A 140301-nucleotide genomic window follows, 5' to 3' on the forward strand; every position below is an offset into this window, starting at 1 on the left:
ATAAGTATGTCACTTGCGTGTCCACTAATGCAGTTGCATCGGCAGAAACCATTTAAGGGGAAATCAAGTTGGCGATTTATTCTCGAAGCCAGTCTGTGTGGGCCTTTTTTTCCTGAAAGTAGACTCCCGCTTTTCGCTGTAACCTTTCCATCCTCGTCCTTTCCCGCCAGCTGTAGCATTGCCAATTGTAGCACGAGCGTGTCCTGCGAGCCACTGCGAGATTACGTGCGTTGATAAGGCCGCCAGAGAAGAGCACATATAGTGACCGGCAGCCTGCTTCTAAGTGTGCGTGGTACATTCTGCATTTATTGGTTCTATGCCTTGCAGCGAAAGTGCTTCCGACGGCTGAGCAATGAACACACAGCTGCCGCTTTGATGAAAACATTTTCTCGGAATATTATAGGTAGATTCGTGATGGAACTAGATAGCTGGCGAACAATATACCTCCGCCGGCTCCGAGGTTGTACCGGATAAGGAGGCAAGCCGCTTTCCCTCCTCTTCCGGAGAATGGCTACCACGGAGGCACAGATGTTATAGCGCTCGTCTGCTAAGCCCGAGAACGTGGGTTCAGCTTTCGCCACGGCAACGCATGTTGATAGAAGCATAATGCAAGTGTCGTCTGTGTGCTCTGCTAGATGTGACTTTTCCTTAGTTTTCCAGGTTGGCAGAAATTATCAGGCTTTCCACTATGCATCTTGTTTTTACGCGAGAGCTATATGGGTGCGTATGAGGGAGGTGGGAGTGGAGCCGCACGCATGGCGTCTTCAATAGATGTATCGACAGACACTGACAAATGTCCCCTCTGTCACGTCTCGGGGCAGGGGTAATTAAGAGATCAGCCGGACTAGCACAAGGAGGCGCTCAAAAGGATTGTCTTGCTGGTGTGGCACATCTGAGAGTTAACTGAAGCCCGACGGCACCTAGCTGCGCGCCATGGGTGCCTGCATAGGTGCACCACGCAATTGCTACGTTACGTAAAACGATGCCAGGATAGCGAGTGAGCCGGGCCCTTCGAATGTCTCGACCGATGAAGCGCGCAGTCAGCCTGCTTTGTTCCGTCGCCGTCATCCGAAGCTTAGCCAAGGCATGCACGGTTCTTCGGTAGACATCTTTCTCGCAGATCGGATTACCATCGCTTCGTTCTGCTTGGATTATCGCTGCGGATCTCGAGACACTCACGAGGCTTTGGTGAGCGGTTGCTACTTTTTTGTTTGAGATAGCAGAGGCAAGCAGTTAGCAGTTTTTCCTGCGCGGCATGCCTGCCCGAGCACGTGGTGACTGGCGCCGCCGCCACTATGGCATCTCCTCGTGGACGCGGCTTCAGCCGTTTTTTTGCGCTCTTGTGCCAAAGGGCATAAGTAACGTGAATTTCTGTGAGCGTCTCTTCAAGCGATTTAATATGTCTCAGTTACGCTGCGCCCAGGACTTCAGTGCTGGGCGCTTCGAGATTACGTTCAAGACGAAGCAGGTGGTCCATCGCTTCCTAGCTGGTCCTGTCGGGAGTGTGCAGGCTTGAGATTACGTTTCAGTACCATGGAGTTCTTTCCCGGTTCGTTAGTGTTTGGTTACCCGTCGGATGAGCCGTGCGCATTGCTGGCTTCTGCGCTTGAGGCGCTCGGTAAGGTTCAGTCGAGGCAGATGTAGCATGCTCCGAGTTTTCCTGACGTCCATAGCCCTAATCTCAGGATCAAGATGGATATGGCTAGGGCAGTTCCTAACCAATTGAAGTCCGGTGAGAGAATTGTGCAGTGCGAGTACGATGGAGTGACGCGTCTTTACAACTTTTAAAGCCGCGTGGGGCATCTCGCGTCTGTATGCTCAACTCCTACGCGCTGCGCGTCGGACAGTCATGAGAGTTGTGAGGCAGTGTTATGCGCACTTCTGGGGTGACCATGCCATCTCGAAGTGCACCAAGTGGTCGTTATCATCGACGACTATCGTGGCCACTCCGAGCCAGTGGGCTGTCACCGCGGGCCACCTGTCGCTGCTTTCTTCACTTTCGACGCAGGTCGCCGTTGAGTCAACAGCAGAGGTAAGCAGAGGAGAGCATTAGCAGCTGGCCAGTGACGCCCCCATTGTCGATGGTGCGTCTGTGGGAGTGGAAGCCACTCTCGCCGCGACCGCTGCTGCGGGAGAGCTCTCCGCTGCGCCAGTATCATCCGAGGCAGGTGAGCGGGCCCTTCCCGCGCCCTCTGCGGCATAGGCCTCAGAGGCGGCCAAGTCAGCAGCTGCGGACGGCGATGCACGGCTGAAACGAAGCCCGAGGCGGCAGTATTGCAAGGGGCCGCTACAGCGGCCCCTTGCAAACCTTCGCTATTAATGCTGGATTTACGGTGGCAAATTTGACTCGACGCAAAAGAAGGATTGAGCGGCAGACGACGCCGACCCCGAGAGCACCTCCTCCCAGACCAGGACCGATCGGCCTGCTGGTAAGCGCGTGGTCTTGGCGGTAGGAAGGCGTCCCTCCAGCGAGGACGAGGAATCAGGTGCGGCTTCCTCCAGCAACGGGGACATTTCGGGCTCGGAACCAGAAAGGGACATTGGTGAGCCCCAGCATCCTATGTCCACCGAGCTAACTCCTGTTTATTATGCAAGGATCAGGGTTGTGACTTTTTCTGAGGTTAGTGGGACAGAGCCCCCTTCTCTTTCACCACCCTTTTTGTCAACACGGTCGGTTTGTTAGTATTTAGATGTGGTTGGCTGCAAATGCTCTCAGTGTTCCAGTTCCGATTCATCTTAGTCCTCGTGTCCTTGATCCTCCATTTCCGACTCCTCTACTAAAGAGGGGTCCCCCGACCACGAGGTTGGGGCAGCTTCAGGTCTCTAGTAATGTTTTAGTTTATGAAGTTTCTTGTTCCGATCATTCCGCCTTAGCGGGGACGTCTTGTTTATTGTTTTTTCAGGTAGCTTCTTTCAAATCATATTGGCGTCACTTACGATAGCTACTTTTAACTGTCGTGGCATGTCCCGTCGCCCTAAGCTAGCTGTGATCTAAAACAGATATTTTGGTCTTCATCGTCTTTGCCAGATCACCAGCTTCGACAGGATGTTTGGTACCAGATCCTACGTGAGCTATGGCACGTGGTGCTCTCGAGGTGTTGGCGCTATTTTAATGCCACCATGCCGCGGCAAGTTCTTGTTTCACTCCAGCGATGCTGAGGGCAACGTCCTGTCTGCGGAATCTAATTCTGGCAATCGTATAGTTAACGGCTATGCTCCTAATATACCTCGGGATCATTGAGCATTCTTCCAGCGCCTTGACTCTCAATTAGTAGGTCCAGGCTAGGTAGTTCTGTTTGTTGACTTGAACTGTGTCCTCAACAGGGCGGATCGCTTCTCTACTCGTGGCAGTCCGCCTAAGGAGTGAAATAGGCAGGAAGTGCAGGCACTTAGAGAGCAAGATCGGTTGATGCCAGAAAGGTGCTATGCTTAGGAGAGTCAGGGATGAATTGAACTTCGAGGCGCCTTCACAGCAGGCAAGACAATTGCTAGGTGTTTCTTAGACGGGGTTCTGGCATGAACTTATTTTGGTCTGTCTCCTTTGCGTTGAGTGATTGCAGGTGTGTCATCCTTCTATTCGCTGATAACTATGGTCTCTAGCGCGAAGGGGACTTGGCTCCTCAACTCGCGGCTTCTAGAGGACCAGGAAATCGTTAAGGAAGTCTTCGGTATTCTCAGAAGATCTCTCAATTCCATTTCTGCCTTTGATGATGCTGGATTAGTCAGCATTAAGGCTGATGTGCGTGACTTTTTCAGGGCGGCGGGAATAAGGCGGGGGCGCCAGTAGAGATAGAAGATTACCATCGTTTCTGACACCATCCTACTGCTCTCTAGCTTCATTAAGCTGGCCGGGCAGACACGAAAGCACTTGCCTCGCAGCGCATCCGACTCCGGAAATTACTCCAACATCGCTGGAATAGCCTTAGGGTTATGTCACGTGCTGAATAGTGAGAGATGGAACATTCGTGAAACAGGAACCTTCTCCGATGCCGCTCAACTCGTATGGAGATTTCCCTCACAAAATTGGTAGACCCAGTTACGCGTTCTATAGCAAACACACCGGATGCTCTTGTTGAAACAGCGCGGCAGTTCTTTTCCACTCTATATTACGCTCCAACTCTAAGCACAGCTACTTTCCCCCTCAAAACACCTTCCAATCCAGTTCACTTTTCAGGAGCTTCTGTGAATGAGATTGAACTCAAATCAGCATTTAAGTCCTACTATCGAAACCGTGGCCTCGGTTAGGCCGGCCTAACTACTGAGTGTTATATAAAGTCCTGGGGACACCTCGGGAAGAGTCACCACCAGGGAAGGGGTGGTGACTCTCTTTTGCAAATATGAGTCGGACGTACGACCTGCGAGCCTGGAGTCCAATCATGCTCCTGATCATCGACTACAAGCTCATTTATAAATGCCTGTCCTCTCGGTTAACTTCGTTTCTATTAGATTTTACAGGTCCTTATCAGTGTTGTGTTCTGGGTCATTGTAGCAAACTCCACAGTTTCGGCCTCAGAGACCTCTTACCTTGTGCTCAAAAGAAATATATTTCAGGTTTATTCAGTTTCTTTATTCAGAAAAATGCATTTGATGTGGTGAGCCATCCATACTTACTTCAAGTCCTGGGGGAAGCTGGTATAAACTCTGTTTTTCAGCGCATGGACCGGGTTATATATTCCAGGCCAATGTCAGCCATCACTGTGTTAGCTAGTACCTCAGAGCCTTTCACTGTACGCCGTGAACGATGTTCATCTATTACCCTACCACCTGCTCGGTACGTGCTTGCGTTCGAACATTTTTTACAGAGGCTCCCTTGAGACAGTCGAATAGCTCATTTTTCATTATGAGCAGGTTCTCCGCAAGCAGCCATATTATTCCTATGCAGAAGACAGTCATTGCTGTCTCGTATGAGGCTTCTGTCTCATAGAGGTGTACTGTAAGGCGAGTGGGAATGATGTCAAAAGTCGAATATTGCCACCCTCTATTTTGTTGTGCACATCCACTCCTCTGCCTGGTCACGGTTTTTCCGTTACGCCTCCTGTGGTTTTTACTTCAATTTAGACCACTTATCAGGCAGAATTGGGTCCTTTGCTCAATGAAATTTAACTCTAAAACACGAGAGTACTAGAAGCTTTTGTGTCCGCTCACGGCTCGGGGCACTATCACGCGGTCCCTCCTGTACCCGGCGCTGACAGATGTCGCTGGTGTGACACCTCTGTCGGCACGGACGAAGCTCTGCTTGGAGCGAATCTTTTTCCGTTCCTTATAGAGTGGAACTCTGGACAAGGTCTAAATTCTGGAGGTCACATGGGACCAATAAAGTGCGATGAGGCGAAAGCCATTACAGCGCGGCTGATTGCAGCCCACCATTACGGCACCTCTATCTCCCTCTTTTCTTTCACTCCCACCTTCATCCCTTCCTTTACGTCGTGGTGCATGTGTCCGCGGAGAAGTGTGACAGATACTGCACCATTTCTATCCTGTACATCAATTTGACATGCAACTTATGCCTGCTGTAGTAACGCCTACCAGACATTTGGGTCTGCGTCGGTTTTCTGTGCGGTGCGACATTCGAAGAAGGCCAAATGAAAGCCGCCGCACGAACGCCTGAATCGGACGCCCGGCGGAGTCTCCTTGGTCTATGCATGAATCGCCTTTTGACATCCTGACCAGTCGTGATGTCAGATGGCACGCCATTTATCCAACAAAACCAGCATTCGAATGAATGCACCCGAGTTCACCGGAGTTCTATAATTCATTTACAGGAAATAAAGGCGCAGTATCTGTCACTCGCGGAATTCCGCAATCCTCACTGTAGATAAGGGGAACTATGATGAACGTTTCATGATTCGGAGCGTGGCGCACTTGTTAAAGTGCTCGGCTGGGCATCCAAGGGATGGAGGTTCGATTTTTATGGAGACAAGGTTTATTTATTTTTAACTATTTCCTTCGAAAGTGTAACACCCTCTGCCGACAGCTACTGCTGACAATGATGAGGCAATAAACGTATTCGCCTAAAAGACTTGTGGTGAAGCTACCAAGACATAGGGCAGCCATCGGCATCCCCGCCTTGCGCATCATAGCCTCGGCGTTGAACATCAGGTAGACTCAAAAGGCACTGAGCTTGGAGATGTTTTTATTCGAAGCCTGATCGTGAGTTCAAAAGACGGTCGTGTTTTCTATTCCAGAAGAGCGTCGTGTGTTCGAATCCATCGCTTCTGCAGCATCAAGAGAAATGCTTTCAGATTAATGCACATAAGCCGGTTTACATCCCTACATATTTTTCCTTTTATTGGACAATTCACTTTGCTGCTGTAACGGCCGTGTTTCGAGCTGTATACTCCGCTAATAATAATTGGTTCACTTTAAAGGAAAGGCGCATTACGGCGCTGAACCGTGCCGTAAGGGAAGTGAGGAAGGTGGCAGAGAAAGCTGACAGAGAGAAAGGTGTGTAATAGTGTAGCGCTATAGAGTGATTTCCACCGCCTAAGGATCTTTAACGTGCACTGACATCGCACAGCACACGGACGTCTCTCCGTTTCACCTCCATTCCTATATTTATATTATAGCTGACCACTTGCTAAGGCCGATTAGAATAATAGTAAGGTTGAAAGTTGGGCGTGTTGAATATGGTTCATTTTGTAGGTAGCGCCTCGTGTTGTGTCCTTCTGCTCTTGGTCCTCGTTTTTTGGCGCTACTTACAAAATGAAGATGAAAATAACTCTACACTGTTTACCGCGCATAGCATACTACACTATGTACCGCGGAGTTACAGGCGTTTTTCAGTAACAGTGTCTCTTACAAGGTAGACAAGGATATACATTGTTGTATCGTGTGCAACAGCATGCACTGATTTGAAGAAGTGGCCCCCGTGTCGTTCGATTAGAAAAGGCTGAAGTTGTGGTGCCGACTGTCTCTGGGAGCTCTGGACCTGCTCTCCGGTGACTTCTGGATTAACCCCCTTTTAAACCTTCATAATGTGTTCAACCCCCGCCATCATGCAAGATGTAGAGGTAATCGGAAAAGTGCGATGCAGTGACCACAGGATGCTCAGGTCCTGAATTAGCCTAAATCTGAAGATGGAACGCAAAAGATTAGTAAGAAGGAAACCCATCAACGAATTAGCGGTGAGGGGGAGGGCAGAAGAGTTCAGTATCTCGCTACAGAATAGGTTTTCAGCTCTAACTGAGGATGGCGACATTACCCTAGAGGCAAGGAACAATAATTTCAGAGATATCATTACTGGGTGCGCGGTAGAAGTAGGCGGTAGGATAGTTAGAGAGGATACCGGCAAGCTGTCTAAGGAGACGAAAGATTTGATTAAGAAACGCCAGAGTATGAAAGCTTCCAATCCAACAGACCAGATCGAATTGGCCGAGATATCAAAGCTAATCAATAAGCGCAAGGTGGCCGATATAAGGAAGTATAACATGGAGAAAATTGAGCATGCTGTAAAGAACGGGAGCAGCCTTAAAGCGGTAAAAAGGAAATTGGGCATAGGCAAAAACCAGATGTATGCGATAAGGGACAAGGCGGGCAACGTCATCACTAATATGGAAAAGATAGTCAAAGTAGCCCGGGAGTTCTATACAGATCTCTACAGTAGCCAAAGTAGTCAGGACCGTAATGAGATTGGCGGTAGAGAAAAACAGTCAGACGTTCCACCAGTGACGAAGGACGAGGTCAAGAAAGCATTAGAAACTATGAAAAGGGGCAAATCAGCTGGAGAGGATCAGATAACTACAGATTTGCTGAAGGACGGGGGGATATCGTGCTAGAAAAACTGGCCACCCTGTATACGCAGTGCCTGGTGTCATCGACGGTACCGGAACCATGGAAGAATGCAAACATTATCCTCATTCACAAGAAAGGGGACTCTAAGGACCTTAAAAATTACAGACCAATCAGCTTACTGTCTGTTACGTATAAGGTATTTACTAAGGTAATCGCTAATAGAATCAGGATAACCTTAGACTGCAATCAAGCAAAGGATCAAGCAGGGTTTCGGAAACGGTACTCTACTATCGATCATATCCATACCATCAATCAGGTGATAGAAAAATGCTCGGAATATAACCAGCCCCTATACATAGCATTCATTGATTGCGAAAAAGCATTTGACTAAGGAATCTCGGCGGTGATACAGGCATTGCGAAATCAGGGGGTAGATGAGCTGTACGTGAAAGTACTCGAATATATATATATATATATATATAGTGGCTGCACAGCAATCACAGTTCTGCATAAAGAAAGTAACAAAATTCCCATATCGGAAGGCGTTAGGAAGAAGACACGATCTCCCCAGTACTATTCACAGCTTGTTTAGAGGAAGTATTCAGAGACTTGGAATGGGAGCAGTTAGGGATAAGGGTTGATGGAGAATACCTCAGTAATCTGCGATTTGCTGATGACATTGCCTTGCTAAGCAACTCGGCGGATGAACTGCAAATAATGATTGATGACCTAGACAGGAAAAGTAGAAAGGTAGGCTTGAAAATCAATATGCAGAAGACTAAGGTAATGTTCAACAGCCTCGGGAAGGAACAGCAGTTTACATTAGGTAGCGAAATACTGGAAGTAGTAGGCGAATATGTCTACTTAGGACAGGTAGTAACCGCAGATCCGGACCACGAAAAGGAAATAACAAGAAGAATACGATTGGGATGGAGCGCATTTGGCAAGCACTCGCAGATTATGACTAGCAGCTTACCGGTATCGCTCAAGAGGAAAGTATACAACAGTTGCATCTTGCCTGTACTCACCTATGGGGCTGAAACGTGGAGGCTAACCAAAAGAGTTCTACTTAAGTTGAGGACAACCCAGAGGGCTATGGAACGAAAAATGGTAGGGGTAACATTAACAGATAGAAAGCGTGCAGAGTGGGTCAGAGAAATAACTCAAGTTACCGACATTGTAGTAGAAATTAAGAAGAAGAAATTGACATGGGCAGGACATGTATTGCGAAGAGAGGATAACCGATGGTCGCTGAAGGTAACAAACTGGATTCCAAGGGAAGGAAAGCGTAGCAGGGGGCGGCAGAAAGTTAGGTGGGCAGATGAGATCAAGAAGTTCGCAGGGGTCAAGTGGATGCAGCTAGCACAGAACCGGGTTAAGTGGAGAAATATGGGAGAGGCCTAGCTTCGCCCTGCAGTGGGTTTAATCAGGCTGATGATGATGAAACCTTCTGGTTACGAGCTCAGAAGGCTACGCGGCACTGGTGGAGGCGCGGCCTCGAACCCCATGTCTCGGGCCTCTCGCAGCCCCTCGAGTCCCGACAGGATTCCCCTCGTGTCTACACCTGTTCATCGCTGCAGCCGTCGCCTCCAAAGTTCTGGCGCCGGAATTTGCTCCTCTACCTGAACCGGTCACATCTGACCAGCAGTTCGAGATTTCTGCAATAGCCCAGGCAAGTATACAGCATTTGCTGCTTCCCGCGTGTGCCTCCCAGTATCCATGGCGTTACTGGGAAGATGTCGACGACTGGATCGACCGATTAGAGCGAGTGGCGCAATCCAATCAGTGGAGCCCTGCTCAGAAGCTCCACAATGTCTATTTCGCATTTGAGGACTGCGCTAAAACGTGGTATGAGAATAGGGAACCTAGTCTTCAAAGGTGGGACTCCTTTCGCGATCACCTGCGGGATACGTTTGCCAGCCACGACCGCCGTGATCGCACATGACGTCTCCTAGAAGCTCATGTGCAGTTGCCTAACGAGGGCGCCGCCATGGTCGCTGAGGACGTGACCCGTTTTTTTCAGTGGGCTGATCCCGACATGACGGAATCAGCGAAGTTGCGCCACCTAATGCAGGGCGTAAAAGAACCCCTCTTAGCTGGTCTGATTCGCAGTCCACCTCAAACCGTCGCGGACTTCATCAGTGAAGCTGCCCTCATTGAGCGAGCCTTGCAGCAACGATGCCGGCGCAGAGCCTGCCTGTGGTCAGCCCTTCAGCACTGTGGCCACATTGTACGGGTTCACTGCACATCACTATCTGCGTAAGCTGACCCGCGAGGTAGTTCGCGAGGAGCTCCTCAAGTTTAATCTTGAATCGCCTAATCCGACTGCCGCTGCTGTTACCGAAGCCGCGCGTGAAGAAATACATCAAACATATTTACCGCCTGAGTGCCTGTCGGATCCACGTTCTATGAACTACGCAGCGACTCTTCGTCGGCCTGCAGTGCCTTCTGCACAGCAGCAGCTTTTCGAATCACAGCCGCCGCCCGCTCTGCAGCCAACGTCCTACCAACCTTCCTACCAGCCGCCATCACAGCAGAGCGCCGTCATGCGGCCGCCCGCTCCTCAGCCACTATTCTACCAGCTTTCCTACCAGCCGCCATCCCACCAGAGCCCCATCATGCAGCCACCGGTTCGCATGGCAAACGTCTGGCGCACTCCTCGCCAACGGCCGCTGTGCTACCACTGCGAAGAGCCCAGCCACTTGTACCGTCATTGTTCATACCGTGAACTCTGTCTTCGGGGTTTTTCTCGTGATTCTCCGCGTCCCCGGTTCGGCGAATGCCCTCCAGAAATCGAAGACCTAGCAACCCTTGCAACCGCTTCGAGCGACCGTACACAGTCGTCTTCTCCCGTGCGCTACTCGTCACTCAGCCGCCGTGTTTTTGCTGATGCGCTGAGGTGCCAGTCGCCAAGCCCACGCCGGGGAAACTGAAGGCGGTGACCTCAAGGGGGGCAGGTTGCTGATGAACGGAATCGGTGTCCCGAAGAACCCCCCCCCCCCCCCTGACAACTCAGCACGATGCTGCCCCCCCTCCCCGTGACAACTCAGCACGATGCTGTGACTATGATGCCGCCGCATGAACCCGAAACTCCGAATCCACCTCATGCCGATCACGTTGTTAGCGCCGACCTTTCTGTTCTCATCGAAGGACACTCAGTGACCGCTTTGTTAGACACCGGAGCAGACTTCTCGATAATAAGCAAGAATTTCGCGGATCGGCTCTCCAAGGCGAAAACTGAATGTCTGGGGCCGCAAATTGGTACTCCTGGCGGTCCTTATGACACAGATGTAACGGTGCACTGCCCGAGTAACCATTGCCAATTCAGCCTTTGTAGCCGTTTTTGTTATCCTGCCGCACTGCTGCAAAGACCTGATACTTGGCATGGGCTTTTCGCATGAGCATGGGGCCATTAATAATGTTCTTCGCCGTACTGTAACGTTTTCGACACCTGAAACGATGACCACTGACTCCGAACGACGCCACGCACCTTTACGCTTCGTGTACGCAGATGTATCCATGCCGCCACATTCGTCTGCTCTCGTCACAGTCGGGTGCGACGACCAGTCCTGTGCTGCCGGCATTGCCGAACAGAACACAGAGCTTCTATTACGTCATGGCGTCTTTGTTGCACGCGGTATAGTTTATCTGACTAATGTTTTAGCGCACGTACTGATTACGAACTTCGGGAACGAGCGCCAACACCTCGCTAAAGGCACCACGGTAGCCTACTTTGAAGGTGTCGCAGAAGCAGCTCACGACTGCTTTGTTCTTGAGACCAACACACCTGCCAGCCAAACGCCCAGCTTCACCCTTGATGTGAATCCCGGTGTATCGCCGGCAGAGAAGGACAGACTCGTCAGGCTACTCCTTCAGTTTCAAGACTTCTCGTCCGCCTCCGCGGTTAAACAGACGCCCCTGACCAAGCACAGCATAATAACCGACGACCGTACCCAACCAGTCCGACAGAACCCCTGCCGAGTGTCACCGCGAGAACGCGGAGTCATTGCCCAACAGGTAAACAAGAAGTTAATGATGGTGTCATTCAGCCATCGAGGACTCCTGGGCTCCACCTGTTGTTCTCGTTAAGAAAGAAGACGGAAGTTTAAGGTTTCTGTGTGGACTACTGTCAGCTGAATCAAGTTACAAAAAAAGACGTCTACCCGCTGCCACGCATTGATGACTCATTAGACCGGCTGCGTCACGTGCGCTACTTTTCATTGCATGATCATAAAGGGATAGAGACACCAAATTTTGAAGCTAATATGGCGATGCGACTCGATTTCTGGATGAACCGAGGTACCTTACAGCAAGTTTCATCCGCAGGCTTTGCTTGGAACATATTTTAATTTGATTGTTTTCATATGCCTTGAGAAATGCCGAGTATGCTGCACCCATCGGCATCGACATGATCACGACGCATACTACGCGTTTGGAAAGCGCTGTGAGTCATGACGTCACCAAGCGTCTATGACGTAGTTGTTCACGGCCGGTAGAAGAGAAACGCGCGGCAAGAGCGTTGCCCTTTCAGCCCAGCGACAGTGCAACGTGTTGGCCACCTTCTGTTGCGTAGAAGCAAATCGTCGTTTGATTTCGCTGTTACTTGTGCCCGCCCATCTGTGATGCCGCATTACTGTATGGTGGACTTCTGCCAAAGCACCTAAGGAGGCCGAGCAGGCAATACCAGCGGTGTAGCGCTTCACCGCTTCCCCAGTGACGTTCATCAACGAGAAGCATGGACTGACTTCGTACGCCATGCTGGGCGGACTGACTGGCTGCCGGGGAAACAGTATGTGTTCGCTTCACTTTGCGGACAACTGCTACATTCGGTGCCTGGCATGCCAGTTCAAGTTGGGCTTGAAGTCGCGTATGCTGCTGAAGCCCGGTGCACTGCTAACTATACACCCTGCAGTGCATGTCGCCGCTCTTGATGCACGCTGCGCGATAGGACCCAAACATCTGAAGGTTGAGGTATGTACTTTTTTGTTTCTTTAGTCTGCATGTGGCTGTGCTCCGACGAAGCATTGCGCCTTTAGCGTTTGCTTTCTATTACATTCTGCAGGCATGTGCCGATGTGCATACGCCTCTTGCTTCGTCCGCCCATAGCGTCGAGCCGGAGTTGTTCGAGTCGGAGTTGGTTGAACGGAGGTCTACGACACCAGGTTTGTGTGCCTAATTCTCCAGCATTCTTGCTAGCAGGTAGCTTTGGTTTAGTGTTCTGCGTTGGATTGTACTCTGAGAGCGCTGCGCATTTGCAGCGTTATATTTCTCTGGCAGCGCTTTTCGCTCAAGGTCTATGACTCTGCGTACTCATCTGCCACAAACTTTTCTCAAGGGCCCGTCGAGTATGTTGGTTATGCATTCTACAATTTTTGGTAAACAACTTATGTGGCGGCAGTGAGTGGAATCGGGCGGCATCAGACATTTATCTGGGATAATTACAAAGGCTAGTCAAATAGTTCAGGAAAATTGAAGCCCGTGGTTTCATACAAAAAAAAGCGACGCCGCAGTCATTAGTTGTGCATAGACAGCTTCAGTGGGGTGGTTTGTCCCTGAGCTATGTAAGAAGTTGTGTTCAGAAAATATTGTAATGCTGCAAAATTATCTCCATATTCTTTTATACATGACTGCCTAAAGCACTATCCGTTCTTCTGAAACATGAATTGTGTTCATCAAGCTTATTACACGTTATGCTGTATTTCGTGTCTAGGCTCATTATCAGCAAGGGATGCACTTGCTGACGAACCTCTGATACGTCAGACAGCAGTGGAGCCCAGGCTGTCATATGCCCAGACACAGTGACAGTGCATTTTCTGATGAAATCAACACAAGCTGCTCTGAAGCCAAGGACGAGGATGACTGGAGAGCAGACAGAGGGTGTGGGGAAAGGTGCTAGTACGTAAGGCAGCATTTCACATTAAAGAGGCTAACTTCAAAGCATTGTTCTGCTAAAAGCATGGTTGCACAGATTACCTCCTGTTTTTCAACAGAAACAGAAAATTTGTATTCTGCAAGACTGCACAAAGCTGTGCGTCAACTTTCGATATTGAATTTCTGATTAAAACATCTAAATCACATTAACAAGCAACCAGCTCACAGAGAAACATAACCTTATCAAATCTGTAAAGCATTTATCACAGGTATAGAGGTTTTTTACAGTAATAGATGGATCTTGCGATGCGTCTCGTCTAGATTTACAGCGTGACTGAATTTTTGGAATGCCAAACTGATGAGCTGTCCACCATCATGCTGCTGCAGGACATACATCATGTTTACTCCACAGCCCATGGAGACATCTAAGTTATCAGGAGGATCCTCGTGATCTTTCATATCAACTCGTATCGTGATCTTTCATATCAGGTCCTCCTCGTAAGTAGCCTTTGGATATTATTCCAACTACAACTGCTGCTGCAGTACGACATTAAGCAGTGTGTTAAATTGAACTAGGCTCCAGCTTGAAGCTGGCAGCACGTTTCTTCAGAGTAATGCACATACATTTAGGGCATGTTTGTAGACAATCATATGAAGGCTTTTGGAACAAAAGATTTGTTTTTCAGCAAACTGATCTAGAGCGAGGATAATTTACTGCCATAGGCGTTCAACAGAAGGCTTGCAAGCAATAGAACAACTTAGAAGATGGCACAGTTTTGCCTGGTCTCAAAGCTGCTGTTTGAAAGTCACAAACACTTGCTTCATATCTTGAAAGTTTTTGCATGCTATTATAACCAGGGTCCTCTGCAAACAATGAGCGGTGGGTATTTGTGGACAGGAAAGGGAGGGGGGTCTCAACTGAATAACTACATATCAGACAAAAAAGACCACAGACGGCTGCCCAGCTTTTTTTTCGACTCATCTCTAGCCGATTGCAATGCATCGAATCATGAATTCGCTTTGTTTACACGTCAGTGGCTCACAAGAAGGCATGACGTTTACGTTTGCCTTGCCCGAACACTGGACGTTCAGTTGCACCACACTATAGTGAAAAATAGAATGTTTTGAAAGTGTAACTGTGCTACATAAGTAGGCACTACATTAATGGTAGTGTTGTACAAAGAGGAATATGCAGCTTTTCAGAACCGAACAATGCAGAAAGCGGTTGTCACATTGGGAATAAAGTAAAATGTTGCTAATTTTACCTGAAAAGAAAAAGGTCGAATTATCAGAAAGTTCAAGTTATAGATGGCCTAGAAGCATTACCAAAAACACTTTGCATTGCTGCAATTTTAATTGAACACCCGAACATGGTTGTCTATATATTTGAGATGAAAGCTAAGTGACAACTATGCTTTTCATGGTTTTGTCAAGTGCTTTGTTTTCTGCACACTGTTGAGTGCTAAAGAATTAAACCAAAATCGCAAGTTTTAACACGGCCCTTTTCGCAGTGTGACCCAGTAGCAGTGGTGCCTCGTTATAAAATAGTCCTGTGTCATTTTTAGGATCCTGTGTGGCGACGTATCCTCAAAATGCAACGGTTATGCTGAACTTTGCACACTCAAAGCAGTGGAAGCATGTGCATGCAATAGTAAAAAATATTAGTAGCTTTTACAGTGACTTAATGCAGTGAAACAGCATGACTAACCACGTTAAAGTCAAAGTTGCCCCCACCCCCTCAAGTAAAGCGAACTGAACTTGAAGCCTCAGGTGGGCATATGGTTGGAGTGGTGGGTGGTTGACGTGACATCATGAGAACATTTTCCTTGCTGGTAAAAATGTCTTGCCCTGTATAAAATGTATGAATGTAGATGGAAAAAATTGATGTTTAAGCAATGCATGAAGCCAAATGGGGACCGAAGTAGCTTTTAGGTACTAAGATGTTTGAAGGCATGCAAAACATTCCATTTTCAGAGTACACAATGAGGCTAAGGTTTGCCTGCAAAATTGCAGCATATGTTTTTTTTGCAGGTCATTGGGTGAACCTCCCTCCACAAGGAAGTTCATAGTGTATGAAAAATGCTTGCTGGACCCAACAAAATTTTGCCGGATCTGTCACCTTCCTGCAGAATCGTCAGTTGAGGTTTGCAAAGGATGCTTGTTTTGTGACCCTGATGGCTTTTTTTATGCCCTAGCTTGTCATGTCAACTGTTTTATTAGTGTATATTATGCCTGCATTATATTATGCCTGCAGTTCGCAGGGGTCAAGTGGATGCAGCTAGCACAGAACCGGGTTAAGTGGAGAGATATGGGAGAGGCCTTCGCCCTGCAGTGGGTATAATCAGGCTGGTGATGATGATGATGATGATGATGATGCCTGCATGCATTGTGACAAAGAATTCTTTCAACATATAACACAAGAGCTTTTGTTTTCCCTTCAAGGGAAAACTACTACCCAGGCAGCAAACACTTTAAAAGCTTCAGAGTTTATGAGGGAGCATGCAATCATGATCGCACAGCTAAAATTTACATCCTTGATGGTACTTATTTGTGCACTGTCAAGTCATCATATCCCCACACTGTCTTGATGCAGGTTTCAAAGTCTGGTATTACATTGTTGTCATTTTTCTCCGAGAACTTATTGAACAAATCAGCCAATACTAAGCAATTTAAAGCGCTAATCTCGGGAATACCAACGAAAATGCGGCGGGCCTACCACAGGTGCAAAAGCACTACCATAAAACGTGCATGTGTTCAATGTGAAGCCGATTTTCTGCATTAATTGCACTTGTCTACCTTTTTGTGCACAATTCAGGCTTTTCAAACCCTCCTAAACAGTGGATGCTGTGCCTGCTGCACAATAATTTGACAGTATTTACATTGCATGCACAAATGTGATTGCCATGCCTTAGGAGGATAGAAGGCTACCTGTGGCACACCCTGTGAAGTAGTGTGGCTGTATAGCTGGCAATGTATTCCATGATTTCTGCTTTCGAGGTTTTGCGGCTCCCTTGCCATTGTGACAACCACATCTCAGGACTGGCACATAAACACGTGGCACAGCCAACCGAAGACGGGAAAGTTTCCCCTCAGCAACGTTGAGATTGCTGCTGCCATCTTGTTTACTGGGTGCAGCCCCACACAGTCTCTGCGGTTCCTGGAGAATGCCGGCATCAGCTGCTTCACCAAGCGGACCTACGACCGCATCCAGACTTCCGTGCTGATTCCTGCAGTGAAGCAGGTATTTATTTTTTATTGGCTAGTAGAACTAACTTTGCAGATTATATTTAATCTCCAACTCAATGATCCTTCTCATGTGTCACGAATTGGGTTCTCTTTTGTATATCTTGTTTTAATCTGCAGGTGCACAGTTTCAATGTCATGTCTGTCAGGGAAATTAGTGAAATGCCCATGCGGTGCTCCGTTCATGAGCAAAATAATAAGTGTACACTGGGGAGGCTTATCATGTTTCACGAATTGGTTTCTCTTTCGTTTATTTCTTTTCAATCTTTAATCTGCAGTAGCACAGTTTCAATGTCAGCTCTGTAAAAAAAAAAATTGAAATGCTCATGTGGTGCTGCGTTCATGAGCAGAATAGTAAGTGCACACTGGGGAGGCTTATCATGTGTCATGAATTAGCCTCTCTTTCGTTTATTTTTTAATCTGCAGGTGCACAGTTTCAATGTCAGGTCTGTCAGAAATTAGTGAAATGCTCATGTGGTGCTCTGTTCATGAGCAGAATAGTAAGTGTACACTGGGGAGGCGTATCATGTGTCATGAATTGGCTCCTCTTTCGTTTATTTTTTAATCTGTAGGTGCACAGTTGCAATGTCAGGTCTGACAGAGAAATCAGTGAAATGCTCATGTGGTGCTGCGTTCATGAGCAGAATAGTAAGTATACATTGGGGAGGCATATCATATGTCACGAATAGGCTTCTCTTTCATTTATTTTTTAATCTGCAGGTGCACAGTTGCAATGTCAGGTCTGTCAGAGAAATTAGCGAACTGCTCATGTGGTTCTGCGTTCATGAGCAGAATAGTAAGCGTACACTGGGGAGGCTTATTACATGCATGTAGCCAAATTGTGGGTGTGGTCTTACTTCCGTTGGTTCCCCGAAGTGTGAAGTCTAAGCCTGTAATGGATTTTTAGATGCGATAGTTGCCGTTTGGACAGTGCTTATGCTGTTTTGGCTGCTTTGAGGCACAGCAGGTGTCAGTCCAGACTGCTCGACAGTGTTCTCAGAAATTTTACTGTGCTTCATTGTGAAGGGAAACAGCGTGTATTTAGTGCTCCTTGTTGCGTTTAGCACGGTTTAAAGCAGCGCTTCTCGGCTATGGGTGTGGTTTGGGAGGATTGTTTTGCTGCCACAGGTTGTGGAATTTGGATTTAATCACAGCTAAACTGGCCTCTAAAAAGCGGGCAAATGACAAGGCAATGACAAGGCGGCCTGCAGAAGATATAGGGAGTTGATGCATCAGCATTAGTAGGCATGCCGCTACAATGGTTTCGACTCCTACCAACACCATGCCACCTGCTTATCAGGCACCCGAGAGAGACTTGCATTGCAGCCCCATCCAGCAGTGTAGCATACCTGGAGTTTTACTGATACCAGCATCAACGAACACTGTAGACTGGCTCTCTCTCGCGTGCAACCTCCATTTTGACATCCCCCTCTCATTTCTAAGAACCCGAAATCTGCTTTGAAGCTTCATGGTTTTAAAGGCCCTGGAAAGCAGTGTCTGTCCAGACGAGAGCTATCGTGCAACATTTTAGTGTGTGTGTGTGGGGGGGGGGGGGGGGAGTTGGTGGATCCCGATATGAGAACCCCCATTGGTTTTCGAGTCCCAAGTCACTCTTCAACCTGTCGTGATGAGGTTCGCTTCATGCCCCAGCAGCCCATACCTCCTTTCGCTTCAGTGATGGTTTCATATTTGCAGGTACATGTGTGCCTATTTCAGCTTTATTACATGGTTCACTGTTTGTGTACGTAGTGAAACATTTCGATGTGTTGTTGGCTTGGTGTATGTGCATGACGTATAGGTTGCAGTGAAGTGTGGTGCTTGTAGTGGCGCCTTGGTGAATAAGTGAAGTTTCATATTTAAATGTTGCTGAGCAGTCTTTAGAGGGTGCTCTTCAATGCTGTCACTGTGCACTGTTAGCATGTCCACAGAATGCCAGCTGTACAGGCTACCTCCTTGTCACAAGACATTTTCTTGTCTTCTCTGTGTAGTGGTATGAAGAATGATGCACCGCAAAGTACTTGGCACTCGTTAATGTGCCTTTTATATCTACACTCAAACATTAGCCGAAGGGTAGCGCCCTCTGGTAGTTGAAGCCAGCTGGGCAGCCCTTGTAGTTGCTCAGAACGTTCGTCGCCACCTCGGAGTGGAAGAACAAGCAAGGATAAAGGTGTACATCATTTGCTGACAAGTCATTCTTCTTCAGGTGCTCCAAGCAATTCAAGAACTTGGTGTCGAGTTTGTAGACCCTGTTGACAAGACAATGCAGAGGCGCAGTGTCGGACAAATTTGTGAGCTCTCGAAGGCCAAGACAACTTTGTAATTGTGATTGACGATATCTTTATCTTTAGCTGGGGCTGTGTAATGCATGACAGCTGAAAGGAAATTCTGAGCCGACCTAGGAAAACTAGGCCGATCGTCAACAATTCTAAGTGCAAATTCGACAGCACGAGCGTGAGCATATTCAGTGTGGTCACCAGCAGTGCAGGTATCTTGCCCGACAGTGGTAGTGCATGGAACCTCCAGTGTGGTGGAGTACGAATGGTTCTAGGTATAGTCAGTCATGTGGAAAGGTTTATCCGCATCCATCATAGATTACAGCAGCTATCTGTGAACTGCATATCAAGAGATGGAAGGAGACGTGCGAACCGAGAGAGCAGCAAGCATTCCTGAAAGCTAGATATACCTTAGTCGAACACTTGCATTGTGCCACCGTATTATGGTGTCAGATATCATATCTGCAGATCCTAGTTCCTTTGGACTGGGCGCGCCTTGCAGCAGTACAAGGGAGCGACGACTTGTGGCCTAAATATCTCTTTTACTCATGCCAGCTTAGCAACAATACAGCCAGACAGAAAACAAGGTATTGGTGGTTGCTTGGACCATCAGGCATTTCGATGAGTATGTTCAGGGCCTACATTTTTATTTATTTATTCCTCTAAGGTCTCTGATGCGACATTACATGAGGAAGTAGGCATCATAGAAAAGGCTGTAGCCAGGCATGTCTGGCTATAGCCGATCCCAGCTGCTCATGGATTCGCTGTTGAAAAAAAAAAAACACATGCGCCTAGGGCTCCATACAAGCTGCCACCAGGAGTCCCACCGCCTGGTGTGTTCTTCCAAATGGACAGCACTGCCAAGCAGACGCAAGCCGAGAACTTCAACTGCCACCTAGGGATGCTAGAGCTTTGAACTTTGCACGGAGTGGGAGGGCGGATAACATATGCCGAATGCCAAATGGAAGTCCTCGGCAAAGCGTCGCGGCCACATTTTTGCATTGTGGAGATGGCCACAGGTGTTAGTATTATACCACGCAGACAAAGCACTGTTGAGGAAGGAACCCTGTCCTGCTTCCATATTTTCACTTGCGATGTATTCGGGTGAGCAGCAGTTCCTGTGTCAAAGTAACTATGTATGGGACCACTGAGATAGATGCCTCTTGATACTTCCAGGAGATAGGAGCAAAATTGAAGGGCTAAGCTAGACAGGCATGGCAAACAAACTCCCAATGAAGACCATGGGATCTGGAAGGTGGGTCGCCCACCGAAGAGCGAATTTGTAAACTTTTTGGATGGCATTTATGTTTCGCAGAAAAGGATATATTGGCGCTCCTTAATATACTGACATCTACCAGATGGTGATGCCATTCCGTATTTTATTGTGTGTGTGTGTGTGTGTGTGTGTGTGTGTGTGTGTGTGCGCGTGCGTGCGTGCGTGCGTGCGTGCGTGTGTGTGTGTGTGTGTGTGTGTGTGTGTGTGTGTGTGTGTGTGTGTGTGTGCGTGCGTGCGTGCGTGCGTGCGTGCGTGCGTGCGTGCGTGTGTGTGTGTGTGTGTGTGTGTGTGTGTGTGTGTGTGTGTGTGTGTGTGTGTGCGTGCGTGCGTGCGTGCGTGCGTGCGTGCGTGTGTGTGTGTGTGTGTGTGTGTGTGTGTGTGTGTGTGTGTGTGTGTGTGTGTGTGTGTGTGTGTGTGTGTGTGTGTGTGTGTGTGTGTGTGTGTGTGTGTGTGTGTGTGTGTGTGTGTGTGTGTGTGTGTGTGTGTGTGTGTGTGTGTGTGTGTGTGTGTGTGTGTGTGTGTGTGTGTGTGTGTGTGTGTGTGTGTGTGTGTGTGTGTGTGTAAAACGCACAATAGAATTCCAAGTACTTTGCAGCCTGAGAGTGGTGTCTTGTCCTTTTTACGACTGCACTTGACAGCGTACAACTTCTGCTAAGCCTGTAGGATCTGTTATATTGTTAGTGATTCCATTTGCAACCTTGTCCTATGGCAGAAATATGATGTATGGCTTTTCTGTGGTGTACTAGCATTCAGTGCATAGTGTACCCTACTGCTGCATTGACTTTTCAAATGCCTGCTGTGGTCACCTTGTTGATTTGGACACTGGTTCCCAATCAAACCTTTCTACAAAATGGGTTGTTTGTAACATCTAATCCCGAAAGAGAGTTTGATAAAAAAATGCTGTGATAAAGGTCTGCTCCTGTGCATTGTAAAGACTAGTACATTATTTTAGTGGTCATTATGCTTGCGATGCAGCTTGATCCACCTATAGAGATAATTTATCCTTGGCTTGGTTGCGTATTATGGCTCAGTGACGTAATTCCTGTGACTGCTCGCATCCCATGGACAGTCAATGAGTGTCATCACTCAATCGGCTGACTGCGGCTTCCTGCGTGACAGCCTGCAGAGGGATTTTTCTGCAGTCGTGGTACTAAAAACAGTAAGGTGCATTGGTTGAACAATTTCGCACTGTAAAACACGACTGAAATAAGAAGGGCCGTTGCTAAGTCACTTGCTATTTTTCACTGCATTCTTGCACCCAAAATGCAGAATATTGTTACAGAGAAGGCTACAAAGACTCATCTGCACCAAGATGTTATGAGTGCAGTTTATTGCTATCCTTTACTTCTCTCCCTGAAATGCAGGATGTCTGCTTCAGGGGAACATTGGTCTGTACAGTCACTACACTTGGTCTCATACAGATTGCAATGACTGACTTTATCCAGCACCCACTCATTTCAGGCAGGTTACACTTAGCATGCCGGTCTGCTTGTGCAGCAATTCCCTTGCCATAGAATGTAATTAACGAGGCTTGTACTTGTGACCACTAATATTGGATGACTGCCCTGTATAATTTGAGCAGATGCTTGTTCCTGTAAAGTGGCAGAATGAGCCCAATTATATTCCTCGCATAGTTGTGTCACATTGCTTTTGTTGTTCATATTTTACTGTATTTGGTGAGCTTATTTGTTAGTGCCACATGTGACATAATCGACTTTGACATGGGTACCTGGTCTCCATGATTCCATATGGCTTCTGTATATGATGTGCTCAAGGAGCATGGTTTTTTGTGTGTGCCTCATAAGTTTGTTCTGTACCTTTATTGCTGCCACTCAAGTTTTTCACCCTTTTAAATCTTCATGAAAAATGGCAACTTGAATTAAAGATACCTTTTTCATTTGTCCAAGATGTTTATTAGAACCGGGAATACCTAAATCTCGTATACTCCTCCGAAGGGAATCTGTCCCTTATGACATTTACAACGCAGCCAGGCAGCACTACTCTTATATTTGCCAAGCCGGTGGTAGACCCACCGCACGAACTGGCGGTAAGCAGCGTATCTGTAGCGGCTGAAAAAGGAAAGCATGAAGTAGCAGGTGTCAGAACACGACATAGTTCCAAAAATATACTTTCGCTGCTTTACGAATTTATCACTGCAGCTATAAGACATATTATATCTGTCTGTGTATTAACAAAGATGTAATATCGCTTATACGCAAATGCAGTTTCGAGAAATGTTTGATTCATAGGATTTTAGTACCACTGACATTGGCGTGCACTGACATTGTACCATGAACGGATGCTTTATTTTTTTTTAACTGTCACTTTGAACATATTCGGCACGGCGGCAACAGCGGCATGCGGATGCATAATCTTTTCGCCTATGTCGTGCAGATCCTCGCCACTGCGCTGGTGATACCAACGGCACAAGACTATCCTGGCCCCATGACGCAGGCCGCAACAACGCGGGAGATAGACCACTCCTGCTCCTTCCGGCCTGTGTCGACGGCGGTCATTGACGACTTCGGCTTCCAACGACAACCGACCGTGACACTCTGCATCGGCGGAATCCCCACCTCGGCCCAGATGGCGTTCTGCGACCCATTCAGTATAAAGCAAGGCTCGACTATACCCGGCATCATTAGGCACGGCGGCAACAGCGGCATGCGGATGCATAATCTTTTCGCCTATATCGTGCAGATCCTTGCCACTGCGCTGGTGATACCAACGGCACAAGACTATCCTGGCCCCATGACGCAGGCCGCAACAACGCGGGAGATAGACCACTCCTGCTCCTTCCGGCCTGTGTCGACGGCGGTCATTGACGACTTCGGCTTCCAACGACAACCGACCGTGACACTCTGCATCGGCGGAATCCCCACCTCGGCTCAGATGGCGCTCTGCGACCCATTCAGTATAAAGCAAGGCTCGACTATACCCGGCATCATTGGGCACGGCGGCAACAGCGGCATGCGGATGCATAGTCTTTTCGCCTATATCGTGCAGGTAAGAAGACTTTGTGATAAATGTCTTCGCTCAGGTGATCCGTTCCTTCTTGTGCTGCCGTGCCCAAGGTTGCTGTGTCCTTCACTCTGATTTAACAGCACACCTTGCAGAACTACTGCTGCTAGCGGGAGATATCGAGACAAACTCCGGTCCTGAGCTCACTCAGATTTCCAAACAACTGGAAGCAATTGCTGGCGACATAAAAAGCATCAAAGAGGAACGATTAACATCTATTGAAGCGAAGTTGGAAAATATGGCAGCTATTGACAAAAAGTTATTGGAATGCACAAACCAGGTCGCCAGAATGCAGAAAGATGTTTCCACGTTGGAACTAAAACTGGATGATCTGGAAAACCGCTCGAGAAGATGTAATCTGTTTGTATACGGCATTCCAGAAGATCCTGAAGAAAATAACGGCACCTTAGAAAAGTTGTTTAATGAAAGCATTGCCAAGAACATCCTTGAAATTGAACCTTTTGCATTAAACGCATTCATAGGTTGGGCAAGCCTTCAGCTGAAAAAACCAGGCCTGTAATACTAAAACTTCTCGATTATCGTGAAAAGACAGTGGTGGTAAAAAACTGTCGTAAACTTAAAGATTCAGATTATTCGATCAGTGAAGACTTCTCCGTCCGAATACGTGACATAAGAAAAAAGTTGTGGAATAGTGTAAAAGAAATGAAAGATCATGGTGCAAAGGTTGCTCTAGTCTACGATAAAGCACGCATTAACGGGAAACTTTTCTAATGGGATGAAGAAAATAAACGTCGAATGCCCTTCAAGACACATGCAAGCGAGAATAAAAACGAAAAAAAAAAAACCAGCAAGCTACTGCACCAAACCTACGCCCCCGGCAGCCCCCAAAACGAAATCAATAACATTTGCGAACGTAAACGCGCGTAGTATTCTTAATAAACTTGAATCACTGGAATCGCTTCTGATAGGCCTCGAACCTGATTTCCTGGCGATTACGGAAACGTGGCTAACTGAAGATATATGTGACAATGAAATTTCACCCCCAAATTATGCAATTGTTCGCAGAGATAGGTTAACACGCGGAGGTGTGGCTATATTATAATAAAAAAAATTCCTTTCGTAGTCTTGCCGGAGGTCGAGGGTATTGACGCACTCTTTTGTAAATTGATTTTTGAAATTACTACCATCACTGGTGGTTGCGTATACCACAGTCCTTCGGCAGACGAACGTGAAAATGGTATCACTGTACGCATATATGCAACGTCACGTACAAAAAGCCAGACATATTCTACTTGGCGACTTCAATCTCCCAGATATAAAATAGGAAACTATGTGCTACCGCGCTCCTGGTTCTGAAGTTCTTGATATTATGCTTAGTTTTGACTTCTTGCAAATTGTTAACGAACCCACACGTGTTCAATGTAATGCATCTAATATTCTTGATCTCATCTTCCTCAGCAATCATTTTTCAACTGAAGACACTAAGTTAGCAGTTCTAGATGGCATATCAGATCATAAACTGCCGTTATGCACTACTCCAACTAAAGTCACAAAAATTCACTCCATTTCTAAAACAACTTACTTAAACTTTCTAAAGGCTGATACTTCAAGCATGCCTAATTTTCTAATATCGGAGTTTGAATCCTTTAAAGAACTTTATAATCGTCCAGGCACAGATATAGATACACTATGGCAAAGCTTCAAGGCCATTGTATCGCACTGTGTCGACAAGTATGTTTAAAAAAAACCAAACGAACAAATAGACATAACCCATGGATAACACGTGATATTATTCACTCGAAACGCAAAGTAAAAAGACTGAAAAAATCTTTAAAGTTAAAAAATGACTCAAACAAAACATAGGCTTACGAATGCCATCAGTGAAATTAAAGCAAAGCATAAGACAGCTAAAAGAATTTATTTTTCAGATACCCTTCCTAATTTTATGAACCATTCACCTGAAAAAATTCTGGACGTACCTCAACCCCCAAAAGCAAAAAAAAAAAAAAACACTTTCAGTTCGCGAGACCAAAACGAAAAGTTCGCAAACTCTTTAAACGCATATTTTCATTCCGTGTTCACAGCTGATAATGGCCAGGTTCCGGTGGTTGATCATATCTGCCAGAGACCATTAGATATGCCAACGATAACTGAGACTGGAGTACACAACCTGCTACTATCAATTGATACGAAAAAAGCCTGATAATATTCTTAACACTTTTCTTCACAGATATGCCGAAGTAAACGCCAAATACTTGCATTTAATGTTTCTTAAATCCTTATCTACTTGTTCTCTTCCTGAAGAATGGAAAATTGCGAAAGTAATTCCTGTACACAAAACAGGCAGCAAAGATGATGTTTCAAATTACAGACCAATCTCGTTAACATGCACGGTAGGAAAATTATTAGAACACATGATACTAAAGCATATCACAAGTTACCTTGACCAAGAGAGCGCACTGTCACCCGTCCAACATGAGTTCCGGATAGGACTTTCCACCATCACTCAATTACTAGAATTAACACATGATTTGTCCCAAAACATTGATAATCAAAAACAAATTGACTTAATTGCATTAGACTTCTAAAGCTTTCGATAAAGTAACTCACAAAAAAAACTAATTAGCAAACTTAGAACAACTTTAGGCAACGGCTCCATTGTCAACTGGATAGAGGACTATTTAACTAACCGATCTCAGTATGTTACAGTTAACCATGAAATTTCATCCACTGCATCGGTTAATCGGGAGTACCCCAAGGATGCGTCCTTGCACCGATTTTATTCCTCATCTTTATCAATGATCTACCCACTAACATAAGAGTTAAAATCAAACTTTTTGCCGATGACTGCATTATTTATAATGAAATCAACTCTTCGAAGGACCACGATGAATTAAACAACGCCCTTCAAGACGTGATATCATGGTGCAAGGATTGGAAAATGGAAATAAACATTCAAAAAACCGCCTTCCTAACTGTAACACGTAAAAAACAAATGTCCGACTTCACGTACAGCATAAATAACTTACCACTGACGAGAGTTAATCAACATAAGTACCTAGGTTTAATCCTCTCACATGACCTAAGATGGGAAGCACATATTAACAGCATTGTATCTTCTGCTTTGAAACGGCTGTTCTTGTTGAGAAGACGACTTCGTGAAGCACCACCAGAAACTAAACTATTAGCATATAATACATTTATTCGACCAGTTCTCGAATACGGTAACACAATTTGGTTCCCTTATACACAGCAGCTTATTAACAAAATCGAAGGACTACAGCGAAAGGCAGTTAGATTTATATTTAACAAATATAGGATCCCTGATTCGCCATCCCAATTGCTTAAAAAAGCCTCTATTCTTACTTTAAAAAACTGCGCCGAACTTGCACGACTAAAATTACTTCACCAGTTATTACACAATGCACTAAACATAGATAGCTCGTTGTATATATCCTTAGATGAATGCAGACCTTCCCGCCATAAACATCCACAAACTCTCAAAGAATATTCTTTCCGTACCGAGTTTTTTAAATATTCACTTTTTCCACGTGCAACTACCGAATGGAACGGTTTTGATCCACACATCACTAGCAGCACATCATGGCCGAAATTTGTAACCCTTCTAGAAGAACTATTACACAACACGTAAACCATTTCGAACCAAATATAACAAACCAATTACAATACTCTAAATGAAAGCTTTTGTATTACTACATTATTTACCTTGTTTAACTGCATTATTACCTAGATATGCTGTGTATGACATTGTTTATCACCTGCTAACTGTTTTTTTTTCTATATTCATGTATTTGTAACCTTTGTATCGCCATTATTGTAGTCATTGTTCAATTATATGCCCATCCTCTAAAAATCCTAATGGGGATTGACAGTACCTGAAATAAATAAATAAATATGAATTGGATTTTTGTCGAGCCAGTGCAAGTATCGCGAAAATTCAAAGTTAATCATATAGTTATGCTAATGGGCTAGTTGGTACTTGTCGAACATCTTAAAATCGTAGTGCTGGCAGCGAAAGACAAAGGGGCGAAATAAAACTGCGCCAAACTTTTAACTTTATTTTTACATGTTTTGATCCCGCTTTTATTTAACAAAAGGGTATCAATGCGCAAGTGCACCTACAAGACAAGACAGATATGAAAATCTCGGTAGCCACGTGTTTGTTTTTTCGCGATAACGAAAAAAATCGTGGCTAGTAAAATTGTCGTATTTGTCTTGTAGGTGCGCCTGCGCGTTGATACCTTTCTGTTAAATATAAAGCACGGCCGGCACAGACGTGTGCGCAAACGTGCCGTCTGTCCAATTCCGTCAAAGAATGAAACTGTCTTTCTCCATCTTTATCCTCCCTAATTAACCCGTCATCCAACTTTATCCACGCTTCATCGGACTTTAAGTCCATCATCTGTACGTCGTACGAAGCCTCTACCTTACTAGCGCCGTACAAGGCCTCCCCAATTTCTCTGATACGTCTTTTTTTTTCATTCTTGGGGTACGATGAGTTTTCCGGCCTTGCGATTTGTATACACTTCCCGTAATAATTCCGCGCAGATCTATTAGCCTTCTATACTTTACTACACAGGAGAAAACTGTGCTGAGTCTAAATACTGATTACCGGAGCCTGCAGCCAGCGAATTCTGCAGTGAAACCAACCGAACGCAACTGGCCTAGGCATTTTGCTTGCCAGACCTCGCGACGAACAGCCCATTACCAAAGTGTTCGCTTATCAGGGAAACCTAGCAGAAAAAAACTGCTATATACCCATAGACTAATATATATATATATATATATAAATATATATATATATATATATATATATATATATATATATATATATATATATATATATGAGAGTATACGCGACGGCATTTGCGGCCCAGCTCAAGGTTCGAGGACTCTACCAGACGGAGTTGCATCTACAAAAAAAATTATCTTCAGAGCTGAAAATGATTACAAAGTTATTAAAAACAGGTCGAAGTATCGGAATATAGATCATTTTGTTACTAAAAGTGAGGCAAGAATAGGTGCAAATCGTATTAATTGTCACTGTTAGGTGGTATGCACCGCAACGTCCCGATTAAAAGGATTCTGCTTTATCCATAGCTCCATAGCCCGTGCGAACACTTTTTGAGTCCCTGTCGTGCAGTGTAAAAGCGGCGCGACAGTGACTTGATCACGAGCAACATCGTTCTGTATTGCTTGAGGTACTGCCTCTGCTCTTTTAAACAATGCCGATAACTACTTCACGCATGTGGCGCAAGGACCTGTGTATCTAACTACGAGACGCATGTCAAAAATGTAATCCGAAAGTAACATTGCTGCCTCCGAGATTTGGTATTTGGAGCGCCCCGCTCTGAGGCTGGCACGCTTCGCCGACTCCGATGTGCGCCGCTGTGCGCTGTAACCCAAAAGTGGGCCGCTGGAGCCCCATGGGAGTGTCCCCTCTTTATATATACGTATGCTACTCTATGATATGCCTGCGTGTACGAGCCGCAATGCAAGGAGCATTGTCACTTTGGAATCAGCAATTCCAAGCGCAATTTATGAAATGTGTTTCCTGGGCCTGCTTGCACGATAGTCCGAGCTAAGCTCAGACTTAAATGGTGTCTTTAGTAAGACCAGACTGCTTTAAGACGTCTCGTGTTCACCAGAGTGGCTTCCCTGAATCCCTCAGCAACCACTTGGGGTATTTGTCCTCGTAATACAATCTTAATCTGCAAAAAGCAATTCCACGTATTTTACACACTACAATATTGACGGAATGTTTAAATCCCCGTGTTTCCCGAATTTCTCTACTTAGGTACCTGGCGTCCTTGTGTTTTAACTAAGACGGCACTAGAGTCGTAATCGTACAAGCGACTTATTTATGTCAGGACTGAAGCCCAGTCTTGACTCCAGTCTGACGTCTTGCCTTTCTAGCGGCCTATATATCCTTCAGACTCCAGTTATTTCTGGACTTAGCTAAGAGAATCTTAAGATAATTAGCGGGCCCTGGTGTTGTTTTTACGCGGCTTTTGCTGCAGTAAACCGTGCAAGAATCAACAATGTTTGTATTCATCATGTTACTTGCAGGCATTTCAACAACCTCCACTTCTCAGTGCGCTCAGCGTGCTCCTTGGCAACTAGCTCTCTTTCCTGCCTCCCTCAATTTAGCGTCACTGAGCCTTCACTTGACAGGCGCGCCTTCTACTCCAGCAGTTCTTTCATAACCTCCTTGGTTATCACTTCTATCCTTAGAAGTCCGCAAAGCCTATGAAGGCATTTATCAGCGCCCAACTGTTTCATATCTGCATTCATTCTTTTCGTTATCTCATCAGACACTCCGTCAGTACATCAATCTAGAGGATTTTTTTTTGCCCCTTTGAGTGTGGTTTTGGCTTTGAATATATCTTAACACGCGCTTTTCAATACATATCCATTCTGGCCAGGATACATATCCTTTCTGGGCGGCCGATGGATGGCGCAGAAATGGCCGATCCGCTCGCTGTTCTGTCTGTTGCTATGCGGTGGCCGCGTCAGCTGACACTTGTCGGTGGCGAAACCTAACAGACTGCCCCGCCGGGGAAGGGAGATCCCGAAGGGCAGGGGACTGCATCCGCTGTCCGGAGGGATCGGGATGTTGTTGCCAGCCGGGGTCGTCCGACTTTGCTTCTCTTGAGCCAGTCAGCCTGAAGAAGTCTTTGGCAAGTCCTGGTTTCCAAGGCACTCTGCAACTTGTCTGCGGGAGAGTTTTCGGACAACTACAACGTCACAACCACGCTAAAAACTCAACCGGTCAGCCAGCAAGCACGGCACAATCTTCACTAAGTTATGCCAGACTATTTCCCTTTTATGCCCCCATCTATATTAAAGGGCAGCTCAGCAGCACTTGGAACGCGTCCACTAATTTGAAAAACGCATTTTCAAAACATCACTTCAAACAGATAATGAATATAAATGTTCAAAACCCTATGCAAGGAAGAAAAACACCAAGAAGTGAAACAGGCTTCTTCTCACGTTAGGGGCTCCGACTTAAGCCATCGGCGTTACCATTGAGATCACCCTTTTCACAAAACCTTCGGCTGTCCGTTTCACGGAACAACCGTACCTTCCTGTTTCTGTGCCAAGGAACGCATGAGCATGAGTCGCTCACTTTTCTAAACAACCTATCCCTCTCCTTACGCTTTGCGCACCAGTCACACATTTTCCCGGCCCGGGCGCATTTGTGCGTTTGGGATAATCTTTCTTTTTCGCGATAGCTTCAACTTGCTCCATTCTTTCTCGCGCCTGCCTTTCCGCTTTTTTTTCTGCGGCAGCACTGGAACACACGCTTTCCGCTTTCTTTTTGCAATCGTTTGAGTTTGCTCTCCTTACGATGGCAGCAATTTTTCTCGCGCCTGCCTTTCCGCGTTTTTCGGTGACAGCACTTGAATACTAGTTTTCTGCTTTCGTTTGGCGTCATCTCTGACAAGCTAGCGGTAAACGTTCTAGCGGTAACCGGAGCTAGTAGGGCACGGGTGTCGTCGAAGTGAGGCGCCGCGTCTGCATCGTGGCCAGTAGCGCATGACTCACTTTTAGTCAATTCCGAACAACAACGGCTGACGTCAGTTGCGTCAGTCTCCCTTCGAGGCATTTGTACTGGCGACTCGCCACTCAGTGCGTCGCCTCGCTCAGAGCTAACCGGCGCACGATCAAGCTCCTTCGACAGCTGGGGCGCTTCGGATTGTGTGAGGGCCATGTATGCCACGTCCGCGTTCGCACTGGGGTTGTTTTTCTCGTGAAAACAACTTAGCTTGGTATCGGGGCACGAACGATTCTGACACTGCTCTGGTCATTCGCTGTCGCCTTCGCAAGTCTCGCTCTCTACAGCGGACGCGCACTCCTCGTCGGTCTGCCCCGGCTGATCACAACTCGCGGGCTGCGCAGTTTCCCTGATTGGCACTCCGTTTTTCTGCGTGCCCTGCTCTACGACACAGCTGATTTCGGAAAACTAAATTTTCTCATTTCCTAGCTCGTTTCCATCTCCGTCGCGCTCTACACAAGCTTCTTCTTTCAACTCGAGAGGTGGTTCAGTTACTGATAGTTGCCCACACTCATTTGGTGGAACTGTATCACATACAGCTACGTGGGTCGGCGTGCCGTTCAGCTCGCTTAACAGCGTCACTTCGGACTTCGCGCCGTTGGAGCCGGCGCTAATCTTCTCAGCTAGTGGCTTGACCAGGGTAACACGATACTCCTCTGTTCGAGGCTCAGTCGGCCCGCTACTACGGTCACGTTGCTCGGCCGCTTCCCCAAGCTGTAGATCAATCTCTGGTACCTTTGACTTGTCAGGCTCACTTGTCTCTACAGCGTACGTGGTCTTAATCTCAGCGTGCTGTGCCTTCGACCCTTTCTCATTCGTTGACAACCTCTCCGGAACTACCGCCTTTGTAGCAAGCTCCCGAGCTCTAGATCTGGCCAAGACCTGTACGCTACCCTCTCCAACCACAAGGCCATTTTTGCGCAAGAGGTGATTGGACTTGTTTGAAAATAGGTACGGGTACTGAGGAGGAAGCACAGATGACACCGCCGCTTCTGTCTCAAGTGCCCCAAAAAGTCCCTCAATAAGCACTTTGGCTATTGGCAAACGCACGCTGTGAGCTTCCACGGCCTGTTTGATCCACGCGCACTCACCCGTGAACATCTCTGGTTCTACGTAAGAGCGTTGAACCACATCCATGGTAGCCGCAGAATCGCGAAGCACTCGACACTGTTTCTCGTTCACAAGGAGGCCTTGAATGTACGGTTCGAGAAGCTTCATGTTCTCGTCACTTCTGCATAACGACAAAAACACGATCTTTGGTTCTGTCTCTGGACACTGCGCCGAAGATGACCAGGCTTCTGGCACGTATAACAGATGCGCGATTGCCTTGCCTTGAACCTCTTTTTCCGTTCGGCTTCGGCTACCACCGTCGCTTTATTGTCGGCCGGACTGCTTTCACTCGCATGCGCACCATGTTTATTCTCTTTGGCTCTAAAGGGCTTTAACGTCGGCCTCTCAAACTTAGAGCCGAATTCCCCCTGTGGACCGTCCTTAGCTCCACGAGCCTGACGCGTCACAAACTCTTCAGCTAGTTCGGCGGCTCTAACCACCGTACTAACATCTGGCCTATCCATGACCCAGTACCGCACGTACTGGGTCATGGATAGGCCGACTGTAAAACTGTTCCAGCCCGAAACACTGCAGAACCTTAACGTGGTTACCATACGCTTTTTCTTCTTTGAGCCACTCATACATGTTTGACATGAGCTTGTAGGCAAACTCTGTGTACGACTCACTTTTGCTGTTCTCATACTCCCGAAAATTCCGCCGGAATGCTTCTGCTGACAGCCTGTATTTTTTTTAGCAGAATCGATTTCACTTTGTCGTAATCCTCTGCTTCCTCTTTTGTCAAGCGAACGATTATGTCTACCCTATCACCGGGTAACAAAGTGAGCAAGCGCTATGGCCACGTTTCCCGAGGAAACCCTTGCTTCTTGCACGTTCGCTCGAAGTTAACCAGGAGCAAACCAATGTCCTCTCCAAGCTTAAAGCGCCGCATCAGGTCACTCATTTTGAACGATTTCCGTTCTCCTGCACCGTGAGCCCGACTTGCACTACCAGCGCGTCCCGCGTCTATTCCGAGACATTTCATTTCGATAGCGAATTGACGGTCTCGCTCCTCGTTCTCTAGCCTTTCCTGGCGTTCACGTTCCTCTTTCTCGTGACCTTCTTCAATGATCTCAAGGCATTCTGAAAGCTCGTCATCTTCAGCTTTCAACTCAAGAATAGCATTTAACACTTCTGGTTCTCTGAGTTTGTCTGGCAAATTCAGACCCATCTCCTTCGCAAGCTCCAACAATTTCGGTTTGCGCAACAACTTCAAATACAAATCCATGGCTGTTGCGAGTGCTGCCTTCTCTACTGCCCACTATTGCCTTGCTGCAATTAACCCAGCAAGAACGACAACACAATGACCAGCTCTGTTCTCTAATTAATAAAAGCCTGGCAAAACTCAGTAAAAGCAAGTCCATCATCATCATCATCCTCAGCCTGATTATACCCACTGCAGGGCGAAGGCCTCTCCCATATTTCTCCACTTAACCTGGTTCTGTGCTAGCTGCATCCACTTGACCCCTACGAACTTCTTAATCTCATCCGCCCACCTAACTTTCTGCCGCCCCCTGCTACGCTTTCCTTCCCTTGGAATCCAGTTTGTTACCCTCAGCGACCATCGGTTATCCTCTCTTCGCACTACATGTCCTGCCCATGCCCACTTCTTCTTCTTAATTTCTACTAGAATGTCGGTAACTTGAGTTATTTCTCTGACCCACTCTGCACGCTTTCTATCTCTTAATGTTACCCCTACCATTTTTCGTTCCATAGCCCTCTGAGTTGTCCTCAACTTAAGTAGAACTCTCTTGGTTAGCCTCCACGTTTCAGCCCCATAGGTGAGTACAGACAAGATGCAACTGTTGTATACTTTCCTCTTGAGCGATACCGGTAAGCTGCTAGTCATAATCTGCGAGTGCTTGCCAAATGCGCTCCATCCCAATCGTATTCTTCTTGTTATATCCTTTTCGTGGTCCGGATCTGCGGTTACTACCTGTCCTAAGTAGACATATTCGCCTACTACTCCCAGTATTTCGCTACCTAATGTAAACTGCTGTTTCTTCCCGAGGCTGTTGAACATTACCTTAGTCTTCTGCATATTGATTTTCAAGCCTACCTTTCTACTTTTCCTGTCTAGGTCATCAATAATTATTTGCAGTTCATCCCCCGAGTTGTTTAGCAAGGCAATGTCATCAGCAAATCGCAGATTACTGAGGTGTTCTCCATCTACCCTTATCCCTAACTGCTCCCATTCCAAGTCTCTGAATACTTCCTCTAAACAAGCTGTGAATATTGCTGGGGAGATTGTGTCTCCTTGCCTAACACCTTTCTTTATGGGAATTTTGTTACTTTCTTTATGCAGAACTATGGTTGCTGTGCAGCCACTATATATATCTTCCAGCACTTTCACGTACGGCTCGTCTACCCCCTGATTTCGCAATGCCTGCATCACCGCCGAGGTTTCAACTGAGTCGAACGCTTTTTCGTAATCAATGAATGCTATGTATAAGGGCTGGTTATATTCCGAGCATTTTTCTATCACCTGATTGATGGTATGAATATGATCGATAGTAGAGTACCGTTTCCGAAACCCTGCTTGATCCTTTGCTTGATTGCAATCTAAGGTTGTCCTGATTCTATTAACGATTACCTTAGTAAATACCTTATACGTAACAGACAGTAAGCTGATTGGTCTGTAATTTTTAAAGTCCTTAGAGTCCCTTTCTTGTGAATGAGGATAATGTTTGCATTCTTCCATGGTTCCGGTACCGTCGATGACACCAGGCACTGCGTATATAGGGTGGCCAGTTTTTCTAGCACGATATCCCCCCCGTCCTTCAGCAAATCTGTAGTTATCTGATCCTCTCCAACTGATTTACCCCTTTTCATAGTTTCTAGTGCTTTCTTGACCTCGTCCTTCGTCACTGGTGGAACGTCTGACTGTTTTTCCCTACCGCCAATCTCATTACGGTCCTGACTACTTTGGCTACTGTAGAGATCTGTATAGAACTCCTCGGCTACTTTGACTATCTTTTCCATATTAGTGATGACGTTGCCCGCCTTGTCCCTTATCGCATACATCTGGTTTTTGCCTATGCCCAATTTCTTCTTTACGCTTTAAGGCTTCCCCCGTTCTTTACAGCATGCTCAATTTTTTCCATGTTATACTTGCCAATATCGGCCACCTTGCGCTTATTGATTAGCTTTGATATCTCGGCCAATTCGATCTGGTCTGTTGGATTGGAAGCTTTCATACTCTGGCGTTTCTTAATCAAATCTTTCGTCTCCTTAGACAGCTTGCCGGTATCCTCTCTAACTATCCTACCGCCTACTTCTACCGCGCACTCAGTAATAATATCTCTGAAATTATTGTTCCTTGCCTCTAGGGTAATGTCGCCATCCTCAGTTAGAGCTGAAAACCTATTCTGTAGCGAGATCCTGAACTCTTCTGCCCTCCCCCTCACCGCTAATTCGTTGATGGGTTTCTTTCTTACTAATCTGTTGCGTTCCTTCTTCAGATTTAGGCTAATTCGGGACCTCACCATCCTGTGGTCACTGCATCGCACTTTCCGGATTACCTCTACATCTTGCATAATGGCGGGGGTTGAACACATTATGAAGTCGATTTCATTTTTAGTCTCTCCGTTAGGACTTTTCCATGTCCATTTCCGGTTCTTCCGTTTGCTGAAGAAGGTATTCATGATTCGTAAGTTATTGCGCTCTGCAAACTCAACTAATAACTCCCCCCTGCTATTCCTAGAGTCAATGCCATAGTCACCTACTGCCTTGTCTCCTGCCTGTTTTTTCCCTACCTTGGCATTGAAATCGCCCATTAGTACAGTATACTGCGTCTTTACTTTTCGCATTGCCGATTCTACATCTTCATAGAAGCCTTCAACTGCCTGGTCATCATAACTACATGTAGGTGCATAGGCCTGTACAACCTTCAGTTTATACCGCTTATTAAGCCTAATTACGATGCCTGCAACCCTCTCATTAATACTATAGAATTCATCTATATTACCCGCTGTATACTTATTGACAAGGAAACCTACTCCTAGTTGTCGCCTCTCTGGTAAGCCTCGATAACACAGTACATGCCCATCCTTCAGTACAGTATATGCCTCATTCGGCCTCCTAACCTCGCTAAGCCCTATGACATCCCATTTCATGCCCTCTAGTTCCTCTAACAGCACTGCTAAGCTAGCTTCACTAGCTAGGGTTCTAGCATTAAACGTTGCCAGGGTCAGTTTCCAATGGCGGCCTGTCCAGCGGAGCCACGCTTTCTTAGCACCCCCTGCTGCGTCACAGGTCTGACCGCCGCCGTGGTCAGTTGTTCCGCAGCCGCTGGTGACTGAGGGCCGGGGTTTTATGGAGCTTATCATAGAAGGTTGCGGCCAATTACTGCACCAGGGTGGCCAACTCCTGTTCTGGTGAGGGAGTGCGTTGCCGGAGGCGTTCACCGGCATCAGGTCGCATTTTCATCCGGTGGAGAATTGCGCGGCACCGGGATTTGAACCCCGGTCATCTTGCATGCGAGGCGGATGTTCTATCGCTACGCCACCGCTGCACTAAAGAAAAGCAAGTCCGACACTCACCAAACCTCGCAGCCAAGAATCCAACGCGGTCGTTCCGCTGCAGGCAACCAGTCATCACACAGGACTCCTTGCACTGCTCCCGGCTTTCCGCTGAGCTGCTTGTTGCACGGGTCACGCCTGGGACATCTCCGCTCTTCCCACCAGATGTTGCACCTCGGTCAGGCCTGGCTCGTTTCACCGACCACGTTCACGGCTTGGTCGTCCTCGTTCCTCCGCTGTTGACCAGTTGTTGGACGACAGTATCGCCTGGCTCGTCTGACTCGTCCCATCGACCTCGGTCACGGCTTGGTCGTCGTCGTTCCACCGCTGCCTCCAGTTATTACATGCGGCTCGAGGGATCAGCCCACAGCTGATGCTAGTTGTTAGGTTTAGGGTTGCGCGTGCTTGAGTATCGCACCGCTGCCAGCAGTTTTTACATTCGGCTCGCGGCCCCTCGGTAGCGTTGGCCTGACGGCTCCGTGGCTCGGCGGACGGCATCAACGCTCCCAGCAAAGACGAGGCATCTTCTAACGAAACAATCTTTACTACAACATAATGAAGGAATGGGCAGAGAAGCTGACCCGGAGAGAATACAGACACTCTCACACAGCTGGTGCCTAACGTCGTCTATACGGCGCGTCAAAGTAGTCTCTGTCGCAGCGGAGTCTGCCGCTGCTTTCTATAGGCTTGCCAGTTCACAGGGAAAAGGAGAGCCCTCACAGGGAAATGGAGAGCCCAGCAAGTATGGGCAAGACGGGATGACTCAATCGCAGGTGGCCCGACCGCATCTCCTCCACTTCCTGCAGACGGGCGAGGGCGACGCACTCTCCCTCGAGCTCCGGCCTTGGCCAGCGTTTGCACACACACGCACGCACACACATTTGGCGCGTGGCAAGATCACCTCGAGACTTGCCCGCGGGAGGAAGCGTAGGGCGGCCGATGGATGGCGCCGAAATAGCCGCTCCGCTCGCTGTTCTGCCTGTTGCCATGCGGTGGCCGCGTCAGCTGACACTTGTCGGTGGCGAAACGTAACACCCTTTATTACGAATATGTTACTCTATGGTTCAGCTGCTCTCAAATTTGCCACTTGCACGCATTTGAGCCTCTCTATGTTGCCAAACGGCACAAATGCATTTTGCTGACCGGGCGTCGCGGAAGCGGCAAAGCCTCCAATACTGCGAAGGAAGAAAATTTTCGGACTCTGCTGAAAGGAGGTGATGCTCGGTAAGCATCATCATTTAACACTGTCATCCGACGAATACTGCTCTTTTGTCACCTTGCCAGTCCGCAGCAGTGGGAGGCTGTTGTGTCGAGCACCAGGCTTGATCTCGAAATTCGGCTGGTGACCTAGGCAAAAGAATTCGCGACTATAGACGTGGCCTGGACGACACAAAAGAGCAATAAGGACGCCTGCAACGCTGCTACGTAATCTTTTTATTGCGATGGCAATACTACGCCAGGTTTCGGGCCGTCGCCTAGTCCGTGGCCGCAGTCACAAATGACCTTCAGCCGCAGCCGCGAAAAAGACGAAGCACAAGACGAACGCTCGGTCACCCCCTGGTAATGCTTTAGTTCCATATTCGGTTCAGCAGCTTTGAACCCTTTTCATTCTTTCCACTTCCAGCCTCCTTTTAATAAACTTTTTTCGCTACCCATACAAGGAATACTGGAGGCGCAGATGCATACGACCGGAGCTCTTCCGCTTTCCCATAAAATAACAAAGCCACGACTAGGGTAGATTCGGCCCCTTTCACAGTCGAGCTCGACGTTCCATGCCCAACCTAATAGAGTTGTACATACCAAACTTACATTTAGGTTTGGGAGAGAGAAAAAATAGGCTATCAACGTTCAGAAAAAAACAACTGCAGGATTACTGATTGCTCAAATAGAGGCAAGCTTAAGTAAAAAGTATATTAATAGTAGTGTCTAAGTGGTATGCACCACCCCCGCTCTATTCAAAGGGTGTACAATTATTCTGCTATCCATTTATTCATAAAAAGCGAGCAGTGACAGGAGCACAACTCTCACGATTGTGGAATTTTCCCAGTTGAACTGACGCTATCTGGCGAAGAAGCGCAACCGCATGCATTAAACTGCGTGATGCATGCGAAAAAGAAATTAAACAAACTTATAATTGCGGCTTGCAAGTTGTGGTGGCCAACTGCAGCGGGCATCTCTGAAGCTGCCCAGCTTCACCGTCTCTGCTTGGCGTATTGAGAGCGAAACTCGGCCACAGGGGACCTTGGGAGTGTAGTATCGCAACTGTCATTATATTCTACTGTTTCACCTTAGCCGCAGTTACAGTAAAACCAACCTGATCATTCATTGCATGATCATTACACTGAAACACACGCACAGCTATATATATAGTGTCACGCACTTCTCACGGTCCTGTATTAGAGAAAGATGAGGTTTGGCGGTATAAGCAGAAGAGGAAGTAGAAGTTGGGTCTGTCCGCTATGGCGTGCTAATGTCCAGCGCATCGTAACATCCATGTAAATAAACCCCGTAACAGGTGTAGTGGAGCTTGCAGGGTTAGATCCTTACGGAACCTCTCCTACACCGTCGAAGCAGAAGAATTGTTGGGCTACCACCCCTACGGACGGTAATGGCGCGAGCAGATGTTTCAAAACAGCCCATGCCAGCAGCACAACCGACCATCACACAGCCTTATCGGGAACGCCGGAACTATTATGGCAAGCCTGGGGAAGACGTGAATGACTGGCTCACCCAGTACAATCTGGTGAGCAAATATAACCTCTGTGATGCGAATGCCAAGCTTGCAAATGTGGTATCCTTTCTTGCAAAAACTTCGCTAACATGGTTTGACAATCATAAAGCATCCCTTACCACCTGGAATTGCTTCATGGAAGAAATGAGAGCGGGATTTGGCGATGCCGATGCTCGATAAAAGAGCGCTGAACAGACCCTTGCTCAGCGAGCGCAAGTACCGAGGGAGACCTGCACAACTTGCATAGAAGTAGTCATCAAGCTGTGCAGAATAGTAAATTCTCAGATGACTGAGGAAGGCAAATTGGGCCACTACGTCAAGGGAATAGCGGAAGACGTGCACAGCCTTCTCGTCAGCAAGGACAATTTGAATACCCCCCCTGATGTAACACAACACGTTTTAAGGTTTGAAGCGACGCCGCATCATCCCAAAATTTGGTCGGTTGCCTAATGTCACAATTGTCGCCAGTGTGGAGGTGTCTGAAGCGCCGAGCATGGCAGATTCAATTCAACAGATCGTCCGCGAAGAGTTTCGGAGGCATCAAGATATTGGGGGCCATGTCAGACTCGTCTACAGCGGGACTTCTTCTGCCTGTTATGCTTCATCTGTTACATCTCCTTGGGACATCCGATGCTCTTCTGGTAATCGCCCGAACATCCAACCTCTCATCATCAACGTCTATAACAGCGAGCACTCTCGTCCTCCTCTTCGACTACATCCAGAACAGGAAGCGTTTAATCCAAGTGACGATTAGCCTCATTCATCGAATGAACATGAGCCGCCAGTGTGTTATGCTTGTGGAATTATTGGCCACATTTCGCGTTTTAGCCGCGGTCGCCGTTCGTACCAGCAGTATTGCCGACAATGAGTGAACTTCCGCACAAGGTTTCCTGCTGACTATGATGATTTATATAGAACAACACCTGGCCGAAATGAGTACAGAGCAACAGCTAGCCGACAAGAACGCAGAAGGGCGCTGAGCCGAAACGAATCACCGACCTCTGACCGTAGCCTGATACCGCCATCTGGGTGCCTACAACACTCCCATTCTCCTCGACGACGGTCACCACTTCCGTGAAACTAGTGAGTGCGGCCGATGGAGTTGAGGTCGCAAATGATTCTAGCTTACATATGCCTCTGCCCGTTCGTTGTTCAAGAACCGAATTGAAGTGTTTGTGGATGGTGTACGTGCTATGGCGTTGGTGGACGCAGGTTAAACAATTTCAATTATAAGCCCCGCTTTTAAAAACTGCCTTAGTCGTAAAGTTATGTTTGGTTGAGATAGTGCGGCGACATTGTGTGGTGCTGGTGCCGAACCACTTAACGCACTTTAAGTGAATCTTATCACCGGCCACACATTCCGAACTGAATTCGCAGTACTTTCTCGATCAACGCATGACGTAATTCTTGGTCACGCTTTTATGTAACAATCTGGGGCCACTCTAGACTTTCGCAACAGAGACATTTTGTAAGTACCCGAATTGAATCTCCTTTGTGTGAAAATTCGAGGACCAATCCTAGAACACTTTCCGTTTCGGACGACATAGTGATTCCTGCAATGTCAGCAGAATTAATACAAGTTGTTATTTCAAGCTGTGCAGTGAGGCGTTCGACGCTGTAGTTTAAGCACTAACCCTCAACTGCGTGAAGATAAGTATTCTGATGCCCCGCTACATCATCTCAGTCATAAAGTGCCATTCTTCTTTGTGGTCGACTAACTGCTCTAAAGAGCCTGTTGTATTACAACGTAGCCTTAAACTTGCCATCTTTAATGAAGATGGTTTTGAATCAGTGACAGTGCTCAGCACAGACAATTCCTAGCCTACCGCATGCTCAGAAGTAAAAACGACAAAATCTCTTGCCATCATTAACAAATCCCTGCCAACAAGTGACCGTCAGTCACAGTTTATGGAACGTTCTGTCGAAACATACTGCGGTTTTCGATTTCTCTCGGAACTCGCCACCATGGATTCCCAGTCCCCGTACTCAGCATCGAATCAATACTGGGACTGCTGATGCAATCTATCAGAAGCCTTATCGTGTACCCCCATCAGAGCGCCAAACAGTCGAAGAGCAAGTTAGTGATACGCTGCATAACGGCATCATTTAGGAATCATCTAGTCCGTGGGCTGCCTCTGTGATACTTGTCAAAACGAAAGATGGCACATGGCGTTTTTGTGTTGATTATCGGCATCTGAATACTGTTACCAAGAAGGACGTGTATGCCTGGCCACGTATTGATGACGGCATTAATTGATTACATTCTGCCTCCTATTTTTCCTGAGGTCACCTGCGATCAGGCTATTGGCAGATTCCCATGCATCCGAAAGATAACGAAGAAACGGCATTCATCATCCCAGATGGACTGTATGAATTTGATGTGATGCCGTTTGAATTATGTAACGCTCCAGCCACCTTCGAAAGATTCATGAATACAGTTTTGCGCGGACTAAAGTGACACATTTGTATGTGTTATTTGGATGCTGTAGTGATATTCGTGGCTATTTTTTGTTAACACAACAGTCGATTAGAGATTGTTTTCGAGTGTATTGAGAAAGCTGGTCCGGTACTCAATTGCAAAAAATGTCGTTTTGGAGAACGCCAGACAGTGGTACTTGGACATATCGTAGACAAGGATGGGTCAGGCCTGATCCGAAAAAGATAGAAGCTATCGCTTGGTTTAAACCACCGAAATTGTTAAAACAGCTCCGGCATTTTTGGGGATTTTTTCCGGTGTTTTGTTTCGAAGTTTGCTGATCTAGCATGTCCCCTCACTTGTCTTCTGCAAAGATGTGCCTTTCAAGTGGACTGCCAATTATGACCCCGCCTTTCGTCAGTTAACATTTATTTTGACATCAGGACCTGTACTATGCTACTTCTGCCCATCAGCTCCAACAGACCTTCACACTGACGCCAGCGCAGTCGAAGTTGGTGCTGTGCTTATACAGCGCCACAATGGCAATGGACATGTCGTTGTATATGCAAGCCGTTTTTTGAGCAAGTCTGAGCGTTATTACACTAATTGAACAGGATTGCTTAGCTGTTGTTTTCGGTGTGCAATGGTTTCGGTCATATCTTTATGTATGTGCATTTAAAATTGTGGCGGACCATCATTCCTTATGTTTGCTTGTAAACCTTCCTGACCCCTGTGGACGCCTTGCACGGTGGGCTTTGCGACTCCAAGAATTCAATTTTACTGTGTCTTTTAAGGATGGTCGTAAGCACGCTGATGCTGACTGTCTGTCACGGTTGCCGCTTGAAACTACTGATTGCGAGGAACGACAAAGCATTGGCGCCGCTTTTTTGATGCAGCAAGTTCCCGGAACACTACGACCTCATCCTTCATTCGTGTCGGTCTACTACACAGGAAGAACTAATCGTCAGCTGGTGCGCGGCTTCTTCTGGTAGTTCCTACAAATCTTCGGTCTCAGGTTCTTCGGGTAATGCACGACGATGCTACAGCTGGACACTTGGATTTCGCCAGGACATTGCACAAGACTAAGGAACGTTTTATTGGCTGAAAATGGGTCAAACTACTCAACGTTTTGTGGCCAGTTGCCGCCAGTGCCAGCGCTTCAAGCACTCAACCTGCTCTCGCCGGTTCATCTTAAACCTATAACGCCGCCACGAACCCCATTCGAACAGGCGGAAATTGACCTTCTAGGACCGTTTCTCCGCTTCTCCAATGGAAACCGCTGGGTCATCATGTGCGTAGACTACCTTACGCGGTACTGTGAAACTGCTGCCACACCGTCAGCCACTGCTTCTGATGTCTCGGCCTTCCTCCTATGGTTCATCATTCTTCGACATTTTTCCTCGTGTGTTAATAAGTGACCGTGGGCGACAGTTTATGGCAGAAGTTGTCGAAGAACTTCTTCGCCTGTGCTCATTCCATTTTCGCCATTTAACTCCTTACGATCCACAAACAAACGGTCTTGCCGAACACACCAATCGTACAATTAGCAATATGCTCGCAATGTATTTCGACCCCGGCCACAAAAAGTGGGATGAAGTCCTTCCGTTTATGACATATGCATTTAACACTGCTAGGCACGAAATTACAGGTTACAGACCTTTTGTTGTTCTTTACGCATGACTTTCACGAAGTACTCTGGACACGTTTTACCTTTCTCACTCCCTGCTGAAACTTCACTAGCGCATACTCCCTCTTTGGCTGAAGAAGCTCGTTGACTCGCTAGACTTCACACTTTAGCCTCCCAGGAACGCTACAAGTCAGGCTACGACAAGTGACATCTAGATGTTAATTATGCCCCTGGTGACTTGGTGTGGCTTTGGACGCCATTGCCTATGCGCGGTTTGTCCCAGAAATTGTTGCAGAACTATACGGGCCCTTTCCTTGTACTGGAACGCCTCAGCATAGTAATCTCTCGCCTGGCCACCCAAGGTCGTCGTTCTCGAAAGACTGAAGTAGTCCACGTGGTCCGCATGAAGCCCTTCTATCAACGTGACGAACCTTGATTCGCCCGGTGGGCATCGTCTTCGAAGGGGGCAGTGTTACGCACTTCCCGCGGTCCTGTATTGGAGCAAGATGAGGTTTGGCAGGATAAGCGGAAGAGGAAGCTGGGTCTCTCAGCTTTGGTGTGCTAATATCCAGCGCAACCTAACCTCCGTGTAAATAAACCTCGTAACAATATATATATATATATATATATATATATATATATATATATATATATATATATATATATATATATATATATACAGGTTCGTATACAGACAACATAAATACCCAAGAAAGTAGCAGGGGGGACAGCGGCCGATGTAGCTCAGTTGGTAGAGCACCGGACGCGTTATTCGGAGGTCGTGGGTTCGGATCCCACCATCGGCACGTTGTTTTTTCTTCTACTTTGTGTCTAATTATCTTTCCCCTAAACAGATTACATTACTAATTTCTGTGGTTATCGAAGTAAACATTAAAAAAAAATGACATAAACATACCATCCCCAACGCTTTCCTTGGCCTCGCCGACTGTTGGCTTCTTTCCTTCATATATATATATATATATATATATATATATATTGCGTGGACTTTCCATGCAAAGTGAGGGGAATGTTCAAGTGAGAGAGGTCGTGCAGTGAGCATTATTATTTTGAAGGTATATAAGGTGCTACAACTTTACCTATTAAACTTTGCATATGAAGCCAATAGTGATGTAATTTTGAGCAATTTAAGATAACGTTTTGTGGCGAAAATAAAATATAGCATCTGTAACCTTATATTATAGCACCGAAATTGTGCACTATTTCCATCGCCCCCCAAGCCACTTTTGTTTTCGAAACCATGGCTCATTTTATGTCGTACAACTTGCATTTTCAATGAACAGTTTGCGTATGATACGTTGAAAACACTGGATCGCTTTGGCAAAGACTCAGATACGCCGTCCTCCAGTCGCTACCACACTCGAGGGCGACTATCTGGCTTGCGATAGTTTTCCTACCCTTGTGTTTCATGTTCACTTTATGGCTTTGCAAATAGAACATCACAGGAATTATTTCCATTGGTCACAAATTGCACAGCGCCATATCACATGCGCTCGCAACTTTTTTTTCGAGTACGTAAAACGAATGCAGTCATACCGCGTTGTCTTGCAGATCATGCAGTATGACCATGTTTTAAGCGTCTGCTTGATATCAAGAAGAAAGAGTACCGTTGGTCGTCATTTGCTGCCTGAACACCACTATCCTGCTTTTGGAGGCGAGCGTGAATGAAGCAATTGAAGCTTGTCCTGCACGTCCCGCAAGTCGGGTGTTTGCCGCGTACTTCAAAAAAAAAAAAAAAAAAAAAACACGTGATTTTCGGCCATTTCTTCGCAGTGTCTAGCGTTGACCTCATGAAATATCCACTGCTTTACTGCAGGAATAAGCAATTTCAGCCTTTCAATCATGCCGATACTTTCAAGAACCGTGCAATTAATGAGGAACTAAAAACTACAACCAAGCTAGTTTCATCCAGTATTATTTGTTTCAGCTTGTTCTGTACAAAAAAAACCTGAAAAGATGACAATCTGGCTAAGTCAACTTACAATGAAATTTTAGAGCGAAAAAAAAGAAAAAAAAGCGGCGAGGGATGGCCGCATGCAGTCTGGACAGCCCTCCCTCCAACAGCTTCAGCACTGTTACTTTCAGGAAGCCGATATGATCTCGTCGGGTCGATGGTATGTGACGATGCTTTTTTCTTTGACTTCATAACCTGACCGACTCATACTCACTACCACACTAGTACAGGTGCACCTGGAGCTTTTTTGTTGAGGACCTTCCAACATTCGTTGCGATCTATCCCAAATGTTCATGCAAGACAGCAGCATGATTGAGGGGGTGGAGGGAGGGGTTGAGGGGAGTTCGGTGTCAAGGGACCAGGTTCTTGGCGTCAGCTTGCTCCTGTCTGGGCATCAGTCATCTGCGAGGGCAAGAAAATATCATCAAGTGTCACAATGTCGATGCCGGATAGATCGTCGCAGGCCAGATATCAAAATCATGAGGGCACGTTATCTGACGCAAAGCTGCGATAACATTTGGCAAGCTCTAAATTCTTTCCAATAAATCTGCGCGAGTAATTTTACACTCGAAAACCACATAACTCCCACCACTCTACCTTGCGGCTTTCAAGCCCAAAACGAAGTGTATTCTCGGTAATGTTCTGCGTGACGAAAAAGGTGGGGTGATATTTTGCGATATTTTCGAAGGGGCTAATTCTTAAACAAAACCAAAAGGTTTATTTGAAAAATAACCTGCGGCCCAGAGAGAGGAAAGGTAGATTCTATGAACCTAAACCGCGGTGTCCTAAACCTAGGCGTTCTAATAATGGCAGCCCGGTGGGTGAAGGCAGTAGACTATATCCGTTTCTTTATTTAGCAGCCCTTGTTGGTTCCATCGACACTGACAAGGGTGGGAAAATCACTTTTCATGTTTCCATAATCATTATTTGGTAGTGAACCACGAACATGTCCCGCGATTGCTGCCAAGCTGTGCAAAGTATCACGGAGTAAGAAACAGCGACGGCCGTGTCAGTACACCCTGCAACAACACACGCAGACTGAGAAAAGCAGCCTCCTGGCCTCACGTCGCTAGACCGCCGTTCCTCCTTTATGCGCTTGAATGGACAAAGGCGCATGTGATGCAAGAGTGGCGGCCGGTGGACCTAGAAGCCCGCCCAAGAACTGCACTACGGCGGTCCGAAGATGCTCTTCTCAAAGGATACAGAGGGAATTGACATACAAGGCGAGGCTGCAAAGGCATCCTCTTCACATGACGTGTGTCATGTTAGTGAGCTATTATGTTAGTGAGAGCCGTAAGACTTGCAGGCAGTACACAGAAATAACTTAACCCATAATACGGTCCATCGTCTAACCCAATACGATCCGAGTATACGCACTGTTCCAAAATAATGAATGGCCAAACCTAGGAATTTATGAGGCGTTCTGGAAGAGGCATCTTATATAGCTGAAGATGCACTGAGAAATCGTGATTAGGAAGTTTCTGTTGGCTGGGGAATGGTGTGTGTGTATTTTTGCACTACAAAAGCTGAAGGTTGTTTTAAAGCACCGAGAAAACACAACAACAAGCACATAAGAAAGACAATCTGTGGTCTGTCATCTCTTGTGCATCTCCTTTGTGGCTTTGAGCGAAACAGGAATTAGAAAGTAGTCTAACTCCACAAACAAAATAGCTGAAGGCTCGCTGATAATTCGATGCTGCCACTGAACTCTGTGGGTGATTTAAGGGTAATTGGTGAGCCATTATACAACGGTGAGCTCCACGTGGTAATAGCAACATCATACGGTGAACCCAAAATGCCATGCCACTGTCAACTCGTGAATGGAAGAGCACATAGGTACAGGGGAATATTCTCAGCGTCAATAGTGGTTCTTGGCGTACAACAGAAAGCGATGCACAGTATGACATCACGTTTGCTATGAGACACATTGCGCATAACCAGTACTGCCAAGCCAAAAGCAAAAACCCGCCACAGGGACCTTCAAAACCAGCTTAAAAGTGATAGATTCAGTATTTCAACCAAATTGTTGCGTTTTAAACATCATATTTTGGAGCGTTTTCTGTAAAGAATATAACTGCGAAGTAATATGCTAGTCAGTTTCTTTAGTGCGTAGCACTACCAACCGCAATTACTGATTTCGCCGATGTCTGTCCGAAACCGCTCACTCTCACTCTCTCTCTCTCTCTTGTGAACTTGAAGTGGAGAAAGAGAAAGTGGCTACGGACGCGTCTCGCGGTTCAGCATTGAGGAGGTGGAGCGGGTGCAGAGCTGTAGTAGAAGCCGCTCTCTCTCTCTGTCCGTCCATCTCTCCGTAAACTTGAAGAAGAGGAAGGGAAAATGGCGACGCCCGGCATCACGAGACTTAACACTGAGGGCGGAGCGACCGCATGATGCACCCAGTTAGAGTAAGACAGTGAGAGAGGGGTGTGTCAGTTGCGGACGTGGCGGCCGTCGCTGGGCATCGTTGCACACGCGTGTGCGTTTGCTTCGCGTCGCGATGGATGAAGTCGGGCCATCTGGCACTGAGACGCAGGTTTGCCGTGCTTGAGGTGCTTAAGTACAATGGTTACGAAGGCAGAAACGGAAAGCCGGAGGCCCAAAGGTCGACAGTCGGCGGAGACGCGGCCGTTTGGACGCTCAAGTTCACGCAAGGCTGGCAGCGAGCTGACAGCGGACGAGCATAGATCACCTTCGTCGGCTCCGAATAATTCCCATTCCAAGAGGGAGTTAAGTTTGCGGGCTTCTCCCAGAAACGAAGTGTTCACCCCTGTCCACTGTCGCGGGGGAGATCCCGAAGGGGCGGCCAAAGTCAAGTGGCTGCTTGACGCGAGTTTATTTACGACCGTCGCGCAGGCGGCCGCTCTTCGAAAGTGGTATAGGAACACACATGCAAACAGGCGACGCCGTCGGCTCGGTCAGTTCCAATTGGAAAAGTCGCTCTTCGACCATGCCACGAAGGAGGCAAACCTGAGCAGTTAAAAAGCACAGAGTAAGCGCAGTGGTAGTGGGTTCGGCGCTAACTGCTCTGTCTCTTGTATTGAGGGGAAAGGCGCGGAGGCCATAAATCGCGGCGAAACATGGGCTGCGGAGAATGTGCGACAGAGGAAGCTGCTGTCGGTGTCTTTTCGGGAAGACGCCTGGACATACGTCTCTTCTGAAACCGCCGCCCGCGTGCAACCGACCAAGGGCAGCGATCGGATTGTTTGGGTCTTAGGTTTGTGTGTTGTGTGTTTTGGAAGCGCTACCGTCGGTGCTGTTTGTCTTTGTGACTGCTGACGACCTCTTGTGTGAGCTTAGGGAAGAAATTGGAGAGAGCGTGAATCGCAGATGTGTGCGGTAATGCATGAAAAGTATAACGGGAATAAGCGGTGCTAAGCACCTAATTTGTATTTGATTACCTATTCAAATCGGCCATATATGTTTTGGCTAGAAATGTTTAACTACGAATGCATCAGTATTCAGGAATATCCCGGTCTCCTTCTGAAAGTTTAAATTAAATTTTCAAACCATTTCCTTCTTTCCTGACACAATGTGTCCACGGGGTCGAGTCACAATGAGGCCCTCTGCCTCGGGCTCCACTATGCCTGGGCGAGGGATTATTTGTCTCGGGCTAGCCGCGCCGGGCACACCGAACACTAGAACACGCCATTTCGGCGAACGCGCGAACATGGTCATGGTGCGTTTGGCGTCTCGAATTGACAAATATAAGTGTTTTTCTGCATCCTGTGAGGTTTCCACCGACGCCGATCCGCCTGTTCAGCGTACGCCCCCGTCGTGAACAGACGCTTCATCACCCGTTTCGAGATTCGCGCAATGCTGTCGACTTTCGAGCTTAGTATGGGCTTTCTCCTAGCCAAGAAATAGCCTCGGTGGAAGCGGGGCACAACTTCTGTAGTGAAAACAACCATCCTTCTAAAGTTGCCTCGTAATTGTTGAGCCCAACACGCTTTGCCGAGCGAAATGAGTTCACCGAGTACTCGGGTACATGATTCACTCTGTTGCTCATGACGTTCTTTCAAAGGTCCTAGTCATTCCAACAACAAGTTAGAGCAGCGGAAGTAGCTTCAGCGCTATCGAATTTAGGATCATGATTCGCGTCGGGCCTGTCTGGGCCTCATGTCTGAGCACAGGGTCGGGTCGGACTGGACCAATGCTTTGTCGGTGTCGGTCCGGGCTGAGCTCGGGTCTGTAGCTTAGGGCTTGATCCGGGCTCGATTTCACAATTTCGGCTCATGCACACCTCTATTACTGACAGAAAAATGTTGATTGCACGCATTTCTGCTCACACAATAACGTCGTCGTCTTCATTTTGATTTTACGACCATTCCGTGGGCGACTGCACGCTCGAATCGTAAGTTTTAGGCGGGATTCAGCACATGCGTCAATGTACCATCTAACCCGATTTCAAGATGATCATGTCAGGACTAACCTATTCGGATCAAACTCCTCGAACAAAACTAATATGGCATTAACCCAGCAAATATTGCACGTGCTTAGCTGAACGAAAGGTTCCTCTCTATTGTATCATCATTTCTGTTGCGTATTAAATTCATGTCGCTCCAGGAAAATGTATTGGCCCGTTTTGCTGGAATGAACGCGATCAGCTTCAAATCTGCCGGCTGTATGCCTTCATGTCGTGCTTACCTTCTGGAATTTATTTGCAAGTACCTTGTCATTTCGGAAACAGTTTCTCTGTTTCCGCTGTCTGGCAAGATTAATTAATACGGGATTCGTCATCTCTGTTCACATGAGGTTCCCTGATTACAGTCAATAACACTTATTTGACTGAGCATCTGGGCAAACTATGCATTGTATTAGGCCAACGTCAACAGGAAGGGAGCTAATTTGACCATCTCGAAGAAGGGATTCTTGTTGCAAGCATCGCTGCACTGTTTTGCTTCGACTCATTCATGTATCTGTGCTCTCACGGCTGTTCGAATTGACAAGAGTGGGTTTCTTTTTTTGCAGTCGACTGACAGCGATTTTTTCTCGAGGTCCTTGCATGAATTACAAAGGAAGAACCTATGACTTACCACACAGAGATAATTTATTTGCATTTGCAACTTGCAATATCCAGACTCGAAAATTGGGAACTGCAGCTGCTATTTTCTGCATTTCTACACATAGGTAACGGGCCGCAGATCGCCGGACCGTACGCCCACCAGCAGCTTACACGGCGACTGTATAAATGTGCCGCATGAATTTAACGTGTATTGGCGGTTTTTCAATGGTCGTCACCTTGATATTCTAGTGATGTCATGTGCTCACGGCGATGTTCTTTTCCAAAAATGAATATCAATGTGAAGAACCTGCAATAATTAATCGAAAATCGTAGTACCACCCTAAACCGCAAAGAAATGCCAACAAGACCTAAAAATAGCTAAAATTCCCGCTTCCCACAATAAATTTTTTTCAACTAAACAGGCAGAACGTTAGCGAGAAATCCGTTAACTTGGCAATGGTGGATCGCATAATGTGCGCGGAACGTGATATTTAGCCGCATTAATGAATAAATATTACTGCAGTGCCATGTAAAATAGATAGAAGGTTTCAAGAATATGGCTTCATTTCTGAGGAACACGCTCACAATATCCTAAAAAGCTGTTCTCGATATCGATGGCTTTCAAACAGCGCAAAAATAAATCTCTTCCTATGTGAAGCTATGACTGAGCGAACAGCATGCAATAAATATTTGGCGAGGGACGAGCTTCCCTACTACTTTGCAAGGTGATTCCCGGTGGAATTCCAATATTGGTGACACGCATATGTCAATTAAGTTAATCTGTCTGCCCATTTGCGCGCTACGTCTCACTCAAGCTCAGATAGGACAAAACTAATCCTTGCTCTCCCTATATGTAACAAGCTATTAGGAAAACGAAAGATCTTAATGTTTTCGATGCAAGAAAATTGTTAGGCATGACGCAAGCAGAAGCTTTGGTAAGAAGGCGCGTGAATTGCTTGATGCATTTCATATAAGAAAGAGGAGGGAGGGGTGTGTTAGTGACACGCCTGTCGCTCTGTTGGGGGCAGAAATGCGATTTCTTGAGCGATTTCGGTGAAGGGGTGCGGGGTTGGTTGATCTACGCATGTCTGGTCATAGCTATACATTTCAGGTCTTTTCAGTGCAATAAACTAGATGTAGTAGCGCCTGTCCCGTGTTCTTTCTTTTCTCTCGTGCGCGTGTGTGTTTTTCTGCGCTAAGAATGCCGTTTGAAGCTGAAAACCATCTAGCCCGTCTGCAAGTTATTTTAGACGCAAGCCAGCTGCTGCTGCAGGAAGCATGGCCCGAGTTTGCATCGTTATCGAAAGTGTCGTTGTCTGCCGGACATCGAGTCACTTCATTCGTGGAAACGCCGGAACCGGAAGTGGTGGCAGTCAAACTGACATCCGGTTTCGGTGTTTCCATCATTCAGATGACGCGAGTTTAAGGAGGCAGGACACTTTAAATAACGACACAAACTCGGAATGCGGCCACAGGCATCGAGCACCTTCCAAATGCTTACGATCGTAACAACTGCACACCTCAAGTGGATCCTGTTTAAACGCTGCTTCTTTTTTAACCCGGTTCTGTGCAGCTAGCACAGAACCGGGTTAAGTGGAGAGATATGGGAGAGGCCTTCGCCCTGCAGTGGGTATAATCAGGCTGATGATGATGATGATGATGATGATGATGATGATCTTTTTTAGAGGCAGCAGAAATATGCTCCAAGCATCCACGCTTGTAACAAACCAAACAGCTTCTCCAGAAAGCACCTTAAAAGGGTTTACTATAATTCCTCACCGCCCCAGAAGGGTCGACCACGCCCTTTGCACGACACGTAGTAAACAACACCTTCGTCGTTGACTTTCATTCTCCAGCTCACGTCGCTGTCCTCTAAATAGCCGAGGCCTTTGCACGACACGTAGTAAACAACGCCTTCGTTGTGGACTTTCATTCTCTAGCTCACGCCGCTGTCCTCTAAATAGCCGAGGCCTTTGCACGACACGTAGTAAACAACGCCTTCGTTATGGACTTTCATTCTCCAGCTCACGTCGCTGTCCTCTAAATAGCCGAGGCCTTTGCACGACACGTAGTAAACAACGCCTTCGTTGTGGACTTTCATTCTCCAGCTCACGTCGCTGTCCTCTAAATAGCCGAGGCCTTTGCACGACACGCAGTAAACAACGCCTTCGTTGTTGGCTTTCATTATCCAGCTCACGTCGCTGTCCTCTAAATAGCCGAGGTTCGTGTCCACTGCCTCCTGCCACACAGGTGCCTAGAGAAAGGAAAATAAAAAGTGCGTAAGAAAAGCTGGCGAACAAACAAAATCAAAACATTTATATGAAATGTTTTTTACGCAACGAAACCCTTCCTACAATAAACGCCAGCAACCAAACAACCTATCCTAGTTTTAAGAAAATACCACCATCCCTCAGTACTCTAAATGGCCATGAAACTCCCGCCGAAGTCTGGTTCGGTGACAAAAGCGGCCGCGAAGGGCGCCACCGCCGATTGTGGAGCCATGAGCGGCCCACCGTGCCGGCGGCGTACGGTGTGTTTGCATCCGAAAATCCCGCTTTCCCGCCTCTGCTGTTTTTTCGTGTTTTTATTGCTTTGTGTGAAACTGAAGCTGAGGCCCTGTATCCGCTGCAAATGCGTAACAGTAGTACAGTTTAAGCTTGTATAATGAAGGCACTCCTGACGGGAGATTTTTTTTATGTGGCACACTAAACCATTGCCGAATAGTGCGGTGTGCTCATTAACCTACAACACACGAGTGACCTCGGAGCAGGTCAGGGCAAGGCAAAGGCCGTGTTAGCAAGCACCACTCAGTGGATTCATATTTAGCTTGTTGCTCGCCCGGCTTGCCCAAATGGTCATCCGATATTAACAGAGGTTTCACATTACGTCACTTCGACGTTGATAACTATAAGCGCCCGAGACTGCAGCTCGAGAACATGCAAAAATGCCGCACTCGTTGCTGCGGTGCACGGAATTCAGGCGCTGACTAGTGCATTCTGTAGCTCGCGATACTTGAACAGCACAAAACACCTTCAATTCTTCTTTTGAGTTTAATGTTGTACACTATTGCGCACATAGGTTTGCCATTTTGACGGCGTTGTTCTATACGTTGTAAATTGAATATTCTACGACACAGTATCGCCAAATTCTCCGACCCCGATCAAATAACAGAGTTTTGATTTCGACGCGCCTAAATACACATTGCTCCTTTGTACCGAGGTATTTAAAATTATTTTCTCCAGCGTAGTCACATCTGGCATGGGCGGTGCACAAGCGTAAACTAAAAGATTCTCCTTGTACAGAATGTACGAAGTATTCATATACTTTCACGTAAATCGGAAGTCAGGAAAAAAGCTAAGGTTTTCAGAACGAAAATTTTATAGGGGCTAGCAAGCACCAGCAAAGAATCGCACACACAGCAGTGAAGATAGCAAGATAGTACTTGGGGCTCAATAAAGAGCGGCTAAACGACCGTAAAAACTTTGCTTCTATCTGGGTATTTGAATGCCCTCCATCTATTTAGCGACGCGCGTGGGGTTTAATGTCATGAAGCTCCTCAAGCTGTGAGAGATGGAGTGGGCTCGGGAAATTTAACTTACATCGCAAGCAGCTCACGGCCGCCTTGCTTTTCGCTCCAACAAAACGCCACGCCCGGTATTCGATTCTGCGCCGTAGGGCCCAACAGTCGAGCACCATAACCACTGCATCACCGCGGCGGGGCAGAAGTTGCAAAAACAAAAACTGATAAGAGGTACAGCTGTAAAGCAACCACGTAAAGTAAGACCAAATTGGTAGACATCAGAAGACCTACGAAATGCAGAGCGAGCTCATAACGGAACTATGGCACGAAACACTCAATGCTTTCGCAACTAGTCGACATTACCGGCTGCTATATGCGATATATCTTGTCAATATTATTTACACCTGCTTCACCGTTCCTCTTTTTCATAACAAAGTGTCTTTTTACATGCCGCTTTAAGCGCATTTTTTTCCTTTCTGTGCTGTGTTATTCTATGTATATTTCCTCCCGCTCCCTTCTGCAATGCCTTCTAGCTTTGAGCTTATCTAAAGATGAATAAATATATGCTGTCTGCCTCCGCTGGGTGGGCATTTATTATCCACAGTCGCTTTCAAAGCGTTGATTTTTTATCCGAGTGTAAACATTTACGAGGCATTTCAGAAATAATAAAATACGGTGCCATTTGAAGACAGGGTGTGACTCTGTCATCATTAAATACCGTGGGATCTCTTCGAAAGTTTCCGTAATTGCTACAGTTACCATTTTTGGGAGTTTTTCAAAAACACAAGTTTGCATTTGCATCGAATTTATAGTAACGCACGATGCATGGTGCCTAGAGATCGCCCATTAAAACAAACGTTTGTTATGCCAAATCAGAGGTCACAAATTTCTTGTTCGTGGATGGCGCATATCCACGCCTGTCGTAATTCGATGCCATACATAAAACTACGAAGCGACACCTTTTCATCCATGCTGCTAGCACTAGCCCATCACGCAAAAAGCTGACATCATCGTTCGCAGAACGCAATGGCTTTACGAAAACAAGCGCATTCGTATACTTTGGCAAAGCGCCAAAAGAACAGCCGCGAAGCGAAGACCCTACAAAGTATCCTGCAACACATCACTTTTCACGCAGATGGACGCCTGCTCCGCCGTCCGCAAACACACGTGCCGCCGTGCGCCCGCTCTGGGCGGCATACCAAGCTCTCCCATAGAGTGACGGAGAAGTTTCATGAAAATAAAAAGTACAGACGAAATATGATAATACTGATTCACTCATCCATTTGCTACAAATCCCTGTTTATCACCAGCACACTTCCAACAGGTCTCTCCCAATTCAATTGGCCCTTTAAAATAATTGACACTTAGTTGAAAAACCCCAAATATGTACAGGGGTGGTAAAAAGTTCCCAGGCCACATGGTCTTCTTCTGAACAGTATAGTGAGGCAGCTACGACTTCCCCAAGTCTCGGGCTGTCTGTGCACGGTACAAGAAGCATTATTATAACCTCCTATATAACTGATCCTTTAAATGGGATCTCAAGGGGCGGAATATGCTGACCAGAAGCAGAATTTGCGGCCTGGGAACTTTTGACTACCCCTGTACATTCATTTTTCTGTTCCAAAGGGTGTACCAAACCGTTTTGAGACAAATTATTTATTTGAAGATGATGATAGCCTTATATATCCCATTTATCGGTACACATCGAAGTTTCCAGAAAAGGTGGTTTTGGGAAGTTGGCATGATGTCATCGGCACGGCCAAGTGGTGCCAGTGGTCCTTGAGATAGTCTGTGCAGTGTGCATGGGTGACTACAACTAGCCAAGCTTAATTTACGTCTTAATCCCCGCAATCTGCCTTAATTTTAATCCTAATCAATCTCAGGCTTTCGCATTCATAGTACGTAGGTTATGTTCGGTTCCGTCTGTCAAGTCTAAAGAGGCAGGATGAGAGGGACTGGCGCTGATAGCGCTAAGGTATCAGAATGCGGCTGCTGATGTCAGCTAACTCTAAAATACGCTCAGCTACGTCGCCATGCTTTCCTTTATTTTCGCCTCAACAATACTTCATAATATTTGCGGCCTACTCTTCTCCTCCTTTGTAGGCGCGAGCATGAATGATTTACGGGAACGGTATACCACACACCGGAGCAGCTTCTGCCTGCTACCCAGATACTTCGGTTAACTTTCAAAAAATCGTTAGGCGACTTCATTCGGTTTTGTCCTGTGGCCTCAACAGACTTGCGACAGTATAATATCGTCAACCTGCCAAGCGCATCTTTTCTGCTGCGTTTAACTCAATATTCGAAAGACGTTTCATAACTGACATACTGGATGCCCACTCTCGGACTGCAGTGTCATTGTCACTGCCGCAGTCGTAGTCAGCGTAGTCGGCGCAACTGTGGATGTAGCATGCTACCTCTCACTTGTGGCAGGGGATAGCATAACTACCACCTGACATGGCTTAGTTAATGCAAACAGTAGAGGTGGAAATTTCCTCGTTGCATTTTGGGGACACGGGAGGGGAAGAGAGGGGAGGTGCAACAGGCTTAGTCTGTGTTGCGACAACGAAGGTGTGCGTCATGGGAAGAACCCGGAAGGCGACTGCCGCGGAAGGAAAACGTTGTAGCAAAAGTCGACAAATGCTCAACCTGAAATTAGCGCTAGAAGAAGCTGAAAGGCGACCGTCGACATGAAGAAGGGTATAGCGAGAGCACGTAGGAGCGCACTTCACAGCTGTCCGAGAATAAAAAGCGGAGGAGCTGGAGGTGGCTGTAGAAGGATGAGGTTCATGTCGGAAGAAGCAAATGTGGAACGGTAAGGAGGAAAGTAGATGAGCAATGTACTGCGGATGCGAGAGTGAAAGCGGTCGTAGTGCTGCGTTTGTTGTGGATGATGCGTTATGTTAGCGCGGCAGAACTATAGAGCTCCAGTCCAGCGGAAACCCCGCAGTGTCACTGCTGCAGTCGCCGTTGTGAACGAACAAATCACGGACCTGCCTCGGGAATGTGAAATTTCAACAGCTTCCAAATGGAGGTTGAATGTGCTTCAAACCCAGCACTCAGACATCCAAACCCTCGATAATGCAGGAACGGCTGTGTGCAGGGCACTGTTGTAACGTGGCTTTCTACCTAATGACAGTGGTCTTTAACACAATGACTGTAGGATGAAGGATGGCTACACAGTTCGAAACAGGCACTGAACAAGGGTTAAAGGAGAACGAGGACTTGAAGAGGGACCTCAGTTCGCAAGCGGATCCAACGTTTTAGCATCGGAATTTGTCGAAACGTTGGCTCGGCTTGCGAACTCTGGTTCCCTTCCCGCTTTGCTTTTGAGGGAATCACTGACGGCCTTCCCAGGCTCCGTGTTAGATCCGGGTTCGCCTTTATCCTCTTTTCAACGTAATTAATCAGGACTTATACCCTGAATGTTTCCCTGTAATCCCATTCTTCTCATGTCGCTTAGGCTGCGCTTGAGCCGAGGTCGATGAGACACAGCGTGCCAGCGCTAGCAGGCTTCATACCGACCCCTTTGTTATAACAGTCGCAAACTGGAAATAAATTCAGTTCTATTTAAACGGAGGTTATGCGGGAAAGCATACGGTAATCACTAACTGCAGATAACGACATCCCTTTACTAAATTTCTTACCTGAGCGTAGCGAAAAAATAAACGCATGAACCGCTTCCCATGTTGTTCATTTACAGCGTATTGTGTGAGTATCCCAATGCCCCCACCCTTTGCGTGATCGAAACACAAACGCTCTCAGCGTGTCTGTCGTAATTACGTGTTCCGGTCAAGTATTTCGAATTGAATCATGCAGAATTGGCTTCAACCTCAGACGCTATTGTTACTGTACCGCGGGAGGCAACAAATGGAAGGTCTACCTCAGCGTTCCTTTATTTGCAGTTACGTAAATATTTATTGGCTTTGAAGTTGATTTGTCGTGGACTCATTTCTTCAAGCGAGCTAGTGGCCATGGTTTCTGCGCATGCGCGACCTACCAGCTAGACTTTGTTGTCGAAGGCTCCCCTCGACTATGCGACCTTCCATTGCTCGGGTGGAATCAATATGAAAGATACCTAAGTGACGGAGTCACGTTCTGAAAAAGAGCTGAACAAGAGCAAATGGGTACGCCTCAGCTCTCGCAGATGAGCCGACGTTTTGAAAAGTGGACTTGTCTTCGTCTGGCCATAGCGAGCATCCCTGGCAGGGGTTTAAATGCGCTTTTGCTTCCGAAGAAGAAAAGCTGGGGAGGGAAAAGTGGGTGTGAAAAAGTAGGGAAGAGAGGATGGGTGAGAAGAAAGTGGGTCATGAAGTAACAGAAAAAAAAATCTTCAGTATGTACTTGTCAGCCTGGAACCAGGGATTCTGTGGCCTGCGAAAGGAGTAAAAGCGGCAGTACCAGGAAAAACGACAATGCCGGGTAGGTGATTAGTCACCATTTAAGCTGGTTTGGTGCAGATACACCTTACAAAGGGACAGGCTATGCAAAGGGCCCTGATAAGGCATATATCTAGGGGACAATTCTTAAAAGGAGGGGGTAGGAGAGAAGTACTAAGTCACAGGATATTAACTGCACAGTGAGCCACAACAGACAAATAACATAAAATAATAATCTTAAGCATATATCTCAACCTGGAACCAGAGATCCTGTGGCCTACAAAAGAAGTAAAGGCGGCAGTACCAGGAAAAAACCCACCGTACCGGGTAGATGATTAGTCACCACTTAGGCGGGTTTGGTGCAGGTACACCTTACGAATGGAGGCGTTGCGAAGGGCCCTGATAAGGCATATATCTAAGGGGGACAATTCTTAAAACTTTCTGCAAAGGGCGTCGGGGGGAGAAGTACAAAATCACAGGATAATAACCGCACAGGGAACCGCAACTAACATGAAAATGTTTGAGGACAAATTCAAGCAACAATTGATAAGGAAGAAATGTGTTTAGAGGACCATGAAAGGTTATGCTATTGCGGAAGGGAATAGAGTGTACATGTGTTGTGAATAAACTGTACAATTAACGCTATGTGAGATTGTTTTCCTGAATAGTTATGATGTATAGGGAATATACCTAAGGGATTCTAACGTTCCCTTAGATATATTTATCCCTGCTGGTTCCAATGTTTTAAATTTATGAATTAGATGTGCCTCTTTATATTTTCTGTCCCTTGCAGATTTAAAGTCTGACTGGAGAATATATAATTTAATTTCTTCGAACTTATGGCCTTTCTCATTGAAATGCCGGGAAACTGCTATCGGGTGGTTTCGGCTACGTCTGCCCGATGTCCATTAAGCCGCATGTTCATTCGTTGTCCTGTCTCTCCGATGTACTGTTCATGACAGAAGGAGCATTCCAGAAAGTCGATAACGTTTCAAGATGTGCAGTTAAAGACTAATTTTATGTGAAAAGTGAAATCGCTTGCATTAATTTTAACCATGGTGTCTTTTTGTATATGACTGCACGTCTTACATCCAGGTTGAGGGCAAGGCTGTGGTTGTGTTGGATGCTTGTTGTCGAGTTTAGAATGTACCAGAATATCTCTGAGATTTGCGTTACGTTTGTATGTTACCCTTGGTGCCTCCGGAAATATTTTCTTGGGGCGTTCATTATAGGTTAGCATGGAATGCTATTTCCGCAGAATATTGTTTATGTTTCGAAGAGCATTGGGGTATTTAGTTAGAAAAGAAGGCTGGTGTTCAGTGTTGGGCTTTGATCGTTTCGTGAGCACATCGTTGCGGTTTAAAGTCGTTGCTTTTTCGAGGGCCGTATTAAGGGAGTTACCGGGATGGTTTCTCTGGATTAGTGTTGTTTTCAATAAATGTAGTCGTTTAGGTAGTCACCATTATCGCTACATAATCTTCTAAGCCGTGTCGCCTGTCTTATAAATATTCCTTGCTTACAATGTCTCGAATGTTGACTCGTAAAATCTAGGTATGTTGCTTATCCGTTGGCTTTCTGTACAAAGAAGTTTTAAGTGTTCCATTTTCCACTGACACCATGGTGTCGAGAAAGTCGACTTTTAATTGCGACGACCGACAAGTGAATTTAATGCTAGTGTTCTAATTATTAAGATGCGAGACGAACGATGACGTGATTCTGATCCATGCTGCCATATCATGAAAATATCGTGAATAATAGCGAAGGTATATAAGTGGCTTTTCCGGGAATGAATTTAGTATGTTGGATTCTAGAACTCCCATGAATATATTCGCGTAAGTCGGCAAGAATGAAGTACCCATGCTGGTTCCAAACATCTGAAAATGATAGGGTGAATCGAACTCGAAACAATTTAAATTTAGGACTAGTTTAAGGAGCAAGAGATAAAATTCAGAGGCATGCGGATGATGGTTGTTGATTAATACTTGGGAGAAGGCGTCGATATCTTCATTGATAGGAATATTATTGTAGAGTGCCGCAACGCCAAGTGTGACAAGTATACAATCATCTGCAAGATTGGTGGTGTTATTAATACGCTCAATAATTTGGAGAAAGTGAGGTGTGTCCTGCACGAACGAAAGAAGCTGGGTCGGGAGGTCTGCTAGGTGGTGATTTAGGAATATTGAGAGGTTTTCTGTGGGCGTACTATTGTTAGAAACAATTGGTCTTCCTGGTATGTCTGTGGTAAACTATGCTTCTGCGGAAGTCTTATGGATCTTGGGCAGTAGGTAAAATCGACCTGCTTGTTTGTTTGACGGCTGAAGGAATTTATGGTCTATCTCGGTAATTAGTTGCCTGGCTAATAGATCTCTTATTTTATTCAGGATGACTTCACTGAACTGTTCTGTCGGGTCGGTATTTACCTTTTCGTAGTGGCAAGAGTTTTTAAGCTGTCTATACGCCTCTTTTTTGTAATTTTCAGCAGGGAGAATCACTATGCTACCACCTTTGTCTGCAGGCTTGATAACTGAGTCGGTTCTAGATGCTAGGCTGTCAAGAGTTGCTCTTTCTGCTATAGAGAGGTTTTTGGGCTTTCGAGACAGCTTTGTGTTTTCAATAATTTCTTTTGAGACGGATTTAATGTATAGGTCTAGTTCGGGGCTGCGCTCTGCATCAGGAAACCATGTGCTGGGGGCTCTGAGTTGGTTAGAGGCTTCAGGTACATTGTTTGGATTTTCAGCGAAGAATTTCTTAGTACGCATTCTTCTTGCGAATTCCGTTAAATCTCGGTGAAGTTCATATTCATTAAAGCTGTTATTCGTTGGGCAGGTCAGGCCTCGCCTTAGAATCTGTTTATCACTATCGCTTAAAGATTTAGAAATGTCAATGCATGTTGCTATCGTCTGTGTCCTGTCTCGTAGGTGATATCCGTCGTTGTTGTGAAACTGCAGAAGGTATTCTTCGCTGCCAAGGTGTGTCATTATCTACCGACTGCTGATCCCTTCTGAATTTACGCGGATTTTAGCCTGAAGTGTTTGCTCTTTCCTTTTCACGAATTCTTTTAGTACTTGATGCTCGTCCGCGGTTAGTGCTAGTTTGGCCATTTCGTCGTTAAGTTCATCTATTTCTTCCTGACAGTGTTGTTTTAAAATGGCTATCAAAGCTAATGACGTGTCATCTAAAATATTTTCAAGCAAATGAATAGTTAAGGGCGAAGTGTGCCGAGAGCGCACTTTACATTTATCTTAAGTCCTTTCGGTACCATTGCTTTCGTTAAATAATGTTGTAAGTATCTAAATGCGATGTGTAGTTACTGTGCTTTGCGGCTAATTTCCTAGCAACAAGAAAATCGCGACGTTTATGCTGGGCGATTTCGTCTCTAGGATCGAGTAATTTCTTCTTGTTGTTCCTAGTGGACCTCCTGACATTCGTTACGTGTTTGGGGGTAGCTGACTTAGGGCTGGTGTTCGTGGTGAAGTCCACTTCGGTGTCCGCCTGGCAGCTGGTGTTTCTCCTAGAATGGGTGGGTGTCTATGTGAAGAAACTGCGGTATGTCTTCGGGTCTGTGCGCGCGTGTTGTTCCACTGGTGTTGGTTCCACGGACTCCGTTTGTGTGCACATGTCGCGGGTACTGACAATGGGAGGTCGTGGGCGTTCCGGTTCGTTGTCAGTTTTGTGTGTGCTCAGTTGATCCGTGCTGGCCAGAGGGGTTCGTGTGATAGGTTCACATGGCTGCGTCCACTTAAATGAGTTCATGATTCTATACGTGATCATGTTTGCCATTAGTCGGACGCCTCGAATATTGGGGTGTAGACCATCTCTGGCCAGGTGTGCCGCAGTTTCATAGTGGATTTCTGCGTAGTGGATGACATCTACGTGTTCATGACTGAGTTCCTTGTCAAGCAAGAAGTGGTTAACTTTAGATGCGTTCTCAACGTGTGCTGCTAGGGTGCGTGACTTGGTACATGTACGTTTGGTGATTGTTTGTTAGCCTAGGTAGGATGGTCATCAGTGTGAGTCTTGCGTCTGGTCTGTTGGCATGAACATCGTGTATGAGCGTTTGCTTAGCCTGAATCGTCTGTTCTCCTGTGCTGTGTTTCAAGTCGTTAGTACCGCAGTGAATGATGAAATGGGTAATGTACCGTGGTGAGGCGTATAGACAGCTTAACAACTCTTGCCAGTACGAAAAGTTAAATACTGACCCAACAGATCAGATCAGTGAAGTCATCCGGAATAAAATAAGAGATATCTGTTAGCCAGGGAACTAATTACCGAGATTGACTATAAATTTCTTCAGCCGTCAAACAAACAAGCAGGTCGATTTTACCTACTGCCCAAAATCCATAAGGTTTCCGCAGAAGCATTGTTTACCACAGACATACCAGGAAGACCAATTGTTTCTAACAATAATACGCCCACAGAAAACCTCTCAATATTCTTAAATAGCCACCTAGCAGACCGCCCGACCCAGCTTCCTTCGTTTGTGCAGGACACACCTCACTGTATCCAAATTATTGAGCGTATTAATAACACCATCAATCTTGCAGATGATTGTATACTTGTCACACTTGACGTCGCGGCACCCTGCACTAATATTCTTATCAATGAAGGTATCGACGCCCTCTCCCAAGTATTAATCAACAACCATCATCCGCATGCCTCTGAAGTTTATCTCTCGCTCCTTATACTAGTCCTAACCTTAAATTATTTCCAGTTCGATTCACCCTATCATTTGCAGATATTTGGAACCAGCATGGGTACTCCATTCGCACCGACTTACGGGAATATATTCATGGGAGTTCTAGAATCCAACATACTAAATTCATTCCCGGAAAAGCCACTTATATACCTTCGCTATATTATATACCTTCGCTATATTTCATGATATGGCCGCATGGATCAGTATCACGTCATTGTTCGTCTCGCATCTTAATAATAATCACACTAGAATTAAATTCACTTCTGAGTCGTCGCAACTAAAAGTCGACTTTCTCGACACCATGGTGTCAGTGGAAAATTAAAAACTTAAAACTTCTTTGTATAAAAAGCCAACGGATAAGCAACAATACCTAGATTTTACGAGTCATCATCCGAGACATTGTAAGCAAGGAATGTTTGTAAGACAGGCGACATGGCTTAGAAGAATATGTAGCGACGATAGTGACTACCTAAACGAACTACATTCATTGAAAGCAACACTAATCCAGAGAAACTATCCCGGTAACTCCCTTAATACGGCCCTCGAAAAAGCAACGACTTTAAACCGCAACGATGTACTCACGAAACGACCAAAGGCTTCTTTTGTAACTAACTACTCCAATGCCCTTCCAAACATAAACAATATTCTGCGGAAATACCATTCCATGCTAACGTGTAATGAACGCCTCAAGAAAATATTTCCGGAGGCACCAAGGGTAACATACAAACGTAACTCAAACCTCAGAGATATTCTAGTACATTCTAAACTCGACAACAAGCATCCAACATAACCACAGCCTTGCCCTCGACCTAGATGTAAGACGTGCAGTCATATACAAAAAGACACCACGGTTAAAACCAATGCAAGCGATTTCACTTTTCACATAAAATCAGGTTTTAACTGCACATCTTGAAACGTTATCTACTTTCTAAAATGCTCCTTCTGTCATAAACAGTACATCGGAGAGACAGGACAACCAATGCACATACGGCTTAATGGACATCGGGCAGACGTAGGCAAAAACCTCTCGACAGCAGTTTCCCAGCATTTCAATAAGACCATAGGTTCGAAGAAATTAAATTATATATTCTCCAGTCAGGCTTTAAATCTGCAAGGGACAGAAAATATTGAGAGGCATATCTAATTCATAAATTTGGAACATGGGAACCAGCAGGGATAAATATATCTAAGGGAACGTTAGAATTCCTTAGGTATATTCCCTCTCCATCATAACTATTCGGGAAAACAATCTCACATAGCGTTAATTGTACAGTTTATTCACAACGTATGTGCTCTCTATTCCCTTCCGCAATAGCATAACCTTACAGGTTTCTCTAAACACATTTCCTCCTTATCACTTGCTTGAATTTTTCCTCAAACATTTTTTTATTATTATTGTTTATTTCTTTTTTTTTCATGTTGCAGTTACCTGTGCGGTTATTATCCTGTGACTTTGTACTTCTCCCCCCGCCACCCTTTGTGGAAAGTTTTAAGAATTGTCCCCCCTAGATATCTGCCTTATCAGGGCCCTTCGCAACGCCTCCCTTCGTAAGGTGTATCTGCACCAAACCCGCCTAAGTGGTGACTAATCATCTACCCGGTACGGCGGGTTTTTTCCTGGTACTGCCGCCTTTACTTCTTTTGTAGGCCACAGGATCTCTGGTTCCAGGTTGAGATACATACTTAAGATTATTATTTTTTATTTGTCACTTGTGGTTCACTGTGCAGTTATTATCATGTGACTTTGTACTCCCCCCCTACCCCCTCCTTTTAAGAATTGTTCCCTAGATATATGCCTTATCAGGGCCCTTTGCATAGCCTGTCCCTTTGTAAGGTGTATCTGCACCAAACCCGCTTAAGTGGTGACTAATCACCTACCCGGCATTGTAGTTTTTCATGGTACTGCCGCTTTTACTTCTTTTGCAAGCCACAGAATCCGTGGTTCTAGGCTGACAAGTACATACTGAAGAATTTTTTTTCCTTTCACTTCATGACCCACTTTCTTCTCACCCATCCTCTCCTCCTCACTCCTTCATACCCACTTTCCCCTCCCCAGCTTTTCTTCTTCGGAAGCAAAAGCGTATTTAAACCGCTGCCAGTGATGATCGCTATGGCCAGACGAAGACAAGTCCACTTGTCGAAACGTTGGCTCATCTGCGAACTGAGGCGTACCCCATTTACCCTTGTTTAGTTCTTTTTCATACCATGCAAACCATCTTCCTTTCGTTCTACCTAGAGTCACGTTCTAAGGTGTAGCGTTTGTCTACCCGCAGCAAGCACATGGGCCTTGGTATGTGCTTGGGCGGACCTTATTAATAAGAAGGCGCAGGAAAGTGAGCGTCTGCAGTTCCCTGCACTGGTGCGACTGCTCTCTGCTACACGTGTCATAAACGGAAGGGGAAAATCCTTAACGTCGCCCTTGAGAACTTCTGGTAAGTTATCGCACATTTGCTACACTGGATCAGTACCCTCTCTTTGACCAACGCTAGGATATCAACATAGAGAGCCATCGTGAAGGCGACTTTCTTTCCTCTTAGTCCAGCGTGTGCTGGAGCCAAATAAAACTTGTTTTCTTCAGCTGGTGCAACATTTGGTTCAAGATTAGGAAAGCTTCATGTTGAGAATAATGCTTGCGTAATTGCGTGAGGCCGTCTGTGATTGCCGTTTCAGATTTCACTGTTAAGAGTCTGTGTCCTTTGTTGCCGTCGGCAAGAAGTGATCTATACGAGCGCAACCAAGCCCATAAAGAAATGTGACAAGGCCAGACACGAAGCAAGACATGCCTTTCTGTTTATTTGCTCCCTAATATGTGTTCTGTGCTAAATATTACGCTAGAGATTTCCCAAGCTTTAGGCTCTATTAAACCACAAAATACATTGGCTAGAGATTATACCGACGTAACGAGGGCCGGGGGGTTCGATATAACACTGTCAGTGGATGTCACGTGATCAGCAATATAGTTATTTGATTCCTGCGCCCGAAATCACACATCTCGCTTGTGCGGGGTTACATATGATTAAGGTGACCACAAGTGAAACTTTCCGCCGGGGTGGCGCAGTGGTTACGGCGCTCGACTACTGTTCCCAAGGACGCGGGATCGAATCCCGGCCTCGGCGGCAGCTTTTCGATGGAGGCGAAAAGCAAGGCACCCGTGTGCTGTGCGATGTCAGTGCACGTTAAAGAACCCCAGGTGGTCGAAATTTCCGGAGTCCTCCACTACGGCGTCTCTCATAGCCTGAGTTGCTTTGGGACGTTAAACCCCACAAACCAAACCAACCAAACAAGTGAAACTTCACCCGCTTTCAAACTGCAGAAGCAGTACAGCAACTTTAAGACTCACTCATTCAAAACTCTTCTCGAAAGAGATAAAAATACCATAACATATGTGATTTCCTTTCCTTTAATTCTTCCCTTATACGAAGTCTTAAATAGGAGATGCCTGAATGAACATTAAGAAACGTTAGAGAGAATGATTTCTCTTCAAATATTTTTCATTTTTGCTTGGATGAAACAAATCTTATAGCTATAATTTTTTTATAAGAAGTGGTCCTTTTCTACCATCGAGAGGGATTGTCGAACAAGAATGCAACCAACGCATTTTTCTGGAGGTGGGGCAGGGTTTATTGTAGGAATTCCTCTAAACGCGACATCACGAGATTCCTACGCGGTCAGGATCGTACCGGGTAATGTGTTACAAAAGTGTTCTAAATGATTAAAGTATGACAGGAAATGCCTGTGTTTAACATGAATCTGATTTATATTCAAGTTACAAGTTTATTTCATACATACAAGAAACTGATTACAGTAAGAGTTGTACAAAAGGAGGTACCGTAGTACAAGACTGTCGGGAGGACCTCCCAGAGCAAAGCAAGTGTGATAGATAAGTAAAAAAAAAAAATGGAAATCCGTGCAACAAGTAACAGTCTACAAAACAACGTTTAGATAACGCACCAATAAAACTAAAGATGGTAAATATACAGGTCATCATTTTGAGTGCAGAACAGACAAAATGGCACATTCAAACGTGAACTATACCGGATGAAGAAAATTAACTATGTAACATGTTTATTAAACATTCTCTCATACAGAAATAGAATACGTGAAGAGTATGCGATGCTTTAGTTTCTGGAGGTAAACAATTCCAGTAGGATATGTCGGCAAAGAAGGTAGAAATTTTTCCGTAATTAGTCCTGACTCTTGGCAAAAGGAGATTATTGCGCTCTTTAAACCTGGTAGGATTAGTATTTATCAGCTGGTTGGTAACGCCATCATTATGAGCATGATGATTTATTAGTTACACGTAATTATGCACAATTTTAGGATGAATAAATTTTGAAATAGAAGTATGTTCGAACTGCGGTACAGTGGTAGAGAGTGTGATTGGAATGAAATGAATGATATGAGCCTGATGGCTTGATTCTGAAGGCATTGAAGTTTTTCAACATGTGTGTAATATGTTTCCCCAGCAAGACAAACAGCAGTTAAGATGACTATAGAAAAGGCATATTGTAACGAATGTATTATGTGAGGTTGAAAAATTTCACGGGTTTTTAATTTGATGTGAATGCCGAAAAAAAATGCGTGCATGAGCGATTGAGCATGGTGATAGAGCTGTACGTGCTTGTCGAGAATTACGCCCAAAATCTTGAAAGTTTCTGAGATATACAGCGCATCGTTATCAATCGTAATTTTTGGAAGAGCATTTATGAAATTGAAAGGATAGTGAAACAGCACGAAATTCGTTTTGGGGGGGATTTATTTCAAACTTGTTATTTTTGCACCACATGGTAATGTTATTAAGGTGCATGTTAAGCATATGCTGAAGAGTGGCGGTGGATCTGTGAGAAGCATAAATGGTTGTATCGTCCGCCTATAACATAGAATTTGTATGATTTAGTGCAAAGGGCAGATCATTAATGAAAATTAAAAATAGTAGAGGGCCTAGTATCGATCGTTGCGGAACACCTTTGTTTACAGAATAAGCATTATTTACAAGAACAACCTGAGATCGATTGCTTAAACCACTGTGGATAAACAGGAGGGATGGGTCGGAGATTCCAAATGATTCTAGTTTATTAGCATGAATGTAATAGTTGATTGATTCGAAAGCTTTTATTAGGTCAAAAAAATAGCTCCAACAATGAAGCCGTTGTAAATGGCTTGCTTCACACATTAAATAAAATTTATGAGTGCTACTTCGGTAGAATAACCTGGTCGAAATCCAAATTTTTGAGGAGCTAAAAGGTTAAACGTACTTAGGTAATTCATTAAAGCTTCTCGGTGACTTTGCTGAAAAAAGGAAGGATGCAGATGGGACGGCAATTGTTGGTGCAAGTTCGATCCCCTTTCTTGAAAATTGTTATTTTACCAACCTTAAGGCAATCCGGAAAAACACCTGTTTTAAATAGCTTGTTTAATAAAATTGCCAGAATTGCGCCTATGTCTTCAGAGATAAGCTTAACTTTAGAGGCATGAATAGGATATAATCCTGCGCCGGTTGTATTGAGGGATCTAAGTACTTGATGGACTTCTTCTGCAGATGTAGGACGCAAGTAAAAAGAGTGGGAGCAACGTGCCAAGGAGGGTAAAATGGTTATACGGCCTGTGAACTCTGAAAAAAGCTGAAGTGCTGGTTAAAAGCATTGGCAATTTCGCTGGGATTACTATAGGTGGTATTTTCACATGTTATTTTTGTTATGCATGCTTCGCGGTTTTCATTGTTGAGAAACTGTTTATTACATTTCAAAATGTATACATTTTTTTATCTATAAACTGGAGGAAAGATGTTTAGAAGGGTGACTGCAGTGATGACCGCAGTTCAGTTCACCGCTCCTTTTTTGACGTTGAGTGCAAACAATACGCGAGCAGTCAAGAGATTAGTTTGCTTATAGGAGCTTCTATTTGTAGTTGCATACCGGGAATGTCAGTTCATTCAGGGATAGAGCGCTTGCTTCAAGACACCCATTGGCCGCGTTGTTAATCCAGCCACAGTGAGCACTTCACTGAAACTCAGAAGAGTTCTATTCTTTGCTTTACAAAAGCATATTAAACTCAAATCCTACCCTAATTATGGCCACGTTTCGGAGTCCCCTTTGCCACCCTATCGCAAGAGTGATCTTTTTGAGCTGGACGCCAGCTAAAGGTACTCCCTGGCTGAAATGCCCTAAAAGGTTTAACCATGACACCCCTGATGCGAGTCTCACTTCGCTGCTGGCAATGTCATAGAACATATAAAGAGAGATGCGGGGCTATAACCAAATGTTTTACCAAAAAACGTATTTTACTTTTTGATGTTTTGAGTTTGGCGTGTATTAAGAAACTTCTCATCAAGTTTGGCGGTCATCTGTGCAGTGGAAAATTTCAAATTATTACTTTTTTTTTGCGAGATGTGGTACACTCATCACCAAAGCAAAGATGAACGCTGATTTCAACACGCAGCCTCATAGCGGGCATGAAGCCTAACGTGGAGTGTATCTGCAAGTTAGAATGCTCATTTTTTGCGCTTTATAGCCAAAAACCACCTGCTATCGAGACTACAGCAGACAGCTAAAATAAAAGGCAGAAAAAAAACATAAATTTGTGGCCATGGCAGCAGCGGATTGGCTTGTAATTCCATAGAGTCTTTTTTTAGTTAACACGGAGCACGTAACCTTCGAACACTGTTCTCGCACAACTGGGAGCTTGGCTAACCAAAGTGCTACACATGCTGGAGATAGAATAAGGAGCCTTCTTGACTGAACATCTCTGCAGCTGAAAAAGAAAGAGGCAGTTCAAAGCATTCGTCTCAGAGCAGTGCCATGTGTAAAGGAATGCACTAGGCCACTTTGGTATATTAATTCAGGCCCTAAACTTGAATAGCGGTTCTGCAATCTTCGAACTTATTTTTCTCAGTTTGCACGTTTTGCAAGAGCACAACCGTTACAAACGCAACCATTCTCAAACTCTTCCGCCAAAGGCTCCATCTCTATTTAAGGCTATTTCTGAACCAAACGTTCGATAGGACAAATATAAGGTATTTTTGGCTTCTAGTTATTCCGCAAAAAATAAAAATTCCAAATATGTGACATGCAGTGTCAACAGAAAAAAAAATTAGGTTCGTTTTTAAAGCACTCACATATTTACAAGAATGTCACAAAGAACCAGCAGTTTGCCTTATCCTGTACAATGAACTACCTAGAAGTTATCTAAGCACAAGGGTTAGCACATCTTCACGATTGCGGAAATGATAGTTTTCTTAAGCTGACACATGTTTCACTAATTATGACAGCTACAACATTTTTCTAATTGTGATAAGTTGATGAAACTTAGAACAGAACATTTGCTTTTTAAGTGCCGTTTTATTTTGGCTTATTGCCTACGCGACAAAACAAAAATTAATTTATAATTGGTGCTGCCAAACGGCCTGTATTTCTTTATATTTAGCTTGACGTGAAATGCTACCAGCGCAGCAGCCGCAAACCGGCCGCTAGACGATATGATAATAGAGATGGCGTTTATTTCTGGCCGCGAAAAGTACTATATAGCTTACGCCTGCGCCAGAGCTTGACCCCGACACGAGACTCGACGAGATGCTTTCATTCATTTCTTGGCGTTCAGAAGCCTGTCGCTGCTGTCTCCTGAAAAAACACGAAGGGAAATAGACATTAAAGATGCAGCAGCGAAAACGAAGCTATTTTCACACTCTCGAACGAGATTGCGAAATTAAAAATTACAAGAGTTCAATGCTGCTTAACCAAAAGCGAAAGCTTTTCAGCCCAGTCCACATATAAAGCCCCGCTTTAACCGAGACGTATGAACGTGCCTTAGTGGCCTATAGGGGTAACGTGAATGCCAGGGTCCTAGCAGGCTTATTCTGACATAACCGTCCCATGTGAAACGAGAGACTCAAATTGGCAGCTCCTGCCAACTGAGCCGTGGCTCCGACCGCGCCACGCCGACCGCTTGAGTGGGTAGCCCAACTTTCACCCTAGTGTCATGTGGCGTGTGACGTCACAGCGTCACGTGGGTAAGACGTACGTGACTACCGCCGCGCTACGCTGAAGGCTCGAAACCTAGAGTACAGTATTGCTTTCGCAATAAAAATCTGAATATTGAACATATTGACCGACTGCGAGGTCGTAGGAGTAACATGAATGCAAGAGTCGTGGCAGACTGATTGTGATATTGATTCTGAAATCAGAAACCAATTTGGAAAGAGTTGCCTGAGTTGGCAACTCCTGCCAAACTAATGTCAGGCAATCTTGCGTCTAGTTAGCGCTCGGCCATGTTAGCTGCCAGCTACCTCCGGCCAGCGCCATGCTCATCATTTTTTTTTTCTCTTAATGCCAATGTCAGCGGATGTACGCCGACGCTGGGTTTTCGGTGAATGGAGCCTCTAATTCCATCGCGTTAAAAGCTGAACGTCGAGATAAATATTTTGAGAAATAGTGTTTACTGTTTTAGATCCTTGGCAGCGACAGAAAAAGGCATATTTTAAACATCATCAATACCGAATTCAAGCACAGAATTCCTAACCATGCGACAAGAAAACGAAAATGTGAAATAATTTGTCGCAGTTACATGTAATTCCTTATTTGCTATGGATTGGTTGTAAATATTAACATTTTTGTGTAATTGCGCTTCTAATCGATTCCTTCACGATACCGCGGTGTTTCGAGCAATACGGATTTTTCGCTAGCTCCGCGACGGTGCGCATGGATCCCTGACATATTTCGCTCTCGGCGGCTTTCATTTTTGGGGCACCATTTATATATGCTTCTTCCAATAACTACTACCTTGCTAATTTATTATAATAGAAACTGTTATTTCCTTGACTTTAAATTTTGTTTGGTCGCTGATGTTTGAAATACAGTCGTTCATCGTTAACATAGACACTTCGGTTCTCGAGCAGAACTGCCAAAATCGAATTGTCCGAATTAGCAATCCGTACAGAAAAACATGAAAAAGAAAATTAGGGGACGCCCAAACTTTGCCTTAAGATAAGATGTGAAAGCGCCTTAAATGGAAGCTGAAGTGGTCCTTTTAACATGTGGACAATATTCAACGATTCGAACGCACGAAGTGTTCGAAGTATTTCGCCGCAAGCACTTGAAATGATCACCTAATAACAGCCTTCTCACATCATTGTTGCAGAATTTTCAGATTTCCGCTCACTTTACCTTCATGCTGTCACGTGCAATCCGAAGTTGGTAAACAACTTCTCATGTGCTATATATTGGGTGATGCTCGTTTTCTCGCTTCAAGCAGCCGTCTCTGGCCTTGAAGCGTAACGCCACGATACTTGACGTCATCGGTGTTACCTCAGTCCGATGTTGTGCAGTGCACACTTCTCCGCGGATTGTGGATTGCAAGGCAAATGAACGAATGCAAGTAACGCCAAGCGAATTGATATTTTTATTCAATGGTGGCCCTATACAGATATAACAAAAAGCTGGGTATGTATCTGAGCGCAACAGGATTACCACCGTCATAGTTAGCTCAGTCGCAGCATTTTGAACACTCATTTATGAAGGAACAGTGGTCAAATAAAGCGAAAAGTTAATAGAAACGCGAGCCTCCTCTGATATTTAGTGTGTGCAAGGCTGGTCATAGAGACAAAGCCAGGCAGGGCCAATACTGTTGAATTCGTCACTGTTTTTTTGTGCGTATTGCGTTCGTCCTCTTGTAATATTATAATTATAATCAGCTCACAGGAAAGGAAAGGCGCAGTACCTGTCACACTTGTTTCTGTCGACGCCTGAACCGCACCGTAAGGAAGGAAGGAAGGAAGGAAGGAAGGAAGGAAGGAAGGAAGGAAGGAAGGAAGGAAGGAAGGAAGGAAGGAAGGAAGGAAGGAAGGAAGGAAGGAAGGAAGGAAGGAAGGAAGGAAGGAAGGAAGGAAGGAAGGAAGGAAGGAAGGAAGGAAGGAAGGAAGGAAGGAAGGAAGGAAGGAAGGAAGGAAGGAAGGAAGGAAGGAAGGAAGGAAGGAAGGAAGGAAGGAAGGAAGGAAGGAAGGAAGGAAGGAAGGAAGGAAGGAAGGAAGGAAGGAAGGAAGGAAGGAAGGAAGGAAGGAAGGAAGGAAGGAAGGAAGGAAGGAAGGAAGGAAGGAAGGAAGGAAGGAAGGAAGGAAGGAAGGAAGGAAGGAAGGAAGGAAGGAAGGAAGGAAGGAAGGAAGGAAGGAAGGAAGGAAGGAAGGAAGGAAGGAAGGAAGGAAGGAAGGAAGGAAGGAAGGAAGGAAGGAAGGAAGGAAGGAAGGAAGGAAGGAAGGAAGGAAGGAAGGAAGGAAGGAAGGAAGGAAGGAAGGAAGGAAGGAAGGAAGGAAGGAAGGAAGGAAGGAAGGAAGGAAGGAAGGAAGGAAGGAAGGAAGGAAGGAAGGAAGGAAGGAAGGAAGGAAGGAAGGAAGGAAGGAAGGAAGGAAGGAAGGAAGGAAGGAAGGAAGGAAGGAAGGAAGGAAGGAAGGAAGGAAGGAAGGAAGGAAGGAAGGAAGGAAGGAAGGAAGGAAGGAAGGAAGGAAGGAAGGAAGGAAGGAAGGAAGGAAGGAAGGAAGGAAGGAAGGAAGGAAGGAAGGAAGGAAGGAAGGAAGGAAGGAAGGAAGGAAGGAAGGAAGGAAGGAAGGAAGGAAGGAAGGAAGGAAGGAAGGAAGGAAGGAAGGAAGGAAGGAAGGAAGGAAGGAAGGAAGGAAGGAAGGAAGGAAGGAAGGAAGGAAGGAAGGAAGGAAGGAAGGAAGGAAGGAAGGAAGGAAGGAAGGAAGGAAGGAAGGAAGGAAGGAAGGAAGGAAGGAAGGAAGGAAGGAAGGAAGGAAGGAAGGAAGGAAGGAAGGAAGGAAGGAAGGAAGGAAGGAAGGAAGGAAGGAAGGAAGGAAGGAAGGAAGGAAGGAAGGAAGGTGGGAGTTAACGTTAAACGAGTGAAAGAGGAGCCGTAGTGGAGGGCTACACACGGACGCATCTTCGTTTCGCCTCCATCGGAACGCAGCCGCCACGGTCAGGTTCGAACCCGGGTACTCCGGCACAATTGTCGGGCGTCTTACTATGCACCACCCCGGCGGCGCTCGTCGCCTTGTGCCAAAGCAAATTTCCGACACGTTTTAAGGCACTCGGGAAAAGGAGGGAGGCGTGTTAGTTTGACGGACAAAATATATGCCAAGCGCGTAACACATCTGGATGTAACTGGTGTTCACTTTACAAGACAAGAGAAGCATAACGCCTGTGTGAGGTTGCAGTAGGTATGCGACGCATTATAACCTCACAAATACTCCGCATATGAAGATTTCCCATTTGTTTAGACAGCCCACAGCTACACTGCACGCCACCATCTGGCCCGCGTTGCCAGGCTGAAATGTCGTCCATTGGCCACATTTAACGAGTGCAAATCGTCTGGCAACCGTTATATCGTTTTATCACTGCAGTCCTGCTGCGCTCCCCACTGCAATTCATGGGTGAATGCTTACCTTTCTCCCTTGAGTCAGTATATTAACACTTTATATGATCCGTGTACTCCGGTAACGCTTACGGTACTCCGCTTAATGCGCACGGAGGATGCATGTGGCAGCCGGTGAAAACGTCAAAGCATGCATCATGTGAAAAACTTCACTTACCCTTTATTCTCGTCGAACTCCCGCAGCTGCTTTCCGTACTCCTGCCGCTTCTGGTTTTTGGTCATGCCGTACAGCACCTTAAAGTAGGTTGTTTTGTGTGGAACGTAGCCAGCTGGTAAGGGTTCTGTGAATGTCATACGCCCGGGAAAAATATCAGTTTATTTTGTTCACATTTTGCAAAATATAAAAACCTCGCAGATTTCACCCGCCAGCCACCCAATCCGCATTCACTGTCCAGTATAAAGCTTGCTCCAGCCGTATCCACGTGTCATGAACGAGCAGAAATGGTCGTTTGGTGCAATTTGTGCTCTTCAAGTTACGTAGGAGGTCAACAGGAATTTATTTAACAAATTACGTGGACGAAAAGCTGTGTTCCTATGTACTTTACAGATTCTATATCCTATTATTGCAGCAATAACTCCTCGTAAACGTCAGGTCAAAAACCCAGTGGATAGACGTTCAACAGTATCTACCACATTTTCTTTAGAATGCATCTAGACATTCCTATCGAAAACAATTCACTACAGACACAAAGCTAGCAGATATGCAAAGTTGCGTGTTATCTAGATGTATCAGCAGTTAAACGCTAAGCAAACGGCATTAAGTACTGAAAACATTATTTTTCAGAAACTAATTGCGATAACTTTATAATTATAGCCTTCTGAACACAAGTACGCGTGATTGAATCCCACTTACGGCGGCCGCTTCTCGATGGTGGTGACAACCAAGGCACCCATGTACAGTCAGTGCGCGTGAAAAAACCGCATGGGGAGGAACTTATCTCGAGCACTGCACTATCCCGTACCTCATAGAATCTTTCGCTTTGGGGTGTTAAACACTATAAAATAAAACCAAGCCATTATTCCTCCCCGTTGGGCATTCGTTGCTTAGTGCTCATTGTCGTTTTCCTTTTATGACTTGGGCCACAACATATCTTCGCTATTTTTTTCGTTTCGTGAGAGTCTGTTTCAGTACATGCTGCTCTTATACAATAGTCCAAGAACATTGAACGAAAGGTGGGATGCAGGGCTTCAATTAGTAGATGACATGCATTTTAATGCTGGCTTTCCGTAAGAACCTGAAAACGATGGCCCAAGCGAGAATATCTTTTATTCGTTTTAGCAAACGTTTTCTCACTGCATTTCCTGGACATCATAGCATTACGCTTAGTTACCTCCTAATGAGATCATCCTGGCCAAGCTCTATACATGGCCCCATGCCTCTCGATACTGGCTATATTATCTGTCTACACTGCCTACCCGTCGTTGACAGCCTCCTTGTAAAAAAAATAATTTCCCTTCCAGGAATTGAAATTTTTTTTTCCCAGGAATAATCATTCAGGCTTAAAAGAGCAATCTTAACCTACGTCCTTAATAGTTTTAGGCTAGAAATTTAAAGGCGCACTTTATGCCGATTCCCAATGTGGATCATCCATGGCGTACATGCATTTTACCACATACTTAATGAGTAATATTTTACTGCCCATAAATGTTCGTTCTCAGTGCCGGATCCGGATTTTCTTGAGAACTGGGCCTTTAAAACTAAAGCTTCTGATGCGTTTTCGAAATCTAGAATCGTACCCTGCAAAATTCTTCCTTCAAATGCCGCATGTATGCGGCGTCGTCAACCGCAGCGGAATAAAAAAGTGAGCATGCAGCGCTCTCCTTCCGTTTTATTACAACGAACCGGTTTTCATGTACGGGTTTCTTAAAGAGCGGCGTGACGATTTTTCATAAAAAAGTGTATTTCTTACTAACCCCTTCTTAATAAGCGATGTGACAATTTTCAATTAAAAAGTGTGATCATTCAATTACAATATAATTGCAATATTTGGATGGATGAGGTTAAAATGTTTACAGATGTCAGGTGGATGCCGCTAGCGCAGGATCGGGTTAATTGCAGGACAATAGGACACGCCTTGGCCCTGCAGTGAACATATTTCAGGTAATGATGAGTATAATTTCTTCAAAGACAATCTTCATTCACGTGACGGAAGGATTGCACTTCAGCACTGAGGTATTCGCTTCGTGCAATCTAGTTACATCTTTACCGTCGCAAGCATGTCGCGCTCTATAAAGGGAGACAGGACCTATTTTAAATTTCGATGCAATTTGAGGGTTTGGATGACTACAGTTTTTAGTTTAAGTGCGCGAAATATCTTGAGGCCAGCATTTGAAACAGTAGCGCGATCAGCGATTCAATTCACGGCGGCTGTCATACTTGTCCGCACAGAACGGCGGTGGGTGAGGGCCGCATGATGACGTCATTGATGTTACCAGTACATTACCCGCATCTAAACACACACGCAATTCGGAGAAGCAAAATCAACGCTACAGAAAAGAAACTGCTAGAAACGTTGTTTGCCTGCATCAGAAAAGGCATCGAAGGATGTGAGCGAAAGGAACAACGCGAAAAAGAAATATTGTCGTCCGTTACTTCATCACCGACCTTCTCGGCAATCCTTCAGCGCTATGAGAAGCAGGTCGAGATTTACTCTTTGATTACGTCATTTTCAACTTGAACGCGAAAACCCTTTCTATGCGTTAAATACGCCTATGTAGTTTGGAATCCTTGAATATCTAGAATACTCAAGAAATGATGAAGGCGCCCTTTAGTGCGTGTAAGAAACACAATCATATGAGCTGCTTTTTAGAGTTTTTCTCTTGATGCTTGGTTAAGCTAACTCCCGTTTAGGCATTCGTTTTAATAAAAATAAGCCTTAATTAAAGGAAAAAAACGACATGGCAGTAAGTCATGCAATTTTATACTGTCCATTATCCATGAGGCATCTTTTACTTACCGGCGTCCCAATTTTCCTCCTCTTCGTAAATTTCTCGTGCAGCAGCTGGTGCGCAACCTGCATACAAATTACTACTAGTGAAGAATGCTATCAACGTGCCCAGTTTTACTCTTCTTACGTTCTGCATGTGTTTATGATATCAGTGCGTAAAACAGCTTGAACATCGCGACCTCTTTTAAAGCAATGTTGACTTTTCTGTTAGAAGCAACACATTCAAACGTAAAAATTAAAGCATAGCTAATTGCAAACAATATTGAAACTTCTCCAATCTAACATTTCAAAATTTCTGTATGGTGATCTTAACACTTTGGTAAAATTTTCTTGGTTGAAGCAAATGAATCAATCGCCTATGTTATCAGCTTATGACTGGATGGGCAATTATGATTCTGTTGTATATGTCTGTAATACGGTTTATTTTGTTTTGTTGTGCACTTCTTTTTCTGCTGTGGTTTCACGTGTGTAACATTCTGTATGCGGCATATGCGTTTATTATTTGTGTTAGGATGTATATGCCTAGATTTATAATGTATTATTTCACTGGTCTGTCAATCTTTGCTTGGGTTCCGAGGCATCATCAGGTTTTTCAACCTTTTGCCTCGGCTGCCCCTTTCTGTAGAAAGAAAAGAAGAAAACAATACAAATATATCATCAATGGAACATTATAGCACAACTTTGTCGATTTGTTTTGCTCCCTGAGGCAAATAGCAATGCGGACAAACCGTAGCAAGCAGGATAAGCCGTAGACTGCACAGTGTTTCAAGTAACAGAAGATAGTGTTTGTTAATATTTTGCCTTTGCATGTCAAGAACTCGAGAATTTCGCTCTTCGCAGATGATCTCAAATTATTTCGTAATAATGGAGATATTAAGGACTGCCGCCAATTGCAAGCTGATATTAACAACGTCGAGAAATGGTGTTTGTTGAATCTCTTAAAGTTGAATATTAAGAAGACTTCCGTCTTGTCTCTAACTAGGAAACGCGACGCAGTTGTGCTTCATTATACACTTTTGGCGGGTGAGATTTCTCATGTGGCCCATGTACGAGACTTCGGTGTTGTTGTTGATTCAAGGCTTGATTTTAGATTGCATGTAAATTCAATTGTGTTGCGCTCATTGAGACATATTGGTCTTATCTCTAGTAACTGTGCATTTGCTTTCCCTGCAACAGCCTCTCTCAACAGGACTGACACAAGATTGCGATTCTGTGAGTGCACCTCATGCATTCACAGGCTACTAGGACGTCAAGCACCCACTATTCGCACCACATCGAAAAGAAGCGGCCAGCACAGATTTGACGTGCGCAAGCCACGTTTCCAATTCTGCAGGATAATTTGCTCATATATGTTATTTTATCTTGCCATTCAGCAAATTTTCAAACATGCCGTCCGCAAAAAGGAGCTCAATTGTTCTCGGCATCAAGTGGTGAAGCACACATCCCGTATTTTTCACGCCGAGCTCGTTCTTCTCTCGTGAAAGCCCCTTCATTGTACTTTCATACTTGAGCCACGTAGACGTGCGCCAAGCGCATGTCTTCCATTTAGGAATACGTACTATCCATAAGTCGCCAGAGCTATACCATAAGGAGCGCCGCATCCCCGTTCATCTTCAGTGGGCTTGACAGCAGCGCATCGGAAACGATGTTCACCAACCCGTTCCAAGTGCAGCTGTCTGTTTTCTCTGTTTTCCGAGAGTACCTGTCTTTCGAGCCGGTATTGTCGGCAACGAACTACGAGCACGTGGCGACTGGATAAAAACCATCGTAATCTTCCAGCCAACGGTGCGGATGTTTCTTCTTGACTTCACATCTGGAACGACGTGGAACACGTGCGATACCACAACTTTTCAAGGAGAACCGCATCCACGTTCATCTTCAATGGGGTTGGCAGCAACGCATCGGAAACGATGTTCGCCAACCCGTTCTGCTTTGTTGTCCGCGTTTGTCCATAGGTGTCTACTAAATGCTTTGACAGCGATGAGCGCTCTTTAGTGCTGCTGCCTTGCCGACTGTCCCTTTCATACCTTCCATCTGAGTTTTGTTCGTTTCCAATGAATTTGTTAATCTGCGGCGACGTTGAATCTAACCCAGCTCCAACGCAGGATGCAATGTTGATTTAGCGTCTTTCATTCCAAAATATTATTACTGTCTCTGTGAATAAATTACTTTCACAGCAGAGTGCGCTTGAAGATAAAATCGTTGGCTTACTTGGGCTCATAACCAACTTGGACGCAAAGTTAGCATGGCTTAAAACATTACAGAAAAGAAGTCAGCAACCTAAGAGCAGTTGTGACTCAGCCAGAAAAATACAAGTGATACATGCTCAGAAGCATAGAATGACTTAGAAAATTGGAGCCTCAAAAAATCATTTGATTTTTTACGGCTTTGAGAAGAAGGATAAAGAAGGTGCTGTTAATTTTCATAAAGTGGTAAGCAAAGAACGTTTTGAAGAAAAATTTAATGTCTAAATTAATAGCGTTGAAAGGTACCACAGGCATTGAAAAAAGAAAGGCGATAACCTACTTGAATTAGGAATTATCAGGACAAACAAAATAAAATTGCAGTACTATAGGCATGCTCGATACAGACAACTGACTTTTCTGTGACAGAAAACGTCTCCAGCAAAATTCGTGGTTTTGTTTGCGGAGTTTTATCAGTTGAGCCTTTGGTGTAACTATGCTTCTCAAGTTAGCGCTTCTACACTGCTGGAATTCGCATTCGTCGCCACAAAGCTGGAGGACGCCGGGCAGCAGGCGGGCCAGCTCCATTTGCCAAGATGTCCGACATGGTAGAATTAATGCCATTTTGCTGTTATAGAGACACACGTTCTCTTGCGACCCTCACTTTACGTCGGTGTGCCGCTTGCCCTAATCGCCAACGATATTCACGTGGAGCTGTAGCATGCACGCGAGGAAGGTTAATACAGGCGCGCCCTTTTGTTTTCGTTCGATCATGTGATAACAACTTTGTCCAAACTGTTTTCTTGACGATCAAAACAGAGGAAATAGGCAAGTGGAAGAAATTCAGATTGCAAGGGGTTAAAAGCGCATACTTTTTGAATACTCTTGCAAAGAGGTGCTGGTGGTCCTTGTACAATTATTCCTTGACAACCATTGACACTGACAACCATTCGCTAAAATTAAATTGCTGACCGAGTCTTCATAGTCGCGTGCATGGGTTCATGTACAGCCAGCAGATTCTTAAACTGTACGTATACGGCGCCACAGTGGACTGCACGCTGTAGCTCCATGGAGCTAAAGCAAAGCTGAAAGTACCACGTTTCCTACAATTAGAGCAAGTGATGTCCCTGCCGCTACCTCAAGAGGTTGTGCTCTGGTCGTCACTCAACAGAACTGGAACCTGGGGATATAGTGCAACATTGACCAGGGTCCCATGGTTACGATGAGAGATGAGGCGCAAGCATATCAGCGGTGATGTCGAACTGTTACTATCAGGTGGACCACGACGCGAAACTGACGGACGAGAGCAATCAACGATATATCGTGGTCACTGAGCGCCGACGAATGAGTGCAGTCGGTTGGTGGGTGTACAGCAGAATGATGTTCGGAAGAAGTTGGAGAGAGTGTGGGCTGCGTTGTGCGATTCGGACCTGCGCTGCAACGCCCTACGGATCCACCATGTTGTGCACTATTGGTGCTACTGTTGCGGAAGTTGGAAACCGGTTTTCGTAGATTATCTCAAGTCATCAGTCACAAGCGAGACGTATAGTACCGACTTCACCATGGTGGTCATCAGAGGCCATTGAGGTGTGACACTATTCTAGCTTCTACCTATCGCTTACCTCGGGGCGTGGAGCGTGTTGCATATTCGCATAGGAATCTGCAATAAGAAAGAAGAGAAGGAAGACGAGGTGTGTGAGAAAGCGCGCGCTGGAAACATTGAGCGCCATGTCGGCATATTAGACATCGTGCGGACAGCCGGGGTTTAAAGATAGTCATAGGCGGCCTTGGTTTTCGCCCTCCTTCTTCTATGTTCAATACACATCGCCTGCGAACCCGATAGACACCTCCAAGATTCAAGGTTCACAAAAGATGAAAGCAGAACACAACGAACCGAATTTTACTGATATATTTTGCAATCCTTCATGCAAAATGGTGAGTAGAAACAAGCGTCACGAGGGGCTCCTTATAAAAAACAAAAAAACAAATGTGCAGTTTCTGGATTGCGAACAATTCTCTTCCTTCCTGGCAACTTTTCTTTCCCAAGAGGTGCCCATGGGAAATTTATTTGGCTTTGTCCATTCATGGTATACAAGCGAACCTAGACACTCACCTCCAAAGAAATGCGATTTTTCTCAGCATGGCGAAGATATTTGATAAGGTGCCTCATAACCGCTATTTCAATCAAAACATCCTTTTTTTCTACATAGCAGGACATTGCAATTAAATTGTGATTGAAAGAGGTGGTTCTTTCGTGGATTAGGGAGTTCACATTTTTCTATAAAAAAAAAATGTGAGCCCATTGATCATGTTTTGTTTGACCGCTTGGAGGCAGTTTTCTATAGGAAGTCCCGCAAGGATTCTTAAAAAAAAACTATTTCTTGATCCTCGCGGAATCTGGCAGCCCAAGGTTACAAAATAGAACGTTATTCCACATGACTGCGTGATGTCAGTGTTGTATGCGTTATTATTGTGTAAGCCTTCAGTGCCTATGTTTTAGAAGTTTGTCAGCAGAACATTGTCGGCGTGATTGCGTCGAAGTAAGGGGAGAGAGAAAACAGCAAATGATTGTAGTCGATAGAAGATGAAGCAGTTACCACGAAAAAACTTTGATTGGTTTGGAGTCGTTAGGCAATTAATTAGAACCAATCATGCCAATTAGAAGTCGAAATAGGCGTACAAGGTAATGCCGACATCCAAAATGATCACATGGTGCCTTACTTCTGGCCGCTTTACTTATAAGAACGTCGGAATAGTGGCGTAGATGTGTCGACATTGGATGCGGCATCAGTGTGTGACGTCATAAAATCGAAAATGGACGTGTTTCGAAGGAAAGAGCCGAATAAACGAGTGATATAAATTGATCAGAAAGTCTTGAAATATTGTTAATTGATGAAAGGAAGTATCATTAAATCATATAAAAGAGGAAAAGCGTTAAAAAGTGCGTAAAGATAATAGGAAGTATCAAATACGCCGTTGCTGGGTAGCTGCCAACGTGCCGTCATGGCGTAGCCTAGCAATGCGTGAAGTATTTCCACATTCCACTAATGCAGGTGGAAGCAGCGATTTCAAACTTTTTGTAAAGCATAAGTAGGGGTTGGACTTCTTGGTTTAAACCGAAAAACACCGATAAATGTACGCCGAAAGCATTTTAAAATGTTCGGTTTATATCGAAAAAGGTCAGTAGCTTTTCATGCACACCGCAAACGCTTGAAGACGGGAGAACATTACAAGTGTTCAATCGAGGGCCATGATGTGGGACAGTGGGATCATTGGTTTAACCGCAGCGGTTGAGGATTTTGAGGCATTGTTCATGGCCTCATGAATAGGGAAAGAATGGCAGCCGTGCTTCCCGACCCTCATAAACATATCAAGCATTCGAGGAGAGGTGCCTGCAGCAAGGCTGGCACTTTGAGTGGCGGAGGGCATGCTAGAGCATTTGCAGTGCAAGTGCTTCCAGGAAATAACGAAGACCGAAATCCGCCAGTTTCTTGCCACGTGACACTTCTCAGACACAAGCCGAGAGGAGTGCATTTGTTTTTTAGGTGATTTGGCTTATCCAGAAATTTGATCGCAATGAATAATAATTCAGTGACTCCTTTGCCTAACATGTGAATTTGTTTTACATATGTGTTTTATCACAACGCTAATTTTCATCACAACAATAACATTTTCTTTCAGGAGCTTAGCTGTATATATGACCGACTGTACATTAAATAAAAGTGCATAAAAAAGCATGCAAGACAAAAAAAAATCAAAAATGAACTCTACGTCACTTTTAACTGTAGACGGATGCCTCTTACCTTACCGAAAAAGCCCTATATTGCTTCAGCAGATATTATTCACCGAAAAAACCGAGAGTTGTGTTTGCAAATAAACACCGAAAAAAGTCATCCGAATTTCTTGAAAACAAAAACCGAAAACTCCAACCTCTAAGCATGAGCATCTATTGAATGACGTAATTAACAGTACATTACGCTCTCTTTGGTGGCTTAGTGAGAGAAATGTCTCTTAGCTAGCGAGATTTTTATTATAAAATTGTGAGCGCATCGGCCAGGGATTAAGGTGGAGAAAGGCTAGGCATTGAGCATGCTGAAGGAAATATTTAACTACTTATTGTAGCATGACGCCCTGGTACAGGGCAACACGTCTTCGCCGAATCAGCGTACTCACTGTATTCGCGCGGTCACTTTAGACTTGGCCGCTTGGCTTTGGTGTGGTACCCATGAACGATAGGTGGCGCTAGTGGTGACTCTATCTTAAAACCCTTCAATTAACTACAGGTAGCGCCATTTCCTTCCTCCTGCTTCAGCGCCGCCGCTCCGCCTCTCGCGTTTCGACCGTAGCTACACTTAGGGGTGCATGGCTAGCAGACGTACGCCCTCCGGAGCAAGAGTTGGGCTCTGGCGCCGCATGTCACCAGACCCTTTCAGCTTGCAATTTGTCGCTGTGTGTTCACGTTAAAATTTTACTCGCTACTGAAACATCAATACAGAATGTCAAAAGGGATTTTGCGCTAAAATAGTTTCAGCTGTCAGTGTCTTACACCATACGCACGCGATTTCGCCGTCGGTTCAAATCGTCTTCATCTCCGTGCGTCCCTTGTTCGTCACCCGTTGGCCAAACTGGACGGCATGCTGCAAAAATATTGCGCCTAGGAGGCAGAGGGGAATAATTTAGAAACTGTCTGTGTATAGTTTCTTTCCAGTTTTTACGTACTTTTAAGCTGCCGGTAAACTTCAGAAGCGTGACAGCAGATGTCTTCCATGTGTTATCGATTTCAACTGCGGATCTATCAGCGCTTGCATGCGTGGTGTATGAAATGGAGAACCAGCACACCAAACGAACGTAAAGCACGAAAGATGTGGCTTTGTCCGACAGCCTAAGAGCCGACACTTCTTCATTAAATGCGGCGACGCACTATAAACATGCGGTTAGCTTACATTCACGACAAAGACAGCGCTAAGAAAGCATGACTGGGTCGCTAAAGACCAAGGACATCATTCAATATCTAATCGAGGTCTAACGCAAAACCTAGAAAAAAATTAGGTGAGGTTTAGCTTTAGTTAAACCCGGTAGGTTGCCTAATCAAAGCCGACGTGCCTTCTTCTTTTTCTTCTTCTCCATCTAAGGCGCACCGTGGCTACCAGCCACAGCCATCCGTTGGCTTGAGCTGGGAGACCAGCGGCAGCCGCTCATGGTGACGGCAGCGGCGCTGCTCATCTGCGGCTCACCATGGCTACCGGCCGCGGTCACGCGACGACTTGAGCTGGAAGCCTAGCGGTAGCCGCTCCTGTTGCCATGGCGACGGCAGTGGCGCCGCTCTATCTAAGAACGTGGCTACCGGGCCCGGCTACGGCAAGGGGCTGTGACCTGGAGTAGTATTGCTTAAGCAATAATGTCATATCAGGCAAGAGATGAGCAATTTCTCACTTAACTCACAGAACTGCGTCAATGGTATTGAGCTGAACTCCACCCAGCCGATTCGGTGCAGCGAAGCCTTCCTCCGCGCCGCATCTCGATTTGCAGACGGTATTCTAAACGTCAGTTTGTCATCAGGCTCCCGTGTTCTGCCCCCAAATGCGCATCAACAAGCATTATTTCGAAAAAAAATCAGTAAAAAGCGCTGAGACACGAGCAGTACCAAAACACACGGTGATAAGCGTAGCTTGCGTGTTCATTTGCACCGCGGGAAAGGGGGCAGCCAACGCAATAAGCAAGAAAAAAGCTCGCGGAAACACGTGACGGCGCTCGACTATCGGAGGGTTGAAAGTTCAAGGAAAGCGGCGGAGGGGAGGCGGGCGGCAATCGTCACATGTTGGCGCTGCATGTAGTTTATTGAGGGGTTGTAGTCCATCGGTCACATCTCATCTTTTTTTTAGTTAGTCACATAGTTCCTTCGGTGTTACAGAAATGTACACTGGGAAGCTCACTGGAACAGGGAGAATTCTTTCAGTACTGAAGTGGGCGTGACTGGGGATGAAGTGCTGCACGCGGAATAACGTCGCGGTGAGCAGACTGGCCTGTAAACTACACTTCGCGAGGTGTATGGCTGTGAAATGACATGAAGGCCGTATGGTAGCTGTTGAACGATAAAGCAGACCATTTGTCGGTAAGTAGGGATGTCTTGCCGAGTAAGTAGTGGCAGAAATTTACAGTGACTGCCAAATGCACGCAAATACGCTGCCAAAACCATTTCAAATTCCTTCGCGATATCCCCCTTAAAAAGACTAATATCCAGCGTGTCAATTCATTCACTGTGCACAATCGGTTACACGAAGAACAACACACTACCACGTGACAATATCTGAATGGAACAACTTACAGTCACATATTACCACTGAAGTTCAGTTGATCAATTTCACTAAATTTTGCGTACTTTGAACGTAAGATCCGTGTGCTTTTGAGGGTAAGTTACATTTTTCAATGTTGTTCTAATATATTTGTCGTCTTTGCACATTTATTAATGCGGCAGCCTTTATGTGCTCATGGGTGCGCACAGAAAGTGCACATCAGCAGAGCGTTCCACACCATCCCTGTTGAACAACGACGTAATTTGTGAGTGATGATTGTGTGAGGTAGATAGTGAGACGTCTCCATGTAGAAATTTGCATTGAAATGAAGCGATTAGTTAATTATCAAATCCAAAAAGTCAATTCGATGTTGAAAGAGCCATGGACGTCGAAATATTGTGTACAAATCGAAATAGCCTCGGACGTCAAAATTGCGCCAAAAACATGCAAAGACGCAGCAAAGCTTCAATTCTTTAAACGTTGGGCTTCAGCATTGCGTTACAACATCAAAAACAATCAGTTGAGTGAAAGAAGAAAATAGTATTGAGTAGAAAAAAGTAAAAACCGCAAAAAAAAGAAACCGCCAAAAGAGAAAAACCTGGTGTAAGAATCCTCCGAGCAGCAGCGAGCGACGATGATGGGTCTATAGAAATGGAAGAGGTTAAAGTTCGCGCATGGCGCTCATCCAAATCCACCCGGGAAGAAAGCCACCGCCCTCGCTGATTACAAGGAAGAAAAACGGGGGGCATAGGGCTTCATGTGCGAGACATGGACGATCTCTCCAGAGCGTCGACGCCGATCGGCGATGGTGTGTGAGGCAAGCCGGAGACGTTTGTTACAGTGCCCTGTAAGGGCCAATGTAGCAAAAATCAACTTCTCACAGGCCGGGAGGGCGGACTGGCGTCCACAGGAGAACTTCATAACCGGGATTGAAGGAGGGAGTTCGGTGCTGTTAGACATACTGGGCTTTGCGTTCTTGTTTGGCGAATTCGGTGTTGAAACTGGTAGGTTGGCGGAAGTGGGCCATACTAGTATAAACCTTTTCACCAAGTAGCGCAGACGGAGAGGTGGGACAAAGAAAAAAATAGTATTGAATACCGTGGATGGTTGACAGCCACAAACTAAAAAAGGGCTATAACCAGCAGTGCACTGAACGGCGGAATTAGAGGCGTAAGTGACGAAAGGTAAAACGTTGCCTCAGTTCCTGTGGTCAGGAGCGAATACATCGATATCGTATCGGACGTATCATGAAACCGGTCGATGAGTCCATTGTTCTGAGGGTGGTAGCAAGAGAACGTCTTATGCACGATGATGACGGCGTGCAGTACTTCAAGGGCCTCAGAAAGAAATGTCTTTCCATGGTCACTAACGAGAATACGGGATTCTCCATTGCGCAAGGCTATCGCACACAGGAAAAAATCGGCGACTTCACAGGCGGCACCGTGGCGAAGAGGGACATTTTCAGCGTACCACGTCAGTTGGTCGATGGTGGTGACAACCCAATAGTTGCCATTGTGACCGTGTCAAAAGTAACAAAAGGGCAAGATAGAAGTTGCAATAAGCCAACAGCAAGAGAAGAGATGTTGAACGCTCGGGATGCTGGCAAGACGGACAGCATGAAATCCATTTCACAATGCTGGCCGAAATTTACTCCAGGTCAGAAGTAGCGGCTCTTGATACGGTAGTAAGTTTTATGGTGGCCTAAATGACTAGCAGTGGCGTCGTCGTGATAAGCATACAAATATTTAAGACGAAGGGAGCGAGGTACATCGGTACCAGGCACTGACCTGTAAGGGCGATAAACGTCGCGATAGAATGTTCTATATTGAAATCGGAAGCGACTAAGCTGATACCACAAGCGAATATTAGATACTACTGCTTCGCCACGGAGACGAGCGATGGTGTTTGGCAGTAGGGGTCAACCAGCTGCAGGGATGGAAAATCAGCGTTGTTCTCGAGTGGAGCCACAGCGATGAGTGCAACATTCAGGTGGCCAGCAGATGGCTGTCTTGCATTGAATGTAGGAGAAGAGGCAGTAGGCGGAGCCACTGGAGCTGGAAGCAATGGGCAGTGAGATAGGGCGTCAGCGCCGAGGTGTTTTCGTTCAAATTTATAGGTGATAGTGAAGGGGTGCTCTTGAAGACGCACCACCCAGCGACACAGACGACCCGATGTCCTTCAGCGGTGACAGCCAACAGAGCTCGTGATGACCTGTTATAATGGTGAGGTGGCGGCCATGCAAATAAAAGTTAAAATTTGCACACCTCGCTTCTGCATTGATTAGCCGCTTGAATAGCATAACGAAGAAGGATGTCTACACGCTTCCCCGCATCGACGACTCTCTCGACCGGCTCTGCAATGCAAGGTACTTCTCATCGATGGACCTGAAGAGCGGATATTGGCAAGTTGAGGTCGAAGAAAGAGATCGCGAGAAGACCGCATTCATCACACCAGACGGACTTTTTGAGTTCAAGGTGATGCCATTTGGCCTCTGCTCCGCACTAGCCACGTTTCAGCGAGTATTGAAAACAGTCCTGGCAGGCTTGAAGTGGCAAATTTGTTTGGTATATTTGGACGACGTTGTTGTCTTCTCGTCAAACTTTGAAGACCGCCTAAAACGACTGCAGGCAGTGCTGGAAGCCATCAAGTCATCGGGGCTAACGCTAAAAGCAAAGAAGTGCCACTTCGCCTACGAAGAACTGTGGTTCCTAGGTCACATCGTTAGTAAGGATGGCGTTCGTCTAGACCCAGAGAAAACAGCTGCAATCGCACAATTCCCACCGCCTGTCGACAAGAAAGCTGTGCGTCAATTCCTTGGGTTGTGCGCTTATTATCGACTATTTGTCAGAAACATTTCGCGCATCGCCGAACCGTTGACGCAGCTTACAAAGCCTAACGTACCTTTTAAATGGTAAGCGCCGCAAGGAGAAGCCTTCCACGAACTTAACCGCCGCCTTTAATGCCCTCCTGTACTTGGCCACTTTGATGAAAACGCGGAGACCGAAATTCACACCGACGCGAGCAGTGTGGGCCTAGGAGCCGTTCTCGTCCAGAAGAGTGCCGGACAGGAGAAAGTAATCGCCTACGCTAGCAGGTCCCTCACAAAAGCCGAAGTCAATTACTCGACGACCGAGAAGGAGTGCCTTGCAATCATCTGGGCTACTTCTAAGTTTCATCCATACCTATACGGCCGACCATTCAAGGTGGTAAGCAACCATCACGCGCTCTGCTGGCTGGCTAATTTGAAAGATTCCTCTGGCCACTTTGCCAGATGGAGCCTACGACTTCAAGAATTTGACTTAACTGCAGTCTATAAGTCGGGCCGGAAGCATTCCGACGCATACTGCTTATCACGCGCTCCCGTCGATGCTCCTCCGAAGGACAATGACGACGACGCCTTTTTGGGAACGATAAGCGCCAGCAGTTTTGCACAACCACAGCGATCTGACCCTGAGCTGAAAGCGCTAGCCGATTACTTAGAAGGAAAGACCGCTTCCCTCCTGGTGTGTTCAGGCGACCTTCATCATATTTCGCGTTAATCAATGGCCTCCTCGTGAAGAAGAACTTCGCACCCAACAAGACCGCGAAGCTTCTTGTAGTGCCTAAAAACCTCCGGCACGAAATTCTGCAGGCGTTGCATGATGAGCCCACAGCAGGCCATCTCGAATTTGCGCACACGTTGCGCCGAATCCAGGAGAAGTGCTACTGGCCGCGACTGCCTGCTGAAGTTGCCCACTGTGTGAATACGTGTCATGAGTGCCAACGACGCAAGACGCCGCCGATCAGACCAGCAGGACTACTAAACTCGATTCTGCCCCCAATCCTGCCCTTTCAACAAATTGGAATGGATCTCCTCGACCCCTTTCCACCTTTCTATGGGTAACAAGTGGATCATCGTGGCCACTGACAACCTTACCCGTTACGCCGAAGCAAGAGCACTACCAAATGGTACCGCGGCAGAAGTCGCCAAATTTTTTGTAGAACAAATTCTCTTGCGACACGGCGCCCCAGAAGTGCTCATCACGGACAGGGGAACGGCGTTTACGGCGGAATTGACGCAAGTCATCCTGGAATACAGTCATACAAGCCATCGACGATCAACTGCGTACCATCCCCATACCAATGGCCTTACGGAGCGCCTGAACAAAACGATCGCGGATATGATCGCCATGTACGCCGACGCTGAACACAAGACATGGGACGCCATGGTGCCGTACGTGATCTTCGCGTATAGCACGGCAGTCCAGGAGACGACCAGAGCGACCCCGTTTAAGCTTGTGTACGGAAGGAAGCCCACGACGACGCCCTACGCAATGCTGCCGCAAGTAACCAACGAGGACAACCTTGACCGGTCGATGAGTCCATTGTTCTGAGGGTGGTATCAAGAGAACGTCTTATGCACGATGATGACGGCGAGAAGTACTTCAAGGGCTTCAGAAAGAAATGTCTTTCCGTGGTCACTAACGAGAATACGGAATTCTCCATTGCTCAAGGCTATCGCACACAGAAAAAAATCGGCGACTTCACAAGCGGCACCGTGGCGAAGAGGGACATTTTCAGCGTACCACTTCAGTTGGTCGATGGTGGTGACAACCCATTAGTTGCCATCTGGCGTGAAAAGAAGAGGTTCGGACAAGTCAATTGTGACCGTGTCAAAAGTAACAAAAGGGCAAGATAGAAGTTGCATTAAGCCAACAGCAAGAGAAGAGATGTTGAACGCTCGGGATGCTGGCAAGACGGACAGCATGAAATCCATTTCACAATTCTGGCAGAAATTTACTCCAGGTCAGAAGTAGCGGCTCTTGATACGGTAGTAAGTTTTATGGTGGCCTAAATGACTAGCAGTGGCGGCGTCGTGATAAGCATACAAATATTTAAGACGAAGGGAGCGAGGTACATCGGTACCAGGCATTGACCTGTAAGGGCGATAAACGTCGCGATAGAATGTTCTATATTGAAATCGGAAGCGACACTAAGCTGATACCACAAGCGAATATTAGATACTACTGCTTCGCCACGGAGACGAGCGATGGTGTTTGGCAGTAGGGGTCAACCAGCTGCAGGGACGGAAAATCAGCGTTGTTCTCGAGTGGAGCCACAGCGATGAGTGCAACATTCAGGTGGCCGGCAGATGGCTATCTTGCATGGGATGTAGGAGAAGAGGCAGTAGGCGGAGCCACTGGAGCTGGAAGCAATGGGCAGTGAGATAGAGCGTCAGCGCCGAGGCGTTTTCGGCCAGATTTATAGGTGATAGTGAAGGGGTGCTCTTGAAGACGCGCCACCCAGCGACACAGACGACCCGATGTTCTTTAGCGATGACAGCCAACAGAGCTCGTGATGACCTGTTACGATGGTGAGGTGGCGGCCGTGCAAATAAAAGTTAAAATTTTGAACCGACCAAATAACGGTAAGACACCCTTGCTAATAGTGTAGTTATGCTCAGCTGCAGTAAGCGTACGGCTCGCGTATTTGAAGACTTGCTCTTCAGATACGGCATTAAGTTGCAAGAAAATCGCGCGATGTCGGGACTATTGGTGTCAGTGTGAAGTACGGCGCGCACATCTGGGTCAAAATGGCGGAGCACAGGAGTGGAAGAGAGTTCCTGCTTGAGAGCTTAGAAGGCCTCTTCACATTCGGTGGACCAGGCGCAAAGCGCTTGGGAAGTCAAGAGTTTGTGCAATGGGGCCGCAACAGGAGCAAATTTTCAAATAAAATGGAGGAAATAGGATGCCAAGCCAAGGAAGTACCGAAGGTCTTTCTGACGTTGGAGCCAAGTAAAATTAACGGAAGCTGCAATTTTGTCGGAATCAGGCTGGATTCCTGACTTACTGACGACATGGCCTAGTACTTTGGTGGTCTTACTGGCAAAGTGGCATTTCTTGGCATACAGCTGAAGCCCCGCATGAGCAAGGCACTTCAGGACTTCGGTGAAACGCTTTACGTGCTGGATAAAGTTCGACAATATGATGATCTCGTCGAGATAAAACAGGCATTTTTTTTTCAGTTTTATTCCGCGAAGCACGGCGTCAATCATGCGCTCAAAGGTGGCCGGGGCATTGCACAGTCCGAAATGCATCACGTTAAACTCGCAGAGCCCATCGGGGGTAGAAAAGGCGATCCTGTCCTTGTCTGAATCGTGCACGAGAATTTGCCAGTGCCCCGAGTAAAGGTCGAGGAGCACATTGGAGACAGCCTCTTCACCAATGCGAGACAAGGTAATATTTACACGTTCATTAGAGATAGAGGAAGAAAGAGCGCAATCGGACGAAGTAGACAACGTTGAAGTGTCGGCCGCTTCTGGTGCCCTCGTTCACTGGTTCAGCTGTCTTGATGCCCTCGCTCAGCGGTCACACTAGTATTTCTGTTTAGCAACTGTTACACATCTGGTGGAGGTGCTGGGTGTACGCCTCGCGACCTGCATATGCCTACGAGATAAGAACAACACGGAGCTCACACCGATTCATCAGCGCCCTAGCCGCCGCCTCCGCGGCCATTCACCTTAATTCGGACCTCTTACCACCCCGACGAGGACGACGCATCCTCGGCCGACGGTCCTATCGGAAATGGCCACCGATAGCAGGTCCCCGGCGCCCATCCTCTACCACTCGCCGCCAACACCGTCATCTTTTCACCGCGATGTATACGAAGATGCGGAGGACTGGCTGAGCACCTTTGAGCGGGTCGCCCTCAAGAACGGCTGTAGCGACGACCGTAAGCTCCATAACGTGTTTTTTTTTTTGCGCTTGAAGACTCCGCTAGGACATGGTTCGAGAACCACGAGAGCAATCTGTCGCCCTGGGAAGCATTTCGCTAAAATCTCCTATCTAAATTCCCCAAAGCAGACCGCCGAGAGAAAGCGGAAGCTGCGCTGCACTCCCGCAACGAGCAGACAACGAAATCGTCCGCATGTATATGGAGGATATGACGCGCCTTTTCAAGCATGCCTACCCCGTCATGGCGGAGGAGAAGCTTTGCCACCTTATGCGTGGGGTCATGCAGGAGCTTTTTGCCGGTCTTGTGCGCAGTCCACCACGTACTGTTGCCGAATTCCTCACTGAGGCGACCACCATGGAAGCAACGCTCTTGCAACGAGCCCGGCAATACAATTGGTTTTTGCAGAAGCATCTAAAATCACTTGTTTTGGACGTTCCTTTCCTGACTGATGTTGTTGAGTATCTACAGAGTACTGACGATATTGGCTTTGGGTTTTCAGTAAATGTTAAATAGTTGTTTTACTCTATTCTTCAAGACCAGCATTTGTTGGATGTAAAGGAATGCATTGAAGCAAACGGCGATGTGTCTTTTCAGAATTCTTCAGGATTGTCGGTGGATACTTTTATCGATTTATTGCAATTTTACCTATGTTCTACTTTCATTCTTTTTGACAATCTGCCTAATCTGCTGCTCAACGGTGTCTTTATAGGGTCTTGCGTGACCCCGGTTCTTTGTGACATGTTTTTAACAAAAGTTGACTAATCTTTAGATAAATGTTTGCATGGGGGGTGGTTTTAAATGTTTTTATGTACGTTGACAATCTTTTAGTGCTTTTAAAGAAGCAGACTTTCATCACCTACAATAGGTGATGCTTTAAGTGTTTTTGACAAACATGGACTTGGGTTCTCTTTTACCCATGAACTACCCGACACTAACGTTTTACAGTTTTTAGACTTGAAACTAACCTTCCTTGAAAGACACGTTTGCTGGGGCTATTACCCTCATGCTAAAAAAGATAGTTTGCCTTATGATTCTGTGCACTCGAAAACTGTGAATAGAGCAATAGCTTCGCATTGCTTAGAGTCTTCGCTCAGGAAATTGTGCCCGTATCAGTTGCAAGCCAGCTTCCATAATCATATGAGCCGGCTTTCGGCAGCTGGGTTCCCCGGCTGTGTGTTGTTTGCAGTTTGCGAGACCCTCCTTAAAAAGATCAAGAGCGGAACGCGAAGAAGTACTGGAGAGGATCGTCGGAGGACGCAGAAGCCGCTTGTTGTGCCTTATGTGCACAAAACCTCCACAACTTGAAGAAAGTGGCCAACAGGCATGGCATGAGTGTCCTTTTTTCGGCTCCGAACAAGTTGGGAAAGTTTTGCCCCCGAATTTGTAACCCAAGAAAAGGGGGTTGCCAGATAAAGCACGACTCTCGGCTTACAAAGTGTTCTGTTGGAGTGGTCTATGCTATTCCCTTGACGTGTGGAAATCTGTACGTTGGTCAAACTGGCCGATGCATCAACGAGCGTTTGGGGAACATGCACGAAATTTGTCACATTTAAAAGACAAGTAGGCACATTTGGTTGCGCACGTAATCAAGTGCAACGGATGCGGGGCCAGGTTGAATGAGACGAAGATTCTTGGAAAGAGTAAGGATAAAACGGCACGTGTTAGTTTGGAGGCTTTTCACATTAAGATGTTTGGCATCAGGTGTATCAGCATCCCCTCATTATCTCTTCTGACCTCCGAAATTAGGTTTTTAGATGCTGTTATCTATTAACGGTATTTTTTTCTTGCCTTCTCGATGGTCGTTCCTTGATTCCCCTATCTTTCTCCCCATCCTTCTTTCCCTTTGGAAACTTCATCTATATAGGATCCCTCATGGTTTTCAATAAATTTAGTTGTGAGTAGCACCTGTGTATCATCTTCTTTCTTGTGGTGTGTTTAGTTCGGCGCAGTTTTTCACAGTACAAGTATGAACCAACTAGCCCAAGAAACGGTGTTAATACAATTGGCATGAGAGCACGCTTGGCCGTGCGGTTCCTTCGAGATCGCTAGGGAGCGATGTGACCGCTTTACGTGACCTAACCAGGTCGATCGTCAGGGAGGAACTACAAGCCCTCCAGCTACCTTTCAGCGCGCCTTCTATTACATCGCTGTCGGAAGTCGTCCGGGACGAGGTGCGCCTAGCAGCGCAGCAACAACTCCCTGAGGATCCTAATCAGGCTAAGGTCAGACCTACCTATGCATCTGTCCTCTACCGGTGGCCATACCACGACTTAAGCAGGGCAGCAGTCTGGGTTTGCCCGTGTGACTGCTCGACCAGCCTAGTGGCCACAAAAATGTGAAGTGTGGCGTGCACCAGACCGATGGCCCCTCTGCTACCACTGTGGTGAGGAAGGTCATATTTACACGGCCTGCCCATATCGGCGAGGGGGCTTGCGTGGTTTTGCGCCCGACGACCCTTTCTCACGGAACGGCGAACGACCATTCGAAATTGAAGCTCACCTCTCGGGCAAAGTTTTGATGCCATGATTGGGCCTTAGCATTCCCAACGCTGGATGTCACCTTATAAGCCCGGCTGGAAGGTGCACAGCCCGAATCGGCATCCACGGTTTCATCTACGTCGGTGAATTCGTCGTCTTGCACGAGTGTTCGAGAGATTTGATCTTGAGCCTCGACTTTCTACAGGCAAACGGTGTTGTGATCGCCCTACATGAGGTGCGAGTTACATTTTCGACAAAGCAAGCCGTGGCACACAGTGACACAGAAGACCCAGGAGTCAACGCTCTGCGTATTGTCGAAGACAACGTAATACTGCCACCATGGTTCAGTGTGCTGGTGCTAGTGAGGAACGACTCGTTTCACGACTACGAAGGTATTGCGGACAGTAACCCTTTGCTGTTGCTCGAGAAAGGAGTGGCTATAGCGCGCGGTCTTGTCGACCTAAATGACGGCTATGCGACAGTTTTCCTGACGAATTTCACCAATGAAATTCAGCCCGTAGCCAAGGGAACGGCTGTCGCCTTCCTCCACAATGTGGATAGGTTGCCGAATGTGTGCCCCGTGGAGACGAATCTTCACGATGATGCCGCACAACGTAACGCCCTTCAGAAGGTTAAAATCAACCCGGCTTTGTCACCTCATCAGCAGAACCTTCTGTCGTCCCTGCTACTTGATTTTAAAGATTGCTTCGCGGCGAGCTCCAAGGTCAGACAGACGCCGGTAGCCAAGCATCGCATCATCACCGATTCGGCCACGCCACCAGTGTGTCAGCGTCCATACCATGCTTTGCCTAAAGAGCAGGAGGCTATTAGAACGCAAGTCAATGAAATGCTTGCAGAGGATGTTATACAGCCGTTAACAAGTTCGTGGGCGTCGCCGGTCGTCCCGGTGAAAAAGGAAGACAACACGTTACTATTCTGCGTTGATTACAGGAAACTGAATTATGTTACTAAAAAGGACGTGTACCCACTCCCCAGGATCGATGATGCGCTTGACCAACTCCGAGACGCCATGTTCTTCTCTTCCTTAGATCTGAAAAGCGGATATTGGCAGATTGAGGTGGACGAACGAGACAGCGAGAAAACGGCTTTCGTGGCACCCGACGGTCTGTACAAATTTAAGGTGCTCCTGTTCGGACTTTTCTCCGCTCAGGCCATGTTTCAACACATGATTGACACTATTTTAGCTGGTCTGAAGTGGCAGTCATGCCTTGTGTACCTTGACGACGTGGTCATTTTTTTTCGCCTAGCTTTGAACAACACTTGTAGCGATTGCGCATTGTCCTACAAGGTCTCCAGTCTGCGCAACTATCAAGCCAGGGAAATGTCATTTCGCCTGCGAAAAGCTACGTTTCTTGGGACACGTGGACAGCGCACAAGGTGTTCTCCCAGACTCGACAAGACTTCCGCCGTCTCCAGTTTCCCACGCCTAACCGACAGAAGGCCTCCCGACGTTTTCAGGGCCTCCACTCCTATTACCGCCTCTTTGTTAAAGCTTTTTCTCGCCTAACTGAGCCATTAACAGCCTTGACTCGAGGTGACACACCCTTTTTATGGGGGAGTGCCGAAGATTAAGCCTCCAAGGAACACCGCCGCCGCCTGCAAAGTCCACCAATACTAGCTCCTTTTGACGAGAATGCCGACACAGATATCCACACTGACACCAGCAATGTCGGCCTCGGTGCGATCCTGGCAGCACGGTGCAGAACGAGTCATCGCCTACGCGAGCCGTACACTATCTCGTTCTGAAAGAAACTATTCGATAACAGAAAACGAGTGCCTTGCCGTCATCTGGGCTCTGAGTAAGTTCCGACCGTACATCTACGGGCGACCGTTCCGTGTCGTCAGTGGTCACTTGCTATGCTGGCTAGCCAGTATATTAAAGATTCTTCTGGGCGGTTGGCCAGGTGGAGCGTTCGGTTACAGGAGTACGACGTGACAGTCGTCTATGAGTCGGGCCGGCAGTACCAGGACGCAGACTGTTTATAACGAGCGCCCGTGATATCGCCTACGCAAGACGTCACCGAAGAGTGGCCCATTCTTTGTTCCGTTAGCGTCTCCCGTATAGCGCAGCTTCAACGGACCGACTCTGAGTTGTCGCCTCTCATTGAGTACCTGGAGGGTGTTAATGCTAGTGTACCTCGTTTGTTTCGTCGTCGGCTGCGGTTCTTCACTCTGCGGCGTGGAGCACTCTACAAGCGCAACTTTGACATCAGCTAGAGGTTTCTGCTTGTTGTGCCATCCCAGTTACGGCTAGAAATCATGAGCGCTTGTCATGATGAACCATCCGCTGGCCACTTGGGGGTCAGTCGCACACTGGCGAAGATTCGGCTGAAGTACTGCTGACCCAATTTCCTACCATCAGCGCGTAAATACGTATCAACATGCCGCGATTGCCAACGGCGCAAATCTCCTCCTCAGAGCCAGCTGGCTTTTTTTTTTTTCCGGCCCATAGCACCCCCAAAGACCCCATTTTCAGCAAATTGGCATAGACCTCCTCGGCCCTTTTCCGAAGTCGTCCACTGGAAAATGGTGGATTGTGGTCTCAAAGGATTACCTGACACGGTACGCTGAAACCGGGTCACTTGCAAGCGGTACTACTTCTGAAGTCGCCGAATTCGTTGTCCACGACATCGTCCTGCGTCATGGCGTTCCTGCAGCTATCGCTACCGACCGTGGAGCTGCATTTACAGCCCGCTTCACTCAGGCTGTACTGAAGCTCACGAACACCAGCCATACCTAGGCATACAAAAGCCTACAATTACCCTGAGACAAATGGCTTGTTGGAACGCCTCAACACGACCTTGACCGACATTCTTTCCATGTATGTTGATGTCGAGAACAAAACATGAGACCAAATTCTTCCATACGCGGCATTCGCGTATATAACCCCGCAACAAGAAACCAAGTGGTTTACTGCGTTTGAATTGGTCTTCGGTCGCCAGGTCACCACCCCCCTGGATGCTATGCTACCCGTGGACCCCCCTGACAGTGAGACTGAACTTGACGTCTTCAGCGCACGGAAGAAGCGCGGTAACTAGACACCGTATTCACCGTCAGCAGCAGATCGACGCTGACCGCTACAACCTTGGACGCCGCTACGTTACCTACAACCAGAGATGGGCAACCTCATGAGGTCGACCTCAACTTTAAAATGACCTCAACCTCACAGAGTGAGGTGAGATTGAGGTGAGGTCGGCGATAGCTCGAAATGTTTTGCATGAGGTCACGAAATTAGACCTCAACATCATGCGTGAGTTTGAGGTTGAGTGAGGTCGTCATCGTGTGAGGTCGAAATTGTGAGGTCCAGGCTTTTTACTGTTGCCGCGGCTTCCTTCGATTCATTGAAAAACGCTTATTCTCGGTAACCACCCTCGCTCCCTCTGACTTGTTTGTGCCGATGCTTGCCGTCGGCTCAAACCCGGGAGCGCGCGAAGTACATAACTCGCGGGGCTTTGGTCGGACGCCGCAAACAAACAAGCAAACTAAAAAGCGAAGAAAATTGTCTTTGCACAGACGGCGCGAAGGAGTACTGTTTGTCGTGTGCATGCCCGTTTCCAGGCGCTGACGTCACGGCTGCTGCCTTACATTCGATGAAGAAGGATCCCGCTGTATATTACACGGAAACTTAACAGAAACTGGCACAGCGAAACTGTTAGAGAACGTGGTACTGACAGATAAAAAAAAATGGAAGACGCGAACAAACCAGAAAAACCGGCACACGAACATGTGAGCATTTTATCGAGGTCTTCCCTTTCGAATTGTACGCTATCTTTCTTATTCCGGTCCTGTGAATTTACATTCTTATATTCTCCAGAATAATTGTTCTCTTTGGTATTGTGTTCTTTGTTCCTTCTCATAAATTCACAGGTGGCCGCGAATAACTGCAACACCGAATCTTCCGTACATCTTCCTTAGCATTCCTTACATAACCAATATAGCGGCAAAACATGGAAGAGGATGGGACGGCTCAGCTTATAAGACGCAGCTGGTATACAGGAAAGAAGCCTGCGCATATTAACCCTTTACCTGGATGGGAGAGACAAACAATTATATGGCCTTGTATACAGTAAAGACCAATGAAAAAAAAAACGTTTTTGCTACGCAAGGCCCTTTGTTCATCTCTCAGATACGAGTGAAACCAAGCAATGTAGGAGGAAGGAGGATGGTAAGGGATACTTAACTTCATAATATCAGGTCTCTCTTGAAATCTCTTTAGGCGCAGAAAAAAAAATATAAAAGCGTTTTCGTACATGTTTTTATGAGCTAGAAAAGTATTGAGATGCTTTCTGGCTCTATATTTTAGTGTCTAGACGGAAGAATTGGTGGGGCAAACTGAGCAGGTCTCTTTTGTGCTGCCGTCTGCTCGAGGCGGACAAATTAATCGGATGAAATTTTTTGCGGTTAGATGTCGGAGTAATAGATTCAGACATTCGTTTTTTTTTATCAATTAAGGTATACCTGAATAAAACCGATTACACGCTAACACTGAGGAATGCAGTAATAAATCGGTGTCTCAAGCCTTCTATACGCTCTGGGAAGCGCAGTTCTCTTCTGTTTTTAGTGTGCAACACTTGTTAGTACTTTCGTCTACATGGTATTTCTTTTTATATACTTTCTGGTATGTCATTACGCTCGCGCACTGCCCAACAAACAACAGGCTTCTTCCCTCACAGTTGGCTCTTTCTTTGGCATCTTTACTTACCGGCACGGTAATTTAGTTTTTCTCTCTTTTTTGTTGCATATATTGCAAAGCGCGATGTAGTCTCTTAAAACGGAGCTGACACAGATGCGCCACTGCCTTTTGTGTGTATTGGTGACAGTTCGGCATTCACCGCATGAACAAAACCAGAAGCCTAGAGATGGACGGCGAATTAAGGAGCGCGTGCACAGCAGGGAGCGCGGTCCCTCTTGGCTGTGTGCTCGCTTTCTTTCTGTTGTTTTTGTCTTCATTTTACGTTTATGTGCTGTAATTATATGACTATACAGGGAAACGCCTTCTCTGTATGCATGTGCGGTGCATACGGCGAAGCAGCTTCGGAGACACCACTGCGCAATTTATTAGTTCAGTCTTTAAAGGAAAACGAGTGAATACCACAAATAAACTCGTCTCAGGCTTATTGGTGAAATAGTATCTAATATTCTGTTCGGACGTACTACAAGTATATGTCATCATCATCATCAGCCTGGTTATACCCACTGCAGGGCAAAGGCCTCTCCCATGTTTCTCCACTTAACCCGGTTCTGTGCAAGCTGCATCCACTTGACCCCTGCGAACTTCTTATCTCATCCGCCCACCTAACTTTCTGCCGCCCCCTGCTACGCTTTCCTTCCCTTGGAATCCAGTTTGTTACCCTCAGCGACCATCGATTATCCTCTCTTCGCACTACATGTCCTGCCCATGTCCATTTCTTCTTCTTGATTTCCACTAGAATGTCGGTAACTTGAGTTATTTCTCTGACCCACTCTGCACGCTTTCTATTTCTTAATGTTACCCCTACCATTTTTCGTTCCATAGCCCTCTGGGTTGTCCTCAACTTAAGTAGAACTCTCTTGGTTAGCCTCCACGTTTCAGCCCCATAGGTGAGTACAAGCAAGATGCAACTGTTGTATAATTTCCTCTTGAGCGATACCGGTAAGCTGCTAGTCATAACCTGCGAGTGCTTGCCTAATGCACTCCATCCCAATCTTATTCTTCTTGTAACTTCCTTTTCATGATCCGGATCTGCGGTTACTACCTGTCCTAAGTAGACATATTCGCCTACTACTTCCAGTATTTCGCTACCTAATGTAAACTGCTGTTCCTTTCCGAGGCTGTTGAACATTACCTTAGCCTTCTGCATATTGATTTTCAAGCCTACCTTTCTACTTTTCCTGTCTAGGTCATCAATCATTATTTGCAGTTCATCCCCCGAGTTGCTTAGCAAGGCAATGTCATCAGCAAACCGCAGATTACTGAGGTATTCTCCATCTACCCTTATCCCTAACTGCTCCCATTCAAAGTCTCTGAATACTTCCTCTAAACAAGCTTGAATAGTACTGGGGAGATTGTGTCTCCTTGCCTAACACCTTTCTTTATGGGAATTTTGTTACTTTTTTTTATGCAGAACCATGGTTGCTGCGCAGCCACTATATATATCTTCGAGCACTTTCACGTACGGCTCGTCTACCCCCTGATTTCGCAATGCCTGCATCACCGCCGAGGTTTCAACTGAGTCAAATGCTTTTTCGTAATCAATGAATGCTGTGTATAAGGGCTGGTTATATTCCGAGCATTTTTCTATCACCTGATTGATGGTATGGATATGATCGGTAGTAGAGTACCATTTCCGAAACCCTGCTTGATACTTTGCTTGATTGCAGTCTAAGGCTGTCCTGATTCTATTAGCATTTATATCTAAGTATTTATATGTTTTTTTTTGCGGGGCGGGGGGGGGGGGGGGGGGGTGCGTGGACAATTTGCTCCTGCAAAATGGTTCACGTTTAGCAGCAAAGTGGTTCACGTTTAACCCTCTATCCTAGCAGTTCCAACCGCTGTGATTTTTTAATGTAAGCGTGGTGTTCAAAGAACTAATTACTTCTCTCGTAATACGTCACGAGATGACATAGTTATCGACAAACACTTAGTGATTGGCCGGTTGGGACCTCATAACATCAAAAGCATTCCTTTTCGAAATTTTCTGAAGGTATTAATATTTTTTCCTAATTTAATGTATTTGTTCGCAAGATAATGTACAATTTATAAAAACAAAAAGCTTGGCAACCATGAATTTCTTTTTCAAATTAAGAAAAAGATTTTATCGACATTGTTGTCATCGTCACTATGGTCAACAGCGCTTGTCTTTTCAGTATATAGTAAGAACTGGCTTGTTTTATTGCTAATAGGAATCTTATTCTCGTGTAATGGCTTGGATAAACTTTTTGTATTGCATTATGGGCCTATGCGTAGTAATGTGGCACCCATGTAGGCCTTAGAATGAAACCGACCAAAAAAGAGTAGGCGAGGAGGGGGAGAGGATTGCCACTTTAGTGCAGAGTTGGACATGTAGCCTCCGAAGTTTTCTGCATTTATTCGGGATATTAATTGTTATATAAAATTAATAGTAAAATACAGCCTTCATACGACGAACTTCTGGCTTGCCTATATATCCCAGGATTGCTGAGAAATGTATATTACTTTAAGTTACGGTTTAATTTAATGATTCTTCTTTTTTGAGGTAGACTGCCCGACCTCAACCTCACATTTTGAGTTTGAGGTGAGGTTGAGTGAGGTCGCCAATGGTCACCTGAAAAGTGAGGTGAGGTTGCCTGGGGGACCTCAGCCTCAATTGCTGAGGTTGAGGTTGAGTGAGGTCGTCGAAAATGTTTTAAGTTTGAGGTGAGGTCGAGCTTTTTGAGGTCAAATCCCCACCTCTGCCTACAACACGGACGACTAGGTGTGGATCTGGAGGCCTGTTCGTCGCCGCAGGCTGTCCGAAAAGTTACTGCGCCGCTACTTCGGCCCATAACTTGTTGTTCGTCGCCTCAGCGACGTTACGTATGAAATTGCACCAGCATTCATCGCACAGCAGCAAGCGCAGCGAGTTTGTGCATGTGGTGCGAATGAAGCCGTACTACGAGTGAACCCCCGACTGACTTTCAGGCTGCATGTATCTCTTCCGTGATGCCAGACTCGTGGTGTAACTCTTCAACGCTTTTTCTCCCAGCTCTTCTATATGACGGTAACACCGCATCGAGGCGATGCTTCAGAGGAGGGGGCAGTGACACGTGCATTAGAGGTAGAGGAAGAAGGAGCGCAATCGGACAAAGTAGACAACGTTGAAGTGGGGGCCGTTTCTGGTGCCCTCTTTCGCTGGTTCAGCTGTCTCGGTGCCCTCGCTGTGCGGCCGTAGTAGCCTTTCTGTGTAACAACTGTTACAATATTCCTTGCAGATGACCTTGTTAAGGGCCCGCAATTCACGCAGAAACAGTCTGAGCCATGTATTTTACGAACGAGAACCACAGGCGAGGACCAAGAGCTCACTGAGGGCCTTATGACCTTTCGACCAAGCATGTAGGCAATTTGCTTTTCGATGACTTTTCGTTCTGATACCGAAACATGATACAGCCATCGCCGACTAAAAGCTGAGCCGTGCGTTTTTATTCGATGAGAGGTGGCAGAGGTCTTCACTAAAACTGATGTGGACACTTCAAAGATTCTTGGTGCCGCAAGAGGATGTCTAGCAGAGCTGTTGACTGCTCGGATACGAGGCCCGGGCTGATGATGTTTGCGAGCGAAGAGTAGGAAGTCGGAAAGGGTGGCTTGGCAGCAAGCGGTGGTACACAGAATGTTGAGGGGATATGATTGCCATCAAAAATAAAGAAAACTGTGGCACCTCTGGAAGTAAGAATGGCTGGCCAGTTGTATTCAGGGCCACAACCATCGCGCAATCGGAGGTAAGCAGGTGAGGCACGAACCAATAGCTAAACCATCGGAGGTCCACTGTGGAGATGGCATAACCAGAGCTTCGCTGTCAATTACATAGTTAATGCACAATGATCAGCTGCGCGCTTCCAGGGGACAGAATGAAATCAACAGCCGCGAACACATGTGGTGAACAGTCTTACATGGGTAATATATCAGGGTCCGCGAGATAGATATAGGCGCTCGTCGAAGTAGATGAGGGCGGACGTCGACGACAAGGAATCCCACCCCAAGATCAGTAGATAACGCACGCGGGTTTGATAACAGTGCCATTAGCTCCACGAAGTGGCGGACCGATATATGGAGTAATAACTTTGCGCAGGAGAGAACAGAGACAAAAATGGGACAGATTAAACGGCGCCCGTGTCATTGAGGGTCTCAACGCACATTCTTTCCATACTATATGTTAGAGTATTCGGCGGTCGCGTAGGAGGAATTTCAGAGTTCCTAATCGAAGCAGCTTTCCCTTCAAACCCTGCTCGAATAGTTTCCCGCTCAAGGCGCGTAGGGTTGCGAGGCAGGACGAAGCGGTCAAGTGCGGTGAAAAGGCGAAGGGGTTCGGCGTCGAGAAGGACACGACGGCAGGGAAACATTGGGGGAGTTCGGAGGCTGGGAAGAATGCCAAAAAAAGCTGAGTAGGTCACAATAAATTCGTCACTCTGGCGCACACAGGCATGTTATAAGGGGGCAAAAGCCCTTTGCTCATCATGCTGGCGGCGCCGAAAAACACGGCAAATGTGGCCACATATCCTACAATAGTAGCACATATTGCGAAAGGGGCGTCAAGCTGGAACATGACGGGGCACTGGAGAATATGGTGCCATGACAGCGATGTGAATGTACATGGGCGTTGGATACGTCGGAGGAGTCAAGGTGGGTTGGCGTGAAGCATTCTATACCTACATAGAAGAGCGGCCGAGAGGCAAAGGAGGCGTAGCAGGTGCCTTAGCGCAGTTGAAAGAGGCCAGTTCATCCCTAATGATGCAGCGAAAATCCATGGTACCTCGCGGGAGAGTCGGAGATCCAGGGGCTGGAGTGGGGTGGCCAGAGCTCCTCTCGTATCGTTGTGCGTACGAGGGAACGCAAGTTCCCCTCTATGAGGTCGCCGCCATCACCGGCGTCTTGCATGCGGCAACACGACTGAAGCTAGTCTATTGACAGGTCGAGGCTATGTCAGATAGAGAAGACGCATTCTGCGCCAGCAAGGCGTAAAACGACAGTTCTGATATGCCATTGTGTCACAAACCCCCGCCTTTACGGTCAATAGAGGCGATTCCCTTTACTGTTACCCGTCCTCCCTCTATGGGCTTTGATAACACGTTTCAAAGTTAGGCTGATCAACCCGTGAAGTACCTGCGTCGGTGTGTGATTGAGGAATAAGTTTAAGAAGGTCACTTTCTTTTACAAACAATTGAACATATGTAGATAGTAGTCCGAATTACACTGCATAATAATAGGGTACAATAAAAAAAAAAAACGCCACGACATGATAGTGATAAACGATGACTCGGTAAATGACAAATGGAAAACCCGACAATGAACAAAACACTCCTATAAAAAGAAGACTACAAAGATAATTAAGCAAGTATTCCAGATATCAGTATGGGCAAGGGTTATTCCCGTTCCGTTACGGTCTCTCGAAAGACAACAGCGCCGAAATCATGGTTAATACAGGTAAGGCATTCGCTGGGAATGACCGCTTCATTTTATTAAACATTTATGTTCACACAAATTTACTGTTTACGACTACCAGCACATTGTAGTATAGCTTGTTGAAGTAATCTAAATTTCTCCTTCTTTTAATTGCTAACGCTGCGTCGACATTTACTTTGATCTTTTTAATAAAAGTCCACATGCACATATCAATTGACATGAGAAAAAAGTACCCTTCTATAGAGTGTAGATTAATACTGATAAAAGCAATTCGGTATCCATATTCTGAGGGCCAGATATGGACCAGGGGCTGGGCTTCGAACCAAAGACTCGTTCAGTGACGTTATCTCTCAACTGATCTCTGGGCAGGCAAGCGAATTTTGGCATGTCACCATGAGAGCTTGGTTCATGTTAAGGTTGCTCATACTTTTCTGCTCTAAAATTTGCAAGGGCTCTCTTCGCTGCCACTATTTTATCCCAGAAAAACGTCCCTTGTTATCGTCACTATCGTTCAGTTTGGACGGACATGCGCACTAGAGGTTGCTCTGGGATGTCATCTTTAGCGACCGTAATGAATACTGTATACACTTAACGTAGTGAATTTTATGTAACTGGGCATCAGCGAAGAACTCGGTGAAAATTCTGTAGCATACTAAGTTGTTTATGTATGTGCAGACTTGCGAAAATGTGCAAAACTATTCTGGTAGAGCTTTCTCTTAAACCTCAATATTTTTGTAGCTCAGCTGGACAATATCCCTGCAACTATGCAGGGAATAACAAAGGCAAGGAAATTCTGGCATGGTTAACTCTAGCTACTAGGAAGAAATAACTCCGGAAAGAAACGCCAAGAGAGAAACGTTGTGAGCCGGATGGTAGAAAAGTGAACAACTGACCAGAAAAAAAAAAAAAAACAGAGTGGATAATTAGTTCTGCAGAGTAGAGTTGAGAGTTCCGTCAATGCTAAGCGGGGCCCAAATTGGAAATTTACGACAGAAGAAATATTTTCTTTATTAGAGGAAGTTTATATTTAGTGTTTTTGTCACGAGTACCTTATATATATGGCCCAGGATATCTGTGCCGGATTGAGAAAACTGCGGTAAATATCAGTGCTCCTGTTATCCAAGTGCATTGCCGCACAGCTGAAATATTTGTCGGGATGGCACAAAAAAGAGGCTGCAAACTTCTATTGTTAATTTCAGTAAACAGAAGCTCTCCTGAAGGAGAGCTTCTGTTTAAAAGAAATCGAGCACGACGTACAGTCTTTGTCAAAAGTGTTGAGCCCGGGGGGTCTGCTTCTGAGCCATTTCATGTGGCTTGTAATGCATTTCCCGTGTTCCCAATCTTTAGGTGGTAAGAAGATTTTTTTTCCCTACCCTCTCCAATGGAAAGGATCTTCACTAATGCTAAAGTAGCGCCCCTACACGGCTCAGAAGCAGACCCCCTGGGCTCTACACTTTTGACGAAGGCTGTACATGGCCTATAGAAAGCTTATTCGTGACTGTGACATAAGAAGAGTTCTCAATCACGTTTTAACCGTGTGCCTATCTCTTGTTTACAAACTTCACTGCAGAACAGCTGAAGAATACAAACAACATTTCACCTTGCAACATTTCAAGCAGTTTCACGCATGATCTAGTCCTTGAAAAATAAAATATACATTGTGGGAAACGCCTACAGAACAAACCTAGGGAATGTGGAAAATACAAGCATGCCGCATCGGAAGTTCTTTATGTTGTGCCTCTATAAATATTTCAGGTTGCAATGTCGGTCATTGCATGCTCATGAAAAGAATGGATACGTAATTCGAAATCGGGGACACGAATTATTGCATAAGCAAGAAAGAGCGAAAAAAGAACGAGGGGGCAGAAGTACATAATTTTTTGGCTAGTTGAAAACGACAGTAGTCCATGTTTGTTCTCGCCCTATTTCCTGCTGTTCCTATCCCACATGAGCAGCTATGTATGTGACGGTTTCGTCTAGATTTCCTCCAAGGAGGGCAGAGGCTCTCTCCACTCACTCCTTCACCATTGAAGTACCATTTCCATGAGCTGAAGGTAATGTGTGAGCTAAGATTGCAGTCTGGCTTCGCCTAGCGACAGCGTGTTTTGCAAGGCTATACGTTAGTGCAAAATACGACTGCAGAGTTTTTGTAAGCAATGAGTAAACGAATGGTGAAATTTGTCCATACACTACATTTAGTCTTGACAAACTACGATCATGTCGGATCCTTTGCGCCTAACGGTGTGATTTGGCACACACGGTATTTAGTCTTGACAAACTATGATCATGTCGGATCTTTTGCGCCTAACAGTGAACTTTGCCCATACACGGCATTTAGTCTTGAGAAACTAGCATCATGTCGGATCTTCAGCGCCTAAGCAGGCTTGCTGATACACTGCCTTTCTGGTGAGACGAGATATAGTGGTCGCACCCGTTAGCAGCACAAATATGTTCGCAATGGTGCGTGCAAATCATCATTGTGAGAGACGGCTTCTTTGCAACAGGCGCATTTTGTTGTTGTATGGATTATGTTTCTATTATCATTGCCTCATTGTTATGGAATATGTAACTAATATTGTGATGAATGGTTTGTGCATGATGGTACCAACTCTCTGTAGAGCATTTCGTGCTCTGTCCAACCCATTCTGTGGCTTTTTGAAGCCCCACCCAACATTTTCATGATGTTGAAAAAGATTGAATCGAATAACACTTTTAATGGGTCCATTAAGGCTTTTCTGAGAGCGCCGAACACAAGGTATATAATTTAATTGTGTCATAAAATGTATGAGCAATTTTCAAAGAACCGAAGTGACATTAATATATTTCGAAATTTACCAATGTTACGGAGAGCGACTAAACTTTTTCTGGTCACATATTTCGATAAAAAGAAAGAAACACTCACCGACATAGGGTGCATACAACTGATATTTCATTCACCAACCCCTAATAATGCATATCGGCTTTCAAAACATTCATTTCTTTTCGTACTATCAAAAAAATAATATTGGCTGTTAAAGGAAAAAGCTCTCTCACCTTGATAACAGACTTAATTTCTTCATTTTCATAATTTCCCGAATAAATAAATCATTGGATGACCAAAAAACCCAATGCTTGGTGAAGTGTTCCATTGACCTTTAAGCTTGCGCCTGAGCTCCTCCAGGCACCTGTGGCTAATGAGACTCTCTGACGGGAACAACCGACCGCAGCCCTCTTCGCATGCGACCAGGCACCAACGGTTGACTTCGAGGCCAGCTGCATTGCGCGGTCTCCTGAGCTGACCTGCCTCATTGGGATTACCCAGCTCACGGAACACGCACACGCTGGCATGGCTGGCGTAGCTCTCCGCAGCTACGTGTGCCGTCCTACCAGCATTGTGGCACCTGACCTGCGATTACCGACACAGAAGGTTACTTAAGTGCACGCAGCAGGCATCTGTACTAGTTGCTCATTTTTAAAGCGTACAGCACAGTAGATAATAGAGAGATTTAGAATAGAGCAAGGAGTTTTGGAGCGTCAAAATGCGCACGCGAAGAACGTAAGTCATGCTGGGAGTCTTGGGATAACGCTTGGGGCGGCTCCTATTTTTCGAAAATGGGGTTCACCGCCCTTGTGTCGCTTGGGTTACAGCGCATGGTGGCGTCCGGCCAAGCGGCGGCCGCTTACCTTGGCACATATTCGTCATTAACGCTCCATGGTGTCACGCTTTCACGTTAAACGGCGCACGGAGCTGGTGCTATGTGTCGTGATGCCCACACAGCCAAACTTTATGGATAAAACGCACCAAAATTTCTGATTGCTTCCGTATTTACCAAACTGTTAGGGTTAGAGAGTACGCCTTGCATCGTTGCCATGGCGACCAGACGTCCGAAAGTGCGAAGGTTCAAATGAGGGTTCCCGGCTAAGCCTACACTGGCTATAAGCCGATTTCATTTCGCCTGACGAAAACTGTTAAGACTGGTAATTTTGAGATAGCTTTTTGCAATAAGAGCACTTTCTGAAAAATAAAATAACAAAATAACATTGTTGACTTTTATATATTTAAATACTTTTTCACGGTTTACCGACGGGGCGCTTCAATCAACGAACGCAAGCTCAGCTCCGAAGCGTCGGGATAACCCCTATTTTAAAAGTCGCCGTTCGCGGTATACTATTTTCTTGGGGGCCCCAAACCTTGGGTCCCCCAATTCTGAAACTCCGTAATAGATAATGAAGAACCAATTAAAAAAGCAAAGCCTCGTCTCCAGCTCTTCGGCTTTCGTTGGTGTCTGGACAGTAGGGCTGAATGTTTCTTAACATTTTCGAACGATGCAAGCTATACAGCATTTCATCCTTCTTGCTATTAACAACCAGCCAAAACCTGACAGAAAATGAACTCAAAATGTTGCCAAAGCGTAGAAGTTCCCGGTTTGTAGTGAGCCCGTGCTCAAGCGTTTCACTCGATGGTCTCGCAATGGGCAGCGGAAATCTTGTGACCATTGGAAGCCTGCTGCATTCCCGGCGGCACCAGGAACCGAATGGGGTACCTCCCATATACGAGACGTATGTTCCACCAATAGGCCACCACATTTTCGTACTTAAATTGCAGATACAAGGGCAACACTTCTAGGGAAACTTGAATAGAAGGGTAACTTCAGTTGAGAAAAAGGGCTACATATGGGCTTTACCCGTTTGAGGTTGATAACGGAACGCATCAATTATCCTTCACTGCAACGGTTTTGTCCAAGACACCTTTCGATAGCATTCCGAAACGTGCCTAGTGTCAGTACTGGGTACGAGTTACTTATTGGGGAAACGGAGGGTAACCAGTGGTGCCAAGTGTGGAACCTTGTGCCTCCATAATGTGAGGTACAGTCTTTGTCAAAAGTGTACAGCCCAGGGGGTCTGCTTCTAAACTACGTCGTACGGCTTGTAATGCATTTTCAATGTTCCAAATGTCTTGTTGGTAAGAAGATTTTTTTTTGTGCTACCCCCTCCAATGCGAAGGGCTCCTGTTAATGCTAAATTAGCGCCACTACACTGCTCACAAGTAACCCCCCCCCCCCGGGCTCTACACCTTTGACAAAGGCTGTACATTCTCTATGCACAATTTGCCATATGAGCTGTATTTAGGAGTGTCTTACGATGTAACGAAGCCCCGTCCCATCAGTGGTATGGTTTTATCCGTAACCCTTTTCCGAAACGCCCCTCCATAATGTCTCAGAGGTTAGGTCGCTTGACTGCTGAACCCAGTGACGAGTGATTAAATGCCAGCAGCGTTCAGAGGCAGGGGATAGAAAAGTATTCGTATACTGTGCGACATCAATGGGAATTAGAGAACCCCAGGTGGTCGAAATATTCGTAGCCTTCCCCTATGACGTCTCCTAGAACCTGAGTGCTTTTGGGACGTTAAACACTATAAATCAAATCAAACGAAGCATTTCTTAAGCATTTAACCCCAGATCAGGTGCGAATTAGGTCGGAAGAAATATTATGCCTATTGGACAAACTTTCGCTACCCGGCAACGCAAGAAATAGGACCTCTTACCTCTTGATTGCAGGGTACTGAATGGAGGTACCGCGAACTCCCTGTTCGGAATAAGATTATATTTGCTGTATCAAAATATTCACTTATATTAATTTCGAGTCTCTGAACTCCATAACAAAGCGCCGAGACACTCTGGTGCATTTCTTACATCGATATCTGAAATAATCGCAAATGTGCACTGACGTCCCCTTACTGCCCTAACTGCGGATATGTGAACGCATTTTCAGGCCCGTGTCTATTTTCGTTAGGAGCTCTTTTTGCATTGCGTTCCTTTTCCGATGTTTTCATTTCTACCTTTACATCAATTAACTTTTTTGTCAGTTTCGATTTTTTGTAATTTTGTTTTGATTTTGGTGTTTGGTTTCATGGTTATTGTCTTTCTATTTGCTACATTTTTATTTGCTTCACCTATTCCCGCTCCTGCTCTTCCCCTCAACACTCTTTGGCATCCATACTCTAGTCAAGGAAAATTGTCGAGATCTCGGGAATTCTGCGTAGAGAATATGTGTGAGCGCTCAACTGGTTTACGGAAGGCCGGTGATTCGTGTCTCGGTGCAGACACGATTCATTTACTCTTTTCATTTTTTTTACTTATGATTGAATTGAAATCTCTTGAAGACGGTGCGTTGGAAACGTGTGCGCCGCTTGTCAGAAAAAAAAAAGTTTTGTATTGAACACAATCGCTTGCTGAAGAACTATCTCGACCTCTGTGATGGTTTGCTTCTCTCTTTTAGACATTCTAAAGAGATTTGCTGTGGAAAAAAAATAGAGAGGCATTTCTTTGTTTATGATGAGCACTTGTTAATAGCTGAGGCGTACAAATTATAATTCACACATTTACTAATTTTGTCATTCAGGGTGTCACAAACTAATGATTTCACAACTAATATTTGATTCGTTTTTACATGCATAATTCATTGCACAGTTATGTGGTTCTTCAAGTTCCAGGTTCCAAAATATTACAGCAGCTTTGAACAAAAGCTCTACACGCAGCCTTCCCAAATAAAGCATATATTACTATAGGTATTCATTCTAACGTGGCGCCTTCCAGCATGACATGGTGGCCCATTTGAAGGTGCAGATGACACAGCAATATTAGACCAGACCAAGGTATTTTTGCGCTCGTTGAAACCTTGTCTAGTAATCAGTTTATATTAACGTCCTTGACATTCAAAATCAGTCCGGTAAAGGATAATTTTCTTACTACCCAATGATACTCAGTTATCACATTTCCTGATATCATGCAAGTACAACCCCTTTGATGCTTACCATTGAAACAATAATTTTAGAATTCAAATTTAATTCTTTGATACACTGTTGAAAGTTTTATGCACTGAAAGCACTACACGTTTTAATTACAAATGTTTTTCGTTACGCCTAATGCCTATATATGAGAGGGACCTACACATTAGTTAAAAGCATGCAGATATATAGAATAATGTGAAACTATTGGAAACAATGTAAACTACAGCACAACCTGTGTGCCAATGTTAGGGTAAGTTGGCAGTTTGCTAGAGTGAAGTAAGGCTAGACATTTTCAACACACTCAAGATATGGATCCACTGGTGAGAGCTGTATGGGGGTCTTAGCATATTAATCACGCTTCTGATCTCAAAATAGTGTTTTAGTGCGTGGCATTGATACCGCCTTTTGCACAACCATCGAAGCGCAATGAGGTATTGCGCTCCACATTATCGTATTACGGCAGTACATTGTAGCACATGACGCTTACGTAGAGCAATTTTGCATAACACTCATAATACACTCTTTGTTTGGCCCTCTCAACAATGAATGTTCGCACTATTGGCAAAAATGATGTGGTATAATCAATATAACACCTATATGAAGCCACCTCAGTAGTGCATACATATGGCTGTAATTTTTCTGATAGATCGAACACACAAGCAACTGCGCGTAAGAGCTGCATGTAAAGAACCCTTCATGCACTGTTTATTTCCACTTTCCTAAGCACTCAGGAAGCAGCAGTAAGCGGGTACAAAATAGTGCCAAAAATTGTCCCTTCTAATTGCCGTCCCTTGCAATTCTTTAAATATTCACTTTAGTCACGTTATATTTAGAGCTACGTGTGAAGGAAGCAAGCACCGAGGATATTATATCTTTGGTGCAGGCATATACAGTGTGTTAGAAGGAAGATTTTAAGTAATTTTGAAAAATAGTCGGTACACAATATAAAAGAAATGTTTCCGGGTTCATGCTCCCTGTGCTGGCCCACATAATATTCTGAAAACGTCTCTAATTATTGATAATTAACAAAAAACCCTAATGAACTTTTTTATTATTAGTCACGAGCTGGATCTTCATACATCACGCACCCACAAAAAATCACTATACCTTTTTTTTTCTCCACTACACTATAGCTGTTCAGGTGAGGAGAGAATTGCCCATGCCGCGGTCACGGCCTTGGCCAGAATGGTCCAAGTGGCATTTCTTCCTACCTCTTCGCCTAGACGAGATGTTACGACGTGGTTTGAAGAAAAAAAAACTTTTTAAACACATAGTACAATGTTATACAACAAGAATGCGCTGCGCGCACATAAACAAATAAAAACAAATAAAAAAAGTTGTAAGGTCACGTGGTTCGCAAGATGGAACCTCCGTTAAAAGTCTCCCTTTACTCACACATTCACACGCTCTAACACCGCGCACGCATCTCGCTCTTTCGCCCACACTGCCACTGTCCTTGTAACTCCCAGCCCCGTTGAGAGAAACGCACTTAAAAATACCTAAAACGCAAAAACACACAGGGGGAACTCCAAAACACAGACAGAGGCGTGCGCATTTGCAGTGGCTTACTTTCCAAGAAATGCCGAAAGGTTCCCGGGTCCGCGCTTCGTCCATCAGTTGAGATCGGACACCGGCTGCGGAACCTAACAAGCACACAGTCACTTTGGCTGCAAGCTGTAAAACGGAGTGGCCCTCAGAGATACAAGCATTTAAATAAAAAAGGCACTTGCTCACTACTACCCTACCAAGCTTTTACTGAATTGTCTCGATGCGTTCAAATATGCGTGGATCCGTGGATCAGACGAAGTGAGTGTCTGCAGGAATTTTCGCTCAAACCGTACTAGGAAAACAAACTTCACTCGCAAAAAAAAGTACCTCAAAGCCTTCTGCGATTGTCTGCATCGCGAGCTGCTTTCGGGCGACACAGTAAAGTTTCTAAAAACTCACAACCTGAGCGACAGCGACGAGTGGCAATGCTCTGGCGGCCCTCAGCACAACGCGCGACGGCGTCCCGCCGCGAATTGTTGCCTCATGCGATTTGCGTTTTAGAGTTTGCGAAGGTTTTCTTCAATTTACAAACCCGCTCGAAACGGCGGTGGGATCTTGTTTCACCTTCTTTCTAGCCTTTTGCAGCCGTCGTCCGGCCCCACTCGTTTGCCGCGCTGCGCTTTCCGACCGCAGCCCCCCCCCCCCCTTGTTTTTTTTTTCGTGTCGAACACACACGCACACACACAAACCGTTCGGTACGTGTGCGCTGGTAACCGAAAGAGTGTACACGACAAACATTACGAAAGGTGATTTGCCGGTTGTTTGTTCGCTGTCGGTAACCAATAATAATTTCGACCTCACAAGCCGTCCTCACTAAGTTACGGCCTCACTCAATCTCAAACTCACGCATGCGGTTGACGTCTCTTTTGCCGACCTCATTCAAAAAATTGCAGCTGTGGCCGAGCTCACCGGAATCCGTGAGGTTGTCCTCATGAGGCCGAAACTTAGTGAGGTTGCCCACCTCTGTTCGCGGCTGTGTGCACTGCCCTGCGGCCACAAGCACCGGGATATTTTTCGGAAAGACACCCCGTCTAAGACCAGGAGCATTTTCATGATCGACGCAGTTCCACCAACGTGGCCGAGTGAAGGAGCTGGTGGTCCGACGTTTCCACCACACCAGACGTAACCATTGCACGCATCGATTGTCGCGAGTCCTTCAAAGCGGTAAGCAGTTATTTATTGAATACAAAAAGCAAGAAAACGAGTTTTGCCTGTCGCTGCATCTGCCATCGAGTAGGGAGGCGCCTCGGCTGCGAAGTTAAGAGAAAGAGAAAGAGGATATTCATGAAGGGACAAATGGATAAACAGACGGGGTAGGTTATGGTGAAATCCCGATCGAAAAATCCAACAGGAGTTTTTGTAGTAGCGACAAAACACAAAAGAAAGGTTTGTTGTAACGACAAACTTTTCGACCTCACAACAAACATGTCTTTCGATACTACAAAGTGTTTTGTTGTCGCAACAAACTTTTCTTTCCATACTACAAACGTTTTTGTTGTTACAACAAGTTTTTTCTTTGTCGTGACGAAAAGCGTGTTGTATGCTTTCGTTGTTGACGTATCTTGTCGTCGACGCTCTTGTAGTGATCCAAAAGAAATTTTTCCAGCGGCCGGCGGTCTTGTCGCGACTACAAGATATCTTCGCAACAGGTACCGTTTTCGCAACAAAACGTGTGTGTTGTCGCAAGCAGATAGCCAAAACAACCCCAGCCCACCTTAGCTGCGCGAGAGCCGTGAAGAAATTGTTCGTCGCCGTATGAGCAGTTTTCTTTGTCTCCAAAGGCGCGGCCGCATGGTAAATATGTGGAGCTGTCCATGCAGCTGGTCCTACGAGCAAGAGCAGTTCGTGTGCCTCGATTTGTGCGCTGGCGTTGAAGCAGCTAGCTCGCTTACGCTGGAGTGTTCTCGATCGCGGAGAATTTATTTTATTTCAAGCATCAAGCATGCATGGTAGGAGAATACCTCCAGTGATTGTGAAAATTTGCTGGTTCAGATCGCGCTTCTGCGCTGCGGAGGCGATACATATATAACGCGAAAATGCCGAGCGGCGTGGCGGATGTCATTGCATGGCGTTGTGCGGTAGACGATCGGCACCTGCCCTTACTGTTATGCTAGCCAAGAATGGCGTTTATTATGCAAGTGGTGTCTTCAGGCACACATCTCAAAATCTGCGCAACGTAAATTTTTGCACCAGCATATGCAGCGCTAGGCTAACGAACGCACGTGCACGTTCATCGCACGCGAGCCCGGTGCAAAAAAAATAATCGCTACATCAGCAGCTGATGTGTTCTCAGCTTTCTTACAATAGCTCCATGTCTTAGTTATTCGAAAATCTCTTCTGCCGTTGTGCACGCATCCATGAGAGTAAGCTGTCGAGCTAATGGTATATAAATTGCAGACTTTCTGCGCATAATATGGCTTGTTCCTAGCTGCAGTTCTGGTCACCTAGTATATATTACTGGACCACTTAAGTGGTAAATTTGGACAGTTAATATAGTGCAATTAATAAAAATTGATTTTCCGTTATATTCCTCTAATGGATACTAAATTGATAATTGCTTAATTTTGCGGGGTGGTACGTTATAGTGCAGCTGCAATAAAACTACCATGATTGTTTTCTGCACTCGAGTTTTAGCCATGTCGTTAGTGAAAAAGTAAGTTGATGAATTAAAAAGCTGGTCTGAGGGAAAACTTTAACATTACATTTGCTTAATGCATGGTGCTGACATATCAGGAATTTGCTTTCTTCTTTTCATGTGGTTGAGTTTTATAAACACACCGGTGATTTTAAAGGACTTATCAGTGTAGATCAATCTGCCGATCAACATTCAAGGACAATTACCATTGTAAAATTGCTTTAGAAAGGTGGTACTCAAATAACTGAAGACGTCTTATGTGTTCTTCTTTGTCCTTTGTGTTCTTTTTTTGCGCTAAATTTTTTACTTAACTGAAGAATGAATGCCAAATGTATGTATAAGTTACATGCAATGAATGGGAACTATGTTAGGGGATATGTGTTTTTTTTAACACAGCTTGCCGAAACTTCACTCACCGCTTTTAGTAATGCTATATTGCTCTTGTAGTTGGGCTTCACGAGGTCAACACTCAGCCAGTAAAAGAAACTTTTCCATGGAGAAATGTTCTAGAATTAGTGCAAATGGTATATATGGAATTGAATAATGTATAAAAAGCAATAAAACAAGGGACAAAGTGGAGAATTTTCTTGTGAAAGCTCTTTATTTGCTGCCTATAGTTTCAAAGTGCAAAAACAAATGAAATGCAATCATCACAAGACAGTGCCACTCTATATTACATTCATATCATGAGGCAAGCAGCTATAACAAATGGCCCATCTTCCCCAATGCATTGCCTTTTTAAGAGGAGAAATAAACGTACACATTAGTCCAGAAAAGCAAAGCACACAATCCTTGTTACTGACAAGTTCATCAAAAAGTTGGACTATAGAGCATACCAGAATAATTCTCGATTGACAGCCCCTAGCAGAACAAACAATAAAGTTCTCAGTAGGCTTCAACCTATAGAACCAGATGTCAAGTTGTCGTAGCAGTGAGATAAGACTTTAATTGTGCAGAACCAGTTGCACATTCAATATGATTAAATGTGACTGAAGTATCACCGAGGTCTTCATTTAAATTGTCATTTTACAAAACGTTGCGGGGAAAACGTTGCGAGCTAGTTGGTTCATCGCAAGGGGGAACAGCGCAAGCTACACACGGACAAAAGGGGAGGACGAGACACACACAGCGCTGTAAGACTGTACAACACAGCAAAACTTGTGATATGTAGAACGCAAGAAAAGCCAGAGAAAGTTTAGGATGAGCAGTAAATGGAGCAGTAAATGCAGTACAATTAGCACTTATCAGCTCTTACTCCATTGAAATCACCACTTTGCAATATAACAAAAATGGAGATCTGCTAGTCAGTGGTGCCCCTCACCCCCTGAAAACCAATGAAACTAAAAAACTGTGTGGTCAGTTTCCCCCCCCTTTTATGCTGAAAACTGTACTCATATCAATGAAGTTCTTAAGCTTTGCAGTTGTATAGTTGGTCCCTCCCAAAATGCCAAATCAACACTGGATCTCCTGACATGTACATTGGCACTAATTGGAGTCCTTTTACATTTCTTGTGACCAATACCCACCCTTCAAGAGAATTTGAGCAATTTGCAAGTGAACTTGGTTCCAAACACTGCCATGTGAAGCATCTGTTACCTCATACCAAAAATTAAGCAAAATACTACATTCACACCAAAACACAAGCAAACAGAACCCATCGCATCCAGGTAAAAAACGGCACCAAGCATCTACAACTGTGTAACAAGATGCAACACTTGTCTGCACACCAGCCAAAAGTTTCTCCATATGAAGTCCTCTTTGGCAGGCAGATGCAAAATTGTTGCTGGCAGCAGTTAACATGGGCATGCGTGAGGACAGCACAGAGCACTAACCGACGTATTCACAAACTGGCCTTACACTTATCTTTTCACTCCATGCACTTAACAGTGGCTTAACGTGTTTCAGAAACCAAACTTCTACTTAAACCGAACCTTTCGGCGATGTTAAACCTAACGATAAGTAGCCATTTTCAAGCTAGCTACATCCAAAGCATTCAATGAAATGTGCCAAGCTTGACATAGTCTCAAGCAGCGTCAAAGGAATGGGAATATTACCTTGTGCAAATTAGGGCAAATACTATACTGAGTACATAATACATAATAAACGATTATACACAGTTAAATGAGGATACTGCTTTTGTTTTCAGTTGTAAAACACAAGTAATATTTTAAAATTGCAAGCATATCCCAAAGTAACCAGACTAGAACATCATATAGGATAAAAATACACCCCAAAACAACTCTTTGCAGTAGTGGAGAGGAAGCTATGGAGCTTGAATCCACAGTTTCTTCTTGCACAATGAAATATATACATTACAAAAAAAAAATTCAATACATCGTCAGTATCTTTCATGGTAGCTACATTCTAACACCTAACACAATAAGCAACTTTCAATAATGAAAATAGAGGTATAAATTACTTTCTCTATTTCAGTGCTTTAAGACACATCTAGTTACAGGAAAGTTTCATTGATGAGACCACCAATGCTGCACCAATGACAGACAACATTGAGAGAAAGGTGGTTCTGTTGTGTGGCAAAAATTGGTGGTTATCGATGCCATGGCCATCGACAGGATTTTGTCCTGGGGTGTGCGAACCCATTGAATCATAGCAGGGGGGGGGGGGGGTATATTTGAAATGAGAAAGAAGGGATGAGGGGGTGGCAGGTTCTCCTTTCACGCCCCCTTGCCGATGCCCACGATGAATGCTTTGCACCCTGTGGGCCTTCTCTTAATTGCCAAGCAAGCTTGTCACTGAGTATAGTAATGGCACAATTTTCAACATGTTTACAATATTTAACATACCAAAGTAACATCATTTGAAAGTTAATCTACATCAAGCCCTATTGCCTTCACAACACAGGAAAAGAACAGCCAGCATAAAATTGAGTTCTCAGAAATGCTATGAATTGTGCAACACGAAAACTGCTAACACTCACCTAGATCGGGGCTGCTATGCAATTCATTCCTGCCACCAGTTTTTTGTAAGGCCTTCATGATGACGATGAACTACAGTTAAACCCACTTATAACGATACCACTTTGAACAGTATATCAGATATCACAATGAACAATCATGGCCCTATCATCTTTACCATGTATTCTATGGTAAAGTATACCGTTAATAGCAATGTTCGCATGGTTGATTATCGGTTATGACCATTAAATCTGGTCACTAAGTGCAAACCCTAGCAGGAAAAAAAGGGCTCACAAATACTATTGTGACCACTTTGGCCAAACCACTCCAGGAAGCACTAAGAATAATCAAATCGGTGCCGGGACTTCATTTGTGCTCGAATCTTTCACTCGGCTACTTGCAGAAATTGGATACTTAGCAGAGAGATGTCAACAAGATCACCATGAGGTAATCAAAGCTGACTGATTGCTGATTTCTGCCTGGAAATAAGTGAAAAGTGTGAGCCACACTTTCAGAAGATTGTCATACCTTCTCTATATTTTTGGCTTAACCCAGTTGTAACAATTATCGGTTATAAGAGTGGTGCTTTCATGGCATTTCAGTGTTTTTATAAGTGAGCTTGACTGTATACGTTTTACCTCAGACAGTGCACTTCATAAATGTGCTCCAGCTAATGGATTTACAATGTGCACACCTGGGAAACTAAACTGACCTTTAACTTTTACATCATTAGTGATGTCATAATTCATGGACTAAAGCACAAAGGTAAAAACACAAAGTAGCAATGTAGCTAGGAAATTGACAGCTTGAGAACATTGCACAAGGCTACCTAGCACATAAAATTTTGTACAGGCATTTGAATATAATTTGCAAGTAAAAATAGATTATTATGAGTTCCCAATCAGCAGAAAGTAAAAGGTCTAGGCTAACGAGAAGTATGAACTTATTTCATGACACAACAGCAGTGAGTAATAAGCACTCGTTTGGAGCTTGTACAAGGGAGCCGACTTTAAAATTTTTCTGCTAGAGGTTTGCTCCAAATCGTATCACGTACATTAGCTGTTCAAAGGCCTGCCATGATGGATCTGTGGTTACGGTGCTTGACTGCTGAACACGAGGATCGGGTTCAACGCCATCCATGCCAGATAGCTGCTTGTCAATGGAGGCAAAAAGAAAGGTGCCCTGTGCTGTGCAATGTCAGTGCATATTAAAGAACTCCAGATGGTTCAAATTTTTGAAGCCCTCCACTATGGCATCTCCCATAGCCTGAATCGCTTTGGGAAATTGAACTCAACAAACCAAACAACTAACTTTTAAAGAATTTTTGTAGCAGATCCCAACTTTTCAGCTTGCTTCTCCACTATGCGCAGTGAACATAATTAGTCAATTTTATAGTTGTTGGGCACATCAGAAACATAGCTAATGCCAGCACTTTGAAGAAAAACACACTGGTCTGAAATATCATCACTTGAATACAAACACAGATTCCTTCCTGGTGGAGGGCAGTAACACTTGTGGATGTATGTTATTCCTTTGAAAGTGCTATGAGTTGTTACTAGCTCCTGGCAAACTAATACAATCTTCCTGGTATCAAGTAATATAGAGCAAATGTCATTTACTAAGCAGTAAACACCATCTTTCATTTTGACACAAGAAGAAAACGTTTTCACGGCTCGAGTATAGGAGGTAGTGGTAACTGTTACGTTATTAAACTGAAGACGAGAATAGTGCACAATGCTTGGAATAGTGCCATACTTTTGCATGAAAAGGCCTTCTACTGTGCTGCCCACTTGCACAGACAGCAGTGGGGCTCCGAGGACACGGACTTTGGAGTTGACACAAGAGCGTGTGTTCATGATCTTGTTCAATTTGTTTTTCAAGAAGGTTGACAAGCTTACATACTTGCTCGCTGTCTCTAACCATGCCCTCATCACACACCGTTCATAAATCTGGAGTGGAACTCCCTGGGCTGCTTTTACGAGCTTGAGAAGCTGTCCATTGCCATTCTCAAAGGGAAATGTGGATGTTCCCCATAGTGGGCCTTGCATTTCCACACTTTTAGCAAGGTGAAGAAGTTGGTGCACATTATATGTTGCAGCAGTGGCTCCATATAATGTGTACACCCTGCTAACAAATGATGACAACATGCTGTCGGCTTCCTGCAAGTTGGCATCGGTGACAGATGTCTGCAGGAGGAGAAACACTCCCTGACACAGTGTACTAAAGTGGCTCAGATAGGTCGGTGGTAACACATCTTTCAGACAAGGTACCGAATAATAAAGAAGCCAATAGAACCACTCAGTGGCTTTCCAATGAGCCCGGTCAGAGATAGGCCGTGGGAGTCGAGAGAAGGCAATTGGGGGTTTTATTTTAGTGATGGCACTGTCCAACTCTCTGATGGAGCGTCCAATGTAATATGCTTCCCTGACTGCTGAGAGCCACAGTTCGAGCAATTGTTTAACAACGCCTTCAAGGACACAATGCATGTAGTCAGCAGGCATACACCACACAAGATTGAATCCTTCAAGCTTCATGAGTGGTGATGGCCCCTTCACTCCATTAATTGGTTCTCTTCGTAGGTATGCTTCATGCATGTCATCCAGCATGCCACTGTGCGTCCTTGGTGCTGGTGCATTTCTTCCTGGGATATAGCGAAGCACCCCTGTAAAAAGAAAACTAGTATTAGAGTGTTAGCCACATGGTCCGCATGTTCTCGCAATGAAACTTACATGGGCCAGGTTTTTACGGTGATACAAATTGAAAACCCAGTTAATTTCAACATTTTCTCGGTCCCAGCGAATTAATATCTTACTGTAATTCAAGTTTGTCATGTTATTTCCGAAGTAAGTTTTGTTACTAAACATTGATTTTGCTACACAAAATTGCAGGCATCACCAAGTAACGACATGCGAGGAAAAAATTTGGTTTTCCAATTTATTACACATTATTTACTGAATATATTATCATAAACATGCAATATACTTTGCAATAAGTGCTATAGTTACCTACCTGTGCTGTAAAGCAATCGTTTCTAACGTGCAAATGCTTGGCAGCAGGCCTTTGTTAATGAAGGTGCCAGGTAATGCAATGACAATAAATGTTATTTAAGTGCTTGGGTTTGATTTCTTGCTTTTACCAGGTACTGTACTTTTTAAACTCCTTCATGAATGAGGTTATGCTATAGATAACCTTGAAAAGGGGGTTTGAAGCAGTTGACACCACACCAGAATTAGTGGTGCTTTCAGCTGTATCAACCAAATAGCTTGAAGGTGGCATAAGAACTGTGAACATACTGAGCATATGGATTTCAAAATTAACAATTAAGAGGCCCTTTTAAGTGCTGCCCCTGTTCCAGACTCAACGTTTCATTACATCGTCTCTGCTGAAACCATCCAATTGAAATAATTACTTGGCCACACAATAAAAAAAACAGCCACAAGAGGTCGATCAGGTGAGTGCGAAAAATCACAGCACAGTTAACTTCAACACTGGAAACATTATACAGGTGGCACACAGTGAAGCTGTAAGCTTTCCCGTGGCATATGTCACAATAATATTTTAATATAAAGTAAAATGTTGTTATCGTTGCACAAAGAATTGATGCCTTGCAGCTCTTCCCTTCTCAGATCCGATATGGTAGATCCTTACCACATTTTTGCATGTAAAACATTTTGTCTGAAGCACTACCTATGTTCTTATTACTACAATTTGTTGGTATTCATCATCACGCCTTCCACAGGTCTGGCTATCTGTTAGCAATATTTCAGCAATACAGATGTGACAGCACCTAGAAACATACCACCATTTTACAGCTTTATTCACTGCACATATTTGACATGTCAAATTATTATATACATATGTATGATTACTTAACTTCGTCTCATGATAGTTTTTCCATCAACCTTACCTATGTCTATAACCAACGGCAGATATAAGTACACACAGCCCAGCTTTTCTACAAGGTCAGTTGTTGGGCGAGTTGGTGACGATGTTCCATATCTACAGCGCGATAAACGGGACAAGAGAACACAATTGTGTTCTCTTGTCCCGTTTATCGCGCTGTAGATATGGAACCAGCTTTTCTGTTTCTCTCATGCTAAAACAAATCACTATATCTTTCAACAAACATTTTTGTTCAATTCAGGTTTAGTTAAAAACAGAAAAGTCGGTGCGTAATGTAATTAGAAAGGCACCATGACAGTGAAAAGTTGTGCACCATCTACGTACTTACCATCTACAATGGTTCCTTCTTCAAGACACCAGGTGCATCCAAAATATCCATTAAACTGTTTGATGTTCAGTAATGCAGCCCTTGCAGGCGAGTCAACGCAACAGCAAGCCGCATACACCTTTGATGTTATAGTCTGTCCAGCATAGTGCCAAGTAATGCCCCCAAGCTTGTTGAAGGCCCCAACAAAAGCTTTCATAAACAGCAAGGCTGGTGGATGGAATTTGGCAAACCACAAGGCCGCAATGACCACATTTTGGAATCGCACATTAAATGGAAGCTCATTGATGAGCAGTTGCACAGGCCACACGCTGGACTTGTTCGACTTGAACACTGGTGATCCATCAGTATTCAAAGTCACAGTCAAGTCGCACCACTTCATCTTCAACTGCGACCTAATGCTTGTATAAAGGCGGCCATTTGTGATGTCGCTGTAAACACCATAAGACGGCGATGACAGTTTTTGCAGGTTGCTGTACAACTGTTCTACATGTTGCATAATTTTATCATGAAGTTGGCGCCTGATGTCAAAGATAAGGAAGAAGCTGCCTTTGCTAGTGAGCTGTTGATGGCTATATGAACTATGGCATGAAGTACACCTAAAAACCTGTTGGTCATCATTGCCATTCCTTATGCCAAGGTGTACTCGACAGGTGGCACAAAAAAGTGCATATCCAGCGATTTCAGCTTGTTGTGCCACAGTTTTCTAAACATATGTTTGCTCTGTGGTAACACATCAGTGCCACAGAGTGTGTTCAATAGGACCAGCAGCCCCTCCACTTGCGACCATGACAGGCCCGCATGTACAACATAGGCCAGAATCAGCAGCAATGCTTGGGCCTTGGTTAAATCCTGATTTGGTAAAGTTTCTTCTGAGCACTTCTCCATATAATCTTTGAGCTCAGAGTTTTTCAGGTCTTCACCGTTGGTTCTTTCATCGCGATGTTGCGAACTGCCGCTGTCGTCCGTGTCATCATCGCATTCCACGTAGTAGTCATCATTGTCTTCTCGCGGCGATGCGTTCCCGAGTGTCGGCGACGGGGGCAGGAGAGCAGGGGCAGGATCAGGAGACGCACTGGAGGCGTTGGCACGCATATCACATCCATTTTCCGGGAGGTCAGCGGGTGCGTCGTCAGCGTGCTGCTGCTTTTGTTGGTTTCGTTGGTAATGGGCAGTCTGTTTAGGGATCCGGCAAGGCTTCCCCGGCTCCAGATAGCGGCGATACCTCTTCTTCGGTGGCATGCTGGTACGCAAACTTCTCGGCGTACAGAAATAGGAGGTACAGAGCCACAAGATGCTTCCAGCCAACCTGCAGACTAATTAACCTGTACTGCACACCTAGTGTACGGCACACCTAGGAAAAAAGTTTTATCCGGATTCATAAAAATGCACACTCGCTAAAAAGCTCTTCCGGGGAAGTTCCGTGCGCACTGGTGAAGCACCGATGGGATAAAAGGCTGGACACCCTTGCTGGGCGGATGAACAAGGCTGAGCTAGTTGAACCAAGGAGGAGGAGGAGTTGTGGCTCCTTTGTATCGGGTGAGCGCAGGTGCGCGTCCTCGGAAAGTAGAAATAAGAAAGAGAGGTGAGAAAACGGAGAGGAAGGCTCGAGTTGATGGTTGAGGGGAGTGGCGGGTAGGGGCTCTTGGCACCGAATGAGTGCCCACCACTTGCGAAATCGGACTTTCGTCGCGTGGATGTTACGGCGCGTCTGTTCAAAGCACAGTGCACTCGGTCTTTGAACGGAACACGTACATCACGCGCAGTGGCGTACGTCATATCGCGCGACGAAGCCGGCTTCATATATGTGGCGGGCACTACCCTTCAACCTCCTCTGATCCAATTTCATCCCTCTCCTCCATTTTCTCATCTCTTTCTTATTCTTTCTATTTCATTGAGCACGTTTTTGCCTTTATTATATTCACCAGTCAGATAACCTAGCTCCATTCGGTTATAGCTCGGTGAGCCCATTTCTCCCCCGTTTTCGCTAACATTGCATCCATTAATCGACCTTGGGAGCACAGCGACCATGCTTTGCTCTCAGTGGTGTTGCGATCGATGACAGGTGAAAATCCCAACTGGTGAAACTTTAAGGGATAAGTTACAAGTTCGTTCTAATTATTGCAGCTAAAAAAAAAACTGCGCTCCCCAGATCAGGAGAGTGGTAGAAGAAGGGACAAGAGCCGCGTGCCATGAGAGCTCGGGCTGAGGAGTGGCGCTCAGTAATGAAATAATAAATACTTCTGGTTGTTCATAGAACTGCTAACCTTTTTTCTTTCATTTCGCCTTTATGCCCTGAGGCAATAAACGAAGGTATTAAATAAAAAAAAAAGTTGGTCCAGGTCCCGTCTCCGAGCAGCGCTCTACAGCATGGTGACCCCCGAACGTGATACTTGCGGCCTTTGTTGAAACGATCGAAAAGAGCTACAGTTTAAACTCTTAAATTGTGCTAACTGCGCGAAAAAGTAGGACAACAGGAAGAAACCCATACGACACTTCCTGTTGTTTTACTTTTTCGCGCAGTACAATTTCAATATGAATGAACTAGCCCGGCAAATCTTCTCTATTTAACGAAGTTTATGGGAGCTGCGAAATATTTTGTTAAATCGGGAACTTCGCTAAATCGAGGGAGGCATTTCTAGGTCACCTGATCTGACACAGTCGATTATTATATGGTGTCGCGGAATCAAGGAAGTACCGCGTTGCATCACATTTACGAAGCTCAAATGCGCTAAAATTGGAATCCCGTTTGAAAGGACGCAAAAGCCAACTCAATTGAACGAAGGCCCAGGGAAGCTGTGCTGTTACGTCATCTTTAAATGCAGTATACCAACTTGTCCACTATATGCTATGTTGCTGCAATGAAACTGTGGTCCGCGCAACCACTAACACGGACAACCTCGGCAAGAAGGGTGGGTGAAAGTCATTTGTCAGAAAAGAGATCGCTGATCTTTGCTTGCTTACGGTTCGTAAGCAACATCTGCCCGGAATTTTCGTGCGTTCTTCCTTCATGTGTTTCGGCAAACTGCCGCAGCAGATATTTGTCCCGGTGTTGACATGTGGTACCGCTGGCGAAATCTCGGGAATTACAATCAATATAACTCGCGTTTCGGGAATATAACAATCAATATAACTCGCGTTTGGCAGAAGTGGGACGTAGTTGCTGCACGGTGTTACCGTTGTCTCGCAAACAGCACATTCTTGAGCGTTTTATGCTAAATAGACCAAAAATAGACTTTTTCTCCTTCATTTTTTATCAAAAGGTTCGTTAAATCGGAACGGGTAGCGAAATTAGTTTCGTTATTTCGAGTTACTCAAAGCATTGGGCCATATGAGCGCCTGAGGGGAATAGGGATATCTTCGTTAAATCTGGTTTCGTTATATCCAGTTTTGACATATGGATGAACAGCTCTACGCAGAACACGAATTGCAGCATTCAGCTCGGTGCCAACGCCTCGGCCCCCCTCTCAGCTAGAGTGCTGTTTGGAGACAAGATCTGAACTGAAGAATTTTATTATTTCATCACCGACCGCCACTTTAAAGCGGGTCCCTATAGCGCTCACGGCCATGCGGCTCCTCTATCTTTCTGCACCGCTCTCCTGATCAAAAAGCGCTGCTGCAATATCAACCGTTTGGATCAATTCTCGGAGCCGAATAGAGCTAAAGCAAGTTGGTAAAATAACTGGCTCAACTCTTCCGTGATATATATATATATATATATATATATATATATATATATATATATATATATATATATATATATATATATATATATATATATATATATATATCACAGCGTCCTTTGTGCAATTGAAAACGAAACCGAAACTAGTCACCGTAATTTAGTTGAACCGGCTATTTTACGGCGTATTACACTTCAAGGCAGCAACGAGAGAAATCGGAGCGTGTAATTTGCATGAGTGTTACAAGAGCTGTAAAGTCTCCCACACTGCAGCTAGGCATCCATGGGATGCTCGCGGGATGCTGGGATGCTCGCGTAAGTGCGGTGCACATTTCTCACTTGTATTAACTCTACGATTTCTCAGAGTTGCGCCGCCTAACCTCCAAGGGGCAGATCCATACTGGTATAAGTAAGGATCGGCACTTGCGGAGCGCCCAACCCAAATTTGAAATAGAAGACCGTACGGGACAAGATATAGATCCTCTCGCGATAAAAAAAAAACAAAAAAAAAACAGTTTTGATTACCATAAGGCATAAGGAGCGTTGATCGAGAAAACAGCTCAAATGCTCATTAGGAAATCTCATAGTACAGGCTTGCCGCCGGAGAAAGTAGATATAGCTTCGTCGATGTTGCTGCGACAGCCGAACGGCCGAACTGCCATGTGAAAGTACAGCCGGGAGCCGTCCTCCGCCCCAAGCGACGGAGGGCCGGAGCGCCTTCATCCGCTGGTTCAAACTCTTTCTATCTGAACTTATTAGTGTAGTTCTTAGAATACACTGGCAATACAGTGCAGGCTTCTTCGCCGCATACATTTTGCACTACAATGTAGAGAGCCGTCGTAATATATATATGGTACACGGAGCGTTGGGACGAGGATGTCTTAATTACAGAGCCCTCTACGGCTAATCCAACTGCGTTGTTGGCTTCGCCTTGCCTTGTGTAGTGAGCATCGAACGTGAGCCATCGGGATCGTGAGCTCGTGAGCCGCTCGCTTGTTTTTGTGTGCATCGCCTCCTTTAAAGTGTTAAAATGTTCGCGTTAATTCGCTATGAGAATGAGACGGAGAAACACATTGTGCCACACAGCGCAATAACTAACTTTGCACCAAAGGATGTGGAAGACTTTAAACGGCACCAAACGTATGAAGCGTTTTGGGAGGGAGATGATGCTACCCGCGCTGGCTATTACAATGCCAGCATCCTGCACTTGACAGGTGAGCATTTATGACGTTGATATTAATCTTTCGCATGGCTACCCAACTTACATTTTCGCGTTTATATGCGAACATTTCAGAAACAAGGGAGGAGATGGAGGGCTGGCTGAAGAGCCGTTGCAAGCGGCCCCGCAAACGTGGCGACGAAGTTCCATCGAAAAAGGTCAGCTGCAAATCATCCTAGTCACTATGCAGTGTTTACACTTATAAAATCACGTTGTTTGACCTTGCAATGACTCTTCTGTACCCGCAAGTGGCCAGAAAGAAAAGCTGGACAGCTTTTTACTGTCGTCCACAGATCTATACGGAACTCGTGTTCTCGGTAGAAACAAAAAATGTAGCTCTGCTTTGCGATAGAGCTTGCATGTCTCGCATACCTTCACGCATTTCAAGTGAATGGGATATATAGCCGCCCCGAAGTCAATTTTTTGCACACTCGCATCTCGTGAGCATTGTGCTACCTGGAGTGTGTGCATTACATATATTTCGCAAGCAGCGCTAGATTAAGGTGTCGGCTAAAGAGGCTGCAAGTCAGGTGTAGTATCCAGTGCTGCATGTTAGGGCCTAATCTCTGAGGGCAGTGGAAGGGGGCCTATTTATTCTAACCTGCTTTACTTATAGAACCACAAATAATGGAATCATGAGCAACAAGTATGGAGAGAGAAAATCAGGACGAGGAGCCCCTCCCGTCTAATCTGACTTCACTTAGTTTTTGCGGAGACCTTGTCGATCTGCAAGTACATCTATTCCCCACCACTCTTGGTGGCCCCTTTATTGTGAGGTGATCTGCACTTGCTTAGGAATTGGAGAAAAGTTTGTTATTGCTTCCTGTGAATGCCCCCATCCTCTGGACATAAGCAACATTGAAAAAGTGTCACAGGAACAACAGATGAGATAATAAGGAAATATTTATTCACCATCACCTTTGCCGTAAATCTCAAGTAGTTCCAGGACACTTTCTTCCGCTTCGGGAGAGGAAAGTAGGCCATGTCAGAGTTCCGGGCTAATCCCTTATTTATTATTTGTAATGTCCTCATCTCAGCGTTGGTGGTTGGGCTGTGTTCTGTGTGTTGCCAAACTAATGCATCATTCTCGCACTAATCATAATGATCATGCCTTTTTTTGTACTTGAAATGAGACGGGGTATATTGCTTAAGTATGATATGGAAAAGAAGGGGGGGGGGGGAGGTTCATGCGCTGTAACCCAGAGCCCCCATTTTTCTTGTTTGCCTTGTTTGCAAGTGTATATGCATGCAGTTTCCTCCTTAGTGTTGCGTGCAGTTTATTAGATTTGCGTAGTGAGTACATCAGCTCTAAAGCCTTGAGAAAAGCTCTTTTAAACTGTGCCAAACATCCACGCTCACTAGCAACGCTTGTTGCTAGTTTGTTCGGCGTGATGCAGTGCAGGAATATGTATGTGTCAATATGGTCTCTTGGTTCGGCTTGGATCAATAGGTCGATGCACCCACTTTTGAGTGAGTGATTGAGTGGTCAAGTGTGAATGAGTGGACGAGAGTGTGAGTTGATGTAAGAGCGAGTGAGTGGGTGTGGATGAGTGGTTATGAGTGCGAGTGAGTCGTTTTGTAAGTAGACATAAGTGTGAGTGCTGCAGCGGTTGTGAGTGTAAATGGCAACTTGTGAGTGAATGTGAGCCATTCGGGGTTGTTCTGAGTGCATATGAGTGAATGATAGGGAACATGCTGTTGGATAGCCACAGTGAGCAAAGAGAAGGCAACACTGAAGGTATCATGTTTAGTATCATTTATGGTGTTTAAATTTTCAAAGTGACTCAGAATATACTCGACATCATAGTGGTGGCCTCCAGGTGATTTCGACACGCTGAGGTTCTTTAGCGAGTGCTGGCATGACTCAGTACACATGCCGCTATAATAACGTGCTGCCACAGACAGGCTGGAGGTGATAGCAGCCTGACTGAGAGACATTGGGTTGACCGAGCTTATTTTATTAGATTGGTATAAGTATCTACCTGATCTGGTCTGAATGCTCATTTAACTGTTAGTATTGTGTTGTTATGCTACTATGTGAATATATGGCATCATAGGTTGGCGCTCGCATATCCACTCTCTGATTTTCGAACTGACATTTTTGAGGAATGGCTGTGAGTGACTAGATGTCAGTGTAAGTGGGCGTAAATGTTGGCATGTGAGTGGTTAAGAGTGTGAGTGTATGTGAGCCCGAGTTCCCGAGTTGTGAATGTTAGCACCAGTGATTGTCAGTGGCCATCAGCGTGGGTGGTCGTGATGAGCATGGGTGAGCCACCGCTCATGGTGCTGACCTAAGGGGATACACTTTTGTAATCCAGTTGCACCGACTGTCAAGCCCTTATGAGTATTCATGCAATGCAAAACAAGTGAGTGGTGCATACTGTGAATAACTGTGATGGGCAGATAGTATCATTGCAATAAAAAGCTTTGTCCAAAGCTCGGCTGCCAGCGTAATTGCCTTCAGGATCCTTGTGCCAAATCGAATGGCTTCTTTGTGGAGTGCAGTGTATTCTTGCAAACCGTGATTGCGACAGGGTACTTTCAGAGCTGCATATTTTGCGACTATCAGCGCACTTGTATACAGGAGTTGGGCTTGCATATAAGCCTGCCTTTGGTTTAAGTGTGGGGTTGCATTGTGCTAGCGTTGTTCATGCTGAAAGGAATCAAAAGCGCAACGCCGTACATCTACTGCAGAAAGTTTTCTTTGGGAATCGCCAAGTGGAGGATAAAACTTTTCAAGATAAAGAGTTGCCTTCATCCAAGTCTACTTTTCTTTACATCTGAGAACATTAAATTGTTCTCCAGTGGTTCCTAATTGGCTCCCCTAGGAGAATGTCAGATTATGCAATATGGGATTATAATATGCTCCACACATAGTGGTATCCTGTTCATATTCAAGGTGATGTTTGTGATATGGCTGGTTGTGTTACAGGGAAAGGTGGACATGCACACAGTAGGTCTTGCACAAAGAGCTGTTGAAGAGGAGCTGCTCTTTTCAACAGTGAGCCCGGCCACTCAGATGGCAACGAGAATAACAGAACTTGAAAATAAAGTCAAGTTTCTAGAACAGAAACTTCGCCAGCAGCGAGCCGAGACGGAAGAGCTGAATCGTCTTAATAGGCAATTGCAAGAGGCTCTTTGCACCAAGATTTTCAGGGCTGGTGTGTAAAACAGTGTTTTTAAAATTCTGAATGTTGCCATTTGGTATGAGGCATTGTTTTACCGAGGGAATTCTGATTTTTTTGCAGGGATTGTTAGGCGTTAAAAAACGGAACCTTCGTGGGTTATCAATTTTAAAAAGCAAAATATTTTTCTTCACACTGTGGACTTTCCAGACAGTGCGGGAAATGATGGCCAGAAATAGTATTTTAAAGTAATGAGAGCAACCCTGAAGATGTCTAAACACTGCAATTCAGTTGTATGTTTTCTTGTTAATGATGCCTAAGGTATTATTGTATATGGATCGGCATTTGGTATCCGACTAAGACTGGTAAATAATTTTTAAATGTATTTTCCCTCATCTCTCTGTTGGTTTCACTAGGTGAGAAAATGGATGTCATCAAAGGTTCCTGTAGGTTGAGCGAAACATGAACAAAATTCTAATATAACTACTGCTACATCGCTTTTGTTTCCGACTCTGAAGGCATTGTAGAGAATCCTATATTATGCCACCTATACAGATCTTTGACATTATAGCTGTTGCTCAGCTGTTGAAACCAGAACAGTTGGGAAGAGAAATTTTGTTCTAAATTACACAACAGTCAGGCCATATATTCTCCATGTAATAGTTTCCTACTCCTATACCATGAGGAAAATGCACAACCAGAAATTTTATTCTGCTCAGGGGGATGACTCATCATTTTAGAGGCACCTTGCACTGGCTATCTTACTGAGCAGGAGCAAGTGGCATGGGCATGATAAAGGGCTGTGGGGCACAGTTGTTTTTTTTTTTTGCTCTTCTGTGTCATTGTGCCTTTCAATTGTGGCTTGAGAGAATATATTTGGCATTAAGACTGACTCTTGAAAAAGGCAGTACCTATATGAGAAGAGATACATGGCAAAAGAAGTGACATCTGTCACATGTACTGTGTTTCACTTCTGAAATGTTTCCTGTTAATGAAGCTGGATTTAAAATTTCGTGGTGAAGTGGGTTATATAGTACTGACTTTTTGTGCGCTTTTCTAGAATTAGTAAATATGGTTTAATGATCCTTTTTTTTTAGAATAAGTAAGCATGGAATAAATTGTGTATGTTACATAAATGTTTTGGCTAAAGAGGAAGTAAATTTGGCACATCAAATATCTGATTTACTGTGCCAGTGGCCTAAGCAGTGTTTTTTTGCACATTCTGTTCTGTCACACTGGAAGCTGTAACCCCGCTTGGGTGTATTTCTTCAAATAGCAGAGCTGGTGCCTACTGCTGACGGTACCTTTGCAATTGAAGATGTCCTGAATCATACTACCACCACTACTGACCACATGCCGATTTTGCTGGCATCTTCATGTCAAGGTGAGCCCACTTGGCTATTGTACGAAACTCCATGTGCACCACATGTACTGCATGAAGTTGTATTGACAAAGGAGCCATAGAAACTAAAATGTGTAGGCACGAGGGTATAGCAGGTATTGTGGCTGGCACCAGATTTTGCTTTCTGTGGCTACCGGGCGCTACTCTTACTACTTTTGTTCCCACAGCCACCGCAACTGCTGCCATTGCAAGCGCTGTGCCGCTCCCAACAGCATCGCTGTCAGAGCCGGTGATGGCCTTGGCCTCTTCATGTGCAGGTGAGCCTTCCTGAATGATGTTTACCAACACTTGTGTATGACACATGTACTGCATGAAGTTGTATTGACAAAGGAGCCATAGAAACTAAAATGTGTAGGCACGAGGGTATAGCAGGTATTGTGGCTGGCACCAGATTTTGCTTTCTGTGGCTATCAAGCGTTACTCTTACTACTACTGTTCCCACAGCCACCGCAACTGCTGCCGCGGCAAGCGCTGTGCCGCTCCCAACAGCGTCGCTGTCAGAGCCGGTGATGGCCTTGGCTTCTTCATGTGCAGGTGAGCCTTCCTGAATGATATTTACCAATACTTGTGTGTGACATGTGCACTGCATGAAGTTGTATTGACAAAGGAGCCTAAGAAATTGTAAAATGTGTAGGCACGAGGGTATCACAGGCATTGTGGCTGGCACCAGATTTTGCTTTCTGTGGCTATCGAGTGCTACTCTTACTACTTTTGATCCCCCAGCCACCCCAACTGCTGCCGTGGCAAGCACTGCGCCGCTCCCAGCAGTATCACTGTCAGAGCCGGTGATGGCCCTGGCCTGTTCATCTGCAGGTGAGCCTTCCTGAATGATTTTTGCCAACACTTGTGTGCCGACACTTGTACCGCATGAAGTTCTATTGACAAAGGAGCCGTAGAAACTACAGTGTGTGAGCACGAGTATATTGCAGGTATTGCGGCTGGCATCATATGTTGCATTCTGTTGCAACTGAAAGTGTTCGCTTATTACTTTTGTTCATCCAGCTGCCCCAAGTGCTGCTGTGTCAAGCTGTGTGCTGGTGGAGACAGCATTGTCAGAAGAGCCAGCAATGACCCTGGGCTCTCCATCTTTAGGTGAGCCTATTTGGCTGATGTGTGTCAAGTCTTAAAAAGCCATAGAAGCTGTATAATGTGTTGGCACAAGTATATATTTATAAGCTACTTGATTAGTCCCTTTGCAAAATGTTTATTTTTTTGCATGGCTAGCTAAGCTCCAGTCTTTCATATAGGCATTCAACTCCCACTTTTTTCTTCATCTTATAAAAATACTTGGTTCTCTTATCCTTTTCTAGCCCGGCCTGTAGAAAGGACTGTGCCCAGGAAGCCGGTTGCCCGTGTGCCTAGAGGTGTGTTCCTATTTTCTTTGTATGAATGCAGTCATAGTTTGTTAGTGTGAAAGGTGTGAAGCGCCCAATTTGTATATACATTAGAAGGAACAAATTTGGTTCCTTTTGGTTATTGCCGTAAGTGATGCTGATGCTGAAACATTGAGCGCTTGAATTTGGATCTTTCATGTAACATTAAGCCTGGCATCATCCAGAATAGGCTGAAATAGACAGAATGTGAGACGTATTTGTGACTTGTGTAGTTTCATGTCAATGCTGCACATGTAGTCGAGAAAAATTCTTAAATGGCTAACTTTGTTAAGCAGGTGGGGTAGTGTATCACACTGCTTAACTTACAGGCAGCAAGCAGGTGGTGCTTTCCAGTCTGCAGAGGCATGTAAGATAATGGAGCAGTACCTGAAATTGCATAGTGTGCTCATCCAACATTACCCCTATTGCATCATCATGCTTCCCCACTTTCCTTTAATTAGTTGTGAGCACTGACTGACTGTAACTCGTGCTCAGCAGTCAAGTAGCTATGCTTTGTATGCCACCAATATGTATCTTTTTGTTTAAAACAAAATTTTAGAAACTGAATTTGGTGTATTTCAATCGTAGTTAATTGGTTTAAACTGAAGTGTCAGCCCATAGTTGTTACCATGGTCATTGCAAGTGATCTCAACTGGACAAGTGCTAAGTTCTGAACCTGTGCACCAGTGTCAATTTGTGTTGACGAGGGGGTGAAAAATTGCTACAGGTATGTCGAACCAGCAAGAAATAAGCAAACGTTTAGTGTTCTGCACTGACAAATAACTTTTAATGCTTAAGTGAAAAGGAAGCTGGTAGAGCAGGAGGAAGTTACAGTAAGTGCGCTGAGGCTAACGGGATGACTTACATGGATTACAATTAATAATACCTTTATACGGTATGAAGGAGCACTGAACAAGGGTAAATGGGGTATGCCCCAGTTCGCAGGTCGAGCCAACGTTTCGACAAGTGGACTTGTCTTCGTCTGGGCAAAGCGATCATCACTGGCAGGGGTTTAAATACGCTTTTGCTTCCGAAGAAGAAAAGCTGGGGAGCTGGGGAGGGAAGAGATGGTGAGAATAAAGTAGGTGTGAAGGAGGGGGGAGGTGGGGAGGACGGGTGAGAAGAAAGCAGGTCATTAAGTGAAAAAAAAAAAATTTCTTCCATATGTATTTCTCAGCCGGGAACCAGGGATCCTGTGGCCTGTAAAAGAAGTAAAAGCGGCAGTACCAGGAAAAACTACAATACCGGATAGATGATTAGTCACCACTTAAACAGGTTTGGTGCAGAGACACCTTACAAAGGGACAGGTTTTGCAAAGGGCCCTGATAAGGAATATATCTAAGGGGGGCAATTCTTACAACTTTCTGCAAAGGTGGTGTGGAGGGGGGGGGGGGGGGAGCACAAAGACAGGATAATAACTCCACAGTGAACCACTACTGACATTAAAAAAAAAAGTTCCAGGACAGACACAAGTAAGAAGTGATAAGGAGGAAATGTGTTTGGAGAAACGTGCAGGTTATGCTATTGCGGAGGGGAATAGAGTGTAGATGTGTTGTGAATAAACGGTACAATTAATGCTATGTGGTATTTTTTTCTCGAATAGGAACCAGTGGGAATAAATATCTCTAAAGGAACGTTAGAATCCCTTAAGTATATTACCTCTGCATCATACATATTTGAGAAAACAATACAATGTTAATTGTAGTTTATACACAACACATGTACACTCTATTTCCCTCTGCAATAGCATAAGCTGCACATGGTTCTGCAAATACATTTCCTCCTTATCACTTCTTACTTGAGTTTGTGCTCGAACTTTTTTTTTTGCACTGTGCGGTTATTATTCTGTCTTTTTGTGCTTCTCAGCCCCCACACAGACATCTTTGCAGAAAGTTTTAAGAATTGTCCCCCTTAGATATATTCCTTATCAGGTCTCTTTACAAAGCTTGTCCCTTTGTAAGGTGTATCTGCACCATATCTGCTTAAGTGGTGACTAACTATCTACCCGGTATAGTAGTTTTTCCTGGTACTGCCGCTTTTACTTCTTTTACAGGCCACAAGATGCCTGGTTCCAGGCTGAGAAATACATACCCAAGAAATTTTTTTTTTCACTTCATGACCTGCTTTCTTCTCACCCGTCCTCCCCTCCACACTCCTTCACCTACTTTCTTCTCATCCATTTTCCCCTCCCCAGCTTTTCTTCTTCGGAAGCAAAAGCAAAGGCAGGTCTGATAATGACAGTCATGCATGGGGCAGGCATATCTTTTCATTGCAGTAAAAATATGTATAAACCATGGAACGAAACAACCCTTCTTTTTCGCAGCTCTCCCAGAACCTTCCGAGGTTGACAGTTCATTTGGAAGAATGGGGGAAAACGGTCAGGTCAGTGTGCGCAACTTGCGCTGCTTACCATATATTTCTGTGCTTAAGTTAACTCCCAGTTTAAAATGGCCCCCAATTCTCGGCCCTTGGTGACAAAAAGAAACAAACTTCAAACGACACGGCAAAACTCTCTGCATGTATACATTGCCTGAGGAGCATGGTGCTCACGGGTAAGAGGGAAGCTCCTCACCTGTTTATCTCACTGTGTAATTTTAAGTTTATTTTAATTGTGCATTTAAGTAGTGTCCGTTGTTTGGGTGGGATAATTTCGAGCATTTAATTATTCCATGTCAACATGCCATTTGAGGTACAAAGCCAATACAGGAAGAGCTCGTTAATCCGAAACGCAATCATTTCAATTTTCGGATAACTCGAACTACACTACTTGGTCCGTCTAAGCTCCATAGAGATATGTGTACAAAACAGCCCATTAATTTGGATGCGAGTCGGTCCCGCTATGGATATTTTAAACAACGCGCCGCTGCGTCTGGGCGGCTTGGCCCATAGCACGTGTTAAAAAATATATATATATATATATATATATATATATATATATATATATATATATATATATATATATATATATATATATATATATATATATATATATAAAACACCTCCACAAAAGAGCGGAACAGTTATAGGTTGCGCGCAGACGTCCAAAACGGGCATGAAACAATGGAAGAGTGGGTGAAGCCTAAATGATGCCATAACTGGCATGACAGCTGGCAGCGCTGGAGGGTAGGGGCGGCGGCCGCTGCGGCAGATGCCCATTCTTTCTTCCGCGCAACCTCCGAAACTCTCAGCTAAATACTCATTATATGAGCCTTGTTAATTCGGAAACATGGATAACTACTGTCGGCACGGTCCCAGCCAATTCCCATGAAAGACTTATGTTTTTGGACAGGTGCTACAGGTTACACTGAAAAGTTTTTTTTTTTTTTTGTGAGAGTCATCCGTCCTTCCACCCATCAGTCGTCAGCGGAAGCGCTATCATGAAGCCGGCTTTTCAGCATCGTTTGCTTCAAAAGGCGTTTGCTGCTATGGCGCCTTTTAATTGAGTGCCAGTATAAACGGCGCCCACCCTAATCGCTAACAGCATGATAAAGTGAACATACTGAAAATGAGGCTTGCACAACCGCACAAGCACTGGCACTCTGCCCAGTTCGCTTCAACCCCCCCCCCCCCCCCTAGAGCTAACGTCAAAAGGTGAACACACCATGATGTTATCGCTGCCCAGAATCTTGGTGCACTGTGAAGAAATGCGTTGTGGACCAAGGCGGCACGAAACAGAAGGACGCACTGATACCATATTTATTTTTTAATTTCTGGGCAAAAATTGGGGGTGGGCAGGTTCATTTTGCGAGTTGGTTCTTTACGTAACGCAAATTGTCCTTGTCAGTTTTCCTAAGGCCATTCGATAATTGGAACATCAGATGAATCTAACGTTTTTCTAGGTCCCGTGAAGTTCGAATTGTTCGAAGCCATTTGGCTAGCCACAGAATTTATGGCTGCAAGCCACTCCCAATGACTGGCGTGTTTATAAAGAAAGTAATGCACAGAAACAGCCCACCAGATATTTGAAGTATGATTGTAAAAGAGTATTAGGGATTGTGTGAGTGCCATTTGAGGTATATTTATTACAATAGTTCATTATGTTTTTCTCCTAGTCCTTAATATTTCTTTCATAAAGTCACATGGCTGATAGTTCTGTGCCCTGGTTTTATTTTTGTTCTATTTTTCATGCCATGACCTTCCCTGCGACCTTGACTGTTGAAGGGCTGAAAAACAACTTGTAGTCTTTGTTGAATTATTTTGAGCAAATGTGCAGTACAGCAGGATGCATTGTCGGGTAAGTTGGATGACTCCGATGGGAAGGTAGTGCGCAAAACAGAGTCACAATTAAGAGAAAGATTGCACACAGCCTGTCCTGTCTTCTCTCATGATTGTATTTTTTCACACTGTCTTCCCCTTCACTATGCAACAACTCTGTCTCATTTGTTCTAATGTTAGACTGTGTGTTCTGCCTTTCTTTTTCACTTCTGATATCATTGAAAATATGTGCAGGTCCACCTGGGACATAATGTCTTTGTGAACGGGGACACATGGGTGGCCCTGATGGCGCAAACCAGTGATTCTGCATTCTTCAAGCGCCTCGCTGTCGCTTTATGGGGCAACGAGGTGCTAGCCAAACGCAGTGTATTCGGCAAGCAAAGCAATAGGGATGTTGCCAAGGGGAAAACGACAGTTTTTCCCTCACTTTCTCCTACGAAAGTGGTGGGAATGTCATGTAAGTGGAAGCAGCGATCTGTTATAATTGCAGATATTTATATTAGCCTGTTTTTTGGTATGTTGCTGTTACTAACATTTTAGAGAAGCACAGAACTTATAACATGCTAGTAGTAGTATTGGTAAGACTAACAGTTGGACCCTGCTCTTTTCTTCCATCAGCATGAGCGAGAAGAATGCCCTCCTATCAATGTTCAATGAAATGAAAATATGAGCCTACCCTGCAATCAGTTTTTCGTTCCAAGCTCGATATGGCTTTGTGCATATGGGCATGTTATCCGAATGGGCAATGAGATTCTTGCCCAGTGTGGAGAGCGAGACAGGCTTCATAGCTGATAGATGCACCAATATCACTGACTCAGTCTTTTTACCAGCTTTTGGAATTGATAACTACTGTGCGCTGGCTATTAGCATAGGCATAGGTTTTATGCAATGGACCAAGGGCTGCGAATGGCATGTCAGGCTGCACCAACACTTGTGCCAGCCTTGCGTGCTTGATCTCAGGTGCGTGGTCCCCGCCTGCCCACCACTATGATAATCATAGTTGTGAACTCCAAATCTGCCAGTCTGGCAGTGCCCGCTTCCACGAATGTGCTGTGATGCACACTATGTCACATTGTCTTTCCTAACACTCCAGCCTACGATACTGTTTTTCCTCCAGCTCATTTCGAGTGCACAATGAAATTTCATTGCATTGCAGTGTAGTGAAATCTATTCTGTTTTACTAGTAACCTTACTAAAGCTGAATACTGTTTTTACTTGATTCTAAGCAACTCCTATTTATGACGACTGTGATGCCCCCCTCCACTTTATCGCGAATATTGGAGATGGGCGCGAGGAATAGAATTAACATTTTGTGCAACAAATTCAGCAAACACCTTCGGCAAACACGATTACAATTAGCTCAAAGTTCTAGCTCTGGTAGCCCTCTTCAAACTCTTTCCAACTTTTGTTATTACTGCCAAACAACTGACAACAAACACAGCAGTGTGGGCCCGCTAAGCCTGCGAAACCTGTCAAGCTCCACTGAACGGCCGCCGATTCCAGGTTCACTTTGCAACATGCCATTAGAGTTGCTGGGATCGCTCTTGGCAGGCTTTTGGTATTGTACGCCGCTGAGCAGCATAGTGTTCGAACAGCGCAGTACAAAAAGTTGGACATCGAGCCGTGGATGCCATGCCCCTTGGGACTCAGATGGCTCTGGCTCGACGACTGCGTGAGCAAGCATGCTGGCAACCTTGCCAATGCTCTCTTCCTCTCAAAAAGAGGGGTTCGCATTCAAACTTTCATTACCAAAATTTATTTGTGAAATTAGGGGGAGTGCTTAGAATGGGGAGAGTATATAGTGTACTTCTAAGGATATGACGTTCTGAAATTTGGAACTCTTAGTTACCTCAAGCATTTCTTTACATTGGTTGTATCAAGGTTGAACTCTGTCTAATTACATGTATAATCTCTTTTTCGTGTTTAGCGGCCTTCTCCTACTACCTGAGAGAGAAAGGGTGCCCGGCTGCTGACCTCGCCAAAAGGCACAAGCAGCTGGTGCGATACCTTGCACAGAAATGTGCAGACCTGCGACGCTGAGGTAAGATTTGTACTAAAGCAGAAATACAATTTAGCCAGCTGGTGCACGCATGTGCACGC

At 45.4% G+C, this 140301-nt stretch overlaps 2 protein-coding genes across 2 annotated transcripts; both read right to left on the minus strand.

The window, feature by feature from the left end:
- Nucleotides 1-52083: 52083 nt before the first annotated feature.
- On the minus strand, nt 52084-74617 carry LOC146183701 (uncharacterized). The gene is made up of 3 exons (XM_084608747.1): nt 74498-74617; nt 70454-70541; nt 52084-52584 (listed from the first exon to the last, which is right to left on the minus strand). Exons 1-3 carry the CDS (start codon nt 74560-74562, stop codon nt 52267-52269), a joined length of 471 nt encoding a protein of 156 aa, XP_084464873.1. The 5' UTR covers nt 74563-74617; the 3' UTR covers nt 52084-52266.
- Nucleotides 74618-76373: 1756 nt separating this feature from the next.
- On the minus strand, nt 76374-121551 carry LOC146183702 (uncharacterized). Its single transcript, XM_084608406.1, has 7 exons — nt 120748-121551; nt 108325-108475; nt 87641-87818; nt 84914-85041; nt 81094-81131; nt 77298-77354; nt 76374-76421 (listed from the first exon to the last, which is right to left on the minus strand). Exons 1-7 carry the CDS (start codon nt 121549-121551, stop codon nt 76374-76376), a joined length of 1404 nt encoding a protein of 467 aa, XP_084464532.1.
- Between the last annotated feature and the right edge of the window lie 18750 nt (nt 121552-140301).

This window comes from Amblyomma maculatum, chromosome 7 (assembly GCF_055883805.1).
Source record: "Amblyomma maculatum isolate TAMU_Amacu chromosome 7, ASM5588380v1, whole genome shotgun sequence".
Classification (NCBI taxonomy): domain Eukaryota; kingdom Metazoa; phylum Arthropoda; class Arachnida; order Ixodida; family Ixodidae; genus Amblyomma; species Amblyomma maculatum.

Bases quoted from the DNA above. Each gene is read 5' to 3' on its own strand.
- LOC146183701 (XM_084608747.1), bottom strand. From the start codon at position 74,562: ATGACCAAAAACCAGAAGCGGCAGGAGTACGGAAAGCAGCTGCGGGAG. The intron at 70,542-74,497 runs GTAAGTGAAGTT...GTGTTTTTTCAG, and splicing joins GAGTTCGACGAGAATAAAGG to GAGACAGCAGCGACAGGCTT. The intron at 52,585-70,453 runs GTAAGCTATATA...TCCTTTCTCTAG, and splicing joins GGTCAAGCTCTGGCGCAGGC to GCACCTGTGTGGCAGGAGGC.
- LOC146183702 (XM_084608406.1), bottom strand. From the start codon at position 121,551: ATGCATGAAGCATACCTACGAAGAGAACCAATTAATGGAGTGAAGGGG. The intron at 77,355-81,093 runs GTAAGCGATAGG...ATTTGTATGCAG, and splicing joins AACACGCTCCACGCCCCGAG to GTTGCGCACCAGCTGCTGCA. The intron at 76,422-77,297 runs GTAAGTAAAAGA...TGTTCACTGCAG, and splicing joins GGAGGAAAATTGGGACGCCG to GGCCAAGGCGTGTCCTATTG.